This window comes from Hemicordylus capensis, chromosome 3 (genome assembly GCF_027244095.1).
Source record: "Hemicordylus capensis ecotype Gifberg chromosome 3, rHemCap1.1.pri, whole genome shotgun sequence".
In the NCBI taxonomy this organism is placed as follows: domain Eukaryota; kingdom Metazoa; phylum Chordata; class Lepidosauria; order Squamata; family Cordylidae; genus Hemicordylus; species Hemicordylus capensis.
In genome coordinates this window covers 59,849,400-59,979,608 of record NC_069659.1, presented here as the reverse complement: position 1 = coordinate 59,979,608, position 130,209 = coordinate 59,849,400, and the positions used below count along the sequence as shown (strand labels likewise).

At 42.5% G+C, this 130,209-nt stretch overlaps 1 protein-coding gene across 7 annotated transcripts; it reads right to left on the bottom strand.

Annotated features, from left to right (window-relative positions):
* Positions 1–14,122: 14,122 nt before the first annotated feature.
* NECTIN3 (nectin cell adhesion molecule 3) lies at positions 14,123–120,454 on the bottom strand. 7 transcript variants are annotated; one of them, XM_053305644.1, is made up of 9 exons: positions 119,957–120,248; positions 87,702–88,040; positions 68,635–68,931; positions 64,005–64,122; positions 51,783–51,934; positions 31,798–31,936; positions 28,605–28,689; positions 18,125–18,187; positions 14,123–16,708 (listed from the first exon to the last, which is right to left on the bottom strand). In XM_053305644.1, the coding sequence occupies exons 1-9, from the start codon at positions 120,123–120,125 to the stop codon at positions 16,532–16,534; spliced, it is 1,539 nt and encodes a 512-aa protein (XP_053161619.1). In that variant the 5' UTR covers positions 120,126–120,248; the 3' UTR covers positions 14,123–16,531. The 7 variants fall into 7 exon arrangements, with proteins under 7 accessions (XP_053161619.1, XP_053161620.1, XP_053161617.1 ...); XM_053305645.1 differs by lacking the exon at positions 14,123–16,708 and adding an exon at positions 16,947–16,970 and having other exon boundaries at positions 119,957–120,245; XM_053305642.1 differs by lacking the exons at positions 14,123–16,708; positions 18,125–18,187; positions 28,605–28,689; positions 31,798–31,936; positions 119,957–120,248 and adding exons at positions 37,198–40,106; positions 120,313–120,454.
* Between the last annotated feature and the right edge of the window lie 9,755 nt (positions 120,455–130,209).

Genomic DNA, 130,209 nt, shown 5'->3' with positions numbered 1-130,209 from the left:
CCCTTAGCCAGTGTCCCTTGCCTTGCCTGCTGCCCTCCTCTCCTGGTAGTCCTCCTGCTATGGCCAGGGGAGTCTCCGCTCCTCAGCTGTTCGGTGGGTGGGCAGGGCTTCCATTGAGGCCTCTCTGAAGATGGAACTCGAGTGCCGACAGGTAGCAAGGTAGGAAGGAGTGAGGCAGGGTGACCAGTGCTGGCTGCCCTTGCCCACCACAGCTCTGCCCAGCTTTTGACTCCTCAGCTTTAGTAATGGAGGTAAGATGTGATTTCCTTTTTGTGGTTATTCCCCCTACCCCCGGATATTTAGAGATTGCTTGCCATAGAGTTTTAATATAAGATGGGAGGAAAGTAGGGCAGATTGAAATGACTCTGAATATTTAATTCAGAGATTGAGGAATTTTCTGGTTTAAACTATTGTTTTAATTTTTTTTTTAAAAAAAGTAGTTCCACCCTGATATGGAAGAATCTGCCCTTTGCCTTCATAAAAAACAACAACCCCATTTCAGCCCCAGCCTTTCGATCACCTTGTATGACTGGGCATAGGGCTTTGGTTCTGAGCAGAGAGATGTGGGAGGAATATGTATATTTAAACTGAAGTGGATTGGACAAATTGTTGGTTTTAAATATTTTTAAAATTAAAAAACCATCAAAAAGTCCTATAAGTGGCTTGTTTCATGACAAAATTACAAAGTCCATTATTATTATTATTTTACATTTTATATCCCACTCTTCCTCTAAGGAGCCCATAGCAGTGTACTACATATTTAAGTTTCTCCTCACAACAACCCTGTGAAGTAGGTTAGGCTGAAAGAGAAGTGACTGGCCCAGTCACCCAGCTAGTCTCATGGCTGAATGGGGATTTGAACTCGGGTTTCCCCGGTCCTAGTCTGGCACTCTAACCACTACACCACGCTGGCTTTAGGTTTCAGTGAAATGTACTTCCAGCTAAATGTGGTTAGATTTGCTAACCACATTTAGCAAAGGCTGCAGTTCTCTACAAACGTACTTGGAAGCAAACTGTACGGAATTAGGATTTATGAGAAAACATACATAGGATCGCATTGCATGGTTGAAAGTCTCCATTGTTAATCAGTAGTGAGGGGCCCATTTTAAAATCTCTTCTCTAGGTCCACTCCAACCTTGCTATGCCCAATTGGCATTGCTTTCTTCCCATCTACTATGTTTTACTGAAAGCACTGCTGGATTTATCTAGTGCATCTGTAGATGTTTTTGCAATTGTCCATTTCTTTGTTCACGAATGCAATTCTGCCCCAGTCCTGTTCTTCAGAGACATAGCTCATGCTCTAAATTTTGAAGATCTGCTCAAGATACATACATACATACACCCAGCTATCTTTGCCTTAATGGACTCATATTATCTAGCTGTATAAATATCACAAATGCTTTTACACAGACTTATTTATTTACTTAAACGTTTATGCCCTATTTCCCTCTCCAAAAATGCAGCTAGCAGTAGGGGAAAAACTGGCAGAGAGCAACAAAATTTACAAACTAAACACAGGGAGAACAAAAACAGCAACACAACACCACTAAAAATTTTAAACACACTGTTTAAGAACAAAGGTTTTAAACACTGACAAAATATTAACAAAGAGGAAGCTGATCCAGCTTCTCATGGCATTGCACATGCCCTGCTGAATCAAGCCAAAGGCCCATCTAATCCAGCATGTTTCACACAGTAGCCCACAGGCAAGAGGTGAGAGCATGCCCTCTCTCCTACTGTTATCCCTTTGCAACTGGTATTCAGATGCATCCTGCCTCTGAGGCTGGAGGTGGCCTATAGCCCTCATACTAGTAGGCATGGATAGACCTGTCTTCTGTGTATTTATCTAAACCCTTCTTAAAACCATCCAGGCTGGTGGCTGTCACAACATCTTGGGGCAGAGAATTCCATAGGTTGATTATGTGTTGTGTGACAAAGTATTTCCTTTTATTGGTCCTAAATTTCTTGGCAATCAGTTTCGTGGGATGACCTCTGGTTCTGGTGTTATGCGAGAGTTAGAAAAATGTCTCTCTATTAACTTTCTCCGCACCAGGCATGATTTTATAGACCTCTGTCATCTCTCTCCGAAGTCTTTTTTCTAAACTAAAAAGCCCCAGGTGTTGTAGCCTTGCCTCCTAAGGATGGTGCTCTAGGCCCCGATCACCTTGGTTGGCCTCTTCTGCACTTTGCATGATACCACCAACCAAACTTCAGAAGACAGAAGAACATGTAAAAAACTTCAACAGATGATCTCAAGATGCAGGCAGATTCATATGCAGCCATTGACACTTGGCCCCAAGCCATATAGGGCTTTAAAGACAACATGCAGCACCAGATAGTGTCTTCCCAGAAAATATGTAGCCAGCCAGCTTTGGCTACAAAGTATCTCCAGATATCCCATACATTACCATAAATCATATCAAGTCTATGAGGTATAATATACAATATATCATTTTGAGAAAACTTTCCTTTAAAATAAACAAAATGGTATGACATGTTAACAATCCAAGACAATTCCTCATAAAACCTATTTGAAGATCTTTATCCATTAAAAAAATGCAACAGGATTATCACCTACGCTAATCAATAATGAATATATCTTACTGATTAAATGTTTAGTTACAATTCAGAAGTACTTTTAGCATGCCAAATAGACTATATTCAGCAATAAATCTAAGAAAACATTCCTAATGTATATTTTAAAAAATGAAACAGGAGGCTTAGGTCCATTTAAAATACAACTTTCTTGTTATTGATCAAGTTTTAAATCTAGTCAAATTATTCATTTTCTATAAAGAAAACCTCTTAAATCCTCTTGTTTCTTCCAGCTGTTCTTTTTAAAAAAAATAAATAAATCTATTTTTAGTCTAACAAAAGGATTTATTACAAGTTGATACAAGTGACCAAAGACAAGAAAGATTAAGCACACATCAGTGAGCGGAATCCAACCTGCAGCTCAGATAATTATCACTTTTGCAAACTGCCTTTCATTTATTAGAGGTATTTTAGGATGTGCAAGAGAACTCCACTATGATAGAACCGTCACTAAAAGAACCTCAAAGTAAACCTGATTAAGAATGGAGTTCCCAGTTTATCAATGAATCTATTTAGGTTTAACAAAAAGGTCAGAGTTCAGTTTGCATTCTCCCCCATTCTTCATCATCAATCATCATCGTCATCATATAATCTTATTAGGAATTCCATTAGGCATAAACACACATTGTGTTTATGCCTAAACACAAATAGAGATTGATTCCCCCCTCTAAAGATAGCTGGGGCAGAAGGAAGAGAGAAGAGGGTAGCTTATTTTTCTTGCCATTATTTCATGATAAGTTTAAAAGGTATATGTAAGGAAATATTTTCTGATCCATAAATATGAATTTATATTGTAAAGAATTAATCTTAAGATAGAACATCTTGTAGAGAAGAAAGTGGAAAATTACATTTTCATAGTTGATGTTATGCCTTCCTACCCATTCTTAATTACCAGGGTAATCACGATTTTATTGAAATAGCTTTTAAAAACAAAAATAAAATCAGTATCTTCTCTTGGAACATAAGTACATGATCAGTTCTGCGTTCTGCAATGTTTGCTGCTAAAGTAATATTAGAACTATCGGATTTAGCCCATTACAAACACACATTTTAGTCCTAGTTCTTGCCAACTGAGAAGTAAATTCTTTGAAAAGTTGCTGCCCAGCTGGGTTCCAGAAAGTATTATATATAGACATATTAAATCTAGAGAACTGAATGCACAACCAAGTTCACTGTCATGTATGGAAGGCAAAAAGAACATTAGGTGGAAGCTGTTCCTGAGTAAACAGACATAATAAGCTTTTACAAAAAGGATATAGAAAGAGTACTTTGTACTCATCTTATATAGGTTTGTTTCTTACTCTTATGATGGAGATAACTTCTCCAATTAGACCCTTGTTAATTCATACTTGGGAACAGAGTAACAAAGCTGTTGCTGAATTATACCTGGATTATGAAACAGTACACACTTCTATAATTACATGGACCTTTTAACTCTGGGGACCAACAGCAGGGATCTTCCAGTCAAGAGCCATAAACAGATCGTCACTTTGTAACCCAAATTAATAAAACCTCCCAATTACCAGCTGGACAATGTGAAAGCATGAATGTACAAAAAAGGAAAAAAAGAAAGAAGAGAAAGAGGTTCATCTTGACAAAGGGAAAGTTTGTGGACTGCAGCTACTATAGACTAATAAAACAAGGAAGGAAAAAAACACCCCTCAAAAACAAGGAGTTTTTATTCTCGTTTGGGAAGAAAGAGCCTTTTTCTTTGTAAAAAATATGCATTGAGATCTTGTCCATGAAAACAAGTCTACTAATCAAAGGAGTTCTATAAAAAATTGGAACTGTGTGGCATACAGATACCCTGTCCTGGCACTGCCTTACTTCCTGTGCAGAGAGCAGCAGCAAATCCAATCAAGGATCATGTTGGGTGACCATCTGACTCCCCTGCTGGGATACTGGCTCCAAGCTGTAAGCCAGGTGGCAGTTATGAAGTCAATCCATTGTAATATTGTTAGAATCAAGGCAGCAGAAATGTTGTCACAATTTTGGTTGGGTGCACTCTGCATGCTATGGGGAAGAATTGCTATTTGTTTCAGCTGGAACATAGACTGGTGCTTTTAGAAGACTTAAGAGACTGCACAAAGGACTTGTATGGTATCTCTTTAACCTGATAAACACTTCTCCGACTCAGCAAAATTCATTATTCACATGTACATGTACAGTGATGTAGAAAAACCAATTGAAGAGATGAAATACCTTTAAATTTGTTCTTTTCTGGATATGTGGTTTTCACGGTAGGCATAAAGTATAGCCACAAAAATGCATGAAGGTCATACTGTGTTTCCCACTCCCACATAGCTTCCACAATATTGCCTTCATTGATTCATATGGAATACAAAAAAAGGATGAATAATCTTGGAAGCCAATCAATAGGGGGCATAGATTGCCCAGTATACCCCCATCAAGCGTTCTTGTTCTGTTGGCATCACTACTTTCTGCTGTACCGTCACCATGCCTCAGCATTTGAGAAACCAAGTTTTAAGACGAACAACATAGTAATGGATTCTATCATTGTAGACATGTGCAAAGTTAGTTTACTCAAGGAAAACAGCAAGCGTTAACAAAAATCTATTCCCGTTGACTCCATTCTACCCTGTCCTTTGAATTTTCTGCAGTACAGCTGGCACTTCTTTATGCTAGCCAGATCCCCAATAGTCCTGCACTGAGCAGTAGGTTGGACCAGATGGCTTCCAAGGCACTCACCAACTCTGACAGCATCCGGACTACTCTTGTCTCAGCATAAGGATATAGCACAGATTGTTGTGCAAAGCAACTACTATTACAGATATTTACATACTGCTTTTCGACAAGGGTGCTCAAAACTTTATGTAGGAAAAATAATAAGATAGCCCCATAAGGGGTCACCTTCTAAAGCAAGTGTAAGGTATACATCAACTACACCTGCTGCAACAAAGGTTACTTTCTTTGTTGATTGAGCAAAGAGGTACCTTTTAAAAGTGGCGATTCTTTTGTATTTAGCAGGAGAGCAACTGTCCCTATCTAACCCGAGCAAAGAATCCTTTCAGTCTAGTTCTTGCAGTAACAAAAGCAACTGTGCTAGCACACCACACTACATCACCTCTTGCACAAGCTCACGTGCGTTTCTAAGGTTCCTCTTCTATTGGTAGTGTAACACTGTGGAACAGAGCAATGAATCCCTCTGCAAGCATGACTGTGGATACGACCTTATGATTCTAAGTAATCACCCAGATGGACAGACAACTATTCCATGTATTCTGGGTTGTCAGAGTGAAGTCTCCTTTTTTAGATTGGAAAACAAGTATACCAGTAAGGGACTCAATTCATCGCTTACCGAATTTTGGAATATTGATTGCGTAACACTTACCTTCAAGCCTCTCTAGTATATCTTGCATATCTTCTAGAGGTAAAGTACACTTTTATGGAATGGCATTCTGACTCTTTTTGATTATCGTTTTCTTTTCTGCATCAGGTAAACAGCTTTATTTTCTCATTGTTTCAATAACAGTCTTGAGTTAAAGGCCAACTTTACTCTTAATGCCATATCTGCTATTTCAGTTATATCTTAGCATTTTCTTATTTTTATATTTTTGCTTTAAAGATTTTAAGTCAATTTCAATATTTTTAAAACAGGAAGGATATAACTTTAAATGAAACTACATTTCTCTAGAGTTTTTCTTCTTCTTGAACTTTGTAGTGAAACTTCATTTGATCTGTATTTACCAGTTTCATATCTATTTTCCAGAAGAAACTTCATGTTATATTTCTGATGCTACTGTAACAATATACTGCAATAAATAATTTTACTACTACTATTAAGAGAACCCATTAAAAGAATTGAAGGGAGGAAAGGAGTCACTGCCAGAAGTCATCTGAGATTTATGATGTCTGAGTCACCCCAATATTGTGCCAAAAGTTTTTCTAATATTCTTCTTGACAAGTGATACTGAAAGTTGAATTACTGCTTTTGGAATCTTAAATGTATTTTGTGCAACAGAACATTTATCCTTTGGATTTGTACACAGCATGAAATTCTTTGGATAAACAGATGGTGAAAGCTGGGTGGTATTTTATAGAACATGTGTTTGAATTGCATGACTATAAACCTTTCATGTTCCTTTAAAAATTGTGGCTTCTGGATGCTACCCTTTGCATTGCTAAGCTTGTAGGTTAGCATTTATATGTCTGCTTTCTAGATTTATTTAGTTGTTAAATCAGTAATTGCGGCAGTCATTTGTATGTGTGCAATTAACATGGATAATGAGCTTGCAACCTGGCCTGGGGGAGTGAAAAAAACCATGTAATTTCTCAATTGCCTATATAATTCCATCTAGAATGTTTGTGAAATGTCAAGTTACCTGTAACTTCAAGATTGAAATGAAGACCCGAACTGGATGTTTTTCTTTTCCCAGCCCTTCGCCAGGTATTAACTGCAATTGTATATGCAAGAGTGTTTAAGCAACTGAATTCACTCAACTATGTGAATTGTCACTTAGCTCCTGTTGCATCATGGATCAAAGATTAACACAGATTATGTTCCATTGCATTTTATGTAACATGCCTCTTTTTTGAGACATTGCATAAATACTCTTATTGTCAGAGACTCCAGTTAAACTAGGAATCTTAGGGTCTGAATTTTGGACCTTGGACCTAGGCCCCGGTGAACTACAGGTTGACTACATGTGCTGAGACTTCTTAGCTTTCCTCAGGCATGGAAAAAACACACATGCAAAACACTAGCCCAATTCAGTCTGTACACCCACATGTTTGAGTGAATGACTGTACCTGTGTACAATCAAAGTGATTTTTAAAAGAGTGAGCCTGGATATAAGCCCTTCAAATGTATGCTACAGATAGGAAGCACACTTCTGTACCTGCATTCAACATAACATGTGAATGATCTGTGCACAGATCTGTACCTGTGTACATTGTACACTCATTGTACGTGTGAATGGGCCTCCTAACTCCTGAAATTAGCAGGCAGCATGAAGTCTCTGCACTGACAAGTCTTGGTATAAGTATAAAGAGTCCAACCTTCTTCCTGGTCAACAGAACAAAACTGCCTCCATTTTAAGTTCCAACACTTCCAGCTGAAGGCACTGAGAATCCAGAGAGTTTGAGCTAGAGATCATCCAGGTCTAGATCAAGAACAGCTGCCCACAATGACCCCCCCTTGCCAATTATGAGGCAATTTGGCCTATTTTTTAAAAATAAACCCAAACACAACAAATTCAAGATTGGAACATATATGGTAAGCAAATTAAAAGCAAACTACATCTTACTGCATAGCACACTTTACTACTAGTAACTGGACACGTTTTGGAACATCTAGAGAAACAATCTTCCTAATCCCCACACAATGGGGATATCCCCTGAAATTTTATTTTTCAGTTCTCATCAAAAGGTGATTACAAGTCACTTGGGTTTGGTGGGGGTTTTTTTTTGGGGGGGGGGGCATGCTGAAATCTTCACATATGTAGCTGAAATCAAGGCTTGAAATTCCTATTTGGCCATGCCCCTCAAAGCAGACAGCAGCCATGGTGGTTGTGCTGTGACATCATGGCCGCTGTCTTTGAGGCCTGCTCATTCGGAGTATGGAGACTGAAGTTGCTTGCAGTAATCTGACCCAAACCAGCATGATTTTGAAAAACCAAGGAAGTGCACATGGTATGTAGTACCACTGTGTAAGAGAACAAAAAGCACAATAAGAAAAAAAGTGTGCATGTACCTACAGAAAAGAACTGACGGAAAGCTTGAGCAGATGCAGAGAGAAAAGAAAATCTTGTGTTTATGTGTCAGGATCATTTCAATGTTGGTACAAGCAAGTTAGCTTTATCATCCTCCTATGTTGTATTTTTATTCAATTATTTGATTTTCCCCCCGTTCCTTTTTAAAAAGGGAGTTTTAAAACTGTGAAAGGGGAGAAGTTTCATAGATGTGAAGACCACAAGGTTAGTATATTAGAACTAGTTCTAACACACACACAAAATCCCCTCCTCAAAAGTCACCCTTTATGTGACATGTCAGTATGAATAGAAAATTTTATTAGACTTTTCTGTCAAAACCAAAACAAATTGGTGGCAGGGTGGGGGGGGGAGGGCACTGTGCGGAGGTGGTGGGTGAACAGTATCCATCTCTTGGTTTTGTTTGCCTTTTGCCCTATTAACAGCTCAGAATTATTTCTGTCAGCGTTGGTGAAATCTGCCTTTACCCCCTCCCCTAAGAAAGAGATATCTCTTAAAAATAAAAGGGCAACCATTACTACATTTGAACGGGTTTTGACGGTTTTTAACTCATGTCTCCGAGGTAGATTGGGCCTTTTCTATTACATAGGCCTTAAATGCATGGCAGTTTGTTGCTTCTATGTGACACTGGGCTCTTCCTTCATTTTTTTTTATTGCACCATCCTCATGTGGTAAGTAAAGCTGCACCAGTTGAATGTCTACCTGTCGTAACTAAAAGTCTTGGGCCTTCTGGCCACTATAAAAGGCTTTCTTTTATAGCCCCTTCTGCTTTTGAAGTACCCTTTTTTGAAGGGTTGTAAAAGGCATCTAGGAGCACTGAGGACAAGCAGTAAAAGGATGGAAGAGGCTATGGTCACAGTTAGGAAGCCAAGGCCTATATGGCTGATCCTTTCCCCCTACTTATCTCAGATACATGAGTTAAATATTTCAAATGTAATAATGGTTGCCTTTTATTTTCAAGAGATTTCTTCTTCTCTGGGGGCAGATTTCACCAGCCCCGACAAAAATTATTCTCAGATATTACAAAAGGAGCAAGAAACGGGCATAGCTTCACCTTTTGCTTTTCTTTGCCCCCTCCCTCCACTTCTAAGGGAAGAAAGGTAAACAGTATTTCCCCTATACTGGTATGCCAAGCAAGAGGGCAATATTTTTGGGAAGTTTTTTTTTAAAAAAGTTATAGAACCAGCTCTAATACTAACCTTGTGGTCTTTGCTCCCCTCATCTCCACTCAACGTAGTCTTTACTGCCAACGAAGAAACATGCAATCATACAAGAATCTAGAAATGGCAGATCTCTTGAATTTCCTTTTATAAATTCCTTTTTTGATATTTTCTGTAGTCAGCTCACAAGTCCACATAACTCAGTTCTCCCACACATATGGAAGGCTGCAGAGAGGTTGAGTAGCATTGATGTCGTGATCACCTCAGCAAATGGAAGAGTGTTTTGTTTTTTTGTGTGCCAGAGAAAAGTGAATCTTTAAACATGGTTTTTTAAATAAACTACTTCATGTAGGATAAAACACCACTACATAATGGTGAGCTGCTTAATGGATTACTACTATTAAAAGTATTATATGAGATTTAGGAGACATCTCTATTCTGGGCAAGCAGTACCAGGGCTGGAATAGTCATGTATACACACACACTGCTGCATCCCCATCACCCCCATGGAAAAACAGCCGTATGCAGTGGCTGGGGAACCATCACACCAAGATGTAGACCATTTTAGACCTTTTTAATTGTGTGTTTGACATTGTATGCTATTGTGACTTTTAGAATGAAAAACAACAATCTTAATTTGTTACGTCAACACTCTACATACATGCTTAAGATTCCCAATTATATCCAATATACTACTGTCTTTGAAAGGTAGATTTCCACTTCTCTAGCTTGATTGGGGACTACAATAATCACCATCACCTCTTGCCAAAAACAGTTGTAGTATAGCTTAAAATATGGAGAGAAGTGTGTTCCATCCAGTGGCTCGAGCAATATTGCTATTATTAAGACAGAGTATATAATAAACAATTTCCCACTCTGCAGGATGAATATGATGGTATTTAAAGGATTTTGGGGTACCTTAGTGTGGGGCATTTTTCTTGTTAAGATTTTTCTTGAGAAGCATAGCTTGTGTGTCATCTTGCATAGCTGTATCAGTTACTTGCAGATATACCTCTACTTGTACAATTCAGACTGACAAATCATTATCTTTGCTGTGGGCTTTGTTTCCCCAAAATACTGTAATGGCCAAACAGCCCTGGATTTATCTTTGATTGTGTAAAACATGGTTTTCTTGGTATAGGACAATTACAAGTAGTACAATGATGCTAAAATACAGCAATTAATACAAACCACTTGCCTCTTTCCTTCTTACCAAATAAAAGCACTGGCATCTACCAAAAGCTTTTCAATTTTTTTGTCAAGTGTGATCACATTTAGACAATGTGGTGACATATTAACATACTCTTAACTACTACATACAGGAGAACCATTATTGTTCATGCTTGAATAAGCCAGAACCTGCTCTGACTCCTTGGAAACCTAGACATTTCTTCTGCTAGTCCATTTGAGGGGCAGAACAAACACAGCTAGCCTACAGAACCTTAAGCTGATTTTAGGGCCACATGGAGCTCTGATTTTGCCCAAATGGGGTCAGAGAAGTCTGATCAGAAATAGGGTGCAATTTGACCAAGGTTGAATGATTTCCAACCTTGCACAGCCCTAGTTGACTTAGTTGTAATAGTAGTTCTGTTGCATAATAATAGAAGTTACAAAACCACAAATGTTTATGTTAGCAAAGCTGAACAAAAATTCCCATTGTAGTTTTTCAGAAGTGCATCACCAACTTTCTGTAAAAACTTCCTGGTTCCTGTCCAAATTATGAAGGCGTAGGTATATGCTTGAAATACACATACACAGCAATGCAATTAAAAATACTTTATATGTCTCTGGAAAGCTTTTTGCAAAGGCTTAATAGTAAAAATATGTAATAAAAATATGCATACCACTAGATTTTTTCAGAGCATCAACATGTAAAACACCCAGAGACGTAAGGTTTGGGCGGTATAAAAATATGTTAATAAATTTTTAAAAATGTGTATATAGGATCCTTAAGTTTGTTCCCTAAGGCATAGTTTAACATAAGGTACTTATAATGTTATCTGGTCTGTGTCAGCATCTTATCTTCTTTATACTACCCAATGTTAATACTTCTGACATTTCCCCCAGACAGTATCTTCCCCCAGACAGTATTCCCCCTATGTATCTTATGGTCAAAACACAGCATCTTCACATTTGGATGTAAACATTTCATGGCCTTAATCTAGCCAATCCTGCAAGATGGTCTAAGGCATCTGAAACAGTAAGAACAGCTCAAACAGTTTGAGCAAAAACCTGCAAGGGGCCTTTTGTCCAGTATTCATAGGAAATCAAGCATTGTTTATGGAATATCTGTTGTGGATGAAGGCATCCATACTTCAAGACAAAAAGCCATCCTGGCTTAGAATAGAGTACTGACCCCCCCGCCCCCCTTGACCCCAAAGACTCACAAAACATAATGAAGTAAAATCTTTTACCAACAAAGAATAAACTCCCCCACTCTGGGTTCAGCTCAACATCAGACTGAACCCCCCCCCCACATTCAGGGGAAGGGTTCTGCAATTATTATTTTTTAGAAGTTGTACTTATCCCTGGGGGTGGGGTCTCTGGAGGTTCCCCTTCTACCTGCTGGCCTCTGTTTGGCTTGGGTTGTCTTTGGCTCTTTCCCCCGCTGTGATGGCCATTTTAGAGGCAGTCTCCATGACAGAGGAAATGCCTGGGAAGGGCCAAAGACCGAGTGAACTGGGCTATTTAAGCCATAATGGAAGCCAGCAGGGGCTGGGGGAACCTCCAGGAACTCTCCCTACTGCCTCAGATAAGCCCCCTGGAGGGAACAAGTGCAATTAAGATAGATAGATAGATAGATAGATAGATAGATAGATAGATAGATAGATAGATAGATAATGAACCGAAATGAACTGATGGTGGGGGGTTGAGAGGAGCAAAACCGAACTGGCCCAGACCTGACTTGAACCGAACCTGCTGGAGAACAGGAGAAAAAAGTTTTCTTCTGCCAGAGAACAGCAACAACTATTATCAATACTTTACTCCTTATCCCTAGTGACAATACTTTATAAAGGGCCGGTTCTGGGCAGGGCACCATCTAGTTACCTTAACCAACACAAAAACCTATATTGGAAGAGGAACTCACTAAAATATGCTGGGCACAGGCTGTATATATAGCAAACAGATCATTGGCTACTAAGAGAGATTAGCTGAAATTGTCCTCAGAATCACAAATGGAGCAGCCTGAGCACCAAGTTACCCTGGTAATCTGGAAATGCATAGAATACAAGATAAAAGTTAACATATCTGATGGGAGGGGTTTTTTGTTTTAAATGGGGAGGAGGTATGCCTCTACTTCTATTCATTCTTATAGATGGAACTGGCAAGAATGCATGCAATGCTCAAAAGGCATTCAGTAATTGTAGATAATGACTAATGGGAGTCTTACCTGTAAGAGAATACTAGATCCAATAAGCCACCTAATGGCGCAGTGGGGAAGTAACTTGCCTAAGGAGCAAGAGGTTCGAATCCCCACTGGTATGTTTCCTAGACTATGGGGAACATCTATATCGAGCAGCAGCAGACGTTGGAAGGCATCATCTCATACAGCATAGGAGATGACAATGGTAAACCCCTCCTGTATTCTACCAAAGAAAACCACATGGTTCTGTGGTCGCCACAACTTGACACCAACTCGATGGCACAACTTTACTTTAGATCCAATATATTGGTAGGAAAGTTTAACCAGACATGTTTAATAGTTGGTCTATTAGGAAAGAAATCTTATTGACAGTGAAGAATTCCAAACAAATGTGTATTTATCAGTCCAAAATTCATTGCATAAAATTAGGATACCATAAAAAATGATCCCCTAGTGATATCAGACCCTCACAGCACAATATATAAAATCATGATGATTATCACAAGGGGATAAGAGGTTTTGAATATAAACCAAAAATCTGTTGGAAATACTAGTGGGAATTGAATTGAGAGTTGAAAAGCATAGTGCTCTACCAATCAGTGTTGCTTAGCTATGAGTAGACTTCCAGTTGTTGGGCAATATGATCCACACCCTGAATGTAGCTTTGTGTATTGCCATCCCCTTCTCCAAGCTATCATTGCCAATTCCCTTTCCCAACTTATCTGGCAAAGTCACAGAACACTCATAGCCATTGACAAACAGAGCCTCCTGGGCCCCAGGGGTTGCTGCAAACATGCATTGCAATGCCTAGGGCAGAAACCATAGAGAATGACTTTTCATGGTGCCCGATCTGGATTATTTTTTTTGCAGCAGTGTTTAGGGCCAAATTGAGCCCCTACCACAGCACTGTCTGTACACCTTTCCTGCCACCTCAGTCATGTTCAATTAAGTCTAGAAGAGGGGGAATGAAATCCATCTTTTCTGGATCAGACTCAGACAGCTGAGGGATCTAAACCTGATCCTAAGTGAAGGTGGGCGGGGGGACTCACAGAAACCAGTGTCCAGCCCTCTCCTCACTTTTCAGTCCCTGAATTACTAGTTTTGCTTACAAGTACAGCAAATGAAGTGATATGAGTCTGCCTTTGCATGCTAATAACTGAACGAACACTGTGGTTTCTAAAAGAAATTTCAGCAAAACAGAAGTTGTCAAGTAGTTAATACTCTCATTTTTCATTTTTAAAAATTCAGAACTAATATTACACTTTCAAGCCACAAACATACAGATGCCTTTTTAATGACTTCAACAGAAAATGACATTTTTTAAATTGGACAAATTAATGTTTATTGACGCTTTATATTCTGTTCTGAATTCTCTCTTTTCTATACCACTTAGCCCATTTATTCCCACTCATACTGCAAAAACATCATGTATGCAAGTTTACAATAAAAACATGCTATGCCTTTCTACATGCAGCACTGAAATCCCTTTCTGCTTTGTACAGGTGGAATCATTAACACATCTACGCTCTTTACATAAGAACTACACACTAGTACATGATTTGAATTTCAAAGTTATTTGCAATTTATTTCTCTACTTACCTTGAGCAATATACTCTGTTCAAAAGACCTATTTGCATTTCTATAAACCCCATGAAACATTTAATAGTGTCACACAGTAAGAAAACCAATAGAACATAGACCAGCAGAACCATCTACAGTTCTCCCACCCCTCTATTATTGCAGCATGAGAGAACCCTCCCCATTTAATGTTTGCAGGTCTAAAAGAGAAAAAGGCACACTAGGTAAAGTTAACATTAGGCTCTACCCAAGAAGCAAGCAAGCAAGCAAATAATTGGTTGATGCATCTTACAAGTCATATGAAAAGGTTGAATGTGGGAGCCCTTTTATGGCTGGGGATTACACATAATTGGGCCAAAGGGATTAGTAAAAAACATTTTGTATGGCAAATACTGGAGAAAATCTGAATCCAACTGGGCTGTACTGTTTCCCACCCTCATCTACAGAATAAACACAAAACCAGCTTAAATTGCGGCTGCATATAGTTTCACTACTATATATTACTTTTATTCTTCTTTCTGTAGTCCATGGTGCCGCCACTCCCTTCTTGATATTCCAATTGTTGTTTCCAACATGACTACTTTAAGCAAGCAATTAAGAAACCGCCGTTTATGTGAACAGACATGTATGTGAGAGTGAATCTTGAAAGTTGTACTCCACTGATTAAAGGTAAAGTGTGCCCTCAAGTCAATTTCGACTTCTGGTGCCCACAGAGCCTATGGTTTTCCTTGGTAGAATACAGGAGGGGTTTACCAGTGCCTCCTCCCTTGCAGTATGAGATGATGCCTTTCAGCATCTTCCTATATTTGCTGCTGCCTGATACAGTACCAGCGGGGATTCCGCTTGTTAGTCAAGCATTTTCCCACTACTCCACTTAAAGTGGCTACTCCATTGATTAAGTAATGCTATTACATTTCTGAACCAAATGTTGGATACTACGATTCATCTCTGGCTAATCCTCATCCCATACTGCGCAGGAGGAGGCAATGGTAAACTCCTCCTGTATTCCACCAAAGAAAACCACAGGGCTCTGTGGGCGAGAGGAATTGAAATCAACTTGGGACACTTTACCTTTACCTAATCCTAACCAATAGCCACCTAATGGCGCTGCGGGAAATAACTTGCCTAAGGAGCAAGAGGTTGCTGTTTTGACTCCCCGCTGGTATGTTTCCCAGACTATGGGTAACACCTATATCGGGCAGCAGCGATATAGGATGATGCTAAAAGGCATCATCTCACACTGGCAATGGTAAGCCCCTCCTGTATTCTACCAAAGAAAACTTCAGGGCTCTGTGGGCGCCAGGAGTCGACACCGACTCAACAGCACAACTCCACTTTACCTTTAATCCTAACCAATAGCAAAGGGGCACATGTGCTGCCTACTGATAAAGTGGAAATTGCATGTCGACATTTCACAACAGGAAACAAACCAGTTATTGAAAACTGGCTTTAACTTGAAACCTATCACAAGTGCTCATAATTGCTGGCAAAAGCAACAGCACTGCCATGTTTTCTCCTCTATCTTGGTAACTGTTACAAAACCTATGATGTGGCATAACCACATCACAATAGTTTTCATACTTAGAAGCAGCAGCCAATAAAGATATATGAGAGGGAAATGTTGCAACAGTAAATATTACAAGCAGAAAGGAGGATATCCCTATATAAATATTTGTAGCAGCAGCAGATGCAGGACTGCTGCTTTTGCCAGCAGCCATGCATACTCTTTAAACACTATATTCCAGGGTAAAAAGAATGCACAGGAATGGCTGAAGACAGATTCCAGAGTCATGAGCACATATGAATTACAAATGACTTGGAGTGGTATGTTTTGAAATGCTGTAAATTTAGCAGAAAAAGCAGTGGCCAACACTTACAGGAGGAATCTATAATAGTGGTCAGGTATCAACCACTACTGGTCTCCAATCATTTCTAGGTTTTTCTGCTATTCCTATGTCCTTTGCCTCTTGTCTTACAAAGAAGAAGCAAAGTGAAAAGAAGTATTTAGTGAACCTAAAACATGCATTATCAAGAAATAAAAATGGTATAGAACAGTGATTAGACTATGTTATGTGACTTTGAACAATTCACAAACGGGAAGTCAGTCAGACATAATGTTCCCTGGGATTGATATATACTCTTCCATTGCCTGGATTTTGATGCTTCTTGCTGCTCCAGTCTTTGCAATTCATTTGTTTGAAAGCTGGGTACATTTGCTGATGGCTTTCTTGAGCCAAGGGATTTTCATCTCCATAGCTAAATTGCCTGCAGTTTACCATCTTCTAAAAATAAAGAAAGGTTTGTGTCATATGTTAAAAGTCTCTGTGGCTTCTTCATTAAACTAATTTCATTGCAAAAGCTGCATCTCAGCATCATATCTGAACTCCAACAAATTAGCAGTATTTTTATATTTAAACTATTATTTTTTTCTATGTAAACTGCTTTGAGAATTTTGTTGAAAAGCAGTATATAAATATTTGTGGTAGGAGTAGTAGTAATAGTCGTATACTTACGGCAGTGGAATCTTGAAATAATTTAATCCTGCTAGTACAAAAAAAAATAAGGACTATTTCGGAAAAGATTATCTTCAGCATAATATACATGCAGTCCCATGCATGTTTTTGGTCAACATATCATTTAAGATAAAATTTAAAAAAACCTCACCAAACAAAATTAAGCAGATGCAAAAAATCTGATGTTGGTTTATCAAATACTCAAGAATTCTTCCAATTCTATTTAAGAGAAAACTTCATTTTTAGGAAGCATGGACAGTGTTCTTTAATTCTAAGTGCAAGAATCATATTTAAGCAGCAGCTGATCTTTAGTGGGCTGGGCAAAATGGTTGAGTACCCTCAGCACCGTCTAGTTACTTCACATGCCCTTCCCCGACAAAAGCTACATTTTCAAATGGAAAGAAAAAGGTCATCAAGTTGAGCTTACACCTATTTGCATGAAATACCTAGTTCTATCCTTAGATTGTGCACTTTGTTACATAAAAATCAATGCATGAAGAGATTCCTGCAGAGATTTGCTCTGTTATGCCTTGCATTTTGCTCTGGTTGTCTTCCAGCAAGGAGATAATATTGGAATGCTGGTAACAGAATTATAGATACCCTTCACTTCAGCATCTGCATATAAACAGACCCCAAACACATTCCATCCCACTCTCTTTTTATTTTCTCAGTCTGCAGAGGAGCAAAAAAAGAAAAAGAAAAAGAAAATTAGCCAGGCAGACAGACACCACCTGCTTCCCCAGTCATGGCCACCAGAATGTGGTCATTCTGCAAATAAAAATCCACAAGAAACATGGATGCCAACATAATTAGTTCCACTTCGGTAAATACTTCCAGTGATAAGGTTCTTCAAAATTTAGGAAGAAGTTTGGGTTAAACTTTCAAAGCATGCTAGTTAAGAGGACAATGGCTGACATACTACACAAGCAAATGCAGGCAGCCTGAGTACTGCCTGTGCCCATGGGGCTAAGCCACATGGCAGCAGTGTTTCATGGTAAGTGCTCCATTCACACAGTTGCATGACACAATGCCCATTGGTGCCACTTTGTGCAACAGGAGCTTACCATGGAGCAGTGCTGTCCTGAAGTGCATTTGAAGTGTTGAAACATGCACGGGGCATGGGCAGTGCTTAAGTCGCCCATATTCTCTTGCACAGTATGTTAGCCAATGAAGTTTATTACTTACTTTGTGCTGCAAATTTCCAACTTCCTTCTCTCTGTATTGATTTTGCACAGAGAAGTGGTCTTTCTGGAGAAGGAAAACAACAATTCTGTGATTATGTTAAAGAAAAATTCTAGAACGGACAAGTGTCTTTCTTAAAAGTAAATAAAACCCAAGCCATTTTACTTGGTGCTTTGAAACCCAACTCTCACACACATATCCTTAAATATTTGAAGGTATGCTCCAGGGAGCTGCAGCCAACTGAAGTTCCTTCCCCAATGTTCAGCAACACACATCTTTCCTTCACATTCTATTTTCTGTGGAAAATACTTGTGAAACTCAGCTGCCACAACACATCAGACCACACATTAAGACTTGTTTGACACCACTGAATTCAGATTAAGTCCACTATGTTCTTAAATAGACCTATTTTTGTTAATTAAAAGATGAGTTCATTTCACTATTTCATGACTATAAACTTCTTTTTAAAAATCCCAATTTGTGTATCTGAGTGGTGTCAGTGACATAAGATGTCGTCATTGATGTTTGGATTTCAGTTGCTGAAATCCAGCTATGTATTTTAAAAGAACTTAATTTCAATTTTGTAATAGCTTTCCCAAAGGTTTAGTGTTACTTTGAACATTAAAAAAAATGAAGGCAGAAAAGATGCTTTTAGGAAATGTGAAACTTCAAATACACTCCCTTGCAGTCTCAATACAAAATATAATTGCTTGATTTTTGCGGGCACAGCAACTAATGAACTATGGTACAAGTTCATAATCTTTCACATGGGCCTTTTGTCTCATCTTCACATTTTCGTTTAGCACTAGTGATTTCTTATTAGGATGTGCCAAGTGCCCTTCTGGTGACTCTGCCTTGGACCTATGAGCAGTCTTCTGCTCACAGAATGGTACTTGATCTCCATCCCTACTGCAAACCGCCAGCATCCCCAATCCAGATCAGGAGACTGATGCGAATGGTTTAGGAGGCTGCAGATGAAATGCAGAGTTGGTATAAATGGCGGAACCCCACAATCTTGCACAAAAGTGTATTTCCACTCATGTTATACACATTGCTTAAGATCAGCTTGAGAGATCTGCTCTGTGTCTCTTCACAGAGATATGGCCATCAGGCAGATTAGGTGCTGTAGTGGCACCTAAATTTTGGAATGACTTCCCTGTGGAGATCTAGGTTCCTTTTATGGTGTTTAAGCAGCACTAAAGACAATTGGTTTAGTTTGAGTTCTGATAGCTGTGTGTTGGATCTTTTAAGTGATTGTGCTGTGTTGCTTTTGAAAACTCTTATATCCATGAGATGTGGGTTTTTGTTTCTTCGGGGTTTTGTGTGTATGTGGAGGATGAATGTCAATATATATGATGTAGTTTTAACAAGAATGTTAGCCACTTTGAGTCTGTGAGAGGTTTTAGAAAAGCAGAGTATAAATACATCAGAACACAAAAACAAGACTGACTAATGAAGCACTGGTTCAACAGGAGAAACACCAGGGTAGCAACAGAAGTTCTGAAAAGAGCTCCAGATCAATTCTGAACCAGTGTGTGAGAGGAAGGGTCTTGTGAGTAGGGATGTGCACGGAACCACGGAGGTGTGGTCCAGCACTGGGGGGGGAGTGTGTCTTTAAGGGTGGGGGAAGTAGTACTTACCCCCCCCCCCGCTGCTCTTCCCCCGCCCCCCGCCACTGGACTTTTCTAAAGCGTTCTTGGGGTGGCAGAGTTCCTCCCTGCCGCCCCTGCCCCCGTCATTTTCTTCCTCCCAACAAGCCGAAAAAGCTGGCGCCACGCATGCGCCCATCGCAGCGCGCGCCTGTCACCGTGCGCTCTGCATACGTCACAATAACGTATACGGTGCGCGCCGTGACAGGCACATGCGTGGTGCCAGCTTTTTCGGCTTGTTGGAAGGAAGACAATGATGGGGGCAGGGATGGCAGGGAGAAACTCTGCCGCCTCAAGAACACTTTTTAAAAGTCCAGCGGCAGGGGTGGGTGGGTAAGTACTACCCCCCCGCCCTTAAAGACACACTCCCCCCCCCCCCGGCGAACCGGCCAAATTCCGGACCGATCCGGAGGCCTTTTGTATGGCTCCGGACCGGTCCGTGCACACCCCTACTTGTGAGTTGTTCGGTGTTGAGGGAAGAGAATGTCAGCAATCTCTCTTCCCCCAGAATCTCTCTGTCACCCAAGAATATGTCCCTGAAGGCTGCAAAACTGTCAAGGATATATTTTTGGGTGGCACAGAGGAACTGGAAATATCTGTCGAGTAATATTTCTCATGAAGGAGAAGAGATTGTTTAAATTTGCTGCCACTGCAGAGTCAGTTTAACTTTTCAGAAGCACCGGTGCTTCTCCCGTTGAACTGTTGCTTCATTAATCAGGAAGTCAGCCACCGACTTAAAACAAGTGCAAGTCTGCCTAAGCCCAACCCAAAAACCATGCAGCAACATACAAATACACAGGAGATTTTTTCTCTTTTCCGAAACCCCTTTGTTTTACAAGATGTTTGAAAACTGGTAGTTTCCATAAGCAACGTGGGGAACGGGCATTACGACAAAGGAAGGGTCAACAAATGAAACATCAAATACAAAACCCCCACAGCCTTTTCACAGAAGGGACTCTTGGTGTCGTTGCCTATAAGGAAGTGAATAAATAAAAGTTAAACTGGTCAAGCAATAAAGATTACTTTTTCTGCAATTGCTTAATTAATCTTTCATTGCTTAATTAACCTTTCCAATATTCCTTTCAATTTCATTATCTTTGCAGATATGTTCAAAGTTACAGCAGAATGCACATATGCACACAGTTGGCAGAAGCAGTTTGTCTTGCAAGTGGCTATAAAGCCATCTGTTTCAACAAGACTTTTTTTGCTATATGACATCAGCTTCCACCATGAGGTAAACTGGCTCTAGACAACCAACTCAAATATTATCTTCCCAGGGAAAGGAGCAGGAACCAATTTACTTCCACCAGTGTAAGAGAGGCCAGTGTTTCATTTGTGACAGCACATCAATGCATCAACATTAACTTCACCTGAAACAAATACAGGTGGACCTTGTCATCTGTGAGGGTTCTGTTCTCAGCTGGAATGGCAGATAATAAGACACTGAGTGAATGGGAATTGGGGGGAGGGGTTTAGATTCCTACAGGTAAACATGGGTTAAAGAGGCAGAAAAAGGCATAAATAGAAATAAATTGCTGTACCGTGCTCTACAGGTCTCCAGTTGTCCATCAATGCTCCCCAATTTTGGTGATAATCGCAGGATAATCCCAAGCCACAAAAAAGCATCTTTCAACAAAATGGTGGCCAGAAATTACCTCTGAGTTAATTTCTGGCCACCTAGGAACTGTGGATATTAACCATTTTTTAACCCGCATATACCAAGGTCCGATTTCCATTGCATGATTGTGGGTATTCAAGATCGCAGACATGACCGCAAATGACAAGGTCCACCTGTAGTATAGCAGCTGAAATATGATTTAATTCACCAAAAGTAATGCAGATGTTGATTTCTGAAAGGGCCTTTTCGGTTGCTGCCCCACTTCTTTGGAACTCTCTTCCTCTTCATATTCATTTAGCCCCTTCCTTACTGATCTTCAAATCTCTATTCAAGACTTTTCTTTTTTGCCAGGCTTCTGCACAGTAGTTTACTTTTTTTTTTTTTGTTAGTTACTTTAGTTTTTAATTTAGAATGTCATTTTTAATGTTGCCTCGTTTTAAATGTTTTTGTGCACTGCCAAGAGTCTTCGGAGTGGGCGGTATATTAAATGGTTCTAATAAATAAATAAATAAATTTCTAGGAACTGTGAGCAGAGAAGTATGCAAAGTCCAATGTTTCCTCACTGGTGGGTGTGAAGGAATTGTGGGAGGACACTCCAACTGTCCTCCCTTAACTGTCATGCCAAACATGTGAAGGCAACATTAAAGTGACTCGAGAAGCTATTAAAGCGTCCCAGATGTTGGCCTAGACAGGTGCATGCATTCCCATCAATATGGATGCACAAAGGACCACAGAAAAAAAACCAATCCTACCTCGAGTATATATATTGAAGGCAATGAACTCATACAGTACATACACCAATCTCTCCATCCTCGCAGAAAGAAGTTCCAGATAAGGATATATACTGCTGATTAGCCACGGGGTTCTCAGTTTTCCCATTCTCACATAAATTCTGGTTAAGGATGGCAACACACATCTACATGCTGCCTTGTATTTCTTCTCTGATTCCCCAGCACTTGGGCCCAGTGGCGTATTGGGGGGAAACGGCGCCCAGGGCAAGCTCTGGCCCTGAAATGGTGCCCCCCCCACATACCTGTGCCGGCGGCGCGGCGGCGCCCCAGGTGGCAGATCACCAGCGGTGGCAGCGATTCGGCGGTGGCGGGTCGCCCGCCGAGTGCGGCGGTGGCTGGTGGCAATGTAGCGGCCCGAGCAGCGGCGGATCGCCCGCCGAGGAGTGCAGGCAGAGCGACGCTGAGGCCTGCCGTCTGGCCCGGCGTCACTTCCCAACTGTGCAGGCGCACGGAAGCCAAGCTGGGCCAGATGGCAGGCCTCGGCGTCGCTCTGCCGCCGCTTGGGCCGCTACATCCCCGCCAGCCACCGCCGCACTCGGCGGGTGAACCGCCACCGCTGAATCGCCGCCACACGCCCGCCACCGCACTCAGCGGGCGATCCGGGGGGCGGGGGGATGCCACCTTTTGGCGCCCCCCACATGACCTGCCGGGGTGGCGCCCAGGGCACGTGCCCTGCCTGCCCCCCCTATCGTTACGCCCCTGCTTGGGCCAGATATCTATATATGTACCCCTTTGGTTTATGGAGTAAGTTCTATAAAATTATGGTCTGTTTTAACCTAGCTTGTTATGATGGTTTCCTTTTGTCCAAACGATAGAGAGAAGTTGGTATAATTACAGCTATTACTCAGTGAGGTAGGGATTAATGTTTTCTTTTTAAGTTACTGGAACTTGGCTGCCTCACCCCAAACTCAGATTATATTAGAACACATTAAGTAGTACTGGTCACATAAAGAAATTCTTGGGAGGATCCTGTCATGAACCTGAACCTCGTAATACCTGCATCTGACACAAGAACTTGAAGGACAAGGCAAAGTTGAAGGGTCTTTGCCTCAGACACTAGAGTTCCCTTGAACCCCCTCAACACCCTTCTACCCACATCCTCCAATACAAAGGATGAAGCAGATAGGGGTGTGCAATTGGGATTTTTGGTGTTTTGATTTGGATCCAAATTGAAACACCCCCAATTTGTTTTTGGGTCCAAATCTGACCCATCCGAATGACCCCAGATTTGATTCGGATCCAAATTAATCCAAATCTGAATCAATTTGAATCAAAAAAATGGGTCCCAGGGCCAAAAGAGGGGGGTGGGGTGGTAGTGCCTAATGAGAGGCTACCACCTAAATTGCAGAGGAATTGGGCAAAGGGCTGATTTTTTATTAATAGTTGAACTTTACACGTCTTTATGTTTCCCCCCATAAGGTATAACGGAGGTGTGTTGCTTCATGTTGGGGGGGAAAGGGGTGGCCTAGAGGGGTGTGGGGTTCGTGGTAGTGCCCAAGGGGGGCAAGGAAGCTACCAGAATTTTTTCAAAGGATTTAGGCAGAGGGCTGATATTTGGTGATTTGTTGAATTTTACGCATCTTTAAGGTTTTTCTCCATAGGGAATCATGTAGGTTTCCGCAGCCCCATAACTGCACTTGGGGGGCGCTGGGGTGGCCCAGAGCGAGTGGCAGTGTAGTGAAAAGAGGGTGCCAGGCACCCCCATGGGTTTCTAACCCATAGGGTACACGGTTCTGTTTCTGAGGTGTTCTGAGTGTAGATTCTCTGGTAGCAAATGAGATCTTCAATACAAACCATGAATCCACTCCCATTTGCTATCAGAGAATTTACACTCAGAACACCTCAGAAACAACAACCTTCTGGGGAAAATCCTTAAAGACGCGTAAAGTTCAACAATTCACCAAAAATCAGCCCTCTGCCCAATTCCTCTGCAATTTGAGTGGTAGCCTCTACCCATTAGACACTTAACTTAAACTGAGTAGTACCCCACTGCCTTGCGGGTGGGAGTGGGGTATAGTTGGCACATGGCACTTGACAGTTGGCACTGTCAAAAAGACAGTCAAATGAATAGAAGAAATGAAGGTGTGTAATGAATCCTCATAAGGATTCATTGAGTGAAAGTTATTATACACCAAAGAATCCAAACACTTGAAAAATAGTAACCACACATTTTGCTCCATAACTCCACTTCTTTAAGGGCTAGAGCTTAGCTTTTTAAAAAAATGAAAGCTGGGAATCTGGGGGAATTAATAGGAGGGATCTGAAACCCAAATTGATTCGAATTGAATCAGGCGCGATTCGATTTGTACCCAAATCTAGCCAATGGACCACAGGGGTGATTTGTTTTGTCTCCGAATCACCCGAATCAGCGATTTGTATCCGAATCAATTTGCACATCCCTAGAAGCAGATGCACCACCAACTCCACCTGCAGCAACCCAGCTCTGCCGTAGCCTGTGCCTGGAAAATAGGGCAGAGGCCCTTTAAAACCTGGAACATTCTAGACCTGACTGGGTCTGTTCTCCTGCCTGCTTTATTTAAGGTTTCAATTTGCCTGTCTCCTGCTGAAGCAACTTCATTGGTGGATGGGGACACAGCTCAGTGATAGAGCATCTGCAGGTCCCAGGTTTAATCCCTGGAATGCCCAGGCAGGTCTGGAAAAGACTCCTGCCTGAAACCTTGAAGAGCTGTTGCCAGTCAGTGCAGACTATTCTGATCTAGAGAGAGCAAGAATTTGACTCCATATAAGGCAGCTTCCTATGTTCCTACTGTGGATATGCTTTGACTTGTTCTGGTTTCCTGTTCCTTTTGTTTCCTGGCTTCTAACTTTAAGCTTGCTATGTGTGGCTTGAGCCTAGCTTGCTTCTGATAGACTGATTTCATGGCTCCTGGTTGCAATGACTCTGGCCTAGATTGCCCCTGACAGCTTTGCTTCTTGGTTTCCTGAAAGACTGTGCTCCTGCCCTGTTGGTGCCCATGACAGCTCGTTTGCTTAGTTTCCTCCACTATGAAAACTGTCTGTCTACCTACTCTGTTCACATACCACATTTCTTGTTGTCCACTCATCCATTTACAAGTGCATTTTTATCCTGTCAATTTCTGAAAGCTAATTACTGCAACACAAATATTAGTACACAAGTTTAAAAGAAATATTTCCAAACCACAAGATTACAATCCTGCACTCCATCCCAATATTAACTTAATCTTCACTACTGAAAGCAAAGCTAAATACTGTATAGCACTACCAGAAAATGCTAGAACTTTGCAGTTGGGTTTTTTTTGCAACACAGTTTTTTTTTTTAAAGAGGAAGAGGAAGAATGTCTGTATATTGGGCATCACTGATATCTATATCTATATATCACTGCACCCGGAATTCAGTATATGGATGGCATTAGGAGTGTGTTACTGCCAGTGATCAAGGCTATAAAATACATGTGCTCTATGTCTAAGATCAATACACATCTTGCAAACTGTAGATAAGCTTTTATATACCTATATAGATATAGATTGTATTTTTTAAAACACTGTTATACCATTTGTAGTTGTCATTTTATTTATTTTAAAATATTTTATTTAAAATATTTATATACTGCTCAAAACTTGCGTGTCTGGGCACTTTACAATTAAAATAATTTAAAACGTTAAAAACATTTAAAACCCAATATTAAAAATATTTAAAGCTATAAATCAAATTAAAAGCCTGGATGAATAAATGTGTCTTCAATGCCTTTTTTAAAGTTGCCAGAGATGGGGAGGCTCTTATTTCAGTAGGGAGTGCATTCCAAAGTCCATTTTGATTTGATTGGTTATTGCAATTTATTGACAAAAATCATTCCAGACTGTCTCTTTCTGTATATGCTGGTCAAACACCAAAGAGTCACTTGTTTCTCTCATACAGAGTCACAAATTTTTCAATTGTTAACACATTTTGTCTAGACCTCTTCTGCTTCCTTTGATATTTCAGAATATCTGCCAAGTAACTTTTCATAATACATTAAATAAATACCGTCACTTCTATGGTATTGCATGATTACTTCTCAATAGCATATGCACAGCCTGCCTAGACTGCACATAACTATGATTAGATCATGTCTAGAAGCTTTAAACAGGCAGTCTGATCTACAATCCTAGTTATGCTAAAGTTAAGCCTCTTATCCCACTGACTTCAATGGATCTATAGTGGATTGTCAACTTGTTGAGTGCCTAGTTCTTTTGAGTGAACACAACCTAGAAAAGCAACAGAACTAAAGTGTATTCTTTCATACCAATATTTAGTGAATGTAAAAATACTGGTTCATCAGCATTAAGATGCCCATGCTGGACTATTCACTTTGGGTTTCTGATTAATACGTAAATATATAGTATTTGAGCATACGAAGTGTACGCATATATTATTTTGATGTAAATCTTTACAACAGCCCTATAAGGTATTATCCAAACAGGGCAGCTAGGGACTCAAGGCCAAGAGGGAGGGTGAGCTGGGCTCTGAGTCCTTTCAGATATAAAAAATTACTTGTGAACTGTTTTCACTAAAGTCTTTTAAGAATGCATGTTCTCATTTTTACAGGGTTTTGCAGTGAGTGTTCCTGTTAACTTTACATGTATGTACATGTTCCCAAGTATTTTAAAAAGTAACACCCAATAAATTTCATACACCCTTCAGATCTGCATCTTTGTATGGTATCAGTAGTCAAAGATAAAATGTAAGTCGAGAAGTGGCCCTTAAAACAGGATCCATGCCAGCAACAAGCCAATGTCAATGTTTGAGCCAAGAGAATGGCTAGAACATTAATAGGAGCTGTGAATCACATTTATTTAGCTGCCTAGAATTATGACCGGTGATTTGGCTGGTCAAAACAAATTCAAACATACAACACATGTGTGTCAAATGACTGATCAAATAATGGCCAAGTATAAATTTATCCAAAACTGTAAATAAGAGATATATGATAAGTAATTTGTTAACTTACAAAACAAGGCCTACTACTACATACTTGTAACACAAAGCGCCATGAAGTTCCTGGTCCTGAATAGGGAGTGCATGGATTACTGCAGGGCTGGGGGAAAAGATCCTCCTGCAATTGCCTTTGCCATCAGATATTCTAATCCCTCTGTATTTTCAGAATAACTGGCTTGATTGCTAGAAGGTAGGGATATGCATGAACTGAAGGTTCGAGGACCGGGGGTGCGATGGCTTTAAGGGCGGGTGCACTCACCCCACCCTGACCGTGTATCCCCCGCTGGCACACGAGTCCTTAAAAGCCTGTCGGGGTGGCAGCGTACCTCCTTGCCGCCCCGTGCCTACCTTTACTGGATGCACCCAGAAGTAGGAACTGCAACTGTGCACGTGCACGCACCTGATGCACGGAGTTGCAGTTCCTACTTCCGGGTATATTCCGTAAACGTCAGCACCGGGCAGCAGGGAGATTTGCTGCCACCCTTTAAGGGCGTTTAAGGACTCATGTGCCGGCAGGGATAGGTGGATAAGTGCACCCACCCCCGCCCTTAAAACCACTTCCCCGCTGTCAAACTGGACCCCGCCGGTTCCATGCACATATCTACCAAAAGGTCTTTTAAACAGCCTACTAACCAAGTAGGATGGAAACTGGAACAGTTTTCTTCACTTGAGACAAAGGCTGTCCTTAAAGATTTATGCTTATCAAGAGAGGACCCAAGACAGCCATAGGCTACCTGTGTCATGAGGAGATTATTTTATAAAGGGCTGAAAACTATCTATACTAGAAAAGTATTAGTTCAGAGCTCAATCATTTAGAAAAGGAAGAAGGGTGCATTAAAATTAGATGAACACAGTCCAACAGCCATTCATGACTAATCCTGGAAGAATCAATGATAACTGCCTGGATCCAAAGAATTGTGTAGGGAAGGAGAAAATGTATTAGTGTTATTCTATGAACTCTGGACCAAGCAGTAGCATCAGACTTCTCACATTGTGCAGCACCACAATGTATTATGGGGTTGTGTTACAGTACAGTACGAGAAAAATAATGAATAAGGAAGATACAAGTTGCAGCATATTAACTCTTGTCAACCTAATTTTCCCAGAGAGGAGATTCAAGCTGCGAGGTTTGGCTGACAATAATATACTGCTGAGTCAATTCTTTGGCCTTATTTGAAACCTGCACACCTCAGAGCTGCTTCAGTCTGATCTTGACAGTACTCTGCAAGCCACTTATGATGTTCATAATGGGGTTTGAAATTTTAAAGTTTAATGTTTGATACTCTGGTATATTCTACTGATAGAATTTTTATTGTTTTAGTCACTCAAAACTACTGGCAAATAAAGTGGGGGAGAACCTACCAAGGTCACTACATGAATTCAGACCACCAGTTAGTTCTACTGTGTTCTACGTTATTAAATAAAGGCCTAGCTGCTTTTGAAGCATTAGTTTTGATCAATAACTTACTGAAAGAATTATTTCTTTCCGAGACAGAGAGAGAACTCTTTCTTCATAGGTAGATGGAGGCTTATGTGTTGGTGGAAGATCAATCCTGCATTAGAAAAATTACAATTTATCCAGGTGAAATAATGAATCAAGTACACAGTATCCAAGTGGTAAAACAAGTACATTATTTGTTGCTTTCTCTGTCATCTAGTAGGTAGTGCTTCCAAACGACAATTAATATCCCACACTGACAAAATTATTCTCAGAAATTATTAGTTCAAGTAACTCAGACATAAAATGTCACCTATCCACCGATCCATCTTATTTATTTATTATTTCTCTATGTAAACCGCCCTGAGCCATTTTTGGAAGGGCGGTATAGAAATCAAATTATTATTATTATTATATTATTATAACATGTAGAAAAGGGGACAACACACCCCATTCACACATGGCAAGTTCCAAGACGCCTGGAGAAATGCATATTTACTAGGGCTGTGCAAGATAGTCATCTCAGTGATCATAAAACCCAGTTCCTCTGATCATAAAATCATGTACCTGATATAGAGGCTATCTTGGATCTCAATGAGCTGATAATAGTTATTGGCTAAATGCATCAGGCTGGGAATGCCTTTCTTCTACTCACGAAGAAATTGGCTGCCTAGAAAGTGACCAGCTTTCCTGCCACTATCCTGCCCTGCAATGTACCAGGGCAGTCAGCAACATCATTACACTGCACCTTTTTCCTGGTGAGGGGAATAGCCACACACTAACTATAGGGCAGAGCCATCCCACCCCCACCAGTATTGCACCAGGAAGGGGACGCAACATCATGATTTTGCTTCCTGTGCTGGTGCATTTGAGGATGAGACAGTTGGTTATTTGAAATGCCACCACTGCGGCTGCCTTCTAGGCAATTTCTTTGGGAATAGCCAGATCTTCAAGCAAGGTCAGGGTCTCTGAGATGGTCAAGGTAGCAGTGGCAAGGAGAGGAGCTGAAAGTCTCCCAGCTCCTCTTCTGTGTGCAAAGCTGAAGACAGGCACAACCAGGCTACTCGTTTTTGCCAATGGACCAGGAGAGAATTCTCTCTTAGGAAATGAGCTCGTACAAGAGCTCTTCTCCTGGCAGGAAACTCCCATCCTGCCCAACCTTGAAGCAGCAGTGTGAGGGTGCCTGCCTTCAATGGACTGGAAGGGACTTCCTTGTCAAGAAACCAGTGGAGAGCTTGTCTCCTAGGAGAGAATTCTTTCAGAGGCCAACAAAAGCAGAAGTGAGGCTTTGCAGATACAAGGGGGAGCAGGGAGGCTCTGACCATCCTGGGATATGTTGGCATAGCACAGGCAAAGCAGCAGAGCATCTTTGTCCAATAAGAGGAAAATTTTCTCTCAGTTCTGAGAGGGAACGTTCCCCCCGCCCTGTAGCACAAGAAACACAAGCTCTGTAAGGAATAAAAAGGGAATTCACCCTAATCGAGGCTGTTCTGATCAAGCTTGGGTGATATAAAGGTTAACCCACCCCGATCAAGATCCGGATGCACAGCCATAAGCTTGCACTCTCTCCTCTCCAATAACCAGTGCCTGGCTGGCCTCTTACTTGATCTTGCCCACCCTTGACATCTTTCCAAGACTCACTTCAGCGCTGGAAACATTTAAGTGCCTTCTTACTGAATTTGTATGATTGGGGGTAAAGAAAGGGTGCTGTTCTTTGCATGACTTCAGCCACTGTTCGCAAACCACAACCCAACTGTAATATTTACTGTGTCCTGCTAAAATATAGAGCCCCCGCCTTCCCACATACTCTTCTGGCTTGTCAGTCAAAGTATCACTGCTTCTGCAGCTGCACTTGCTTTCAGAGCTTTGCATGGCAGAAAAGTTTTTCAGCAACAACGCTTTTGTATTATTGACTCGGATCAAGTTTCAACATTCAGAAGAACAACTGAGCATTTTTTAAAAAAACTGGACTGGTATTCAAACAGGATTATAATCTAATCCTAAATTTTTTGAACCCATGTCTAATGTTTGAATATTCAGTTAATTGAGGCTTATTTATCTCTACATAATCCTAAATCAGTAGTTTTAGTTTGGGGTGGTAGGGGTCACACAACTTTTATATATTTTGGGGGGTCAAAGTATCAAAAGGTTTGAGAACTCCTGCTGTTAAGTGGTTGTAGCAGCTGCTGGAACTGCTGCAGTCTTCTGAAAGCCTTTCACTATGTTGAGCTTTTTTCATTGGTTCTTGTGCTAACAGCAGCTATGATTAAAGACTGAATTGTATCCAGAGAAGAATTTTAGGCACATGATTAATTCATCTTGCACTTCTCCAAGTGTAGAGAAAGCCATAATTTACAATGAGCACCTAATTCAGATTAGGAATATCATCTGCATTAATGTTGAGGTGAGGGTCAGAACAAAGATGAAATCCTAGATTTAAGGCCAAACTGTTAGCCATGTTTGCTCCCCCTCCCCATTTTTATACATGCAGCCGTTACAAGGGCCTTGGTTCAGTTTGGTACTGGAGGACAGGGAGGCTTTACACTCTTTGCCCTTGCCATGGTTCTGATCTGGATTAGGACTGCAGAAGCGCAAAAGAGTTACAGCTCTCCCTGATCGGGAACCCTATGGCTGCTATACACATTAAACACACACACACACACACACACACGACCAAACAACATGATTAATATCACATCCACTTTGGTCCTTATAAAGCCCAGTAAGAGACTATTAAGGGATCAAAAGGAAGCACATCTAAATTAAGCCTATTTTATTGTACATGTAGATGTACAGTATCTAGATGTAAGCACAAAACTTTACTTTTTTATTTACTTTTTTTAATCAAGCTTATTGTAAACCAAAATATGAAAACTGTACTCTACACATAGAATAATTAGTTTTTACTGCCAATGTTGTAACCAGAATTGCTTAGGGAGGCAAATAAATATAGTCAAATATAACTGATTACTGCGCTGCTTTTGAACTAGTTACCACTTTGTATATTTAGGGATTCTGTTCTGGTTGAAGTCCAGGCCAAAGAAAGTTTAAGTTCTGGTTCACTGAAGGGAAACACAAAAGCCCTCTGAGAAACCCTCAGTTGTGAGTATTGTTTTGACTCAAGTGTACAGCACAAGCTCCAGGAAAAAAGAACCAGTTGTACCAGAGTAATGACTCATATTGTTACAGAACAAAGATTTCTGCTTAAGGCAAAAAAACTTACACTTTCTCCAGGTAAGGGGGTCTTTTCTTTCTGGGCGTCAGTAGTACAGTCACAAAGATGGTAATGATAAAAAGAGCAAGTACTGCTCCTATTACAGCCCCTGCTACAGCTACTGATGACGACTGCTTAAAAGGAACATCTGAAATGCAATGCATGCATTATGATTTTCATGTAATGCCATGTTATCAAAATTCCACTCAGATTTTGGAAACAGATATATGGCTAGCTGCCTTTGAAAATACGTTAACGGTTTTGCACAGATTTTACAACTGACTATTTCCAGTGCATACGAGTCATCAATAGTTATAAACTACTAAAATGATTACAAGAGACATGGTTTAAACATACAAATTTAAGGTTTTAAAGATAAAAACAGTAAAGACAAAATATGTTGACAAGAAAATGCTTTTCAGTTCTTAACCCACAGGAAACAAGTTGCCTTTAACAATTTCTGGAAAAGTAATTTTAGCATACCAAGAAGTTTGCAATTCTGGCAACAAATGGGAATCATTTACATTTCTTCAGAAGGTGCAAAGGCAGGACATACAAAAATGAATGCATGTTATACTGAAAGTCGGTCTGATTTGGAAATAGTTATCCATACAAATGCAAAAGCATAGGCTACTGAAGCTGTACTCACCAGAGAGAGCACCTTTGCTTGTTTTATATCCTTGAGAAAGCGCACTAAATTACATCCACTGTGCAGATCTAATTTTTCTACCAGAGTTCTGAGCAAGCTATATTTTTCATACACACAGTTTTATTTTCTATAACATATCAAGCGACATTCTGTAAATATTTGAAGCACCGTAACGTTTTTCAATGACATGGTTACAAAAGTGCAAGTTGTGCCAAGTACAATATAGATGGCCATAATTTTCAGTACTTATGGGAAAATTAAATACAATGCAGGTCAATATGCATGTTCCCTTTGCACATGAAGTTAGTTACCCTTAAGTGCAAATTATGACCTAAATTTCTTAGAATCACTTGCACATTGCTTTCAAAAGTACTAGAAAATGGCTTCAATATTCATTAGTTTTATCTTTCTGCTATGCCTCAAAATACTCCAATGAGTACACTACTTCAAGCAATATTGCAATATGCAAGGCCCTGGACAGTTGTTAGTGTGGTGAAGGAGGATATTCTGGTAACAATACACAGTACTTCGAAAGGATAATAATTTGATCATCTGAGAGGAAGATCCTCAGAAGACTAGAGATCTTTGGAAGGCAGTAAACTAAAGCTTCTATACTGACTAGTGTCACACGCATGAACGAACAATTTGTGAGAACAGGGAGGAGGAGCAACTTTCACTAATCCCCCATTCCTTCTGTTGCCCCCCAGTACCACCTGAAATTATCTCCCTGGTCTCCCCCCTCAGGGAAATATTTTCAGGAGGAACTGCAAGAGGGAGGGGAGGCAAATAGGCAAAAGATAGTTCCTCTAGGGGTGTGCATGGAACTGTTTGGCCCCCATCGAGCCCCCCCCCCCCCCGGTCCAGCAGGTCCGCAAATTTTTATTTTTTAAATGAGAAGTAACTACCTGTAGCCCCTTTGGGGGGCTTGCTGTAGCCACGGGGGGTGGGGTGTCTGTGAGGGTTCTCTCTCCCCACACCAGCCTCCCTCATCACCACCACGGCTGGGTAAATGTAGTCTTTTTGTAAAGGCGAGCAGCAGCTTTTCATTTAATTTTTTTAAAAAAGTTTGCGGACCTGCTGTACCAGACCGGTGGTTCGGTTCCATATGGAACCAGGGGTGGGGGGGGGTTCGGTTCGCTCACGAACCCCCGAACCGAACCGTTGGACTGGTTCTGCACATCCCTAAGTTCCTCCTCACTTGCATGAGCAAAACATTCTTACACACACACACACACACACACACACACACACACACACACACACACAGAGCTAGACAGTATATGAACCATAGGCTCTAATTCAGTTGTGAGAAAAAAGAAAACCCACTACAACTAAATGTCAAACTATCCTCTGTTGTATGTAGTTTGTCCCATTTGTTTCCTTTTACAAAATGCAGCAACAAAATTACAATCCAAAACGAAGATGAGTTGTTAAAAAAAGATGAACTTCTTAAAAACATATTAGTGAGACCTACTAAGATTTACTTTAGTAGGAGTAGTCAACTAATTTCAGTTGGGTTGAGGCAGAGTTTTCCATACTGTTTCATTCCCTCTGAAAACCTGAGTCAGCTTTCCTCCCCCCCCGCCCAGTATGGTCTGCCCTTATCTGACCCATAGTGTTTTAAGACTGTCCCTTCTAATTCATTTATCTACCTTCTTCCTAAAACAAGAATAGGTCTGAGCTTGTGCTTTAACACAATGAATGTAATTTGCAATCTGCAGCATACAGAATGCTGGCTGTTACTGGGATGCTCAATATAGAGTCTCTGAGAAGAATGAACTGAAAACATGTGAGACAGTTCTAGGATTAAGCTACGGAGATCTGGTCCTGGAAGCTGCCTAAATGGGTGACCACCAATATGTAAATAACAATGAGCATTTTGTAATAAAAATGGGGATGAAAGCATAATAAATTACTGCTGAAGCATGAATGCCAGGAAGTTTGACTATATTATGATTCTCAAACAATTAATCCCAGCAATAACCTCCAAAAATCAGGTGGTAAGGATGTTTTTCACATATGATTGATTTCTTGCAACAAGTCTCATGCCTGTGTAGGAAAATCACTGCATTGTCAAAATGCACAGAGTCACTAGGATTCATCGTGAAGTATAGTGATGTGCATGGAACCGGTCCAGGACCATGTTAGAGGCCTCCGAACCGGATTGGAATTGGGCCGGTCCGGCGGGGTGTGTGTGTGTCTAGCTTTAAGGGCGGGGGGTAGTACTTAGCACTCCCGCCGCTTTCCCCCCTCCAGAGCAAAGTTTTAGGGACGGCAGCGTTCCTCCCCGACACCCCTGCCCCCGTCATTGCCCGGAAAAAGGGGAAGTTGGCTCCACGCATGCGCCTGTTGCAGCACGTGCGCCGCAAACGTCACATGTTGCATGCGCATGCAACGTGTGACATGTGCAGTGCATGCACGCTCACCGCAACAGGCGCATGCGTAGAGCCAACTTCTCCTTTTTCCAGGCAACGACGGGGGCAGGGGCGTCAAGGAGGAACGTTGCCGCCCCTAAAACTTTGCTCTGGAGTGGAGCGCCGGAGGGGGGAAAGCGGCGGGAGGGGTAAGTACTACCCCCCCGCCCTTAAAGCTAGACACCCCCCCAGTGCCGGACCGCACCTCTGTGGTTCCGTGCACATCCCTAGTGAAGTACATATCTGTGTAGCCCATTCTCTGTATCTTATAAAAGGGCAGGCTAGCACTTTAGCAAGCTCTAAGTTTTTTTTCTACCAGAAGTTTGTTATCTCAGGTTTTTTTTGTGAACTTTTCAGATAAGAAAGTTAAGTAAGGAACTTTATAACAGGGAAATAATGCTACTTAACAAACGAATGCTACAAACAATGATAAATAGGGATGAACACTCTTGACATGTTAGGATATTGTTCTATGGACAATTTACCTTGGAGAATTTCTTAAAGTTAATTTTAGGTGGCATATTTGACACGGTTTTCATTTCAAACTACCTGCCCTTTTAAGGTTACTAATACACTCCAACCCATATCTGTCTCTATTAAAATCACAGAGCAAGAAGCATCTTCATGGTTCCCATTCACAGTGACATGAGTGTAAGAGTTAGCACAGGAGACTCAGCACCTCTACAGCCCAGCTGACCCTGTCATAATGCTGTTGTCAAGGGACCCATGGCAATGACGTGGGCTGCGTGGCATGTGAGAGCCTGGAAACCAAAAGGAAGCGAGTTCTGCCTAATTTCTGGACTCTACCTACTCACCTCGAAGCCACCAGGAACACAACCCATGTCACTGCCAAGGATCCCTTGACAATAGATTTACTCCAGGCTCAGGAGTGAGAACTTCTCAGAGGTACTGAGAAGTTGCTTGCTAACTATTTAATGCTGGCATCACCATGAATTGAAGTAGTATATAAATTTTCAAGGAAACACAATTTCTCTCTCACACACATATATTGGACAAGCAGGGACAAATGCCCAGGCCCAGAGGTTCAGGGCCCCCCCAAGCAGACTGTCTTGCCACACCCCTGCCCTGCCACCACTTATCTTTGCCCCCATGCGGCAGCAGGTACTGTAGCTGGTCCAAGCCTCTCCGGCTGGCCAGTGTGCCCCCCCCCCTCTCGCCAGCTGGTGGAGCTGCACACCTCCACAGTTCAACTATGGAGGTTGCATGTCTTTGATGTCTGGCTGGCGAGAGCAAGAGAGAGGCATGCCAGCCAGCTGGAGAGGCCTGGCCTGGCCAAGCACAGCGCCTGCCATCACCATGGGGGCAAAGATAAGAAGTGGTGGCAGGGCAAGGGCAGCGGCGAAGAGATGCTTGTTGCCCCGCTCCTTGCGTCTGGTGTCAGACGCAGGGAGCGTGGCTTGGGGCGCGTGCTTCACGCATGCAATAAGGGGGCCCTACAAAGATTTTGTCCCTGGGGGTCTTGCTATGCCCCTGCACGTGTGCGTGCTCTCTCTCTCTCTCTCTCTCACACACACACACACCCCAGAGAACTGCAGCACATGCAGTGATCTAAAGCCTGTTTGGCTTATGGCCATAAATATAATGATTCTGATTCAGTGGTCTAAAGCAAGTTTGGAAGTGAAAAGAAAAAAAGTAACAAGACCAGGTAATTTGGAACGAAAACATTCTTAGCGAGAGAATTTCATAAGCACTTCTAGTGATATGTCCTGCTCTTTTTCAAGTATTCCGTCCATTAACATTAAAGTCATACTGCTAGCTACAACAGAAAAAAGGTGTTTAGGCATGCTTAGAAATATTAAGTATTACAAAATCTTGGGTGCTTTTTTAAGCCTCTGGCTAGAGTCTATCCCTTTGAGAGTTCTGACACTCTAATTGTAAGTACAGTCATTTGAAAGCAAGACCAATGTCTCTGACTTGTGTTACGTTAATAATTTTGTTCAAGGTTGATGGAGTAAAATATTTGGCTACTTCAACAAGCAAAACACAGGCACATTTTGTATAAATGAAAATTAAAACTTACTGCCTTTCTGAATCTAATTAGACTATGGATTATATAAGCAGCTACAATGTGAGTGGTTTGTATAAGAGTTTAGTTGAATATACAACAGCCATGTTGACCAGTAAGCCATAAGTGAAAGATTCAAATATACCAAAATACACTCAAATAGTAGTATAGAAATACTAATTCTAACAAGTTTTTCTACATTCAACTGTCTTCTGCTGTCTCACTTTCTAGTCTACATTGGTTTGCTCAACACAGTTTTAGCATTTACAACTCTTTATATGCCTTTCAATCATTTGTGCATATGACCTACATTCAAGAAATTAATTTAACAAAAGGTTTATTTCACACAACAGCTATTCATACTTACAGTCAGTTCTCTATTTACACCAAACATACATTAGGTAAGAAACACTGCAACACTTAACATCTTAAACTTATTATGAACCTCTCATATTCAACTGTAAAACTCTTGATAAATTTTAACAAACTTATGATAAAGAACACAGAGTATCAGATACTCACTTCTAAATAGGAGCATTACAAGAAAGCTTTTTAGGGGGCTTACAGGAGATGTGCCACTATAGATTACACTGGAGATGATCCTAAGATCGATAGACCACAAGCTATCTTTAAAAAAGCAAGGAGCACACACACATTAGGACCTGATGTTCACTTAGGGCCTGGTCAAAAGCTAACGAAGTAACTTTACTTCAGCTAATGATAGATCAGATCCACAAAGTAATTATAGAAACTCATTTGAGTTCACAGGCAAGCATGGTTTAATAATTTCACTTCCTAATGTACTGAAGAGAGACTTTGGTCAAGTAAAGTAATGTTACCACTTGAATTATCAATGTGATACGAGATCTGTAGAAAATCAGCTTCATGTATTTATAAATACTAAACTGCAGTCACGCTTTTGAAGACATAACAACCAAGTCACAGTGTACTGTCAAAACTGTACCTTAAATATAGATATTGTACTCACTGAAAAGCTCTAAAATACTGTAGGTCATTTTGTACTGTTTTCATATTACTTAAAGATATATATCGGGAAATAATGGCAAAACAGCACATCTCTATGTCTGTACATCAATTATGCCAAATTCATCTAATGTTCCATATACAAATGTATCTGAATCTCTGGCTTGTTGAAAGACACACACTTTAACCTTTTCAATTTTAAAAATGTTAATTGCTTTCAAGCAAGTATGCTTAAAACTATAGCCACCACTGTGTTCCTATGGCTGCACTATACTCTCTGTATAAGCAATTACATTTGTTTCCTAAATCTATATGCTTGATGTAGTGTTAACAGCCGAGTTGTACCATTTCCCACATTTTTCAGAGGAAGCATACCTCTTTCTTGCAAAGATAGATTTCTTTCATCAATTCAGATCCTTACTTTAATGGTGTACAGAAAAACAATTTACTACTAGATTTCTTTTCAAGCAGCATGAATACTTAAAAATGCCTCTATGGATTTCATAAAAAGATATATCATTAGCTGACACCTTAAGTGTGTCTCGTTGCACATTCATCTTTTAATCTCAAAATATGGTTTTTTATAGTGACATTCTTATGAAACAGAGCTTAACATTGTGAGTAAGGTTGCTTTTGCTTTTAAAATTTCTCTGTTCTTTAGTTAACATTTTGTTATACAGCCCACACCACTTCCTGCAACATCACCGTTCTGTAAAAAGCCAAATATTTCTTAAAATGCAACTTCTGAGTGAAGATACATCTAGATTCCAACTGAATGCATTAGCTTTATGCATAATTGACATTCTATAGAGCACCTAGGGAAACCTAATATTTTCTGAATATAACTTTTCCCCCAATTTCAACAGAGTGAACAGGTTTTTTTTTTAATGGAGGCAATATTTAATCTTTTGTAAGGAACTCTTCTGGAGACATGACTGAAGTGTTTGGAATCCAATATTCCAGTGCTTGGAAATACAACACAGTGTTAAAATATAGTTTAGTGTTACGTTGCAAGACTTTGTTCAATGAAAAATCCACACTGCAGCAGGTTCAGTGCAACAAGTCATCTGTAAAAAGGTACCCACTACAGAATCTAATTATGGCAGGCTCAAAAATGTAGGAGGTATTCAATTCTGTGCAGAAAACCTAAAAATAAAGCTTTGAAAAAACTGTGCCATCAGAATATTTCATATTGTAAAAGTTACCTTTTGTAAACAAAATGTGCCTTAGATCAACTTTGTATTTGAATCAATTTTACATTACCTTTTACTAGAATTTGTAGATCAAAAGTCTATTCTTGATCATGAAATCTGTAGTCATAAAGGAAAGACAGTTGCTCCATTTCAAACTTTTTATAGCAATTTCTTTCTCTCTTTTAACTTAGCACTTTGTTATTAACTTGTGCTATAGGCCAAATAAAGCACTATATTAAAATTCAAATCTTGTGAAAGACAGTAGTACAGCATTGAAAAAATCATAAAGCAGCTTCAATACATTTAAACGAGGTTTTTACATTTCAGTTGTCAAGTTAGAATACAAAAAGCTTGAAAATCAACTTCAAAAAGCTTATTCCTCAAGAAAAAAGTATAAACAATCTGAAAGTGATCAGCTAATGAAGGAGCTTTATGTATAGTCAGATTTGAAAGTGGTCATTACACATACCACTCCTTTCGAGATATTACAGAGCCATCTACATGTGAAACTAAGTCATCTTCGTTTTCCTCATAACATCCTTCACCCAAGTATTTCATTCCCAGTGTTCCACCTTCATAGTAATCCATTGGTCTTTCATACCTGTCCTGGTATCTGTTAATAGTGTCTACATTGTTCCAGTCTTTTTTTTCAGGTTCTGCTGAGTAGTCTTTAGTAATGACACTGTTCACTGGATGTTTTATTTCTTTTTTCACACTGTCAGGATAAGAATCCACTTCATCTACCTGAAGCGTATCTATTTGAGACTCCTTTTGCATATCTGATGGTGGAATGTAGTTCTTAGCGAAGTAGTCGCCACGAAACGTCCTCCTTCTCCTGTACCAAATAACGCCAACCACAACACTTACAAGTATCAGGAAAAGAGCCCCGCCCACTGCACTACCGATGATGGTGCCCCAATTGTCTTCCTGAATTTTTGGCCATGGTGAAGTTGGGAAAAGCATTAGTTTTGGCTGAGTTGCTAAACCTGTGATGCCATCAGTTGAAGGAAGCCATGGAATCGTGGGTGGTGAGGTGGTAGTAGTAGGAGGATCTAATGGAAGAGCAAAGAGATACACAAGACACAGAAAAGGCAAAGAATGTCAATGCAAACTAAATCAGTTAAGAGCTGATAAGAAGGCACAGTTGATGAGTAAGTAAGTAACATAGTTTTTCATTCTTCATTTATTCTCATGATTGTTCACTACTTTTGGTAGAAGGAACAAGTTTAAATACTGATATATAGGTTCTGGACAGCTTATTGAAGTATGAACACATTGCTTACTATACTATCTCCAATTGTTTCCATGCCATTTAAAAACCAGCATGGATTAATTCAATCAGCTTAAAAGTTCAACCTTTCCCTATTTGCCAGAGTTGTGAACTGAAATAAATATTTAACATATTTCATGCAATCTTTAAAAAAATGGTTAAAGAATGAAAAACTATTACTGCATGCCAAAGTAAGCCAGATACTAATAGGGATTTAAACATAATTTAATAAACTTTAACTACTGAAATTTTATTTAACAATTAACACAGTCAGTTTTGATAAAAGAAACCCAATTCTATTAAGGAAGAGAAAAGAAATTATCTCCCACAGCCTCCAGTTCCAAGAAGTTTCAATTCATATCCATGTATATCTAGTATATTAAAAGCTCCTTTACTGTGCATGTTAAACTAGCACTAGTTTATGTAATTCTGTTCTGCTGCTGCTGCTATCCAAATTGCATAACGTTTTGGTAGTGTTAGCAACATTATGTAGACTATCACTATTTTTGGGAACTAAATGTAACAGTCTATAGGCAGCAGATGGGAAGATAGTGATCAATGGAGCAATCTAACTAGGTCATTTAAGCATTTACTGAAATTGCTAAGTGGCAAGACTCATGTTAATGGTTAAACCTTTAACCATTTAGTATTTAATATCCCTACTTTTAACCTTTCAATTTATTAAAAACTGTACGTAGCTATACAATTTGATAAGACAAGTTTGCAGTGCATTTGAATGTTTCTAAGGTTCTTACTAGTTCTGGAGATGATACCCAGAAAGATTTAACCAAAGAAGTTCGTTCTCTCTCTCTCTCTCTCTCTCTCTCTCTCTCTCTCTCACACACACACACACACACACACACCTCTCTACAGAAACTGGTGGAATAAATCAAGAACTTTGTTCCTCATTCCAAACCCCACTCATTTCTGGATAGTAGGTGCTTTGCAAGAAATAAGCCTTCACAAATTCAGCTTTATTCTGTTACTGAGGGTGTATGCTCTTAGGAGTATACATACTGGCTGTCACCTTGACTTAATGACATTTGATGGGAGTCTTATTGAAATTACGTTGTCCTTAAGAATAAATCTCGAGTAGCACTATTGAGTAATGATCTGGATATCAGCCACTATCTTTAATAGGTATCAATATTGCTCTAGTTTGTCAGATACTGATTTTGCAACTCAAGCGAAAGTTTACATTTGGGTGTTGGACACTCAGTTGTTTGTGGATGGTAGGCCAATGGCCTGGACCCAATAAACATGCAACTAGTTCCATGTACCCAAGGGATTGACTTGTGTTTCTCAAAATAGCAGCACCTGGTGCATGCCAATTTGAGGCTGAGAGAAAAATTAATAAGCAATTAGAGACATGGAGGTACCCAATTGAGCATGCCCATGGGTTGTACCTAAAATAGCTCTTTGGAACCTGTACACAATATTTTAAAATATATTTAATCACAAACACACTCAAATATAAAATTTATCAAGGGTCTCCAAGATAGCTTTTCTATTAGGAGACACAATAGAGTTTAGTGAGCATTTAAAATAAAGTTATCTATGTTAAGCCGTTAAATCATCATGCAGTCACTGAAAATATAATCAACTGGAGGAAGCTGTTAGAAGTATTAGTGTATCATCAGGCTACTTTTTTCAAGACAACATTAAACTAAGTAGGCAAGACAATATAGAAAGAAGAGAGAGCTCAGTGCTTTTACACATACAATCTAAACTGTTTCAACCATGAGTTTGATTATACTTGAACTGATTTTATTTTGGGTAATTCATTTAACCCCAAATAACATGAACAGTAACTTTGGTTTAAAGTCTTTATTTTATAATGCCTTGTTTACCAAGTTAGTATAAATGTATCAGCAGATTTTATTGAAAACTACTATTGTTAGGTCTATATTACTACGTACGTAACTTATTCATTCATTAGTTCCAGTTTAATTGTCGCTCAAATTTGTTATGTATATATTCAAGTACTTCAAAGGAACAAGTGTGGAAACAGAGGAATTTGTAAACAGTTACTATGTACAGTAGATGAAAACATGGATCTAAAGTAATGATGTTTAGTATAAAAGAAGTGAATAAAGGTCATCAGTTTTGCAAGTAAATATCACCAGAAAGGTCTGGGGAAAACAATTGCCATTAATGCCTTTGACCAGGTTGGAGTTCATATCCTGCTATGATGTCAGGAAACCCTTTTCTCCTGCTTGTTGCACCAGTCAAGCCATACAGGTTTGGCTTATATCACACTCTGGACCTGCCTAGGAAGGTAGAGAACATTATATACCCGAGATATTTTTTCACGTGCCAAGGCAGGCAAAACGGGGACTAGCCATGCTAGGGCTTCATTGCTTCTCCTACTACTACTTTCCTTTGTTTCTCTTTCTTCCCAATACTAATCAGATGATAAAGAGAAGAGGCAGAACAATGATGCCAACAGAGATGGCTTGGACAACCTTGGAATGTCTATGTCAGAGGGCAAATAATTCAAAGACAGGGGGCAGAAAATGAGGCAGTAAATGTGAAACTTCTCTACCGTCTATCTTGACCTTTTGTCTTCAAATATTTGTATGTGTGTGTGTGCGCGCACACACACACACACACACACACACACACACCCCAGCCCACCTATGTGTTATATATAGTAGGGCTGTGCACAATTGGAAATTCTGGATTGGATATGATCCAAAACCACAGATATAAAGCCCTGATTCCTTCAGAATTCCAGTATCAGATTCAGAATCTGATTTTTATTGGCGAGAATCCCCACGAGACTATTGGGAAAAGTAAAAAATATTATTGGAAAAAGACAGCTAGAAAAGGAACTCTGAAAGCTGGCACACAAGTAGGTAAGGCTGTCTGGACTCTGTATTTAAATTACACATGAATCAGAATGGTTTTGGTGGGTTTTTTTTGTTTTTTTTTTAATTAAGCAACCTGAAAATTGTACACACAGAATCACTAAGGAAAAGTGATGTGACCATCAGTGAACCTACTGCTTTCTTTTTAAAGCTGTAAGTAAAATAACCCACTAAATTTAAAAAGGGGAAAAAGATGTATGGGCAAGTTGGCAGGCAGATAGATGGCAGACGATACCTATTCCCCCACCCCTACACACACAGAGTGAGCCGGGCGAGGGGAGCAGACTCCCGATGCCATATGGAGTTCTAGAATTCCCTGAATGGTATTGGATAATTCCAGACTGAAATAGGCTTCCAGATTATCTCCTATGCCCTCCGGAACGGCACATATTGGGCTATTTCTGGAATTCCAGGCCAGATATTACACAGCCCTAATACATACATACACCCCACCCCTGCCAATCAAGAGTACCATTTAAGGCATATGAGTTCTAATCCACAGAGCTTCTCTCTCAAACCTGTTAGCCAGTTTCAGCAAACACAAAGACTTGTGTTTGAAGACCAACATTAAAGGTGAACATTACCACCCCTTTGGAATTTTTTTCCATCCTCCATTCTTTTTCTCTCACAAGCCACCCTGCTCTCTCAATTTGTTCCTTTAATCCTTTGATCTAGAACATTTCCTGAACACCAAATTTAACCACGGACAGAATCTAATAGACACACATCAGGATTACATTTTCTGTTCTAATCATTCATAGCTTTGCTGTTTCTAAAGTAAATTAAGCAGCAAATTATTATTTATTATTAAAAATATTTATATCCTGCCCCTTCAGTGCACTACTGCTCAAGGTGGCTTACAACATTAATAAAATAGATACAATGCATCCAAGATTTAACAAAAACATTGTACCGATGAGAAAATTTCTCGAACAATCAAAGAGGCTAATCAACCCAACTGACCTAAGGTGAGTGGAGGGAGCATGTAGAGAAAAGATGAGGCATTCTTAATGTATCAGAAAAATGCCAAGAACATAAGCTGTGTTCTCTCTTCACGCCATAGTAGCAATTCTATACTCTTAAACAGAATTTATTTTGTTTTAGTAATAGGCAACTGAAGTTTTTAACATAACCTTGTTTAACGTAACCCCTCTAGAGAATGCCTCACACGTTGGCTTATTGCTCAGCAAAGTGATTTATTTGTTCTGCAAACAAATATAAGTTGGACTAAACCTTAGATCTCATTACAAACCTGAGAAGTGTTTGAACTGTGATCTCACACACATTGGACTGAAATGTAAAATATTATACCTGTCTGAACTTTCACAAACAGAAAGAGCCCTAAAATAAAAGTGTAATTCTATGTATATTTGGAGTAATACCTGAAATTGCTGTTCCTGCTCTAGAACTCTATAGTTATGTTTAATTCTTGAAGTAACTTCCTAGAATCTTAATCCCCCTACTTGCTATATTCAGAGGTATACTGAACTAGGTATTTATAATAGAAGACTATATCCATAAGCTTGGAACATGTAAAGTATGTGCTAATCGTGTCATGTTTTCAGGGATGTCACCATGTTATATAATACCTTGGCTCAGAATACAAGTCTTATTGACTCAAGGTGCGCACCTGAAAATGAGGTGAGCAAGAACCCAAGTTCTTCAGGAGCTCATTTCCCAAAATTTCTGGAGCTAGAGTTCCTGCTGTAATAGTGTTATCTTGGAGTGTGGGGCTTCCTTTCCACTTCCAAACAGCCATTGCCAAATCAAGGAGGTATGGGGTGGGATGTCATCTTATTGTACTCGTGGTGCCATGAGAACTACAATGGGATTAGATTTAGCTCATAATAGGGCTTGGAATAATTGGATTCCAGAGGTGAGGGCGTCATCCATCACTACTTTCAATTTAATTGTGCTCTAAAGTTGTCTAATAGACTATTTAGTTTGTGGCCTCACATAATACTCCCAGTGAATGTCATACTTTTGAGAGCAAAATGAAGCAACTACAATCAAATGTAACTTGCCCATTCTGACCTCAACCCACAAGTAGCAAAGCTGGTCTTCTCCACAGTCCTGAGATTCCAGTCTTGCAAGCAAGATCATCCCAGATGCTATACAGAGGAATGACATTCACCATCAGTTTTGACCTATAGGAGCTGTTTTTCCATTTTGCTTCTTTCGTGTTCCATCAAAACATAGGAAGGAGCATTCAGGAAGGTAGAGAAGCAGCTGCCAGAAGCCATGCCAACACTGATATGGATATTCAAGTCTATCTCTTGAACACCACACTACTGTACTGTTTCTGTCTCAAACTGAATGTTCAACAGATCAATTCCTTCAGCTATCCTTTATTAGATAGACCAAGTGGTGGAGGAAGCCATATTGTTCTCACAAGCCTAGAATGTAAGTGGTACTGCTGCTAAAATAAACCCTTAGCATATTTATTTTATATATAGGATATATTATAATAGTGCTTTCAGTTTGAAGAACTTCCAGTTGAATTAATGGCAAAGAGAGATTCAAATCAGGGATTTCGATTTGTATCTCATATACAAAGCTACACCAGCTTCCATGCTACAGTTAGGAAAACTACCATCAGAACTTTAAGCCATTACAGTATCTAGACACTAGCAAGTCATGTTAAAATTTATATTCCAATTTTTGACTTTGACCATAGCTGTACTAGTAGTAAGGAAATACTACTAGTTTGCTTTCAGACCGTCAGGTTGCTTACCTGTAACTTGGGTTCTTCTTATGGTCATCTGTGCTCTTACACAAATGGGCTTTGCGCCTGCGCAGAGACCTTGTCAGAGTTTCTCCAAGCTCAAAAACTCTCCAGTTTAGTTAGACGGCAGCTCCTTCTCCAAGGCGATTTGCGCATGTCCCTTTGATCCCCTGCTCAGTCTCTGAGGCCAGTGACCCATGAGAGAACAACTGAAAAGGGGAGGATGGGTGGGCATGTAAGAGCAGAGATAACCACTAGAAGAACCCAAGTTACAGGTAAGCAACCTGACGTTATTCGATGTGGTCTCTGTGCCTTACACGAATGGGTGCATAGCAAGCTGCACCCAGTGCATTTCTTACCTGGTGGTGGGAATCTCAGCTGAAGAGGGACTGCAAGACTGCTGTGCCGAAGGTCATAGGACTAGTTGGTAGTCTGGTCATAGGACTAATTTGTCCTTGTGAAAAATGAGGTAAGGGTCATCTAATCTATGGGTCCTAAGAGTAGCCCTTTGCTTACTCACCTCGCAGAAGTGATGGCAATTAGGAAGGCCACTTCAGATAATAAATTGTCCAGTGAGGCCGAAGCCATTGGTTAGAAGAGGATGCCATGAGACAGGAAAGTACAAGGGAGAGATCCCAGGCGGGTGCCATGACAGGCGTATCAGGGTGAAGGTGAGTTAGTCATTTAAAGAAGCATTTAACGACTGGGTGACAGAACCAGATGGGAGAGTCTGGCAGTGAGTGCGCTGCAATGGCTGCCAGGTGTACCTACAAGGAAGACAACTTTAATTCCTGTTCCTTAAGGGCAAGAAGGAAAGAGCAAACATCCGTGAGGAAGAAATTATATGGGGAGACTTCCCTTTCTTCAAGGAAGTATTTGAAGTGAGTCCATTTAGCAGAATAAGATTTTACAGTAGAGGGTTTTCTGGCCGCAGAGAGAACTCTTAGGAGGGGTGGAGGAAGGGAGGGCGAAGAAGCCACTCTGTGAAGCATAGGCGATGGAGGATGTTGAAGTCTGGGTGTTGCAGCCTGCCAGAGTGCTGCATGAGGAGACTTGGTGAAGCAGGAAGAAGGGAGATGGACACCCTTGGATAGAAGTAGTAGATGGGGAAACCAGGGGTACCTGGGCCACCAGAGTGCAATTAGGATGCAAGATGGTTGATCTCATTGGATCTTCATGGGAGCAAGGGTATAAGTGGAAACTGGTAGACCCTGAGTCTGGTCCAAGACAAGGAGAACACATCGCCGAGAGAGTGATGGCCATTGCCTGATTGGGAGCAGTACCTGGTTCAGTGGCCGTTTTCCTGAGAGACGAAAAGGTCTATTTCCGGAAGAAACCATCATTGGAAGAAGGAGTGCACCAGTCTGCTGTCCAGTCGCCATTCTTGAGAGTCAGTCCTTGCCCGGCTGAGGGCATCCGAGTGGACGTTTGCCGCTCCCCTGATGTGAATGGCTATAGGTATGATCTCATATCAGATACACCAATGACAGATTTCCACTGCCAAGTGTAAAAGCATTGCGGAGGATGTTCCTCTCTGGTGGTTGATGTAGGCTTTGGCTGTGGTGTTGTCAGTCTGGACAGTCACCACAGAGTCTATTATACAAGGCAGGAATCCTCAGTGCCTTGAAGATAGCCAACAACTTGAGAAAATTATGTGGTTCATCCGGTCTACTGTGGACCAAGTAGGTGAAGGCAATCTAGATGTGTTTCTAGACTAAGCCTAGCATAGTGGTTAGAGTGTTGGACTAGGACTGGGAAGATCAGAGTTCAAATCCCCATTCAACCATGAAACTAACTGGGTGGCTCTGGGCCAGTCACTTAACTCTCAGCCTAACCTACCACACAAAGTTGTTGTGAGGATAAACATATCCATGTACACCGCTCTGAGCTCCTCGGAGGAAGAGCGGGATATAAGTGTAAAAATGAATGAATGAAAAAAAATGTTTCCAACCCAGCCCCTGAGAGGTCTGTGTTGAGATTATGGTGTGGTGTTGGTGGCTGGAAGGGTGCTGCCACAGTCAAATTGGAGAGACAAGCCTACCAGAGGATAGAATGCCTGACAGAGTGCAGAAGTCAAAGCCAATGGGCCTATGAGTCCAGATGTGGGTGAAAATTGCATAGGAACCAGTGCTGAAGGACCCATGTGTGTAGATGGGTATGTGGTAGGATGTGAGCTGTAGATGCCATGTAACCCAACAGTTGGACAGTTCTGGTGCAGTGGTGGGAGGCAGAAGCAACCATGTGGGTGAGATGAAGGATAGCCTGGATTCTGTGGTCTGGAATGAACACTTGGGCCTGGACAGAGTGAAACAGGAGACCCAGGAACTCTATGAAGCAAGTTGGTTGAAGTTTTGGATTTTTTGTAATTTATTTCGAGGCCCAGGGTATTGAGGAGCCGGATAGATGTGTCCAGTTGTTCCAAGGCCGCAAACAGTCATCGAGGCACAGAAAAAAGACTTTAATCCCCTATTGTTGAAGGGATGCCACAACCAGTGTCATATATTTTATGAAGACCCTCAGGGTGGAGGCGTGTGGGAAGGGTAAAGGTACGTGTTGTCTCCTATGGAGAAGCACAGAAATCGATGTTGAGGCCCAATAGTGACATGGAAACAGGCATCTCTGAGATCTAGAGACACAAACCACAGGTTTCTCTGCAGGAGGAATAAAATGGCAGGAATGGTGACCATATGGAACCGTCTGTAGGTGATAGAACAGTTGAGGTTGCGAAGATCCAGGATGGGATGGAGGCATCCATCTGGCTTGGGAACTATGAAGTACAGGGAGTGGAACCCAGGTGGTGGGGTTGCGGACTAGTTCTATGGTCTGTTTGTCAAGTAGCAAGGCTACCTCCACCAGAAGGGCAGGGGTAGCCCTGGTAGAGACAGGAAGGTTGTAAGGCGGAATAGTAGAAAATTCCAGTGTGTATCCAATTCTTATAATTCTGAGGACCAACAAATCTGATATAATGCCCTCCTAGGCCTGGAGAAAGGGTGACAATCAGAGAGGAGACAGAGAGGAGAGTCATTGCTTCTTGGAGAAGGAGGCAGAAGATTTTGGTGTGGAGGATTGAGAACACTGAGGAAACTGAGTGCATTTGTTGTAGGATGGGTAATGGTTGGAGTGAAATGGTTGGTCACTTTGAAAAGTTTGAGTCATGGTACGTGTGGGTTGGTTATGCTTCTACCTGACCGGCATATATTGCCCATGCATAGGGGCCTGATAGCTCAAGTGGGCCATATTGCGCAGCTTTTGGATGTTATGTAATGTTTTATCAGTCTTTTCTCTGAAAAGTGCTACGCCATCTAATTGTAGGTCCTCTATATGGGTACGGGCATCATAGGCCAAACCCAAAGAACGCAGCCAAGCATGGCGTCTAATGGCCACCAATGATACCCTGACCTTAGAAGAATACTCAGTAGAATTTCTAGCAGAATATAACCCATTTGATTAACTGTGCTTCCTGAAGGAAGACTTTAGGAGCTTCTTTTTTTATCATGTGAGAGATGATCAAAAAAGGGGGCAATGCATTCCCAGAAGAAATGGTTGTATTTGGCATTATAAGCCTGATAGTTTGCCACCTTAAAGTGGAACGCTGACATGAAGTAGAGGAGTCAGTTAAAGGAGTCAAATTTCTTCCCTTCTTTGTCAGGAGAGGTAGAGGACAAGTGCAGTCTAGATTTGGAGAGTGAAGACTCGACTACCACTGAATTTGAGGTAGGGTGATATTGTAGGAGTTTTCCTTGTTCTGGAGCTTCGGCATGAACTATGTTTCTTACAGCTCAATTTGGCAATTTCTCAAAGGGCAGTGTTCATGGGCAAAGAGACTGGAGCCCTGTTATCTGCCTCAATAAGGCCAAAAAACGATCTGGGTCTGACTTGTTGTGATAGAGTGACACCCAGGGACGAGGCCATAGGAGAAAAGTAATTTGCATATTGCCTGTAGTCCTCTCAGAAGGTGATCAAGGCTTAGGGTCTGTGAACGTATCTATTGGTGAAGACCCAGGATAAGCCAGTTCAGAATCTGTTGAGTGATCCTTCCTGTGTGCATAGTTAACTTCCGGCTCCAGGGGGATTTCCACTACCTGAGTCTCCAAAGGTTGTCCAGTGAGATGTTGTTCCTGAGGTATGGAATAGGGTATTGATCTGCATAGATTGAGGTGTAATGCCCAAGAAGCTGTTGTTGTCTATAGGATGGATGGTTTTCCCATTCCTCATTAGTACAGCTATATGTATTTAGGTTGTTGAGTAAAAGGGTGGCTAGAAAAAGATCTAGGGTAGCCCACAGCTGCATTATATTGAGGGCATAGTTCTTCCAGTTCAGACTGGAACTCCTCAAATTCAGCAGGTATAAGCTCCTCATAAGGTTGATCAAATCGCAATTCCTCAAGGTTGTGGGTATCTTGTGGATCACAAGGAACCTCTTCCTCAGTTTCTGAGGAGTAATATAGACCTTCGGATTCATAGCCTGCTTCATCCTCAAATTTGAGGTGAGTATCTTCCTTGAATTCAACTAGGTGTTCGGATTCAAGCTCAGGCTGCTCTCCTGTTGGATTTGAGGAAAGAAGCACAGAGGTCTTGGGTTCACAGGGAGGATTCCTTTGTTTTCTTTTGAACAGAAACAGAAGTAGCCACAGTCGTGGCAAGCCTCCATTGTGTGGTAGCAGGTGTGGATTGTGTGTAGCGTTAAGACAGTTGAGAAATACCTGTAGGGTGTGATTTCTTCTTCTTTTTTAGAGTAATAAGAGTGCCCATGGAACTCGAGGTCTGCAAATTGGTGGCTACAGCAGGTACTGAGCCATTCGATCCCAGAGGCGGGATATTTTGAGCCATAGGCTCTGTAGGCAAAATTGTCATGGGCTGTGAGCCCCAAGTAATCTCTGTCTCCTCAGAGACAGATTGCATTGTTGCAGGCAAGGACACAGATTGGGATGATTTGAGAGCTTGATCCCACAACCAAGCTCTAAGGTACAAAGCTCTGTTCTTGCGGGCGTGTTTAGAAAAACCCACACAAAAGGAGCAAACCTAAACGTTCTGTGCCTTGCCCAGGCAGTAAAGGCAAAGACTGTGCCCATCCATGGAGGAAATTTTTGCTCGACAATGGACAAAAAGTTTAAAAGAAACCTTGCTGGCCATAAGCAGGAAAGGAATTCCAAACAAACAATTCTCACCCTGAAGGCAAGGGGCAGAGAAGAAAAGCAAAACACTAAACTAAAAGAGAAGGAACAAAACCAAACAAGAACAAAAAGAACAACAGCAAGGAGAGAGATTAACTTTTGGTTTTGCAGGAGCTCAGAGCACTGAGAGAAGTTACTTTGTCAACAGAAGAAGAAAGACTGAGCAGAGGATCAAAGAGACATGTGCATATCACAGAGGAGGAGGCGCTGCCACCTAATTAAACTGGATAGTTTTTGAGCTTGGAGAAACTTCAGCGAGGTCTCTGTGCAGGTGCAAAGCCCATTCATGTAAAGAACAGAGAGCACATTGAAGAAATAATGGTTTCTGGAAGGTTCATTAAATTATCTTTACTAGTGACAAAAGCTTAGCTCACTTGCCTATTATATAATATGCACGCCATTACATTAAAACCAATTCTCACTCCTGTTGCACTCATTACGACAAAATTACAAACACGACATCCACTAACATGGGCAGACGCATCCTTATATTTGTATCGTTGTAACACAGATGTCATGAAATGGGAACAGAGATATTAAAGTCCAAGTTTACTAAATGTTTAAGCACACTAGAATATATTTGCTCCAGCTAACACAGTAAAAGCCAGAGCTATCTCTCTATTACAGGAACTAGAAGTGCAACAGAATATCATGAACATTTATGCTTTTGAGACTTGAAAAACACTCACCTAATATGTAGATGGTCTTTTGATCACTTCTTTGGCCAAGAGAATTGGCCACTTTACAAACATATGTTCCAGTATAATTGTAACTCAATGGACTGTTGAAATGCAGAGTATTGTTTAAAGGCTGTAAACCTTCAGGCCACTGTCCATCCAACCTGAATTACAAAATATTTAGAGGAAATCTGAATGTTTTTAGAAGACTGTAAATACAAAACTGTTTTATGAATTTTTTTTCAAAATTAATTTCCATTAACAAACTTTACAAGTTCTCCCTTTCTATAATAGATCATTTATATAATACATCAAAGTAGGAAACAAGATTTTGGATTTCACAATTATATTTTACATCAATACTGCAGGGGTTCAGTAGCAATTTTATCACAAAAATAAAATAGACATAGTAAGCTTCTGCAACATTACTTTGTCTTCAATTTCCAGAAATGTAACCTGGGATAGGTAACTGGCAGAATCATGTGGGGGCAAAGTTATAACAAAACCCACCCGCCCCACCCCCAACACAGCCTCCATCTCTTGAAAAATTGCCACATACAGACTTCTCATAGCCACAAGAGCCACATTTACTTCAAAATATTGCTGAGGAGGGCAGGATACTCAGTTCTGTAATCACTCAATTTCTTCCTTGTCAGGGAGTGAAGCTGAACGTTTGGTGTCCCAAAGGTTTTTTTTAAGTATCATACAAGGAGCTGGCAAAAAGCTTGCAAGTTAGTGTAGTTGTTACTGTCTGCATTCCAGTTATTAGGTAGAGTTGTTACTGCCTGCATGCGACTATGAGAAAGTTACATTTATTAACATTATCTGAATGTCTGGAGAATTATTATATAATTACATGCTGGGCAAGGTGCTTACTTGAACTTCTAAAGAATACGGCACATTCACAGCCTAATATCATTATGTCTGCTGTGTAAATAATCATTGTAGCTCATGTGCAGACAGTAGCAACTATACTATTTCAGCCCAAGTTAATTATTGGTAGATATATATATACAACTGGAGTACTTCTCCTATATATACAGTATGTATTCTTCTGTGCCATGTTCAGCATTAAAATGAAGATCTTGCTTTGCCTTGTACATTGGGAAGCTCAGCACACTGAGAATTTGGAGGGGAAAGATCATATCTTTGCTCTGATAACTGGGTAAGGGAAAGTAACTCTTCCTATTCAGCCCAGCATTGCATCACTTCCAGTGGCTATCGCTGCTGTCTGCTTTACCTTTCTTTTTAAGACTATGAGCCCTTATAGGACAGGGAACCGTCTTCTCATTTATTTTGTCATTTTGCTTGCATTGAGAACTTTTTTGTTTAAAAGTAGCATATAAAATATTCTTAATAAATGAATTTAAGAAACCGTCTATAGAGGCGGCATGGTATAGTGGTTAGAGTGCTGGACTAGGACTAGGGAGACCCAAGTTCAAATCCCATTCAGCCATGATACTTGCTCGGTGACTCTGGACCAGTCACTTCTCTCTCAGCCTAACCTACTTCACAGGGTTGCTGTGAGGAGAAACTCAAGTATGTAGTACACCGCTCTGGGTTCCTTGGAGGAAGAACGGGATATAAAATAATAATAATATTGATTTTAAAAGCAATGAGGTCAGTCACATGAGCAGCGCTACGCGGGCTTGTACAACCCTACTCAGGTGGGATCGAGTAGGTGTAGTCCCGGGATCAGTCCTAGTCCCGATGCTCTTCACCAGGTTGCCCATGTTTTTTATTCAGGCTAATAGTGTGGTAGAACGACTCAAGCATGCCCTTCCACCCCACTCTCTGGTCATGTGAACACTCGGGCTGCCTGCAGTGCACAAAGCTGAGTGGCAAGAGCGCCGGGCAGCAGGGGATTCCCTCAATTTACTGCACTCCTGGCATGGTGCATTGTGGGATGCCAGAGGATTTCTTCCTCTGGCTCTGCAGTGCACTACTCTTGTACCACGAGCAGTGGAGCTGTCAGGGAAGGGCGATCGTGTGTAGGGCGGAGCCTGCCTGCCCTCCATACATCCCCAAAGATGTCATGTGAACAACCTTATTATCTTAAACTTTTGGTTACATAAATAGATTTGTCTGCAGCTTTGCTCAAAGCATAAAACATTTTTGGAAACTTATGTACAGTCTATATTCAGTAATGAAATTGATATACAATGCAATGCTAAATGTAGCAATGGATGGTTTTGTTAAACATGTTCTAATATAATTGTATCTCATTAGGAAAGGAAGCTATTTGAGTTGCTAGCACTAGTGACTTGTGTATGTCCATACTTGTAACTATTTATATTAGTGAAGCTATTTGAACAATTGTGTGTATAAATAAACAAGCACTGAAAATACTGTTCATAATGGACTATATATTTATTATTATTATTATTATTTACATTTTATACCCCGCTAGTCACCCAGCTAGTCTCATGGCTGAATGGAGATTTGAACTCGGGTCTCCCTGGTCCTAGTCCAGCACTCCAACCACTACACCACGTTGGCTCAATAGTAAACTAACTGGCTGACAGACTGGCTCGAGAAGCACACACATTAGTGAGTTTGTGGGGACAGTGGGGAGCACTCATGCAACTCCCCCTGTTTTCTTGCATTTTCACTGCTGTGCAAGTGCTCCAGTACTGCCAACCACTGCCTGCGCTACAGAAACGCTCTGTAAGAGTGAAAGCATGTTGTTCGACCCTAAGCAACATGCTTACAGTCGTATAAAGCACCTGCAAAGCGTGGGAGATTCTCAGGAGGTATTTGTGCTCTTGTACCACAGCACATGTGCAAGAGGACTGGAGAATCTGGTGAGGATTCCCACTGCATCCCTGCTGTTCTTACCAACATGTGTGCTTCATTTGTCAGTATGCCAGTTCAAGCCATTAAATAAAATTAACTTTAAGGGATTTATTTATTTTTACATTTATATCCCGCTCTTCCTCCAAGGAGCCCAGAGCGGTGTTCTACATACTTGAGTTTCTCTTCACAACAACCCTGTGAAGTAGGTTAGGCTGAGAGAGAAGTGACTGGCCCAAAGTCACCCAGCTAGTATCATGGCTGAATGGGGATTTGAACTCGGGTCTCCCCGGTCCTAGTCCAGCACTCTAACCACTACACCACGCTGGCTCACGCTGGATTGTTTACATGGCACCTATATGGGTTGAACAGTAACAGGCATTACATAAATTCAGTTTTAAAAAAAACCCTCAAGGCTCTATTCAGTGTTGTACTGTATCACACTATAAGGCTGCACACACCACCTCTTCTTTCTGAGCCAGGGAGGGCTAGGCGGGTGGCGGGGGGGAGGCAGGATTGCGCCTACCTTTGCCCACACAAATTGCAGCTGCAACCCTGCTCGACACACCACGCTCACAGACAAGACGCAGTTGAGACTCTGGGGAAAAGATGTCTGACCTCTGGGAAGCTCACAATGCACCATACTACTTGTGCGGTGGACTGGAGACATTCTAGAGGCCAGGGAGATCCTCCATCCAGCTTCTACAATAGTTTGGGCCCTGACAGCCCGAAAAGGGCTGCAGGCACTCCATGCTTCCACATGACTGGGGACAGAGGAATGAGGACACACATCCTCAGTGTTCCCCAGGGCACATGGTGGGGCAGCACCAGCATCAGGCTCGATTCCAGCGCTTCAAATTGGTCTTTGAATCTGTCTTATTTTAAAATCAATAGAGCACACTGGTGAAATCTTGAGGTTTCTACTAATGCTAAAAGGTGTTGCATTTATTGATATAATTGAGCATTATTTAGCAACAACATTTATAAATAACTTAAACTGTATTTTCATCTCATGCTGTAAGAATCTGCAGGAGAGTTAATGGTTTTTCTTTCTCTATGAAAGCAAGTGTTGTGTTCTAAATGTCAGCTTACACGTTTTACAATTAAGGCTGCTATCCTGCATGTGTACCCAGGAGTCCTTCCGGATTCAGTAAACCTTACTTTTGAGTAAACATGCATAGGAATATGCTGCATGCATGCTGATCAACATATTTGTCTTCCTGAATTAGTCCAAGGATCCATGTAGTCCAGCATTCTATCTTCCACAGTTAACTAGTCAGATGCTCTTTAGACTAGAGGCTCAAACAGTCATTGTGTTTGCTTCCAGCATCTGCTATAAACAGGTTGCTTACCTGTAACTGATGATCTGGCAGTGATCCGTTGACATCCATTAGAATGGGTTCTGTGCATGCGCGGAAGCCTCTCCGTGTCGAGTTCTACAGCTCCTCTTCGGTGCCTGCGCCCCGCCCCACGTGACCACGTGGCTATTTAAGGCGGGAGGAAGAGCAGGCACCTCTGTTCCTTGGAGACCGCCGAAGCAGTCAAGTAAGCAGGTAAGTTCTCCTATAGCCAAGTAAGTGCTACTGCGGAGGGGAGGTTCAAGGAGGGTCTAATGGATGTCAACGGATCACTACCAGATCATCAGTTACAGGTAAGCAACCTGTTTATCTGGTTCGTGATCTGTTGAATCCATTAGAATGGGTGATTAGTTAGCTCCAAAAGGAGGAGGAAGCAGTAGAGTTATTGTAGCACCCTTTTGAGAACAGCTCTCCCCAAATTCGCCTCCGCAGCAGACCACAAGTCTATGGCATAGTGCTTTATAAAAGGTTGTTCAGAAGACCACGTTGCTGCCCTACAAATGTCTTGAAACGATATGCCAGACAGATGAGCAGCAGAGGCACCATAAGCTCTAGTGGAATGCGCTTTGATGGAGCCCAGCAGTTGAACCTTCTGTATCGAGTATGCCAGACGGGTGGTTTCGACAATCCATTGGGACAGTCTCTGTCTGGACAATGCTCGTCCTTTGTTCGCTCCCTTATAGGCGACAAAGAGTTTTTCTGATGAGCGGAACAGTTTCGTTTTTGAGAGCTAAAAGAGAAGAGCTCTTCGAACATCCAAGGAGTGCAGAGCTTGTTCCAACGGGGTGGTTGGCGATCTAAAGAAGGTCAGAAGCACTGTGTCTTGGTTGATGTGGAAGTTTGATACAATCTTTGGTAGAAAGGAGAGATCTGGCCGGAGGAGAACTTTATCCAGATAAAATCGGGCATAAGGAACATCCATGCGAAGGGCTGTGAGCTCGCTCACCCTTCGAGCTGTGGTGATGGCCACCAAGAAAGCTGTCTAAAGTGATGCCAGTTTTAAAGTTGTGGAATGCATGGGTTTGAAGGGTGGCTCTGTTAATGCAGAGAGGACCAGCGATATGCTCCATTGCTCAAGAGGCTTCTTGACAGGAGGATACAGATTAGTGAGGCCTTTCAAGAAGCTCTTACAGGAGGGATGGGAGAACACCGTCTTTCCATCCCAGCCTGGGTGCCGAGAAGAAAGTGCTGCTAGGTGTACCCTGATGGACACATTCGACAGTTTCGCTGACTTCAAGGAGGTCAGATAGAGCAGGAATGCACGGATTGAGGCCTCCTTAGGGCGGAAAGCATGGCGAGAAGCGTAGGTGGCAATTTTTTCCATTTGCTAGCATAGTTTCTTCTTGTAGATGGTTTACGCTGATTCAGCATGATACGCTTCAACAGTCGATCTTCCAAGCTGTTAGTTGTAGAGTGAGCACTTCCAGATGTAGAAGGCGCCCGTCTTCTTGAATCAGGAGGTCTGGGCAGTTCGGAAGTCTCTGATAAGTCGTAGCAAGTTTGAGTAGATGTGAAAACCATGCTTGGCACGGCCACCAAGGTGTGATCAGGATGCAAGTTACTCGGCCTATTAGAAGATGAGCCACCACTCTGCTGACCAGCGGCAGCAGCGGGAACATGTAAATCCAGTGCGTGGACCAATCTATCTGAAAGGCATCTCCCAAGGATCGTGGGTCATGACCTGCTCTTGAGCAGTACAGTCTGCATTTTGTGTTTTGCGCTGTAGCAAGTAAGTCGAGATCCGGGTGACCCCAGAGAAGGAATATCTTGTATAGGTATGCATCATTCAGCTCCCATTTGTGCTGGGTTTCCATCGAGAACGAACGACTGAGGCCATCCGCTAGGATGTTGTCCTTGCCCCTTATGTGGATGGCAATTGGGGTGATGCTGTTTTTGATACACCAGTGCCAGATTTGAATGCTCAGGGCACACAGTGATCTGGAGACTGTCCCTCCTTGCCTGTTCAAGTAGGCAATGGCGGTCGTGTTGTCCATCTGTAGTTGCACGATTCTGACTCTCAGCATCGGGAGGAAGGCTTTCATGGCTTGGAAGACTGCCAACAGTTCCAAGAAGTTTATGTGGAGCTGGCGCTGAGGTCGGGTCCACAGACCCTGTGCTATGGTGGAACTGCAATGTCCTCCCCAACCTTGCAATGAAGCATCTGTTGTGACCCACACCGACGGGGTCTGTAGCTGAAACGGCATCCCTCTGAGTAAATTGAAGTCCTTCATCCACCACGAGAGGGACCGTAGGATTGGTAGAGGTAGACGGAGTTGCATTGTCGGCACGTCTTTGCATAGGCAAAAAGAAGACAGGAACCACAGTTTTGCATTAGAAATGCAAGTTGTGGATACTGGGGTCAGGTGAGACTTCTTCCAGTTGATTTGTATCCCCAGATTGCGAAGGAGGCTTATCATATACTGAATCTGCAAAAGTAACTCTTCTTTGTCTCTGGATGTCAGGAGCCAGTCGTCTAAGTACGGAAACAGCTTGAGGCCCTTTGTCCGTAAGTGAGCCACTACCACCGCCATGCATTTGGTGAATACATGCGGGGCCGTACACAGTCCGAACGGAAGGACTTGATATTGATACACCGCTGCTCCTACTGTGAACCTCAGGAACTTTCGGTGGGTAGGCCGAATCCCTATATGAAAATAGGCATCTTTTAAGTCTAATGTTACAAGCCAGCGCTCCCGATGAAGCAGTGGTAGGATGTCCTGTAGCGTTGTCATTCGATACTTTTTCACTTGGATAAATTTGTTCAGATGCCTGAGGTCCATGATTGGTCTCATCCCGCCATCTTTCTTCGGGATTTGGAAATATCGGGACGTCTTGCCCATCGCACTGGGACTATCGCCCTTTTGAGTAGAAGTTCCTTCACTTCTTGAAGTAAGGCAGGTGACGCCTTGGTGAAGCGAAGCCCCCTGAACACAGGTCATTTCTTGAACTCTATCGCATAGCCTGAAGTGACAGTCTTTAATACCCATCGATCTGATGTTATGTGGCGTCATGCTTGCACATGACTCGCCAATCTGATGTTGTTGTTGGCTAATAGACCCGGTTCGATGATGGAATGGATCGGGTGGTCAAGCTCCCTGATGTTCTGGGAGGGGTAATAAGGCTGAGAGAGCAATAGAGGAAGAGCGTGTGATGGGCTGTCTTGAATCTCAGGGCCGTGGTTTATTGCCCTCGGTTTGTTTCCCGCATTGTGTAGGGGTATATTTACCCTTTTGTTGACCGAGGTGTTTGCCATACGGTTGGTAGGTCTTTCGAAAGTCGCAGCGGTCTTGTGGCTTGTAGGATGTGTGGGGGCGGAAGTAGTTTCTTTGTTTATTTGGGTACAAGGTCAATGTAGAAGAGGTGAATGTTTTCACCGTGAATTTTGATTTCTTCATATTCTCCATAGTAGAATCCGTCTCTTCTGAGAACAGGCCCTTCCCATCAAATGGTAGGCCCTCTATCTTGTCCTTCATGTCCTGGTGTAAGGATGCAGATCTTAACCAGGCATGACGGCAGGGGGTGATTGCAGTGGTGATGGACCTCGATTCTGATTCTGCTAAGTGTTTAGCGGTGCTTAATTGCTGACACGTGAGGTCTCCCGCTTTTTGTAACGTCTTACGAAAACGCAGTTTGAGCTCCTCCGGAGACAAGGTATTAATGTCCCTTTCTAAATTCTCCCAGATGCAGTAGCTGTATTTCACCATACAGGCTGAGTAGTTAGCTACTTTAACCAAGAGACAAGAGGTGGAGTATAACTTCTTTCCCATGACGTCCAACTTCCTACCTTCTTTGTCCGCAGGTGTGGTATGCCGGCGGCTAGATCTAGAAGTTGTGGCACAGTCAATGACCAATGAATTTGGCACAGGGTGCTTAAATAGGTAGGCATTATCTTGTTCTTGCACTCTGTATAGGCCCTCCAGCCTTTTAGAAGTTGGTGTGGACGTGTGTGGAACCTGCCAGGCGCATTGCGTGGCATTAGAAATGATGGGTAGCAAAGGCAGAGCCACTGGTTGCGCTGACTGCGACCTTGCCATAAAGTGGTAGACCAGGTCATCAATGGTCTTCGCTTGTGAGGATAGGTCTAAATCCAAGGTTGCAGCCATCTGTTTAATATGCGAGTGGTACGCCTTTAACTCCTCTGTCGGTGAGATGTGGGCAGGCGTGGCCACATCAGGTGAGGGATCAGCTTCGACTGTCTCTGTGTCAGACTCAAAATCAGAAGAGCCATGATGACTGTCATCCGATGCTAGCTCCGAGGGGGAATGTTGGGAGGGAGTACCTGTCGGTGATGGAGGAAGGGGTGCAGATGGGGCATCCATCTGGACTGCCACCGCAGTAAGTTGTTGTGTGGTTTGCATAGATTGTGTAGACGTAGACAGCAGTGTCTGCGTGGATAGAGTAGACAACATTCTCGGTTGTAGAGGAGAGGTATCCCCTCTATGGAGTGTTCGTATCGGCAGTTTGGTGGTATTTTGAGGGATCGCAGGGGCAGACATGGCTCGTCTCCAAATACGATCCTCTTTGTAATCATACGCTATTCCAGGTGACGATGCTCCAGGTAAAGCCGCCTCCTTGGACGGGGAGACTGCGTGTGAGAACCCGCAGGTGTGCCAGGGGGCTGTTGTGGCAAATTATGTCGCAGATAGTAAGTGTGGAGCACCGTCATCTGGCCGAGGAAGAGCTGCAAATGTAGACGGGGTGTTCGCTGCAGAATCCAGCATTGTCATAAGCGATTGGGTGCCCAAGGCCGTGTCGCCATTATTGGAGAGGTCAGCATCCTCAACCACAAAAGTCATGGGCGCTCGAAATCGAGGAGTCACCGAGGTGATATTTGTTGGTGTATTCAGTGCTGAGGGTTGGATTCCCTCTCCCGATGTCGACGGGGACCTTATCGGAGTCAGTGCTGGCTGTAGGTCTCGAAGACTCAGAAGCGGCAGAGTTGGGAGTGGAGGAGAAAACGAGGCTGCAACCTTCGATATCGACGGATCTATCGGTATCGAGGCAGATGTCAATGTAGCTGTCCCAGCTATCAGTATCGAGGCAGACGTCGATGTAGCTGCCCCAGGCATCGGTATCGAGGCAGACGTCGATGTAGCTGCCCCAGCCATCGGTATCGAGGAGCTTCTCGGTGTCGAGAGCGGCTTTGTTATTGAAGTCTCAGGTGTCGATGTCGATGCCACGACCGGCGCAGGCTTATCGAGCGGTGCCAGTGCCGATGGGGCTGTCGGTGTCGAGGGTTTCGATACTGACACGAAGATTACATGTTGGACAGCTTTCGGCGACAGAGTCGAGTCCGATGTTGACTGTTTCAGCGTCTTTTTGGCGGGCTCTCCAGCCGCCGCCATTTTGGAACCCGACCTTTTCGAGGATTTATGGGGGTTTTTTTTAATGAGCAACGGGGTTTTAGACTGGGTTGATGCCAGGGCCCCCGAGCTATGAGCCTGAGGAGACTTCTTTGAAGTAGAAGAAGGCACTGCCAAAACATCCTCATAGATAGCAGCCTTCAAACGGAGTTCTCGAGTTCTCCGGGTTTGTTTGGAGAAGGACAGGCAAATACTACAGGAGGAGGGAACATGCGCCTCACCCAAACAGAGTAAACACAGATTATGCGCATCTTGTGAGGGCAATTTTGCCTTGCACTTCTCCAGCGTTTAAAGGTCTTTTTCCCCTTAGGTGTATCCATAACCAGAACAAAGTCCGCTACTTACAAATTCGCGGTCGTTAGCCAGTCCAAAATCGAAACCAAGTTGCAGAAGAGAGAGAATGCTCAAAACCAAAGTACTTCAGAGCAGAGCAGAATCGTTAAGCAGTCCAGGTCAGTCACAGTATAGCAGTCCAATCAAGCGTCAAAGTAGAATCGCAAGGCAGAAGATTAAACAAGAATTCCAAGTCAAAGTCCATAAAATCAGTAGTAGAACATTGAAGAATTGAGGAACCAAATGAGGAGCTGCAGAAACCGGGAACCGATTTCCACGGTGGTCGCAAAGGAACTGAGGTGCCTGCTCTTCCTCCCGCCTTAACTAGCCACGTGGTCATGTGGGGCGGGGTGCAGGTGCCGAAGAGGAGCTGTAGAACTCAACACCGAGAGGCTTCCGCGCACACGCAGAACCCATTCTAATTGATTCAACGGATCACGAACCAGATCCAGAGGTACCCATGACAGGAATGTTGCATTAAATCTCATGTGTAATATTGGTGAGGAAAGGACCAAAGATGGCATTGATGGGCAGCAGGAAGATGAAATGTAGGTTCAGAATCAGAATCTCTTTATTTGGGTCATTGACCAGAATACAGTAACATCAAACAAAATCATAATAAGATTTACACACAATATAGAAAAACTTGGCCACAGTAGTAGTGATCGTTACATTAAAATTAGACAGCAAATAGTCAAGATAAAAAACATCCATGTGGCCAGGAAAATTCTTCAGTAAAGGGGAAATAAAATTCAATCAAATATCATTGTAAAAGTCACAATATAAAATTACGTTGGTGGTAATTTCGATAGCGCCTGAGCCGCAAGGACATAAGCGAGACGAATATGGAATCCCACTGAACTTCCTCTCTAAGACTGCAGTGGGGAATGCGTTGACACGTGCGGGAGTCATTGCTCACCTAAATTTTGCAATTAGTATGTTACTTAAATAATCAGGAGGTCTGGAATTTAAATGCTGATTACCATATGCAAGCCTCTTGGTACGCTGGCTGCTTCCTCTTGTAGTTCGGTGTCAAGGATACGCTCTTTAATGGCCCTCCTAGCTAGGTCAATCCCCAATCTAATGAGTTCTTCCTGAGGGAGACCGTAATATTGGTGTTTAGTTTTTATTATCGCCTTCCAGTTCAAATTGAAACTATCAATCAATACTAAGGGGGCCAGACCCACTTGGGAGAAGTTCAATTTTAAGCAAACAATGAGAATGCTCCACCAGTAACATGTTTCCAATCTGATGACTCCTGCCTAACGTCTAAGGATGGTGTTTGGAACGCAACAAGTCACCTAAAAAATTGCTTTAAGAAATTTGTACAACTTCCAGCGGGGAAAAATTTCCAAATGGATCCAGTTGGGTTCCATACAAGAGCTACAGATAAACTTTTGCTATGAAGAGTTCAATAGCAGCAGGGATAAAGAGAGCACCCCTTGTGAAGTGAAAGATTTAACTGAATTTGCCGATTGCTGGGCATTCTGGGTTATGAAATTTAGATGGACTCTTCATCCGCCTGCCGAACGGAAAACATCACCAAAATATTTGAAAGTTTTAACTTGCTCGATCTTGTGGCCATTCATATGTAGGTTTAGGAGGCCTTTTCAGAATGATTTTCTTTGGTTGCATATTTTATAGCTTTCACAACATTCTCTGATGCTTTTCCCTTTCTGTTTTTAGGACAGTCTCTCTTGGGTTTTGTGATTTGTGGTAGTTAGTAGTTACTCAATACACAGTTTATAAAGAAAAAAGGGGAAGAAAATGCCAATGGTCTTTCTTGTTCCCTCCCCCACTCCTCTTTCTTACAACCTTCTACTGTTATTGATTGTGCCCTCTTGACTGGCAGGAGAACTACCTCATTTCAGAACCTTTATGCAAGTGTTCTGTGGCTGGAAAGTGTATGCGCTCTCTGCTTCTTTGGGGATATTTTTGGTTCTGTGGGGAGGATCCAGGCTTCTCCCTAAAAACTATGATTTTTGGCCATGCCTTGTGGTCTCTCCCAACAGTTCTAAATGCCCCCTCACCCTTAACAGGAGCTTTTAGAGGTTCTGTGCCTAACCACATGCTACATCAGCAGTCAGCAATATATATTGCATATAGAATGGATGTTCCAGTGACCCATTATGGCTAATAGCCATTGATTAACCTATTCTCCTTTAGTAGTTCTAATACATTTTAACAAAATGTACTAGCTAATAGGTATCACCATGTCTTATGGTAATGAATTCCATAACTTAGCACAGTTGCTTACAACATAGTATTTTAAGCTGTATCACCAAAAGATAAATGAATAATTTTTAATGAATATCTTTTTATTTCAACCAAGCATCAGTTCTGAGGAGGAAAAATATCATATCAGATTTACTTAGACTGGAACCTACCTACTCCACGTAAACTCCATTGGTAGTGGATTTGCATCAGCATTACACCTGAGTAAAACATTCTCTCTTCCAATATACCAATTTCCATCGTACCCAGTTACTGTAACCTCGGGAGAATCTACAGTACAAGACATACGTAAATGTAAGCTAGTATATGACATGATGAAAGCATTTCAAATCCTCAACTAAGAAGATTTTGTGGCTTCTAGCAACTTCAAAAAGGCACCCTTTTCAAAAAATTCCCCAGTATCTGAAGTCATGAATACCTAACCTACCTGTAACGTGCTTCCTACACACTATAAACTATGTTAAGTTTCTAATTTGTTCTTCAATGAACAAAGTTATATAGTTTTGGGGAAAATTGTAATGTAGAGGATACATTTGCTAGAGTACGGCAGCTTAGTAAAGTGTCTGAAGACTTAATGTTTTCCATTAATACTGGGTTTCTGTTCAGTGTGCTCTTTGCATTAAAGATCATATATACAACTCAAGAATATATTTATCAGATCATATTCTAGCAGATCATCATTACATTTGACTATTATTCTGCATGTTATAATTACTATGTTAACAAGTAACTGGGTCAGAATAAAGTTGCCATGAACCCCTACTTAAAAAGAATATCTTATTTTTCCTCTTAGAACATGGGCCAACATCCTGACTAACAAAGAGCAGCTATAAGAAAGCAGTGGGACCTCCCTCATTGCTCCGTGTGCTTCTGTTATGCACAGGCTATTGCACAATCAGGCAAGCGGCACTTCTTTTGGAACGTTTGGAACATAGGTTTTGCTATGATAGAGGCCTTCAGGAGTGCAGAGACAGCACTGAAGAAGCAGCATCTGCTCACTCTGTTGTGCAACACGTGCAGGATGGGCAGTCCTGATAAATGAATGAATACATAGATAGGCAGACAGACAGAAGTGGCTACCTCTCCCTATAGGGCTTACAATCTAAAAAAGAAACATGAGGTCACCAACACCAGACACTGGAGGCATGCTTTGCTGGGGATGGAGAGGGTCAGTTTCTCTCCCCCACTTAATAAAGAGAATCACCACTCAAAAGGTGCCTCTTCACTCAATTAGCAGGAGCTATTTTGCTCATTAGCCAAGGTACCAGCCTTTGCCTTTTATTCCAATCCTGAAGCCCTACACAAATGTTGCTTTTTCAGACCGCTATTTTGCAAGCTTATCACAACTTCAAGTTAGACAGACGTTAACAAGGTCATTAGTATATTACACATTATTTGACAAGGGCACATATGAGAATGACAAGATTCAGAAGTTAATAAAAGGCATTGGTTTATTATATGCAACGATCCCAACTCCTTTAAAATGTCACTGCTGACCAAGAGTGATCTAATGAAGCTATTTCCGGATTAAGTAACCCTAGCTACAATATCATCAGATCATAAACAAGACAGAACAATGTCGTGATTCAGGGAAGACTCTAACCAAGATTGTCTGGGATACCAGCGGAAACCAAATAAAGGAATAACTGACTGCTGGTCCTTATTATCAGGCTCAAGAAAGGGCTTGGGAAGGTGGCAAATATTCCATCAAGTACTATTTAATTTTAAAAGTATCTTGAAGGCTCCCACTGACTCAATCCAACAGAACACATATGCAATAATGGACAGATGAGTAATTTTGTCTGTATGCACCCTTAATGCAAATGCACAAAATAATCCATTAGGGGGACAGTTGAAGGGAGCAGAGGGCCGGATTCATTCCTCCTTTCTCCCCCAAAGATGGCCATGTGAGTGAATAAGGCCGAATACAGACAGTTTTGGATGACTATGGGCACGTAGCATCTGTTTGTGAATGTGTTTTCCCCTTGTAATATATGCACACAGTAGCCTGCTTCTGCTGTTATTTAGCCCTTGTTCAATCGGGGTGTAGGAGTATAACTCAAAACATATCACAAATGATGACAGATTTTCTAGCAGATGTCTGCATATTTTAGAAACAAGAAAGCCTTTTCAAAATCTCTTTGGGACTTTTTACCCCTTGAATACATTATGTCAACTACACAATCAGGTTTACAGAAGTACATGTTCAGATCAAATTGCTGAGATGTTTCCAAGAGCTTTACACTAACAAGTTGAAAAACATACTTATAACAGTACAAAAATTACATATTTATAGAATGACAGATGCAACAACAGTATACAAGTGGTCCCTCGACTTACGAAGATAATCCGATCCGAACGCATGTTCGTAGGTCGGAATTTTCGTAAGTCGAAAAGCGCATCCACGGAGGTCCGGAACACTCGTAAGTCGAGGAAACCGCATCTAAACCGGCAACGACTTCTGGTATTTTTTGTCGTTCGTATGTCGAAATCTTCGGATGTCGAGTGCTTCGTAAGTCGAGGGACCACTGTACAATACACTCAAAGATTACTGCAACAATGCCATAAGGTATGTTTTTGAAATCATAACCCATGGATTAATGAAGAGCAGACCAAATAACATAAAAAGTACAAGGGCGAGAAAATTATGTATGTTTTATTCTGAAAAATCCTCTTTCCAAATATTAGCTAACAAGTTCTCTAGACTGTGAATCAAATCGACAGACCAATTTTGGACAAAACATTTTTGGAAATTCAAACACTATGAAACTGCCTTTGATAAACATAGACTGAGAATCCAAAAGACATTATCCCTATTCAGATTTTTTTTTTTTTTAAGATAACACTGTACCAACAAAAGCTTTATCTCACTATTGGAAGGAAAGTCCATGTTTAATATGTTCTTTTTCCTTGAGGTGAATCGCCAAGTTGCACCCTGAGCCCATCTTAAATGACTTCTGTAATTTACTCTGCAACCACTCTCCTGCCTTCATTAAGCACATTATCTAGCACAGCCAGGAGTGCTAGTTTACAGACCTCTTATCTGCCAGTCTTGGATAAGGAGCATTTTTTGTTTATACTCTCTCTCATTGAAGTGCTTTCTGCTGTTGCACCCTGATGAGCGTGTGGTTCACTCTACTGGATCACTTGAGTGCAGGCTAAATCACCACCCTGCCTGCATCAGACACTGCCAAATATAGAGGGAGGTTTAACTAGGCTTCTGGCTTTACAACATCCACACCCTCTGCACATGCCAGCCTTGGGATACAGTAAGTGGAGAGGAGGGTTGTTTTCTTTCTCATCTTTTTACTTTCCCTCTCATGAGGCTGCTGTTACAGAGAACTGGTGCTATGAGGGGAAGATTAAAAAGCCCTTTCATGATCCAACAAAAGGAAGAATAAGTAAAAACAGCTCCCACCTCCTGGCAGTGGAGGCCTGCCTGTTTTTCTGCAGCTTTGGGGTGACTCTGGTCAAGAAAAGTGGGGCATCCATCTATAAAATACATTTCCAGACCAGTCCAGAATCTAGTGGAAAGCAGCAGGCCCTGGATCTATTCTCCCACCAGGAGTTTCACTTCTCTCTCAGATCTGGGGTGGAGGATGGAGAGAACGATGCACACCTATTTTATCAGGCTTTTAGTTTAAAATGTTTTAAAGTTTTATTAAGGGTTATTTTAGATTTGTTGTATATTATTTAAGGTTTTATTTATGTTTTAATTTGTAAAACTAGAGATTTTATATGGGGCAGTACATAAATGTGATAAATAAATAATACTGTGCTACATGAGTGATAACAAGGTGTTGCAAGTTATTTATATGACTGATTTTGAGGCAAAAACTGCTGGTTCTCACCAACTGATTATATAAGTCAAACAGGGGTTCAAATCCCTACTCAGCCATGAAAGTCATTGTGTACCATTGGGCTAGTCACTATCTCAGCCTAACCTACTTTACAGAGTTGTTGCAGGACAAAAAGCAGCATCCAATGTATGCTGCCCTGAACTCCCGTGTGTGGAGGAAAGCAAGGATAGAAATGTGAACAATAAATATAAGCCCTCAAACACTTCCAGGTTTCAGCGTCAAATGGTAAAATACTTTAAGTGACACCTGGTAACATCCACATTTTTTCAAGAGGATCAGGTACAACTCTTACCACACACCATCTTTTTGGTTAGAAGTCTATGGAAAGCTTCCATTAGCTTCCCTCTCACTTGCCAAATTCATTTATACCTGTAACTTAAGAATACTAGGAACGTTTATATTTTACAGAGATAATGCTACCTAAGGTCTGTTTACATTCTAATGTTTCATTTCTGTTCAAGGCAAAAGGAAACATCAGTTCAGGGCAGAAGCCAAGCTCTGTCTGTCCATTGTTCCAGAAAATGTGCACTTATTTTATGTGTACTAATTATTCAAGGTATCGGGGTATTCTTCCCTAAAGATAATTCATCCCTTGTTCTACTTCAAAACCTGTGCTGTACCAACAATCACTCTATACATGGACAACCTGCAACATGGATTGGTAAACACAGCAGGTTAACTTGTATTCTCATAATTGTGCTCCAGGCCATAGATAGTAAGCAAGACCCTAGCACCTGCAGAGGACATTAATTTTAAAAGCTGTATTTTCACACCAAACTCACACTTATGCTTCCAAAAAGGACCATCTGCTGGTCTGAAGAGGCTAGGTTGTACTAGGACATCCTAACCATAATTTGAAATATGTTCTGCAAAGGGAAAGATTTGTAAATGACAAAGATGTATGTATATAGCAATTACTTACATTGAATGTCTAGCACATAAGGCATTTTTATTTCCTTTTCCAAAGCTGGATGTCTCACAACACAAGTTATAAGTCTTCCTCTAGCAAACCTGGTGGGGACAAGCTTGTATTGACTCTCAACTGTCACAGTTTCATTCGGGTAGGATATTGATGTGGATTCCATTTCACCAAGATCACCTTCCCAGACAACCTCGGCAGCTGGTTTCCCCGTGGCTGCTGTGCAAATGGCTGCAACTGTCTGATTGGCACCATCTATTAAAGTATTTGGTCCCTTTGTTAGGCTCACAACTGGTTCAACTACAGAGGGGGAAAACAGAGATCATCATCAGTAACTGTACCAATCTTCTCTAAATAAAGTTTCTGGAAGAGCTTCCAACATCAGGGAGTTAATGCATCTGACTTCAGTTTCTGAAAAAACTGTCTCCATGAAGCTTAACTTCAAATACTTAGGAAGGCATTTTGCACTTTTATTTAAATGCAGTTTTTCCAGTTTCTTTACTGCAGTGACTCTTCTCAAAACATACAGTAACCAATATGGTAGGATTTGCTTGCCCCAAGATCACCTGATTAGAGAGAAATTATCTCAATTCTTAAACAGAACAGCCATCTTCATTTGTATAAAGATAGGTGTGCAAGATTTAATACACTTTATGAGAAAATATAAATACGTTTATTTATAAATAAACGAACAGTAATACAATTATCCACAGAGTAATTAAAGCTATTGCCAGAGTTACACTGCCACAATCTATTCACAGGAAACAAATGGGATTAAAAATAGATTGAATTCAATCTTTGATTAATTTATGCTTCTAGAGCCATATATGGTATAAGCACAAACTACTAAAGCACATAATACCATTTAGACACTATCCATATACCTGCCAACATGTCCCTATTTTCCCCATTCAAGTGTTTTCTCTCATATGCCAAGTTCGGGTATCAATCACCCAACCACCGATACATGAAAATAGTGGATAGTGAATCCATGTAAAGGAAGGTCAACCTCTGCCATGCAACTGCAAGGACAACCGAGTATCTTTGGGATCCAGCCTGTTGTGTGAAGCACAATGAGGGTGCGCCTGTTCTCATCACCCACCCAGCATGTCAGCCCACAAAGCTTAAGAGTTCCACCACAAAACCGAGGCTAGGTGCAGACAGAGGACATATTATTCCCTTGCCCTCACAGCGACAACAGAAGCAAGGAGGACAGGCTCATCTTTTCCCACTCCATGGGATGGGTCAACAATTAGCTAGAAGAAGCCATCCAAATTCCTCAGTAACAGCACATCTTACTGAATCATACTAAAGATCCAACTAACCAAGTACCGTAGTCTGCCTTCAACAGCTGCCAAATACTGACTCCCATAACACTCAATCTTGACAAAATAGGGACAGCTACCAGCTATACGATTTCCAAATATGGATGGATGTTCTAATTTTAATTCAGATACAAAGCAGTAGTAGGACTATCTTTCATGAATTTGTCTAAACCCCATACTTGTCATGGTACTGTGGTTAATATCACACAGTTCTGTCTCTAGAACTCCATTAAAATTATTTTTATTTTTGAAGCAATTTTATTAAAGTCATGGATAGGAAAACAGCCATATGTTCTCCACAGTCATTTCTCACCAGAAGAAGTCAGAACGACAATATTCCTGTTTAAAAAATATTTTAATACTTAATTTTAGGACGGAACATAGAAGTTATCACTTGAGTTCCTATTATTCAACTGTATTCCAGAAAAATCTTTACTGTACTCCTCCAAATAAAATAATAGGAATGATATTAGTCCTTTTCTTAAGCAAATATAATTTATTAGAACCATGTATTAGTAGCCAAAGTTCTTTGTTACCCATCAATAATTTTAATTAAAGATGCCATCATCCAGGATTAAAACATGCCAAATACAACAAATTATATTCCAGGTCTATATTGTTTTTGTTTATATTTATATATAAACATTAAACCTACTGCATGGAACCACCAGAAAGATTTGGCTTCCTTTAAACTGCTTTCACAAAGTAGTCTGCATTTCTGGCCTTTACATTTATAGATAAATACTAAAAGGTGTATAGCCAGTGTTCTCTTGAAGCATCAGAAGCCATAAAGACATAATCCACTGTTACTAATCTGCAACCAACAAAGCGTATATTATGAAATCAAGTTCCTAGTCTAAAATAAGTTAGTCAACTCACAAAATATTAGCCAGTATCCTTGAACTGAATGTCTTACAATTTGGTTACTGAATAACTGCTTGAGTAATCTGTCACTCATGCCAATTAAACCACAAATCCTTGCTTACATTACTTAATTTCCTTGTGTATCTCAAAACAAGTAATTGTCATATAGATAGATAACTGTATCTAGCATGCAGTCATTAAACATATTTGTGCTCTGTAGATAATCGACTTCAACACCAAGGAACTCTTACTGAAAAGCAAGTTGCTTACCTTAGCAGGTGATCTTTAGGGGGATCCATGGTCACTCACAACTAGGTGTCATGTGCAGGCGCAGAACCTCGACAGAGGAATTGTAAGCTCCTGTGAGGAGCTCTAAGTCCTGCTGTCTCACACCAAAGGCATGCTGTTATTTTAGGTGGCAGAGAGCCTACCCCCTCAGTGCCTTGAGTGGCCAATGTGTTGATTGGAAGTAGAGAGTGAAAATAATCACGTACGTCAAGTTCGCTGCTAATTATAGCACAGAAGTCAAACACCTATGTTCACATTGCAGTGTCTTTTGTGCTATATATAGAGATAGATATATTACACACCCACACACCCTAGTAGAGGGGTAGGACGGGCGGGTGTTGTGAGTGATCATGGATTCCCCTAAAGATCAAAGGTAAGCAACTTCCTAATCTTTAAGGGGATCCATGGTCCCTCACAACTGGGTGAGTAGCACTAGGATGCACTCACAACTTTCTTAAGTACCGCCCAACCAAAGTTGCTTCTGCTGCAGAATGGATGTCCAAAGCATAATGCCACACAAAAGGCTGACGGGATGCCCAGGTGGCAGACTTACAAATGTCCTGCATGCTAATTCCGGATACATGAGCCAAAGAGGTGCCAATGGCCCAGGCAGAATGGGCCCTGATGCAAGTAGGGGGCTGAACATCCTGCTGCTTGTAGCAGGAAAAGATCAGTTCCACAAACCAGTGCAACAAATGCTGACATGAAATTGAAAAGCCCTTATTGTTGCCTTTGTAGAAGATGTAGAGCTTTTTTGATTTTCTGAAAGGATAAGTGATAGAGTAGTGCCTTACGCACATCGAGTGAATGCATGGACCTCTAAAGCAGTAGAAGGGTTGCCGAAAAAGGTCAACAGAATTATGTCCTGGTTGAAATGAAACCCAGAGGCAACCTTAGGTCTGAATGAGGGGTCTGGTTAGAGAACTACTTTATCTGGGGAAAATTTAGTATGTCAGTGCGCAAAGTAGTAAGTTCACTGACTGTCCGGGCTATAGTGATTGAAATAAGGAAAGCGACTTTGAGTGAAAACAGTTTGAGTGGTGCAGAGATCAGTGGTTTAAAGGGTGCCTCAGTCAACAAAGAAAGCACCAAGGAAATGCTCCATGGTTCTACTGGAGCCCTGATAGGAGGAAAAAGGTTATTAATTCCTTTCAGGAATCTCTTGGAATCTGGGTGGGAAAATAGCGATTTGCTATCCCAACTGGAGTACCTATGAGAAAGGGCCACCAGATGTACCTTTATAAAGGTGTTGGAGGGTTCCATACTTTTCAGAGAAGTTAGAGACGTACTTGGCAAACAGAGGCAGAGAAAGGATCAAATCATTTAGAAGCAGTGTAGGAAGAGAAACGTGACAATTTACTACTCGTATTTCCTACAAGTGGACTCTTTCTTTCATTTAGAAGGATCAAATCTAACAGTTGAGCCTCCAACAATCAGATTCTGGGTTTGGAGGTCTGGATAGAACACCCTGCCAGAATGCTGGTACAATAGGTTCCAGCGCAAAGGGAGGCAATGATGGTGGTTGTTTGAAAGGCGAAAAAGGGCTAGAAACCATGGTTGTCTGGACTACCATAGGATTACCAGGATAAACTCCCCCCTTTAAGTGAGGAAGGAAAGACTTGAAGGCATAGAGAGCACATAGCAACTCCAACAGATTTATGTGTTGTTGCCATTGTAGAGGACTCCAAAGCCCCTGAGCTCAAAACCCCAAGCAGGGGGAGCCCCAACCCCAGAGAGACACGTCAGATGTGTTGGATAGAGCTGATGCAGGTGGGTCAAAGGGGGCCCTGACGGACAGCGAAGCTGGCTTCATCCACCGGAGGAGAGACTTCTGGACAGGAGTTGGTACTGAGAGCCGCATGTTCTGGTTGTCAGTGTTTGGTCAACAGAAACCAGAGTTGAAGTGGCCACATGTGTAAGTGGGCATATGGAACAGTGGTAGTAGAGGCCACCATGTGACCTAAAAGTCTCTGCATGATCCTGGCCCTCTAACATGTGCCCTGGAGACATCAGGAAGGGTGGAGAATTCCCGTGCATAGCCACTGGAAGTTACGCACAACACCCATGCATCCTCTGTTATTTGACACCAAGTCTCCAAATATGATGCCAGCTGGATGGAAGCAGTTAATCATTAACGCAGTCCTAGACAAAAATCATTGAACCTACTGCTTGTCATTATTAGGGATGTTCACGAACCTGTTCAACAATCCTTTTAGGAGTGCCGAACTGGCTTGAAAGTCTGGTGTTTGAGCCGGTTCAGAGGCAAGGGGTTCCTTTAAGGGGCAGGGATGGTGCCCTTACCTCCCCTGCTAGCACTCCTCCCATGAGTGCATAAACAAGTATGTGCACATCCCTAGTCGTTATATCCTGGCCTTTAGATCCTTGTTGTTGCTTATGTCTCAACTTCTATTAATGTCTGGGATTGTATTAGCAAGGTTGTTTGAACTCCCCCCTTTTAGACTGATGGAATTGGAAATTGATGTCTTTCATAAAGTCTGTAACACTGCTGATAGGAAGATGAAAAAGATGGTTATTTATTTATTTAACATATTTTTATACTGCCCAAAACTTACGTCTCTGGTCGGTTTACAAAATAAAAACAAAGTAAAACATTAGTTAAAACAAAAACTTTAAAACATTACAACAATTTAAAAATTTAAAAATAATATTTTTAAACAGCATTAAAACCATTAAAACCATATTAATTAAAAGCCATGTGTCTTTAAAGACTTTTAAAAAGCTGTCAGACATGGGGAGGCTCTTATTTCACTAGGGAGCGCATTCCAAAGCCTCAGGGCAGCAACAGAGAAGGCCCATCCCTGAGTGGCCACCAGATGAGCCGGTGGCAAATGCAGACGGACCTCTCCAGATTATCTCAGTGGGCAGTGGGGCTCATGATGAAGACGACGTTCTCTTAAATACCCAGGGCCCAAGCTGTATAGGGATTTATAGGTTATAACTAACACCTTGTATTTTTCCCAGAAACATTATAAAGTGATACATGTTGTGGTGTACTGAGATTTCTTCATTCTTTCCATGGTCTCATCCATTAGTTTGCTAAAGACTGGTTATTTTTGCTAAAGAAGAGTGTTTCTTCCCCGATTTGCTGGCCATGGCACAATCAATTATGAAATAGTTCAGGGGAGGGTGTTTAAACAAAAAAAGACAAAAATCTCTTGGACCCTGTACAGGCTTTCATAGTGTTTTGGAGGTGGAAATGGATGTAGCAGCCATGTCCCAAGCCACTTTAGCCAAATTTGCTAAAATAAGGAGCATAGGGAAAGCCGCAGGCTGAGATGAAGAAGATACTGAAAAAGTCATAGAACGGATAAGAAACTGTTTGTGTGGAAGACAAACTCCAGACCAAGGGCCTTCACCATATTTATTTATTACATTTATAAACTGCCCCATCCAGAGGCTCCGGGCAGTATACAACTAGTTTAAAAAAGAAAACCAAAAATCATTTAACACACTACTTAAAACAATATAAAAACAATTTTAACAATTTAAAACCAAGTAAAATACTTAATCACAATTTTAAAACCTTGGAAGGTCAGGCCAAACCAATAAGTCTTTAGGGCTCTTTTAAAGGCCAACAGCGAGTCTAAACTGCGGATAACTGCCGGGAATGCATTCCACAGGCCAGGAGCAGCTACACAGAAGGCCCGATTCCGAGTCGCCACCAGATGTACCTCTCCAGATGACCTCAATGTACAATGGGGATTATACAGAAGAAGGCGCTCTCTAAGGTAGCCTGGACCCAAGCCAAGACTTTAAGCTTATAAGATTTAATTTCTTGCACCAGTGAGGTAGAAGGAGGGTTGGTGACATTCTCATCTGGTGAAGTACCCAATGGCTGCTCAGAAATAGCAGAGCCATCCTGAGATGATGACGATGTATGCTCTCCATTGGAGCTCCATCTCCAGCAGATGAGTTCTCTGGTGATTGAATCGGTCAAGAGACAGGTTGAATTGGCAGTGGTACAGTACCAACAGGAACCTGAGGTGCAGGAGACAAAGAAGTTTTATCAGGAAGCCCAAGGGTGACAGGTGTATGACATGGCACACCAGGTGAACTCCAATAGTCTATAGTTGAAGAATTGGTAGGTGCAGAGTAGTGGTAGTGTTCGTGCAAACGCGCGTAAGGCGACATACTTGGCACAGCAGGTTTTGGAAAGCCTGAAGCGACAGGTACAGAGTTAATGTCTAGGGACAGATATAGAGTTAGTGTCATTATCCAACCCCCAGAAAGGGGGACCCCTTGAAGGTGGAGCCAGAAGGTGTAGTAGTTGTAGCGCCTATGAGAGACTCTAAATACTTTGAAGGGGGCTCTCTAGGAAGTGGTGAAGGAGTAGCTGAAGAATGGTGACTCCTGACAAGTGTGGAATGCGCAGATCTTGCAGGTGATGAGGCTGAGGAAGAGTCCAAGAGGATTGGTAATGCAGCAGGTGTTGATGATGCCAAACTGGGATGTGCCAACTAGAGATGCAGCTACCTTTGACAATGAAGCCAGCAACTGAAGAGAGGTTGTAGTCGCTGCCTTCGATGTCGAGGATGTCCTCGGCACCAAAGATGCCTTCAACGTTGAAGCCGAGGTAGACATCTGTGGAGTATGACGAGATGCCTTTATAATAATCCCCTGGATGGTTGACGATGTTGAAAGCAATGGTGTACTTCCCATGATAGGAGCTCTGCACCATCGATGGAGAGGGTGTGTGAGGTGAAGTCTTCAATGTCAACCCCTATGTCAATGGTTTCAGGGGCGATCACAGATGTTTCAGTGAAGAGGTTGGACTCTGGGATCAATGTTTTAGCTTCTTATAGTGATGCTTAGAGTGATCCTTAGCAGGCACGACCGGAGTATTGAAAGTGATATCAGTATGGCTGCCGGCCTTCGAAACAGAGCTCAGCCTAGAGCCTGATGTCTGGTTGTGATGGCTGGTTAATAGCAAAGCCATGGAACCACGGGCTTAGAGAATGTGAATTAAAGAGCTGACTCATACGCCACTTTAAGCCTCAATTCCTTGCACTTCTGAGTCTGTATTGAAAAAGACGATCTTGCAAGTATGGGCGTTATGACCTTCTCCCAAGCAAAGGAGACACTGATCATGCTGATCCGAAGAGCACAAAGTACCTTAACAGGAGGTGCACCTCTTGAAAGATTTTTTTGAGGTTATAAAGGGAGAAGAGCGAGGGGAAGACAGGAAGGAGTTGTCAGACAGCATGTATTCTTGTCAGGAATTCACGTAGTACCAAATCCAAGCATTCAAGAGAAAAAACAGTAACAGTCCGAGTCAAAGCCAGGGAAACACCAAACAGTCTAAAAACGGCAGGCAAAGGGTAATCAAATATATGGCTTAGAGTCAAAATAGCCCGGGGGGGGGGAGAAAAAGTGAGGTCCGATAAGCAATCTGAGTCAAAAAAGCCAATGATTACACCCACTGGGGAAAAAAAAATACTAATTTCTCCAAAGGAATGAACCTCCATGAAGCAGCTACCATGGCAGTCACAAAGGAACCCAGGAGATAGGCCTAAAATAACGGCACACCGTGGGTGCAAGATGAGGGGATTTAGAGCACATCACAGGAGCCTGCAATTCCTCTGCGGAGGTTCTGTTCATGCACACAACACCTAGTTGTGAGGGACCATGGATCCTCTATATGATCTGATCTTAAACTTGTATGACATTTTTCTGCACTGAGGTTTGTATATACAACTGAAAAAGATTCCAGGATCATGTTTAGCTGGTATAATTTCTATGTATATAACTGAAAGTTATCTTCTGTGATTACTTTGATAATTTGCTACTCTAAAGTTAAGTTTAACATTCAAAATCAAGGCAGGGCTTGACAGATCTCAGGTACCACGGAGCCATAGCACCTAGACCAGGATATGCAGAGGCAGAGTTACTAAATACTGTATTAATCCAAAGAGAAAATTTTTGAATTTAGGGTGGCCCCTTTTTTTAAAGAAGACAGGATAAATACAGGTTTTCTCTGTATTTAACTGAAAGCAAGAGGACTCCGAATTTAAGATGACACCTCCCCAATTTCTAACCTTAAAGAACTTGTGGGGGAGGGGGAAGTCATAGATTTAGGTAAACATGGTAAGATCTTTGTCCCTGTTTCTATTCCAAGTATGTTATTTATAAAGGGGGAACCTCCCCTTCACAGTGTCCATACAGGGAGTAAAAATTACTCTGCCGCCCCCAGAATTTCCAGCAATTTTGTCAAGTGACCATCACCTAGTTTACACATTTCTGGGCTAGATCCAAATAAAGTTTGTCAAGGCCTGCCTTAAGATCTTATCTTGATCACCTTGTGGAATTCATTCCACTGTTTAACACTGAATCTCTTTTATTCAGTTCCTTCTTTTATCAAGCATCAGGGCATATATTGAAAAAGATCAATCAGAAGGTGGTCAAGAGATGGCTTTAAGGTGAACTTGCAAAAGAACTATTTTGCTCTGGATGTCAGTCATATGATCCAGCCAAAGGACTGATGAGCTCTCCCACTCAAGAACTTCAAAGTAAATTAAATGTTAAGGCATATCCTGGAACAAAAATGGAAACTATACTTTAGTGCATACAAAATTATGTCTCAGGATATTATAAAAATTTAGTTAGAAATTCCCATTCTGTCTGAAACATGTTTTACAGTTTGAAACTCCATACTGGCCTATGTGCTGAGCCTCTATGCTTTGAATAGCAACAATACAGGTGGACCTGAGGGGGTTCCATTCTGTGGCTGAATCATGGATATGGAACAGCCAGAAATCGGTTGATTTGGGGCAGGGTGGGGGTGGGGGAGAGCTCCTTACCTGTCTCTGCTGCCCCAGGAGCCATTCTGTGGATTCCTAAAATGGTATACGTGAGGTCGACATGTCTCCCCGCCCCGCACGTGCATATGCCGAAGTCGGGTGTCATTTTCCCGACTGCGGATATGCAGATCCACGAGTAAAGAGGCCCACCTGTATTTTGATCATAATTTGTAGCCTCAATCTGTATGCTGAACTGGCTATGTTTTCTAGAAGAATGCTACCGTTTTGATGGTTTGTGAGTAACATGATAATGAAGCGAGAGAGAGACTGAAATACTAGAACTCTCACGAATATTTGAAGTCTTCTAACAGAGAAGGCACTTTCTATAAGATGAAAAAATGGGACTAAGATGACTTGTCACAATAGGAGATTGGAACTTATAATTGCTTTTCAATTGCTCAGGCATTGTCCTGGAAACTTGGTTTTTCCAGCTGGGATATTGCAATTTGCAACACAAATCTTCATTTAGAAGTTCCCCATTCTGAACAGAATCTAAAGCCTATTATATATTGTGGTGAACAACTAACAGCTCTGAGGTAAACTGCCTCAATTTTAAAGAATTCCTAGTTAAACTGTCTTAAAATTGGATATTTACTTATATTTGGCTTGTACAAGAACTTAAGAATTTTTATTAACTACAAATGAGCCTCTCAAGAGTCAAGTTTCTTCATGCTATCATAGCATTCCTTTTCTTGTACCCATTTCCTTCATGCACAATCCAACCCCTTCAATCTTCCCCTTCTTGTAATCCCAACTGCATAATTGAATATTTTCTATTAAGTTCCCACAGTTTCAATGTGTGCAAGTTCCTCATTCAATGCTTGCTAGGACAACAACAAAAAAAACTGCAATGAATTGTCTATTACTCTGCTTCAATTGTTGCTTTTTTCCAAATAAATAAATATATACTTTGGCAGACTGGAAAAGAGAATGCAACCCTGAAGTGGTAAGCCAGGAAGTAGTTCTAAGACTGTTCCAAACCACCTTTTTTGCTTTATTTAAATAATTATTTTCCCAATATGGACTTTTCAGTAGAGTTTGAAATATAGTAATAGCAGCAGGTCGGGTTGGGTAAAATCGAGTAGTATCTAATGTAGTTTGTATATTTTGAACTATTATAGCAATAGCTTATATGTATAGTTATTGTGAACCATGCAAAAAGGTGAGCTGGAAGTCAATATTTATTTATGTGTAGAGTTAGGAAATGAATGTAATTAAATGTAAAAGTTATTGTAAAATCTAATAAAAATTTAAGAAGCAAAAAACAACAACAACAACATACCAGCTGTTTTTCCTGTAAAGTACCATAAACTGCTGCTACAGTTCATATACCTGATCCTGATGTTTCAGAAATTGAGAACTCCCAAAAAGAATACTCATTTCCCACACAGTACTCCTTGGGATGACTAAACAGACATCCTGAGGAACATTTAGCAACGAACAGATCTGCATACAATTAGGAGTACTGTAATGTTTAGTGGTAAATAAGCCAGAGTCCCCATTCACAGGAATACTTTCAATAGTGAGAAAGATTTCTAGACTTTTGGAAGTGGGAGGCTTCAACCCTACCTCTCAAACTGACCTGCTTGCAAAGGGCTGCAGCCCACCATATGGAGCAGGAACCATCACTGCCTCATCTACATATGATGAACAGCTCTAGTAGGAAATTACTTATGAGTAACTGTTTGGACTGTGTATGCAAACCACACACATGAATTTACCGGGGCAAGGAGGAGCAGATACAAGAAAGCTAGCTCCCTTGTGCATGAAAGAAAGAGGCTGTGCTCATACTAGCTTGACAAAAGTGAGCATTAGCAATTAAGGAGTGGCTCAGGGTCACCACTCAGTAAAGAGCAAAGTTAGTCAATAACTTTTACAGGTATATACATTTTATTTGAAGATAGCGAAATAACTCTTGATCCACAATCCCATGGCAATCAAACTATGTCATTAGTAATCGTTTCTAAACACAACTACAATAATTGCATGTTATCACCAGAGGGAGCTCCTATGACAGCAGCTACTCCAAGACACACTTTACATTCAAAATCCTTTCAAAAATGTGGTATTCTCTGACCACTTACACCTGCATCTATAAGAGGGGCAATACTGTGACCATCAAAGACATGGGAACAGTTCAGTAAGGAACAGTTCAGTAAAAGAACCCTGCAAATGTTACCAGAGCAAGAGAAGAAGAGTACATCAACATTACTCAGAATGCTGTAACTATTATTAGGAAGATTAAGAGAAAGATTCTCAAGGTATTTAATATGCATACTGAACATATTAAAGCCCTCTAAGGGCAGAAGCAACTTCTTGTTGCAGCACATGAAGGAAAGGAAAGGAAGGGAGGGGAAAATATATTTGGTTTGAAATAGAACATCAGATCAGCCTGCTCCTCCAAGAGAAGTAGACTTTATGAGAATTAGTGAAAGGGGCAGGATTCCCAGAACAACATATTATATGCTTGTCTTGGACCGTAATAAAGATTGATTTGATTATACTACATATAAACAAAAGTAAGATTTCAGAGAACTACACACAAATTCACACTTCCTGTATCACAGCCAACAACATAAACAAAAGCTGTCCACAGCAAGTAAACTCAAGAAAGAGATATAGGAAGGCTAGTACAGGCAAGCTGGCCCACAGGAATTTTACAAGAGGGTACAGTATTCACAAATATATTTGTGGGGCTAGAAGCAAGGAGTTGTGCAGCACAGGTACACAAAGTGCAAACAGCTTAGTGAGTAGTCAGTCACATTAAAATAAAAGTAGTGAAAGATAGAATTTAGAAAGATTTTCAAAATATGGGATGCAATAAGTTTAAAAATAGCACTGGAACTATGTCAATGGATAGACAGGGAGGGCAGATATTTTGAAAAACTATTAATGTTCCTGTTCACTGTGACTTCTGAGGTAGGGGGAGAGAAAAGCCCACATTCCCACTGCCCTCAGGGCTGTTCCAGAGCACTAAATACACAGGATAAAGACCTTCTCTAATCAAGCTTTAAAAAGAAGCTACAATGCTATTGCTCCAACTTTACAAAACTCAGCTGTTCATAATTCATTCAAATGGAACATCTGATTTCCATACAATTGCACACAAACCAAATTCAAAGTAACTAGTTGGGTCGGGTTCAAAGCATCTGCGTCTCTAGTTCGCTTTTGCTGCTTTCTCCCCCCACTCCCTGCCACCACATTTTTGCACACTTCCCCCTGCCCCGCCGCCTTTTTCTCCTGACCGCCCACAGGCCATCTTCTTCCCTGCCCACCCACTCCACCGCCTTCTTCCCGAAGCTGTTTTTCCTTCTCATCCCTGCTATTCGGGCAGCTGCTCGCAAACTCTCGTGAGAGCTGCCACACATGGGATTAGCGACGGGTACGCCTAAGAGAAATAAATAAAGATAGTAGATAGATACTCAACTAATAAGACACATTTGTTCACCCAGGCTTTTAATTAGATTAGTTTGTATAGTTTTAATGTTATGTTAAATATTAAATTATTGTAATATTTTAAACTTTAATATTTTGTTTTAATTTATATTGTTCTGTTGTAAACTACCCAGAGACATCCATTTTGGAAGGTATACAAACGTGCTAAATAAAATAAAAATACCATTACGAGCAATTTCTGTAGAGAATAAAATGATCTATTTCTGATTGACTAGGGAAACCAAAAGCTCATGCTCCCCCTGGTGACCATACAAGTTATGTAGAATCTCCAAATAATGGCAAGTCTTATTTATTTATTTACTTGATTTTTATACCACCCTTCCGAAAGGGCTCAGGGCGGTTTACAATTAAAAACAGAAACCATTAAAACCAATAACAATTAAAACAGAGATATAAATATTAACACCAATTAAAACATCTTTTAAAACAATTAAACTATCATAACAATTAAAACCCTGAAAACCAGATTAGCATTAAAACAATTAAAACTAATTAAAAACCCTGAAAGGCCAGGCCAAACAGATGGGTTTTAAGGGCTCTCTTGAAGGTCAGTAAGGAATTAAGATTATGAATTTCTGCTGGGAGTGTATCCACAGCCACAGAGAAGGCCTGCCTCTGAGTCGCCACCAAACGAACCGGTGGTAACTGGATTAATTTAGGTAATTCTTTCTGAGGAATTATGTAAAATACTTGGATGTTATGAAGCGGGTGGATTTTAACGACAATGTTTAGGTTCTTGTGACTAAAGGTTACAAGTTGAACAATATTGTGATGGTTTACCTCAAAATTTTGAGGATAAAATTGCTCTTATCCATGCGGACTTGGATGCTAAGGTTTTTGCAGCACCAGAACTGAATGTTACCAGTGCACCATCTGGTCTGGCTCTTTTGGATTATTTTGAGACTTTGTTGCCTGAGGAGGTGGACAGGTCACTTGGAAGGCTGAGGCCTACTATGCATGTGCTTGACCCCTGCCCTTCAGGGCAAGACTTCTAGGGAGGGACTGGGTCCATGGGTAGCAGGGGTGGTGAATGCCTCTCTAAAGCAAGAGTGATGCCCCCACAGCAGGAGGCAGTAGTCATTAGGCCCCTCCTTTAAAAGCCCACATTGGACTCAGACAATTTAAATAACTTTCAACCAGTTTCTGACTTCCCCTTCTTGGGCAAGATGTTGGAGAACATGGTGGGGTCTCAGCTCCAGGCAGCCCTGGATGAATCAGATTACTATCCTTTCCAGTCTGGCTTCTGGCCTGGAAATGGGATGGAAAATGTCTTCATCATCCTGGTGGATGACCTACACTGATTGTGACTGTTGATTCTCTTGAACCTTTCAGCAGCTTTCAATACCATCAACCATGGTATTCTTCTGAATCATCTCTCCGGGTTGGGACTTGGGGGCATAGTTATACAGTGGCTCCACTCCTACCTTGAGGATCATACTCAGAAGGTGATGCTGGGGGATGCCTGTTCCACTGATTGGCCTTCAGGGTGCCACAGGGATCTATTTAGTCCCCTATACTGTTTAACATCTACATGAAATCTCTGGGAGAGGTAATCTGTGGGTGCAGGGTACAGTGCCATCAATATGCTGATGACATCCAGCTCTACCTATCTCTTAAGTCAGCAGACACCAGGGAGACCATGGATGCTCTGAATCAAGGCTTGGAGGCTGTTCTGGATGGAGGCAAACAAGCTGAAATTCAATCCAAGTAAGACGCAAGTGCTATAGGTTAGTTTCATCCCAATAGTGAGGTAAATCTGGTCTTGGACAGGGTCACAATCCCTCTGAAAGACAAAGTCTGCAGCTTGGGGTATTTCTGGGCCCACCGCTGTCCTTGGAGGCACAGCTGATTTTACCAGCTATGGCTAGTAAGCCAGCTGCAACCCTATTTGGAGAAGTTGGATATGACCCTCAGGCACTCATGCTTTAGTAACAGCCAGACTGCAATAGTAAGAGGCAGACTGCAATACGTTCTACGTAGTGCTGCCCTTGAAGATGGTTCGGAAGCTTCAGCTGATCCAGAACAATGCTACAAGGATGCTTGTGAGAATAAGTTGCTTCAAGAATACCACTCCCATCTTGTGACAGCTTCATTGGTTACCGGTCCACTTCCAGGCTAGATTCAAGATACTGGACTTAATTTTTAAAGCCCTACGTGGCATGGGGCCAGGGTACCTGTTGGAGCGCATTCACCCATATGAACCTGTCAGGGCCCTCCACTCAGCACCTCAGGCCCTGCTCATGGCCTTGCCACTAACAGATGCCCTGTTGGTGTGGACTAGAGACAGGACCTTTTCAGCTGTGGCCCCTTGGCTTTGAAACACCCTCCACGAAGAGTTTTGCCTTACTCCCTCCCTCAGTGTTTTTAAAAAGCAATTCAACATATTTTTTAAGAGGCTTTTAAATGTTTTATCGGCTGCTTATATCTGGTAGACTGTTTTTATCATTCTCCCTTTTTAGCTATTTATTAATAACTGTTAATTTGATTTTTTTTTTTAAAAAAGAATTTAAAATTTGGTTTTAGCGTGGTCTTTAACTTGTTTAAACTTTATTAATCTTTTTTTAAATATTGTGTCTATTTTATTAATGTTGTGAGCTGCCCTGAGCAGTAGTGTACTGGAGGAATGGGATATAAATATTTTAAGTAAATAAACTGTACTCCAATTCAGCGTTTTTTTAAGTTTTAGGAAGACTAAGGCATGTTCTAGGATATATACACAGTTCAAATTACAAACCAGTCCTGCTGACTCTGAATGTATTGTCTCTGGCTGACATGTCAGCCATTTTGATGTATGTAGTACACTGCTCCGGACTCCTTGGAGGAAGAGCTTTAGATAGATAGATAGATATAAAATAAAATAAATAAAATTTTGGGTCTTCAGAATAACTATAACTTGCTACTATTGTAACTTTGGCTCTGCCCAGAAGTACAATAGTGGTCATACATAGAGGCTGTTCACACGAGCAGCCCTACCCAGGCTTGGGCAGCCCTACCTGGTTAGGGCTTCTTGTGTGAAGTGCAGGGATTGGAGCACATCCTGACACTGCCTTCCTGGGTAGCCTGTGTTTTTTTACTTGGGCTTTTACCTGGCTAAAAGGGCATGAGTGTGCCCTTTTACCCAGGTCCGGGGACAGGAAGCCCCTCAATGCACCACGCGCCTCATGCATTGCATTATGGGATATCTGGAGGCTGGGCTTCATTTTCCAGCCTCCCAAGATCCATGCTGCTCAGAGAAGTGCAGGGGTGCAAGATGTATGCAACACAATGCATCTGTGACCATGGGGGGGGGGCGTTGGAGGTAGGTTCATGGCTCAGCTGACGTGATGGGGACAGGGGCTTCACTTTGAACGGCACCCTTCTTCAAGCTGACCCTGAAGACTTGGCACACTGCTTCTCTGCAAACTCTGTTGGCATTATAACCAATTCCATGCTAGAAATGTGAGCACTGTAAGATATTCCCCTCAGGGGATGGAGCCACTCTGGGAAGAGCAGAAGGTTTCAAGTTCCCTCTCTGGCTTCTCCAAGATAGGGCTGAGAGAGATTCCTGCCTGCAACCTTGGAGAAGCTGCTGCCAGTCTGTGAAGATAATACTGAGCAAGATAGCCAATGGTCTGACTCAGTATATGGCAGTTTCCTATGTTCCTATGCTAGGGATCATTAGGAAGGGGATTGAAAATAGAACTGCTAATATTATAATGCCCTTATACAAAACTATGGTGCGGCCACAGCTGGAGTACTGCGTACAATTCTGGTTACCACATCTAAAAAAGGACATTGTAGAACTGGAAGAAGTGCAGAAGATCACCTTTCTTATGAGGCAAGGCTACAACACCTGTGGCTATTTAGTTTAGAAAAAAGATGACTGTGCGGGAGACATGATAGAAGTCTATAAAATCATGCATGGTGTGGAGAAAGTGGATAGAGAGAAGTTCTTCTCCCTTTCACATTATTTATTTATTATTTATAACACTAAAACCAGGGGTCATCCCATGAAATTGATTGCCACGAAATTTAGGACAAACGGAAGTACTTTTTCACACAACACATAATCAACTTGTGGAATTCTCTGCCACAAGTTGTGGTGACAGCCAACAACCTGGATGGCTTCAAGAGGGGTTTGGATAAATTCATGGAGGAGAAGTCTATCAATGGCTACTAGTAGGAGGACTACAGGCCACCTCCAACCTCAAAGGCAGGATGCCTCTGAGTACCAGCTGCAGGGGAGTAATAGCAGGAGAGAGGGCATGCCCTCTACTCCTGCCTGTAGGCTCCCAGAAGCATCTGGTGGGCCACTGTGTGAAACAGGATGCTGGACTAGATGGGTGATGGGCCTTGGGCCTGATCTTGCAGGGCTATTCTTATGTTCACCTCTGGGACATCATTTTGTGGTTTTGACCGACCAGAGCAATGGCTAAGCAGGTTCTTGAAAAAGAGACCATTCCAGATTAAAAATAAATGGCTGTCATCCTGGTAAGTATACATGACCAATTTTGCTTAGTTTATCATCACTTTTCTGAATTATATTTAAGTCAGCTAACAAAAAACAGAAAAACACAACACAGTATGAAGCTACCTTAAAATAGAATTAGCAGCAAACTAAAATAAATATTTAAGAGACAGTTCTAAAAGCCTACTGGAGTAAAACAGCCTTTACTGTTCTCCTGAAAACATGAGGCCAGGCATAACTTCTCAGGAAAGGCTGTTCCATAGTCTAGGCAGCACAACACCCTATACCTCATGCTCAGCCACAACACCTCCAACAAGGAAATATGGAAAAGGGCCTCAGTGGTACAGAATTCTTGGGTATGTTTGAGTGGGTTGAAAATGTTCTTAAAATAGATCAAACTTTCTTAATTCAGTTAGAAACCTTACACTTAGAAGTTTATAATAGATTTACTTTTATTTTAATTGTTATTTGGTAGCTGCTATTATAAACCAATAGGAATGTTTTAGTCACAGAACTGTTACTCTAGGTTTAAATTAATAAATTGAAGCTCTTATTTAATCATACTACATGACCTTACGCCATGTTAGGTTTAGTAGCAATTCATAGGAACTTGCATAACCATTTCTCAAGCCTTCAGCTATTGTTTCTGTATCCAATTTTGATTCCATTTTGATGTGTAACCTGCATACTTTGAAGCCTCAATAAAGTCTTGTGTACTCCGATTGGTCTGATCTACGACTTAGAGCATATTGAGGTAGCTGGTATACACAAAGTGAATCTAGAGTAGCAAGGTTTGGTAACTTATGGGGCTGTGCAGCACCAAAAATTAAGTGCCCTTGAAATACCTATCCACTGCTTTCTGCAGTGTGCAACACAGCAAAAGGCTGGTAGTTAGGGATGTGCACAGAACCGGGTAGTGAAGGCTCAAAGTGCGGTGGGGTGCTGCTTTAAGGGCGGGGGAATGTGCACTTAGCCCTCCCCCTGCTTTTCCCCCACCGGTGCTCCATTTTTGGCAAAGACCATGGGGCGGCAGCGTACCTCCCTGCCGCCCCCTTGCCCCCATTTACCAGAACAAACCAGTAAACACACCTGTGCATGCTGGCGCGGGCATGCCACGCACCCAACATGCATGCGCTTGCCCACACAGGTGCGTCAGATACTTCCCATTAGTTCTGGTAAACAGGGGCAACAGGGCAGCAGGGAGGTATGCTGCTGCCCCATGGACATTGCCAACAACAGAGCGCCAGTGGGGGGAAAGCGGGGGGAGGAGTAAGTGCACCCTCCCCCATCCTTAAAGCAACACCCCCTGCCTTCGAACCGGTTCAGAGGCCTATAAAGGGTCTCCACACCAGTTCCGTATTTATCCCTACTGGTAGTTGTAGTCGTCAAATTGGGGAGGGGCCCTAGCTCAGAAACAAAGCAAATGATCTGCATGCAGAAAAGTCCCAGGAACAATCCCTGCCATCCCCAAGTAGGGCAGGGAAAGACACAACCCAAGAACATTCAGAGTCACTGGCCAGTCAATAGACAGCACTGATCTAGACAGACCAGTGGTACAACTCAATATAAAACAGCTTCAAATGTACTTCAGAGAAGTTTGTCAGCCATTACTAACTTTTATAGAGAGCAACTCTAGTTAGGTTACTCAAAAAACCCCTGGGCTCCCTGGAACACAGTTTGAAAACCACTGCTGTGATCAGTCAATATAAGCAAAGCAAACTTGGCAAATATTTTCTAACAAAATGAAACATGCTGCAATACTTGTGCTAGAAAGTTCATTATAAGTCATCAGTTTTAATTCTGCATTTTACAGACATTTGTTGGTGGGGTGGGGGGGGGAGATTTGCAAAACAAATATTAAAATAAGCATACCCAAAACAACCACAGTTGTTGATGACTGGGAATTTCCTAGAGGGAATGTAACCGCCTTGCATACATATTCTCCAGAATCAGAGAAGGTAACATTTGATAGGATGATTGATGCATCAGTAAGCGAGTGGTTTTTAAATGATACTCTTCCTTGATATTCTCCTTGAACGGAAAATCCATATTCAGGATGATGAACAGCAATAGTCTGTGCACTCTTTCCATGTATCTTCTCCCAAGTAATTTGTGTTAATGTTTCATTTATATCAATTATGCATTTCAGTGTAACATCCTTCCCCCATACTGCTCTCACACGTGGATCAACTATTGGTCCAGCTAAGGCACCTAGAGGATTAAAAAAAAAAAAAAAAGGAACAGGGTGTTAGGTATAACTGGTAGTTCAGGACTTTAACTTCTGTGTTACAAACTCAAGATCAGAGAAGCAGACAATGTTTACATTATGAGTACTGAAATACTAAATATCAACATCAGCTGTATTGAGAACAGATTCTAATGCCCATACCCCCTCCCCGTCACACACACCCCAAATGCTTACATTTAAGAGCTAAAGTATTTACATTTTTCACTTATGCTATGAAAACCATGGACATTTTAAGTTAAGGTGGTCACCTTAACTTACATGGCAAGAAACAGTAAAGATATTGTACAGTCTCAAATATTATGCTGGCCTTAGCAGTTAGGTTCCACTCACCCAAATTTTGTTTTTGGGCTTTCAGGTTGACATTGGTCTGGCAAGGGATATGTCCGGGAAGAGAATCAATAGGTGCAGCTTCCCTATCACTTACTGGAGATGCACCTGAATATTTTGTGCCCAATGCATCTATGCAAGGCACAGTATTCTCCGCCTACAAACACTACTTGTACTGACCACAAGTGTTGTGGCATATGTGGAGTATTTGGGAAATAGAGTGGTGTTTGCTCTTGTGTAAGAAGCCCCTTTAAAAGCTAGCTAATGGCACAGAGGAGAAATGCTTGACTAACAAGCAAAAGGTTACCAGTTTGAATCCCTGCTGGTACTATATCAGGCAGCAGCAATATAGGAAGATGCTGAAAGGCATCATCTCATACTGTGCGGGAGGAGGCAATAAAAAACCCCTCCTGTATTCTACCAAAAGAAAACCACAGGGCTCTGTGGGCACCAGGAGTCAAAATCAACCAGATGGCACACACACTTTTAAGAAGCTACCTTGGCCAATGAGTGATGTAAGCCAAATACTACTCAGAAATATTGTTAACAGGATACTGCCTCACCTGGCAAACTCCACTGTGAGAAATGTGGGGAGGGCAGGTTGGAAATAGATTTTATAAAACCTATATAATTATAGCTAGTCAACTAATTTGATTATACAGGAAAACCCTGTATATCCACAGGGGTTCCATTCTCCACTATAGCCAGAGATAGGAGAACCACGGATACCAAGGCATTGAGTCAATGAGGCTCGGCGGTTAGGTTAGTCAATGAGGCTCGGGGTGCATGTATCCAAAATAATGCAAATGGTCAAAATAATGCAAAGTTCTGTACCGTGCTCTGCAGGTCCCCTTTTGTCCAGTGATTCCCCACAAAAGGCCAAATTCCAAAAACATTTGGTTAATAATTTCAGTTTTAAATTTCTTCTTTAAAAATTAGCCACAAAATGGTTCCTGTGATCAAAATAGCAGCTGGAAATAACCTTGAAGGTCATTTCTGGCCACCCTAACCAATAGATACACGATATTAACCCCCCCCCTTTTTTTTTACCACTTCACCCTGTGTATGCCAACATTGGGTGTCAATTACCCAACTGCAGATTCACAAAACAGTGGCTGCTGGATCCACAAATGTTGGGGCTCTCCTGTACAAGTTTTTAAAGGGCTTCAGCCCCTTGAAGGATTTTTTTTTTTAATAAAAAAAATTGGAACCCAAGGCCTTAAGAGAGCAGCTGCCGCTACCAAGAGGTCTCTCTCACTCCTTCCAATCTAGCCTTTGATCAGATGATTAGAATTCCTTCCCCTCATGCTTCTTGTAGAGCCCCTCCCATTTTCTACTTTCATCGAGAGAGGGGGCCTCTCTTTTTTTAAGTTTCACAATAGGCTTCTTCTGTCCCAGTCATGACACCATGCACACTCCTATCTCCTTGGTTTCCTCCCCCAGATGATATAAGGGGGAGGCAAGCAAGGGACTCTCGGTAGCACACTGTGATAGACAGAGCAGGCAATGGGAGGAGAGCTGGTCTTGTGGTAGCAAGCATGAATTGCCCCCTTTGCTAAGCAGTGCCTGTCCTGGTTTGCATTTGAATGGGAAGTTACATATGTCAGCACTGTAAGATATTCCCCTTAGGGGATGGGACTGCTCTGGGAAGAGCATCTGCATGCTTTCATGAAGAAAATTCCAAGCTGAGGGCTGAGAGAGACTCCTGCCTGCAACCTTGGAGAAGCCGCGGCCAGTCTGTATAGACAATACTGAGCTAGGTGGACCAATGGACTGACTTATTATAAGGCTATGTTCCTATGTTGGGGAAGTGATCAGAGGAGAAAGCATTCTGCTGCTTCTTTATTTACCCTCTCTAAAGGTACCTGAAAGGGAAGATCAGAAGAATCACTTCGCTCCAGAATGCACAGAGATTATTTAAAACCACAATAATAGAATCCTACTTAGAATGTATATAAAAAAGGAGGAAAGGTACCAACATGTCTGGGAGGATGCCAGCATGTCTAACAAGTAAAGTCAAGAAAGCCATGAAGCGGGAAAATGAAGAGAACAGAAAAAAACAAACACTCTGGCAGAAGAAATTGAGACAATAGGGGAGGCAAAAAAGAGCTTTTGAGAATCATTTAGCTAAAAGTATCAAGGGGAATAACAAAAACTTCCTTAAATACAATCACGAGTAGGAAACCTGCAAGGGAGGTGGTTGGACCTCTAGTTCAGGGAGTGGAAGGGATTATTAGGGAGGATATGAAGATTGCAGATAAACTAAATGAGTTATTTGCATCTGCCTTAACGGCAGAGGATACTGAACATATACCAGTACTTAAACCAAGCTTCTCATGGAGAGGCTGGAGAACCGAGTCAGATAGAGGTGACAAGAGATTATGTTCTAAACTGTCTGGAAAAACTGAAAGTTAAATTGCCAGAGTCAGATGGCATCCACTTAAGTGTCCTTAAAGAACTCAAATGTGAAACTGCCGACCTCCTTGCAAAAATATATAACTTATCCCTACAAACAGGCTCTGTACCAGAGGACTGGAAAGTAGCAAATGTAACACCAATTTTCAGGAAGGGATCCAGGGAGGATCTGGGAAATTACAGGCCAGTAAGCTTAGCATCTGATCCAGGCAAATTGATGGAAAGCATTATCACGCATATAGAAGAATAGGCCCTGATGAAGGAGAACCTGAATAGCTTCTTCAAAGGTAAATCTTGCCTTACACCCTTTTGCAGTTCTTTGAGAATGTTAACATGTGTGTCGATAAAGGTGATCCAGTTGACATAGTATACCTGGACTTTCAAAAAAATTTCAACTGAGACTCTTGAGAAAACTTAGCAGTCACGGGATAAGGGGACAGGTCCATGTGTGGATTGGTAACTGATTGAAGGACAGGAAACAGAGTAAGTATAAATGGACAGTTCTCTACATGGAGAGAAGTAAGATGTGAGGTCCCCAAGGGATCTGTACTGAGACCAATGCTTTTTAATTCATTCATAAGTTATATAGAAGTAGGGATGTGCATGGTCCGGAGCAGTCCGGACCAGCACCGAAGGGGGGCCTTCCTTTTAGGGCGGGGAGGGCTTGCTTACCTCTCCCGCCTCTTTGCCCCCTCCAGCGCCTGTATTCTGTAGTATAATTGGGGTGCTGGAAACCAGCCGCCCCAGCCGCCCCCCCCCCCCCGCGAGCGGATTAGGGGCAAAGAAAAGCTACTGCCCCCCCCCGCCCTCCCTCCCACCCACCAGCCACCCCCCCGAGTGCTCACCACGTTTGCAGAAAAATAGAGAGGAGCTCACACAGAGCTCCTCTCTTGCCAAAGTCTCCGGCCCAACTGGGGCCTTGGGCGCGCGCGCACGCGCAATAGAACTCCTTAACTAATAGAACTTTCGCCGGAGGCCCGGTCTACCCGGCTTCCTCCCGGCGGGTAGACCGGGCCTCTGGCGAAAGTTCTATTAATTAAGGAGTTCTATCGCGTGTGCGCGCGCGCCCAAGGTCCCAGTTGGGCCGGAGACTTTGGCAAGAGAGGAGCTCTGCGTGAGCTACTCTCTATTTTTCTGCAAACGTGGTGAGCACTCAGGAGGGCGGCGGGTGGGTGGGTGGGAGGGCGGGGGGGCGGCAGTAGCTTTTCTTTGCCCCTAATCCGCTCGTGGGGGGGAGGGGGCGGCGGAGGCGGCTGGTTTCCAGTACCCCAATTATACTACAGAATACGGGCGCTGGAGGGGGCAAAGAGGTGGGAGGGGTAAGCAAGCCCTCCCGCCCTTAAAGGAAGACCCCCCACCCGGACCCGGACCGGCCAAGTCCGAACCGGTCTGGAAGTTCGGAGGCCTTTAGAATGGCCTCCAGACCGGTTCAGACACACCCCTATATAGAAGTTGGGGTAAGCAGAGAGGTGGCCAAATTTGCCAAGGGCACTAAACTATTTTGGGTAGTGAAATCCAAAACAGATTGTGAAGAGCTTGAAAAAGATCTCTCAAAACTTGGGGAGAGGGGGTAACAAAATAGCAAATGCGGTTCAACGTTAGCAAGTGTAAAATGATGCATTGGGGGGCAAAAAAACCCAACTTCACATAGACACTGATGGGGTCTGAGCTTTCGGTGACTGCCAAAGAAGGGCATCTTGGGGTTGTGGTGGATAGCTCGTTGAAAGTGTCGATTCAGTGTGTGGCAGCTGGAAAAAAAAAAAAAAAAGACTAATTCCAGCTTGGAATCATTATGAAGAGGGTTGAAAATAAAACTGCTAATATTATAATGCCCTTACACAAAACTACAGCGAGGCTGCATTTGGAGTACCAGGTACAGTTCTGGTCACTACACCGCAGAAAGGACATTATAGAACTGGAGAAGGTACAGAGGAGGGAAACCAAGATGATCAGGGGCCTAGAGCACCTTCCTTAAGAGGCAAGGCTACAACACCTGGGGCTCTTTAGTTTAGAAAAAAGACAACTAAGGGGAGACATGACAGAGGTCTATAAAATCACACATGGTGTAGAGAAAGTTGGTAGATAAACCTTCTCCCTCTCAGCCTCAGAATTCCACCATGGTCTGAACAAATGCTCAGACAAAAATATTTACTCACTGATGAGCTGGCAATTTCTCCAACCGCCAACAGCATGCTTTGTTGATTTGTGAGCAACTGGTTTCAGCCTGGACAGCTATTTATTTATTCATTCATTCATTCTTAAGTTCATTCATTCTTAAATTTATATACCACCTTTCATTAAAAATCCCAACGTGGTTTATAGCAAAAATCTAAACACAAGATGGTAAAAAAGACACAATTAAAATATTGTGAAAAATATTAAACAAATCTGATTAAGAATTTAAAACAAAAGCATAAAAGCAATATAGAGTACAAAGAGCAGCAGCAGAGAATCAAATAAATTCTCCTGAGCCATTTTTGGAAGGGCGGTATAGAAATCAAATGAATGAATGAATGAATGAAAGAAAATGCCTGGGCAAAAAGACAAGATTTTACACTCTTTCTAAAAGCTGTGATGGATATTGAGGAGCAAATGGCAACCGGGAGCTCATTCCAGAGACTGGGGGCAACAACACAGAAGGCCCTGTCCCGCATTCACGACAGCCGAGCCTCCCTCATTGTCAGCACCCGGAGCAGAGCCCCCTCAGATGACCTCGTCAAGTGGGCAGTAACCTTTGGGAGTAGGTGGTCCCTCAGGTATCCCGGGCCCACATTAAAGTTAAAGGCTTTAAAGGTCAAAATCAGCACCTTGAATTGGACCCGGAAACAAACTGGTAGCCAGTGCAGCTCTTTCAAAATGGGTGTGATGTGCTCTCACTGGGCAGCTCCAGATAAAACCCTAGCTGCTGCATTTTCCACTAGCTGCAGTTTCCGGATATTCTTCAAGGGCAGCCCCACATAGAGCGCGTTACAGTAATCCAGCCGTGATGTGACTAAGGCATGGGTAACTGTGGCCAGATCTGCCTTCTCGAGAAAGGGACGCAGCTGGCGCACTAGACGAAGCCTTGCAAAGGCACCCTGGCCACCGCCTCCACCTGAGCTTCCAAAAGCACAGCTGGGTCCAGTAATACCCCCAAGCTGCGTACTTGCTCCTTCAAGGGGAATGCAACCCCATCCAGAACCAGTAAAATCTTCTCATCCCGATTGGCTCTCCTACTGACCAACATTACCTCCATCTTGTCTGAATTCAATTTCAGTTTTATTAGCCCACATCCAACCCATCACAGCTTCCAGCCCCCGATTCAGGACATCCACCGCCTCCCTAGGATCAGGTGACAAGGAGAGATAGAGCTGAGTGTTTAGCTTTAGGGCTAAACATGCTTCTAGAAACCGATGCAGGTGATTTATTTATTTAAAATATGTATACCCTGCCCCTCCAGTGCATTACTGCTCAGGGTGGCTCATAACAATAAAATAGATACAAGACACAAAAGTAATAAAATTAACCAAACTGAACAAGTTAAAAGTTAGGTTAAAACCATACTCATTATTATTAAAAGCTATTTTAAAAGCTAAAAACTAAAAATTATAAAAAGCTAAAGAACCTACCAGATATAACAAAAAATGGAGCATTAAAAAGCCTCCTTAAAAAGGTGTGTTTTAAGTTGTTTTTTAAAAACACTGAGGGAGGGAGCATGTCGAACAGCGTTCCCTCTAAGGTGTGCGCATGTGCTTGTGCTCACACAATTTCTGATGTCCGCTCAGTTAAATGTAGATTATGCTCAGGTTGAATCAGGAAGGCCCCATTCTGAATGTCCCTATACACACTGCCTTGATACTGCCGAACAGAACAAGCCTCATTCCACAAACAGATGAAAAAAAAACTAGAGAGAACACTGATGGCGAAGCTCTTCAGGGAGGGCATTCCAAAGCTGAGGGGCCACAACAGAAGACGCCCTGTTTTATTATGCCTGTTTTACAGCAATTGCATTGGCTAACAATAGGTTTCGGGCTTGCGATTACCTTTAAAGCCCTAAACAGCTTGGGACCGTGTTACCTAGGAGAGGGCCTTCTTCGGCATGATCCCACCACACACTGAAATCATTGAGAGAGTTCCATCTCTGTATACCACCAGCTTGTCTGGCAATGACTTAGGGGCAGGCCTTCTCTGTAGTCACTCCTGGGTTATGTAACGCACTCCCTACAGATATTTGTGGTTTAACATCTTTGCCAGCCTTCAGAAGAGCCCTTGAGACAAATTTTTTCAGCCAGAATATTAAGTAACCTCTGAATTTTAAAATTGCTGTTTTTAATAGTTTTGTTTCTTGCATTTATTTTTGTGAACTATCTAGAGCCTTCAGAGTCAAGCAGTATATAAATTAAATAAATAAATTTGAGGACCACAGCTGGATGCTATGAGAATGCAAATCTCAAGTATTTATGGCAAATTCTCTTAGCAGTTCATTTATGGGAGACTATGGGTAATATATTGCATTAGGGGATACGTAGAAAACTGAATTTAGATCGATTGTGGACCTGTTAAAGTTCTGCCTGAACACGTGGTGTCTTTTTGGGGAAGCATGTGCCTTGTAGAGATGTCTGAGACAAAAACTGCTGCAGTGCTCTAGATACATAGTAACAATTAATACCAACATGCATCAGCAACACTTATTATTATTATTTCGATTTCTATACCACCCTTCCAAAAATGGCTCAGGGCGGTTTACACAGAGAAATAAGAAATAAATAAGATGGCTCCCTGTCCCCAAAGGGCTCACATTCTAAAAAATGAATTTAAGAAAAAAATTTAAGAAGGAATTACAACTACTACTTCTACACTAGTCTTAAAAAGGTAAAGTGTGCCGTCAAGTCGGTGTCGATTCCTGGCGACCACAGTGTCTTTGGGAGAATATAGGAGGGGTTTACCACTGCCTCCTCCCACGTAGTATGAGATGATGCCTTTCAGCATCTTCCTATATCGCTGCTGCCCAATATAGGTGTTTCCCATAATCTGGGAAACAGTGTCCGACGGCACACACAAGACTGCACTTCTCAGACCCTATACAAGGACAAGGTATGAAGAGGTTACTGCTTACTGGTATCTGTAGATAGTATAGAAAGACATGTTAGTATACTGTAAAACTGTCATCACAGGGCACAGCCTCTGAACATACAGTACCTTTCTCTCCTTTAAAGCACAGGTCCTTGCTTAATTATTTCTAACTCTTGCTTCTTGTGAGCCACTGTGAACAGTATTACAATGGAGGAGGGCAGGATATAATTTTTTGAGTAAACATTATGTACTGTCTGTAAAATATAAGATGAGGGGTTGGACATTCTTTTAACAGACACATCCCATTCCCTATTGGATGCTGTGACAAAATGGGTATGAGCAACATCTGAGTTATATGAGCACAATACATGTTCTGAGTGAGGGGAGCTGCGTTTAAACTCACCACAACTTTTTCTAAATCTCTAACCTCTCTTTCTTGAGCAAGCTGCTTGATCAAGCTGCTTGACCATGTGGTGAAGATCCAATTCCAGGGATTGCTGGAGAAGGCTTATCTGGATCCTTTCCAATCCAGCTTCAATCCTGGTTTCAGTACTGAATAACCCTGGTCACTCTGGTGGATGACCTACACCAGAAAATCGACAAGAGCAAGTGTGTCCCTGCTGATTCTGCTAGACCTGTCAGTGTCCTTCGATACCACCAACCACAACATCTTTTTGGACTGCCTGACATGAATGGAACTAGGAGGCACTGTTCTGCAGTGGTTTTGTTCCATCCTGTCAGGGAGATTCTGGAAGGTGGAGCTGGGAACTTCTGCTCAACACCTTGGCCTTTAGCTTACCATTTTCTCACAGGATTCTATCTTGTGTTACTAAACCCGCTTGATTCATCATTTTGGGGTATTTCAATGAAGTCCCTAAACTCAAACCTCAGCCATTTTCTGTCTCTACAATTGCTTGGTAGAGAAACGATGACTGCATTCCAGGTAAAGGTCATCCTGACAAAGGGTCAGAACCCCCTTCAAACATGGGATCATGCTTTTATGATTGCATCTGCCACACTTGCTGCCCATATGCCTGCGTGCACCTTGCCACTGCACACTGCCCTGGTATGCCCATGAGCTCGCTCTGTGTTTCAGCTACCTGGAGAGAAGGATTCCCATCAGCGAGATCTAGGTAGGCATGACAAATTCTTTCCTCTTCTATTCCCCCTTCCTATTAGAGCAACTTGGTAACATGCCTAACCAACTACTTTTTCATTTCCTGTACCCCATTACCCCTCAATAAAGCAACTTTGTTTTCAAAGTCACATCTCCACCGATTCTTTCCAGTGTGTCCATGTCACATCTGCCCATTCTGCACAGCTCTTAAGGTATTTTATTGCTGTTCACAGGTCTGTATCATTTGACACTAATTTCCCCCACTTGAGCCAAAAACATAGTTACACAGCTGACATCTCCTGGAGACCTCATAACATTTTCCCTCATGCATTTTAACATATACATGAAACTGTTGGCAGAAGCTATCCAGGGGTTTGGGGCGGCATGTTATCAACATATTAAAAACACCCAGCTTTACATCTCACTGCCATTTGCAGCTGGAGAAGCTGTGACGGTCTAGGGATGGGCCCGGACCAGTCCAGAGGCCATTGAAAAGGCCTCCGGACCGGTCCAGACCAGTCCGGACCTGGGTGGTTCGGGGGTTGGGGTAGTTTTAAGAGTGGCGGGAGGGTTTACTTACCCCTCCCGCCGCTTTCCCGCTCTGGCGCCATAAAGTTACGAGTAATTGGGGCGGCAGGATACCTCCCTGCAGAAATCACCATCAGCCAATTACAAAAAGCAGCTTTACTGGGAACAGCCTATATTCTGCGACGATATCTATAACAATTGACAATAAAATGCAGCCATCCCAGGTCCTCGGGAAGGACTCGATGTCTGGATAAAACAAACCAGTCAATAACACCTGTCTGACTGTGTAAACAAGAAATAATAATAACCTGTAGCCCCTTCAGGGGGCTTCCTAATGGCCGCGGGGGGGGGGGAGGGTTGCCTGCAAAGGTTCCCCCTCCCCCACTGGTCTCTTCAGTCACTGCCACAGCCCGTCCCAGGCTGATTTTCAGCCCATTCAAGACTGCAAAGATCGGCACGGTGGCCATTTTGGAGGCCGCCATGCATGCTCAAATGGTCCCTGCGAGGTCCTAGGCCTTGCCAGGCCTCACAGAAGCCATTTGAGCATGTGCTGCCACCTCCAAAATGGCCATTGCGCCTTCAGATGTTGCTGAACTACAACTCCCATTAACCCCCCAACCACAATAAATTGCGACTGGGGCTGATGGGAGGAGGAGTTCAGCAACAATTGGAGGCCCCCAGGTTCAGAACCACTGGTTTTAGAGGCTACTGTGTTTTATCATTTCTTAAAATGAGTTTTGTTGTAAGCCACAATGCATTCATACACACACAAAAATTGTGGCATATACATCTTTTGAACTAACAGAGATTGCTCCATCATTCCTTGTCATTTTTTAAAAAAGAATCTTTCCATTATACCACCATTTTATTTTTGCACAAAGATTGTCATTAGCTCTCCACATCCTGGTTTTAGAAGATTTTTTCCCATTATTCCCCATGTCTTTACAGAGATTAAAGAGATGCATTTTCAAAAAGAAACTAAAAACTGGCAAATGGACGGGGGGGGGGCGCACTTCTATCATGATAATTTCCCACACTGTGTCTCAAAAGGTTTTTCAAGTAGCCAAACAAATTTTAGAAGTGGAAAATTTTACATCTAAATTTCTGACAGAGATCTTTCCATTACTTCCCCTCACGCTTAACATTAGGACTTACTCTGGAGTAAACAAAGGACTGTACTGTTAGACAGCTGTTGCAGACATAAAGAGAGGCTCAGTGGGCCAGTAATCTCTGCTCTGAACAAGAACCAAATTAGACTCCCTACTCAGCTTGCTATGGTGGCTCAGCTAGACCACACCACTAAGGATAAAGACAGAGATCTTTACCAAGGGAAAGATTGCTACAGTTAAGAATCAATCAGGTCATTTGACATATGCTGCAGTGTGCACCCTCAGTTGACTATCTTATTATAATGGGGATGTAAGGTTAATAACTCAAGAAATACTAATGGGTCTCCCCCACAAACCCCCCCCCCCAAGAATGTACTGCTCTGTGGGTCCGATTTTTTTTTATACATTTGAAAAAGGGGGAAAGGAAAGTTATCCTTGGTCAAATATAGTGCTGTGACAAGCCAACTTTGCAATGGCCTATTTTCAAAGTGCTGTACCACAGAGAAATAATAAATAAATAAGATTGATCCCTGTCCCAAAGGGCTCATAAACAAAAAAGAAACATAAGATAGACACCAGCAACAGTCACTGGAGGTACTGTGCTGAGGGTGGACAGGGCCAGTTACTCTCCGCCTGCTAAATAAAAGAAAATCGCTATGTTAAAAGGTGCCTCTTTGCCAAGTTAGCAGGGGTTAGATAATGGATCTGCATCAAATCTGGAAAGGTGAGTGCTTGTCTAGTTGCTCAAAACTAAATTTCAAACAGATTGGACAGATGGGTTGGATATTACTACAAGCAGAACATTAGGGGCTCATAATGGTTGAAATCAGATTAAGTAGTTATCAGAAAGATGAAACTATTATTCACGTTCTTAAACAAACATAGGAATATAGGAAATTAAGTATAATGCCTGTTTATCTTGCTATTATTTAGTCTCTTGGAATGGTTTCTTCTTAGCAGTATTGTGAACATAAAGCTTGAACCAGCTGCACACTGTTATATGCCTGCTTTCCAATTCTCCAAGCAGTAAGAAGATCCAAGGTGCAGTGCAGATTCTGGCTTCCTCTGGGAAAGGAGATGATTGAAGGCTTATGGTATCCTCATAATATTTGTTTCATTTACAAATATACACTAAGAATTAAGAATTAGATGGTGTGGTGACCAGCCCTCCCTTCAAGAGTGAACTGGAAGTGAACCCTGTCCTGTCTGGCTGATCCCTAGAGGTCACTACCTGACACTCAGCACACGGTGACTAGGACCTAGAGGGTCTGGCGGCAGGACGTGAAGGAGGTCTTTGTTCTCAGAAGGAGCCAGGAGGGCAATGAGAGAAGATAGAAAGCAGGCTTCGTTAGTACCAGCCATGAAGTCTTGCTGCCTCATGACCAACAGCCAGCCTGGAGACTTCTCTCATGGAAGGACATCTGCAGATAATTGAGACACAGGATTGCAGGGGAAGGAAGCCAGGGAACCATGTGTTAATTAGCCTGGGTTAGATTACTTTATTTTTGTGTTTTTGCAAATCCTTACAAGTGGTCTATTGTATTTTATTTGTAACGTAGCCTTCTAAGAAACCCTAGCCTGAGCCCTTTTTATCCAACCCGGGCTCTGTAAAAGTCCCTGGACCCTGTCAAGGGGTGTTTAAAGGTTCCTTGCAACTGGGGGTGCTTTCTGAATCATCCTTGCAACTGAGTAACCACGATTTTAAAGTGCGTCACTCCAAATACCAGCTGGAGTGCTTTTTGAAGTATTCTTATTGTATACCTAGTGTTTCTGTTACCTGTAACTAAAGGTTGGGAAAGCCTCAAACTGAAGCAGTATGTAGTATTTTTGAATCAAGTTTTTCTCTTTTTGTTCTTTGTAGCTGACCTACCTTTGAGTGGATTTTAACTCAGGAAAAAAGGGCTTTGCTCTGATGCAAACATGCCTCAACGTTAATTGTTTAGCAACCTACCAAATTTTTCCACCACATGGAAGCTGCACGTGGAGGGATTTTATATTTTCCCATTGGTAAATGAGAAAGAGAGAGTTCCCTGGACATTCACCCAAATCGGGGGGGGGGGGACCTCTGCAATAATTAGGGTGTGGTGGCAGCATATTTTCTACCAATTTTAAGTTTTAAAGGAACAACCTTTGTTGCGCAAACATAGAGGGAATGAATCAGCATTTTTCCTTCCCTCACGTAGGCTTGCCTTGAGACAAAGACTGGGCTTAAACCCGCTATTCGCTACAGATGGGAACTGAAATAGCAGAGCATTCCTCCAAATCAACAAACAGTTGTATCAAATTCCCAGAGCCCAGCCCTGTGCCTTAAGGCAAGAACTGACAAATCTCATGCATCAATGAGCCATGGTGCCTAGAAATTTAGCAGTTTAAATTTGAGTTGCACCTAAACTAGGATATTCAGATGCAGATTTAATAAAATATGTATGTGTCCCATGCAACCCGTTTCTGCTCTATGTAAAGATAAAGAGAATCTAATTTGCACTCTCCTGTCACAGTGTCCATCACTAAAACAGGTAATTTTGTCAAGTATCCACTGTCTATCTACTATAATTTTGACTCCTAGATTCAAAGAAAATCTGTCAAGACCTGCCCTAATGTGCTTCAACTCTGTCCAGTTTCTCAATTTCAGATTCTTCAAACTCAGTCCATCTGCTCACACCGAGTACCTGAAAACTGCTGTTCTGTCTCACTGACCACTCACACCCAATTTGGAGGGGAGGGAAGCAAGGCTACCTCTCTCACAGTAGTGCCTCTCATCAGGCGAAGGGGTACGTGCTATCTTACAAGACTCTTATGACTCCCTTCCAGGGGTATTTCAGGGCCATTAACATGCCATTTAAGAAACATCCTCTGGCTCCTGGACCTTTAGCCAGTGATCTAATAAAACAAGACGTTCTGATAAGAACTAATCTTCCTACTTTCCTTTCACTATAATCTTAACTGATAATTACCATCTTCACATGTTAGCCCACTTCTGGCACAAACATTCATCTGTCCACCATCTTGAATTAGGGCAGATGACATCATCACAAACTACGCCCTTGAGATGTCCTTATGTGTCACTACAAATGTACCAAATTTTGTCCAAATTGGTCCAGGCATTGCAAAGTTGATAGGGATGCACATGCACACACAGATGTAGAGAGCTGGATGATCCTATAATACTACTGTCCTTAAGGAAAGTAGCCCCCACCCCACCCAGCCCAAAAAAGGAGTTGGACAGCAAACATTTATCATAACCTCAAACTCATTACAACAGTCTAAAAAATATTACAGGGCATTTAAATAACTGAAAATTGCTTGCATGCAATTTATATTTTAAAAATTATTTCAAGTTACAAAAACTGAAAACCACATTTCCACCTGATAGTTTACAAATATGGAGCTAATCAGTTAATTCAATCCAATTATTATTGTAATTTATAACACCCAGAAATATCAAGAAAGATGCCTTGGCTTACAATCTAGGATACAGACACCACACATTAGTCAGAAAGGAAACAAACTAGAGGAGAGGAAAGGAGATAAAACCGAGTGAACAAATGTGTTGTAAAGAGAATGCGGGATATAACCCTAAGTATATACAGCCTTCTATTGGATGGGGAGTGCACTGAGTTGTTTTTGACCTTTGGGTTGCTGTAGGAGTGAGTCTGTGAGAAAAAATTCTGAGGAGAGACTGTGAGAAAGGAGGTGGTTGTGGCTTTAAGTGAAAAAATTAGGCGTACGAAGGAGCAAAGTTTGAGACAGGAGAAAGCTAAATCTGAATTATTGAAAAAGGAGAAGAGAACATCTTTCTGCTCTCAATTATTCTTCATTCAGCCACTGAGTCAGCACCAGGTGCCAGAAGATTAGGGCCTAAAAACTGAAGGATCTGATGCACCATCCATTTTATGGACTACAAAATTTGTGAGACTCTTATGACTTGTTTTGCTTATCTTTACCCTTGTGAATTGCCACCTTTTTCAGGATTAGGGGGTGGGGGTTTAAATACACATACATATTATGTGTATAAAATATTTAAGTTGATTAATTTAAATCTTTTGAATACCATAATTTTGGGTAGAAACATCGTGGCGAGTAAGTTTTTAAAAGTTGTTTAAAGGCACCTGCGGCATTTACCCCGGATGCAGCGTTTATTCACAAATGGAAATGAAGGAGGCTGTCGAGGAAGAGGTGGCAGTGGCCACGGTGGTGGACAATGGGGCGCAACAACACTTTGACGAGGCCGGACTCAGCAGTCCGTTTTAAGGTGGCACTGCAGGCCATGGAGAAGGAGGAGGGTGGAAGGGGAGCAAGGAGGGTCTAAGAATCCATTTTAAGCTGGCATGCCACAGGCTATAAAAGAGGAGGAGTGGAAGAGGAGCAAGCTGGGGGAAGTGGAAGGGGGCGGCAGCAGCAGCAAATGAGCCAGCCCAGCCTTCCCCACTGAGGAGAGGACCTTGAAGCAACAGAGCCCCCCCACACCCCATATTTAATTTGTTTAACTACAGCATTTACGGCGATGTAGTGTTTCTGTCCCAAATTACGGTAATTAAGTTTGCCTCCAAAATCATTTCAGTTTGGGTCTCTGGAGTGTCGACTCTGGTTACAAAAGCAGAGGAAAAGAGTTAAATATCAAGTGGAGAGGCATTCCAGCAACAAGGACCTGCAAGGGCATAGAAATACAGATGGGGAAATATAGTGGAAGCAGCATAGAGAGAAAGTAGAGAAGATAAATATGGAGGAGCAAGACCATGGAGACATCTGAAAGCAAGTAAAAACATCTTAAATTCAGGGGAAACCACTTGAGAATGGTACGGGAAAGAATGACTGCAGCAGCCAGCAGCATTTAGGAAGCCAGAGGGGCTTAAGAATAGAAGCAGGAAGACCAAGAAGAAGGCAGTTATAACAGTCAGTGCAGGAAACAATGAGAAAAAGATCTGGCCAAATTACAGAATGTCGCCAACATCCAGACCAACATGCCTCCTCTGAAAATATGCTCCTGAAGGTTACTACTAATTATTAACATAATGAATGGATATGACCACTATCTGTATGAAACATGAATTCTAAATGACCACCACTTTGAGGCATGTTAGAATTAGTATGTCAAGTTTTCAATGCTCCATTCCCTGCCACAAGCTTATAAATTTTATTTTTACTTTTACATTTATATCTCTCCTCCAAGAAGCCCTGAGTAGTGTAAATGGTTATGTTTATCTTCAGAACCACTTTATGAGGTAGGTTAGCCTAATATACACATGACTGGACCAGAGTCACCCCATGCGCTTCATGGCCAAATGGGGATTTGAACTCTGGTCTTCGTGGTTCTAGTCCAACCCTCTAACCACTACGCCATGTAGCATAAGGAAGTGTATGCTACCAAGTTGCCTGAAAAGATTTACCAGTATTCCAATAAAAAAACAAAAGCTTTAAATTCGTGTACTTTTTTGAATTTTCCTAATAAAATATTTCCATTCACATACTTCTGGATACTGAAAAAACTTCTGAGGTAACATGTAAAATTAACACGGCCTACTTTTTAAAAAGTTTTGTTTACTAAACAAAAGAGTCAAGCACAGTAATATTGTTCCCCTTTCACTTGTCCTAATGGCAATTGCTATTTAGTCCACACAAACATTTTGAATATCTACCTTAAAATTATGTTCATATCTATTGCACTAGCTAAAGGACATTTTCCCTTATGAAATGTACTAAAAAGGAGAAAGGCATTTTGTTACTATTGAAGATTGTGTTCTTAACATCAGAACCATAAAATTCTGCCCAGTCCCATTTATGCTCTAAAACACTGGATCCCTACATAATTTGAGACTCACAAGCGGAATGTAGATAACCAGAGATTCGAAAAATTCCCTTTCCTGATATTATTGCCTGCCACAGACTGTAAGAAGGAGGCAGTGTATCAAGCTCTTGGCAGGACAGTAAGTCGCTCAGACCCATTGCACAACCATTATAATGGACACCAACAAAACCTACATCTTCTTGCACCAACAATTTAACATTTCTAACACCTACATTAAATTAAGACCTACATTCAACTGTAGGTAACCTTTACTTTAGAAACGGTTATAAGCAAAATGCATTCATGTTTAACAACCCTCTCATGTGCACAAAGAAACGTGAAGATAATGCTGAGGGCCCCAGGGCTTATTTTGAACAAGAATAATTATTTTGTGATCTCAGTGGAACATAGCATTTAGGGATCTGAAATATGGAATTCTTTAAAGTACTATGGTTGGAAATACTTGAAGTTGAGATTATTAGCTGTATCAGATACCAGAGAAAAATAAAATTCTAGGCCAGAAAATCACCATGACAACTAAAAACCTGGTTTGGCATCCAAGAAATGAATAAGTTTGTTAGAACTCTTGCATATAGGCATATTGTGTAGAGATTATTTTGCCTGATAATGTGGACAAGATCCATGTGAATGTGCCCACTTTCCCTGCCTGTCTGATAAAGACAGCTGGAGGAGGGACTGGCCATCTGGGTTGGAAAAGAAACATTGGTAGACTTACCGTGAATTGTTCTTTTTCAAGGTATGGGGAGGGCATCCTAACTTGACGGGTTGTCAGCCTTCTCATGCTTCAAGACAGGGCCAATCAGATTTCACATCTGTATATACTATGCTGCTCCAGCCACACTCAACCCAGTTCCAGAACTGCGAGCGAAAAACCTGTAGCCTCACACTGAGAAAAAACTCTGGCTTTCAACCACCAGAGAAACAGAATGAACAAGAACAGAATAAATGTCAACCAGGGAAAATCTAGAGACCTCCAAAGGAAGAGAAAGAACAGGGATAGCACAGTCTTGAACCCTGGGAGTAGCCCCGCCACCTAAGGAATATCATTCCTTTCCCAGCATCCGCGGGAGGGCCAGATGCCCTCCCCATACCTTGAAAAAGAACAATTCACAGTAAGTCTACCAATGTTTCTTTTTCTGAGGAATGGGGAGGACATCCTAACTTGACGGGACGTACCTAAGCTGAATGAAATCAAGGGCGGGGAACGGATGCCTAGACTACTCGCTGCAGAATTGTCCATCCAACCGCCCACGGATCATAAAAGGAAAAAAATTTATAGTGTCTCACAAAAGGAGAAATAGAACTCTATGTGGCCGCTTTACAAATCTCCTCCAGGGGAGCTCTTGCTGAGAAAGCTGCCGATGCAGCCGCACTTCTCGTCGAATGCGCCGTGATACCTCTGGGCACAGGTAGGTTCAATGTCTCATAAGCCAAGACAATAGTAGCCCTAAGCCACCAGGCCAAAAACAATTTAGAAGCTTTGGTCCCAAGGGAGCCTGCTTGGAAACAAAGGAAGAAACAAAGGAAGAGTCCGTTTTCCTAAAAGACTGAGTTCGGTGGGTATAATTTCTTAAAGCCCTTCACACCAGGGTGGATTTGATTTAAATCAAACTGATTTAAATCACGATTTAAATCACTATCGGTGGATAAAAATCAAAAAAATCCGATTTAAATCAAAAAAATCGGATTTTTTAATTTAAATCGGATTTTTTTAATTTAAATCGGATTTTTTTGATTTTTATCCACCGATAGTGATTTAAATCGTGATTTAAATCATGATTTAAATCAGTTTGATTTAAATCAAATCCACCCTGCTTCACACATCCGTCTTATGCCACACACGTTCCTTAGGATGCGTGGGCTTGGAACAGAATGAAGGTAACGCCACTTCCTGGCTTCTGTGGAAAATAGAATTGACCTTCAGCAAGAAGGTAGGATCCAACTTTAAAACACCTGACTCTTTTTCGAAAAATACACAACTCATCTCTCACTGAGAGGGCAGCCAACTCCGAGACCCTCCTAGAAGAGGTTATCGTCACCACTAAGAATAAAACCTTGAATGACAAATACCTCAAAGAAATAGAACTGAGAAGTTCAAATGGAGCCTTGGTCAAGGTATTAAAAAACTTATTTAAATCCCAAGTGGGAAACCTGTGGACAGGGAGAGAAGCCAAATTACTCGCTCCCTTCAAAAACTGACTAATATGGGGATGCAAAGATGAAGAACCAGAATCTCTGAGGTCCAAAACAGACGATAGAGCAGAGACCTGCTGCCTTAAGGTGTTCGGACGAAGACCCCTCTCTAAACCAGACTGCAGAAACCCCCAAACTTCTAACATTCCAGCAGAAGTCAGAAGGATGTCGTGCTTTGCTATCCAAGAACAGAAGGCAGGACAGGTAAGTTGATATGTGCGAGAGGTGGACAGCCTGCTGGACACCAGGATGGTATCTTGAACCCGAGAGGAATACCCTTTATCCACTAAGAGCTTGAGCTCAACCTCCAGGCGTGAAGTCTCAGCCAGCCGAGATCCAGGTGCAGGAGAGGACCCTGGGAAAGCAGGTCTTTTCTGAGAGGAAGTGGCCACAGAGGTTGAACTGACATGGACACCAGCTCCGAGAACCAAGGTCTGCATGGCCAATATGGAACAATGAGTATGACCTCCACCCTTTCCACTACAATCTTCCACAGCCCCAGACCTAGTATTGGCATCGGAGGAAAGGTGTACAGCAACTCCGGAGGCCAGGGAGACACTAGAGCATCCATCTCTTCTGCCTGACTGCAGTGATGCCTGGCAAAGAACCTCGGGAGCTTGGCATTGTGCATGGTTGCAAAAGGATCTAGTTGAGGAGGACCATACCTGTGTGTACAATCTGATCGAACACCGCCAGCAGCAGTGACCACTCCACCAGGTCTATCCACTGGCGACTTAGCCAGTCTGCCAGTTGATTATCCTCCCTGCTCAGGTGTTCAGCCACTATTGACTTCAGGTTCAACTTTGTCTAAGCCATAAAGTGATCCGCCTCCTGCATAAGCACTCGCGACCTCTTGCCGCCTTGATGGTGTACATGGGCCTTGGCCATCACATTGTCCATTCTGACCAAGGCATGACGGTTCTGAATTAGCCCCTGGAACTGTAACAGAGCCAGGCGTATGGCCTTCAATTCTAGCCAATTGATATTGAACTGGAGAGCCTCTTCCAGCCATATTCCTTGAGCATGGTGATCTAGACAGTGTGCCTCCCAACCAGATAGGCTTGCATCTGTTGTAACCACAACCTTTAGTAGAGTATCAAGAGGAATATCCCTCTCCAGTGCAGGAGAAAGCCACCATCAAAAGGATTCCCTGACCTTGGACAGAAGAGTAACCTTCAAATGCTGCTTTTCCATGATCGCTAATTGATAAGGAAGAAGAAACCATTGGAGAGGTGTTGAATGCCATCTGGCCCAGGGAGTACAGTCCAGGCAGGCAATCAAGTGTCCCAAAATTTGAGCTAGGGACATGAGGTCCCCTTTCTTCTTCAGCATCCAAGGAGCGACAAGTCTCTCTGAGCTTGTTCTGATGCTCTACTGGTAGAGATACTAACGCCAACTCCATATTGAAAAGCACTCTCAGATGTAGCAGAATGAGAGACGGTTGAAGATGACTTGTCAAACGGTTGATAATGAAACCGTGTTCCTCCAGAATATGGACCATGCAGGTGACATCGCTGATTGCTTGATGGTAGGACACTGATCTGATCAACACTTTGTCCAAATATGGATAGGCCTGGATTCCCAGGCGTGCGCGATGACAGCTACCATCAATTTTGTAAATAGGGTACCAATGACAGGCCGAAAGCCAATGCTCTGTATTGGAAGTGCTGTTGATTGCAAGCAAACCTCAGGAAATGACAATACCTCGGGTGAACTGGGACGTGCAGATAAGCCTCTGACTAGTCTATACATGAAAGCCAATTCCCCGGGTGGACCAATCTCTTGATGGACTTTAACGACTCCATCCTGAAGGTCTGCTTCCTCACAAAGCAGTTTAGACATTTCAGGTCAAGAACTGCACGCCAGGTGTCATCCTTCTTTGGAACCAAGAAGAGCAAAGAAAACACGCCTTGCCATGATTCCGTCGTAGGAACCGGCTCTATGGCCCAAATCTGTACCAGACGAAGAATAACCTGCTCCATCAGAAGCCTTTCGGAACACTGTCTGGAGACAGGAGTTACAAAAAGAAAGTCGTGGAAAACAGATACGAAATCTATTAAATAACTCTGGGTAACCGTACGAATAGCCCACTTATCGGTGGTGATCAGCACCCAGGTCCTGGCAAAGTCCAGGAGATGGCCCCTAACCGGGACGGAGTCATTGCTTATGATTTCTGGAATCTGCGCTGTTGGTGAAGGAACCCAATCAGTTATTATTCTGTCCCGTTCCTGCCGAACCAGGATGGTCTCCAGGACCCTCTGAATGCCAAGCCTCGGTTGTTTTTGTCTTTGTCAGTGGCCCTGAAGCCAGCATAACCTGCGCGGGATGAATTCTTGTAGCAACGAAAGGGACTCTGAAATGAGGAATTACCCCTAGACCCCCCTACGAGCTTCCCCTCACCCCATAGGCATGGCTTTTTTTTGGTCACGGGTTTCAACTAAAACCAGATCTAATGACTCTCCAAATGACTTCCCTCCTAAAAAGAGAGTAGCAGCCTTTGTGTCTACTTTCCAATGTCTCAGCCATAAGCCTCTCCTGACCGCCACCTCTGCAGCCATTGCACAGGAGGCGTGTTGCAGACAATCAAGGCTCGAGGCAGCCATAAGAGCAGATGCCCTGACCAATTTATAAAGACCTTGCCTAAGCTTAACATTTTCTGGAGGCACCAATCTTATCAGTTCTTTCGCCCAAATAATGGACGCCCTAGCAAAAATTGAATTGGTAGTGACTGCTCTAATGACAGTGGCCGAGGCTCGTGACCTTTTCGTAGATGATCCACCTTCTCCTCAGGTGACTTTAAAAAACTAATCGCCTTCCTTATTCAGCAACGCACACAACACCAATTGCACCACAGGAGCATCTACAATGGGAGTAGCTATCAAAGACATGATGTCAGGCGGGAGTATATAATTTCTTAGGAAAAGTCAAAACAGGCTTAGTGGTAACAGGCACCCCACATTCTGCTAACATTACATCTTTGAAGAGAGTAGGAAAAGGAACCGTGGCTGTTGAAGCCAAGGTAGAGGGGGAAAAACCTCTTGATCCAAACCTGAAATGGAAGGAACCCCTGATTCTGGGGACACATCCTTAATAACTCTTTTCACTTTGGCCAACAAAACCTCAAACTCTGACAAGCAAAACAAACGAGAAGAGCTGGGCTTCTCTGGAGGAGGGTTTTGTTCATCAGACAATTCCCTTCTTCCTTTTCTGACTCAGAGGACTCTGCGTCAGAAGAAACAGCAGCAGAGCGATGAGGTGGAGGCACAGCAGTAACAACAGAAGAGGCTGCTGCTGGCAGAGGAGCCACTAGAGGGCGTTTAGGTGCCCTAATGCCCTCATCCAACAGTGGCACTCTTTTTCTTTTATGGAGGAGGGGAAACTGAAACCGCTTGCTCTGCAGAATAGCCCTTCTGAGGACTTGAATCGGGGAAAGAAGAAAAGGAAGGGCACCTAGGGTGCTTAGCCAGGGCTTCAGATGCCACTCCCCCCACCCCGCAAGGCAGCCCCCTCACACCCAGGGGGCAGCTACCTGCCCTGAAGAACCCAACTGTTCCAACGAAGGAGACACCAGAGACAAACATTGTGTTTTTTTTTTTTTTTTTAACAAAGTCCCCCAACTACTGCAACTCACCAGCTGACAAAGCTTCACTGTTAGAGCCAGTAACAGTCTCAGGCGTTTCTGAGCGCACCCCCTGTAGGAGTGCAGAAGGAGCGAGCAGCAAGACCGAAGGCAAAGCCTTAGAAACAGGCACGGCTGAGGAGAGACCATAATGGCTGCCGTGGTTTTGGCAGGAATTTCAGACACTGTTGGAGATAGCCACGCCCGTACTGCCTGCAGCTGAAGCCTCTCACAAAGCGGAACCCTGCCGGAAGCCAGCTTGCATTCCTTTTTCTTTTAGGCCACGTCTGGGCACTTTCAGTATTTGGTCTTCTTTGCCGCTTTTCGTGGCGGAACGAGCTCTAGGCATGGAGCAATCTCAGAGCTTTTAGCAATCGTTCCCTCAGAAAGCCCAGCAGTGCACATGGCAGCGGTCCCAGACACCACAGAGGCGGGTGCCAACATAGCCTCTGAGAGGGGGCCCTCTGAAAGGGCGCCCTTCAGCATGTTGCCACAATGTGAAAGCTCCATGAGTGAAACAAGTGGGGAGACACAAACCAAAAAGGTAGTGCATAGCCAAGGAAAAACAAGCCTAAGGCAGCTAGAAGCTAGAAGAGACTGGGCACCTTGTGGACTGTCTTGAAGCAAGACAGGAACTGGAACCCCGTTGGGTGTGGCTGGAGCAGCATAGTATATACAGATCTGAAATCTGATTGGCCCTGTCTTGAAGCATTAGAAGGCTGACAACCCGTCAAGTTAGGATGCCCTCCCCATTCCTCGGAAAAAGTTATTAATGCTTCATTGGTAAAGGGGAGTGGTGCCATCAGGCCAGGAACAGGCCATTGTCTGCCCCTAAAGATCTCCTGGTCCCACTCCTTTGTGATAATGGTGAATTCACCATTCTTGGGCAAGGTACTTGAGTGGGTAATGTTGTCTCAGCTGCAAAGATACCTGAATGAAACAAATTATCTTGACCGCTTTCAATCTGGCTTTAGGACTGAAACCACATTGGTTGCTCTGGATAGGAGCTAGACATGGGGAATGTGTCCCTGTAGGTTCTTCTGGCTTTCAATACCATCAACCATGGTATCCTTCTGGACTATCTTGTAAGGATTAAGTTAGGAGGCCCTGTTTTGCGGAGGGCTCTTTGCTCTTTGGTTCCAGAAAGTAGTTCTGGGGAATTCCTGTTCAAAATAGTGGACATTGGTCAACCCATGCCCCCCACCCCTACAAGTTCCATGCTGTTGCCCATGCAACTTAATGTCTATGGTATATGGAACTGTTGGAGGAAGTAGTTGGGAGTTTGGCATGGGTTAGATGTCAAATATATCTGTGCCATCTCCAGCAGAAGCGCTTGATGTACTAAACCAGTTCTACAGGCAGTGAAGAGGTGGATGTAGGTTGACAAGCCGAAATTAAATCTGGACATCCCCCGCCCAAGAGGTACATTAATCTGCTTTTGATGGGGTTACATTCCCTTTGAAGAAGCTGGACCGCACATTGGGTCTTTTATTTGACCCAGCATTATACCTCAAAATGCCAAAGGTTCTCTTGTGGCTCAGGGAGCTTTTGCCCAGTTTCAGTTGATGCAGAAGCTGTGCCTATTTCTGGAACAGGCAGAACTGACCAAAGTGATCTATATCCTTGTTAAATTCTATTACTAAACACTTTACATGTGGTTACCTCTGAAGACCATTTGGAAACTTCAGCTGGTCCAGAATACTGCTGGATTGGACAGAGTCACGATTCATAGTTTATATTCCAATAATCTTTCATGAGCTGCACAGGTTACCATTTTGTTTCCATGCACAGTTCAAGATGTGGGTTATTACTTTTAAAGCCATTTACCATTTGGGTTCAAGTTACTCTAAGAATCACCTTCTCCTACATGAATCTGCCCATTTTATAAGATCAGAGATGGAGATCCTCCTACATGTGCAGATCTTGGACAGTGGCAGGTTGGCCATGTTGAATGATCATGAAAATGCAGCAACTCCCTCCTTGTGGAACTCCCTTAGAAGGTCTGTTTAGTCCCCCCTCCTTCCCACATTCTGAATGTCTAATGAGGACATTTTTAACTTACTTTCCAGTAGGCTTATGAGATCACCCAGCATTGTCTGTGTGTCCGTGTGTCCCCCCACCCATCAACTTCACAACACCTGGACCAATATGAAGCAAATCGGGTACAGTTGTAGGGACACATAGAGGTACCTCAACAGCGTAGTTTGTGATGTCATCCACCCTGATTCATCCATTTATTTATTTATTTTTATGTCATCCCCTTATTTATTATTTATCTGTGTAAACTGCCCTGAGCCATTTTTGGAAGAGTGGGATAGAAATCAAATAAAGAATAAATATAATAATAATAATAATAATAATAATTTAGCATGTTGGATGTGTTAACTTTTGAGGCACAACTGGGCTAACTTATGAACCACCTAACTGATTTGAACCAAATTTGCTACAACTGCATGGACACATAGGAATGCCCTAATCGTATAGTTTGTGATGTCATCCACCCTGATTCAAGATGGTGGATGTGTGAACTTTTGAGGTGCAAGTGCACTAACTTGAGGACTATCTAACCTATTTCAATCAAATTTGGTACAGTTGTAGAGAGTGACACAAAGGGACACCTCAATGGTGTAGTTTGTAATAATGTCATCTATCCCAATCCAAGATGATGGATGCATGAACATTTGAGGTGCAACAGATCTAACTTGTGGACCCCAATCTGAACCAAATTTGTGATAAGAGTTGCTAATTCCAAAACAGAATTCCAATTTTTACTGGCATACACAGTCCTAGCTTTGAAATACTTCAGTTATAGTACAACATCCATACTAAATTAAGTAGTTCAGCTTCTATAGAGTAACTCCTGAGTAGCACTACTGAATAATTTAGCCCAGATAATGTTCAAATACTACAAGTGTAACCAGCAACAGCATTATGTGTGTTATTGCTGAAGAAGAGACAGAAAAGGGCATTAATGGGCAGCAAGAAGGTGAAATGTTGGTTTGGGAGGATCCTGTAAGAATAGTTTTGTTTTCTTATTTGGTATATGTTTTGATGCCTGCAGTGTCATCGCCCCCCCTTTCCTTATTTCTTTTATGATTAGGTTGGGGGGGGGCATTTCCCCCGCTCCAGCCTGTGCTCTGTGGAAGTTAAGAACCGCCATCACCCACCATTAATGGTTTGTTTGTTTATTTATTAAATTTATATCCCGCCCAAACTTACGTCTCTGGGCGGCTAACAATAATTGTTTTCCTTACTCTCTCCTTCACCCTGTTTTTCCAGTTCTCTCTCTCACCTGCTAAACATTCAATGTTATTAGTTGTGTTCCTTTGGAGAGAAGACCCTCCTTTCAGAATTTCATTCAAGCATTCTGTGGCATGTGAGCTCTCTGCTTCTGTGGGGTGTTTTCTTGTTCTGATGGGCTGATCTGAAGTACTCCCTGCAATTTTTGGGCATGCCTTGTGGTCCCAACACCAAAAATGCACCCTCACCCTTAACAGGAGCTTGTGGAGGCTCTGACAATATTAACAGAGGAACATGCTGTTTACAGAAGTATATGGAGATGAGATATGTATATAATTCAAGTGAGTCAGATTATGAAAAAAGGTTTTGTCATTATAAACCTCAAAATCATCCCTTTTTCTCTGCTAAAGTTATGTACACACACATTTGTTCACACATACCAAATGTTAATACATTTTAGAGGGATAGGTAGATAGCTCAGTAGTAGAGCATCTGGTTGCATGTAGAAGGTCCCAGGTTCAATTCCTGGCATCTCCATCTTTCCAGGGAAAGACTTGTCTGAAACTCTGGAGGACCACTGTCAAAAGACCAATAGTCTGGCTCACACTATAAGGCAGCTTCCTATGTTCCCTATGTGAAACGTCTGTTTGGTGGAAGCTGTGGCCCTCTCAATGAAAAGGAAGAAAAGGTTGTGCCATTGAGTCTGAGTCTATTCCCGGTAACCACAGAGCCATGTGGTTTTCTTGGTAGAATACAGGAGTGGTTTACCATTGCCTTCTCCCACACAGTATAAGATAATGCCTTTCAGCACCTTCCTATATCACTGTTGCCCAATATAAGAGTTCCTCATATTCTGGGAAACACACCAGTGGGGATTTGAACCAACAACCTCCTGCTCTCTAGGCAGCTTGCTTCCCTGCTGTGCCATTAGATCTGGCTGGCCCTCCCAATACAACATGGCAAAATACCCCCCAAATATCCTTGACTGACTGTAGTTGGATTGGAGAGGATTCATGTCACATCAACTAAGTATCTGATTTAACTGACTTTGGTATTATGTAAAATGACCAAATCATTCTGTTCATGATTCAGGACAGACTTCAGCTACTTGAAAAACACCTGAGATTTCCTGTCTATCGGGAGCAAGGAGTGGAAGTTAACCCTTTGTGAGCTGTGACCTCCTACTTCGAGGGAGAAAAATCCTTGCTTTACAATATAGTGTGCATTTGCCTGCTAAAAATGAAAAGCTACATTATACCTAAATAGTGAACAGGTATTACGACTATATCAAACAAGAAAAATGCACTTTTAGTAGAAACTTCCAAACTAGTGAATTAAATCAGGACTCCTCAATTTTCACAGCTACCGTATTTTATGGACTATAAGACTCACTTTTTTCCTCGAAAAATATCCGCCAAAATTCAGGAGTGTCTTATATGTTTTAACAGTTTAATATGTTAAAACTCTGAAAAACTGGATTAAAATTAAGGTGCGTCTTATTGTCCGTAGCGTCTTATAGTCCGTAAAATACGGTAGTGATTTAGATCATGATTTTTTTTTTAAATTATATTGCATTTCTATATCACCCTATCCGAGGGCTCTGAAGGTTAAATTGAAATAAATCAATTTATTTGATTTAAATCAAATCCAGCCTTGTTACAACCAACAATTGATTTGAAAGGAGGAAGTAGTGAGGAATACAACTCATCACATATCTTCAAGAACTGATTTGCTAGGGTAAGGAAGAGCAAACTAATACAAATTTCACAGCTTAAGCTGGCATCCCAAAATTGCAAACTGAATTTCTACAAAATTTCTGACACTGTAGTGAGAAAGGGCTATAACTCAGTGGGGCCGTAACTCAGTGGTAAGGCATCTGCTTTGCATGTAGGTCCTAGGTTCAATCCCTGGCAGCTCCAGGTAAGGTTGTGAAAAAATCCTGCCCGAAGAGCCACTGCCAGTTGTTGTAGACATTACACCAAGCTAGATGGACTAACACTCTGACTCAACTGGCAGCAGTTTCATATGCCCCAGTGGTAGATTACATGCTCCTCAGGTGACCCCCAGTTGCAACCCTCAGAATCTTCAGGTAGAGCTGGAAGAGATCACTGTCAAACTCTGGAGAGTTACTGCCAGTCAGAGTCAACAACACAGACCTATATGGACCAAAGATGTGATTTAGCATAAGGCAGCTTCATATATGTCTACACAAAAACTGAAATTGGTAGTGAAGGGTAGGAAGCAGGGTATATGCAGGTGGAACACTTACTTTTTTGATAGATCAAAATGATGATCCCTTCATCAGGACACTGATAAAGCCATCAGTGCACACCATAGCCTAGAGAATTCTGGGAAGTCTGTGGATGAATGAGGAATAGGCCTTTACTTTGTCCCCACAGAATCACCCAGAAGCAGCCAAATCCTCAATTACATAGGCAACAGGCTGGCAAAAAGCTCCAAATACTACTGGGTGGAATGTATAAGAGTATGCAGCGTAAAAATAATCACTTGCCTTGAGTTTGGCCATAGATGTTCCCAAAATTATACAAAGGCATTCAGGGTTTACAGTCTTACTGCACAAATATCAAGCCTCCTCAACCCCAGACAATTCCATGAAGACAGCAGAAAGGTCAACTCCTCACTGTACAGGCCAGATGCTGACCAGAATCTTCCCAATCTGTTACACACTGAAGAAATTCAGCTTGGATAGGACTAGCGTGACCTGTGGGATGATAGGGAATCCACCAGAACCCTCATCATTTCCACCATGTCCTTTTCTATCTTCTATAAAATAATCTGTCCCTGCAGAACCCAATTTCATTGTGTTTTGAATCTGGCAGCATTTCTAGTTTCAAACCAACTCAATCTCCCTCACTGACAAGATAATTTTGTTAGAGTGCAATGGGAAAATGCAATCCGCATAGCATTATTTGGACATCAGCAAGATTTTTGATCTGGTCTCATGTGACTGCCTCGTAGAAAAGCTTGAGGAAAATACTTTTGAGCTGTCTACCATCTGCTTCATGCCTTTTCAAGCTTGGCACAAGGAGAGAATATGAATTCATCATCTATGCTTATTCTGTGGTGGTTGGCTAGCATCTGTGTAATACTAACGGCCCAATCTTACACACAAAGCAGAACTAGGTGCAAACTAACTATCAATGGAGATGAAGCAACAATGTTCAACATATTGCTAAAGAAGAGTGATGTTCCATGTCATTTGCTGTTGAAATTTCAGGCCAACTTCTATATTTTGAGGACTAGCTTCTGGAGTGCTTGGAGCATTTTAGGTCTATGCTGCAAATTATGTGCAACACCTCACTATACACAGAGCCCTTCAAAATAGGAACACAAGCATTTAAGAAAGAAACACTAGCAGTGAAGTTCAATTAGGAAATCTCGCAAGGTATTTCATATCCTTAAGAGTCCTATGGGGGGGGGGGAAGGCAGACATGCACATTTTTGCAATTTTGGGATTTATATTCATTATAAGCATCGGTTTAATGCCTATGATGAAAACTACACACTAACTTTAGTTCCATACAATAAATAGATAATTGTCTGTATTTGTTAACCATTCTGATGCTGCCTTCAAATATGCTTGCACAAAAGAGACATTATGGGGCTCAGGAGTGCCCAGTTTGCAAGCCACACAACACAAGCTAGTATTGATCCCCCACCCACTCTCATGGCTACACAAAATGACAGTCCATGCAATAAATGAACAGCTGTCTGAGCACAGACCCGTACAGAACCTGCTTTTGCAGATATCACTTTCTCCCCAGTGCTTTAACACAGAACAGTGTGCACAAAAAACTGGTATGTGTCATGAAGTCACACTGCACATCAATAGCATAAACTTCACTTCCCTGAAGCAGGAGGAAAACCTATTTATGCTAGATTCAAGAAAAGCTGCGACTTATAAATATATTACAACTTTGTTTACAAAATGTTTTTTAGAAATTACAATTTATTGTTATTATTATTATTATTACTTGTTTACACAGTCAGACAGGTGTTATTGACTGGTTTGTTTTATCCAGACATTGAGTCCTTCCCAAGGACCTGGGATGCCAGAATTTTATCATCAATACTGTTGGTTATTATAGATATCGTTGCAAAATATAATAATAATAATTCAATTTCTATACCGCCCTTCCAAAAATGGCTCAGGGAAATACACAGAGAAATAGTAAATGAATGAATGAATAATTAAGATGGCTCCCTGTCCCCAAAGGGCTCACATTCTAAAAAGAAACACAAGATAGACACCAGCAACAGTCACTGGAGGTACTGTGCTGGGGGTGGATAGGGCCAGTTACTCTCCCCCTGCTAAATAAAGAGAATCACCACAGTAAAAGGTGCCTCTTTGCCCAGTGAGCAGGGGAGGGGTTTAGCAGGGGTTAGGAATTTAAGTCATGTTCCACCCTTCACTGCTTTTTCCACTAGGTCAAACTTGTTCAGTACTATTTTAATCAAACCTAACTCTAAAGAGCAACAGTAGGTGGGGAAGTTGATCCACTGTCCTCTGACAAGCTCCAATAATTGTTTATTAGCCCTCCCTTCAAAGTATGTCTTATCTGCTCCTCAGGATCTGAATTACAATTGTTATGGATGAAAGTGTAGTAGTAGTGCACACAATACTCACTCAGTTCCTTGTGTCTTGGGCTAGAATCACAATGCAGTTGTCTAAATCCCACTGCAAGTCGCTTCCATCTCCCCAAAGCCTATTCACACATCAGCCCCACTTGACATCTTATATGTGCAGCCCTTCAAAGCCCTTCTTCAGGCACTAATATCTGGGCAAAAGGGAGGGCACAAAGTAACTCCATAGTGCTTACATTTGAGTAAGCCTGTACAAGAACAGAAGAGGAGGTAGTACTGAAACTGAACTGCAAAAAAAAAAAAAAAAAAAACCAAAAAAAAAAAACACAAACACCCCAGTTCTCCCAAACGTACCATTTTCAGCAACCACTTCATACACAAGCCCTCCCAGAACAAAAATTGAAGCCGCCTTTGCAATCCCATCTGTGATAACTCCCTTCCAACATTAGATTCGATTCTTTGGACTAGAGATAGGGAGAGAGGGAGAGAGAAAGCGGGACGGTGGTGGTGGGGTAATACTGAGCAGACCCTGAAAGGAACAGCTCGAGGAAGGGTAGTCATCCACACATATTCGCATTTGCTGCGGCACCTGCTGCTCAAGATCAGACTAGCCAATTCCAGCCCAGCACACCAGTTGCTTCTGGAGTCAGGGGGTCTCCTACCCCACCCCCCACTCCAAACAGGGCGCGGGAGTCAGACAGAGATGCTTTTATAGGGCGGTGGCCAGCTACATAATGACACCCGCCTGTCCTCCCTACAAGTCACGGCTGCCCCGTCATCAACCCAGACAGCGCGGAGACAGCCTCCAACCAGCCCTGCCCATCACAGCTCCCAGAATGCCGGACATAACGGTCTCGGTGGCGGCTCCCAGTGACAAGTGGAATCCCAACAACTCCAACTCCCAGCAACAGCGCCTACAACAAGCCACAACAAGGCGGCGGGACACACACACTCCGCCGCCGCCTCCTCGCCCCTGCACGCTGGGCGGAGGCGCACACCCCACCGAGGCAGCCCTCTATTTGACATGCAGACCCAGAGACACGCTTCGAGACTCACGCACGCCCGAGTCCAACCGCCACCAGCGCTCTAGAGAGTCGCCTACGGGAAGGGCTCAGGCCGGCGACAACGTAATAGTTCTAGCTACGGCGCTATTATCGCGGTTGTCACGATGAATTAATTACTCCGGGCAGCTTCTCACTCTCGCCCCGAAAGTGCCTCAGCAGCACTTTCGCGTTTGCCTTCCGGCTCCTCTGCCAAGCCGAGTCCAGAGTTCGGGGCGCTCGGCTCAGATTCAGAGGCCGAAACCCGAAAATAAGTGGCCGGTCTTCGCAGCCCCACAACTCGGAGCCGCCCCCTTCTGAACCCTCACAGGGCGCCCCTTGAAGGAGAGCGGCCCCGGCCGGCCCGGCCCCACCAGCGTCCCTCCACGCCCCCAAGCCCTACACCTCAGCGTAGTCGGGCGCGTATGAAGACATAGAGACACCACGTTGCGAGCAGAAAATGAAGCGCCCGCTGCGTCCAAGCGGGGCGTGGAGGGGGGCGAGAGAGGCTCGACGCCCGGCGCCGGTTCTTTTACCGGGGCCGCTCGCGTGTGGGGAGGGGAAGGGCGGCAGGCAGGCGCTCCTCTCCCGCCACAGCCAGGGGCTCGTCCTCTCTCCCCTCCGCCGGGCCCACCCCCGCCCCCTCGCAGGCACACAAACTTCTCTCATTGAGCAGAAAAGTTTCTCCAAAGTCCCGCCCGCCGCCGCCGCCTCTGCCTCCCCCTCCCACAGCTGCGGCCTCTTCTCGCCCCGAGCTCGGACAGGCAAACTGGTTTGGTCCGGCGAGCCGCCACCGCCCCCTCCGCGGAAAGTTTCTTCTCGACTCACCGCAGCAGACGCGGGAGAGGAGGAAGCCCAGCGACAGCCAGCCGGGCAGGGCGGGCATAGCCGGGCGGCGGCGGCGGCGGCAGCAGCAGCAGCGACGGGACGACGAGGAGGGAGGGTGGCGACCGGACGAAAGGGGTGGCGGAGCGGCCGCCTCTGTGGACCCGGCCATGCTGGAGGCGCCGCCGCCGCTACGACTCCCGAGCGCTCCCTCCGCAACCGCCACCTCCGCCTCCTTCTCTTTCCCAGCGCCGGGTCCGTGTGTCACTGAGCGGGGAGGCGCCGCGCCTGCCGCCCCTCCCTCCAAAGAAATGGGACGCACCATCCCGCCGGGGAGAGGAGGGGAGGCAGGGACACACCTCCCCACCCCCCACATGCGAGTACGCCGAGCTGGAACCTTCTCCCTTCCTGATGTCTCTCTTCCGAGCACTCGGCGAGCGTGACGTGACAAGGGAAGCTGGGCAGCTTGGAAGCTAAGGATGTCATTATGTCCTCCTCCCCCCTCTGAGAGTTATTGGTAGGTCCCGCTCCGCCCCCTCCCCTTCCCCATTTGCCACAGCCTAAGGGGTGGGGGAGAATCAGTGTTTCGCACTCTGTCTTGGTTGCACTTTAATTTTCTGCTTTTCCTTCTGTAATGTTTCTTTTTTCTCTGTCCCTTTGATTCTCTCCAAGATGCATTTCTTTTTCTTCTCCGTAGTTTATCTTCCTTTCGTCGTTTCTTTACTTCTTTGCCCTTACCTTTCTTCATATTTTCCTCTGGCTGTCTGTATTATGGCTCCTCCCGCCTCTGGTGAAAAGTAAGGCTGCGCTTACCACCCCACACGTTTTCCGGCCCATTCCTTCGCTTTCTACGCTAGGACCTTTCAAGAATCCTTGCGTTGCTCCGACAGCCGAAAGAGGCACGTACAGAAGTACTACAAACGCAGCGAGAGAGAAAGCAACCCTCCGCCTAAGTTTATCAACCATCAGCAAAAATTAAAAACATAAACACCCCACTCTTCATCACCCTCCAGTCGTGACATGGCTTCAAATAATCACCTGAGGTCAGGAGTGCTTAACAAGTTACAATGCAGACCGTTAATATCAGTAGGCTCGTCCCACCCGCTTCTCCTTGGAAATTGTTGCGAGAAGCTGGCAAGGGTGGGGGAAATGGAATTACAGTGTGTTCTCTGTCGTGGCTGAAAGAGGAAAAACGCTCTGGAAGGAGGGGGAAAGAATACAGTCAACCTGACAAAGTTAGATGAGGCAACCAATTACTGGATCATTAAATACTTGTTTATCTACAGACCTAATTGCTAGGGAAAGATGCCGGCTTGACAATTGCAGCAGTTGCACGTTCTCTATCCACTCAACCGGGGGCGGGGGGCAGGGCGGAGAGAGAGAATAACAGAGTGACCCTTCAAGCCTCTCTCCCTGACTATGTTGCAACCTTCATCTGCAAGGGAGAAGAACAGATCGCTGGTCTCCTTTCCTTGAGTAACTCGAGTAACCACGGGTGCCCCATTGCTGTGGTCGGTTTTTGTGGTGTGGGCGTTTGTTCCCTGCCAGTAGGACTGCAACACAACTCATCTCGCAGCACCGTCCATTAAAGATCTGGGATGGTAGCAAGCCTCGGTCGCTATTGCACTGTGGAAACAGATTAGAACTGGCCCCAGTGAAAAGCGGCGTATCATGTTCCCAATCCCTTTAGCCAATCAGATCTCTTTAACAAATCAAGGGCTAGGAGATGAAGGGATGATGGAAGGCTGTTTATGAACAAGTCTTGTGTGCGGTAGGGAGATGCTGGCACTAGCAGGTAGGAAGAGCCTGGTCCTGCCATACTGACTCCATCCAGGGAGGGGCTTTTGGCTACAATATTAAGAAATAAGAAAGGGTCCAGCATCACATCCAGGCCCTTTGAAGAAAAGTGTCAGTAACACAACATTGGTACTCTTCTTTTGGCTGTGGATCCCCAAAAGTGTGGGAACAAATGTAAAGAAGTTGCATCTGTTAAAGAGACTTATAATGGTACTTTCCCCCAACATAATTATGTTACAGTAACCCTCTGGAAATTGTTTTTTAAAGGGCTAAATTTCTAGTTGTATGAACATGCTTCATTTAATTATCATGAGCAGTTAATTAACCATAACTTTTAAATAAATTGCCGCCAGCTTTTGAATCATGTTACTTTATACTGCCATTGGAGTTTTATATATTAACTTTGATGGGCTACAGAAAATATATATTTCACTATTCCTGTTGAAATGTGAATCTTGAACACTTCTTAGCACATCCTGTGCTAAACTTACAGTGCTCACACATGTAGTCTCCCATTCCTATGCAACCAAGGTGGACCCTGCTTAGCTAAGGGGACAAGTCATTCTTGCTACCAGTGAGGAAGAAGCAACATGGTGTGCCTGCTGATTACATTTATATATATATATATATAGAGAGAGAGAGAGAGAGAGAGAGAGAGAGAGAGAGAGAGAGAGATGCCCAGATTGCCTGTTGGATTTCCAGAGAGCCAAAAGATGCTAAATAAGTTTGTTTCTTTCACAAGTGTGTTTTCCATCCTGGGATTTCTGCCTGCACTGTCACTGCCTAGGAGACAGTTATCTTATTATCAGGTATCTGGGCATCTTGATATTTTTATTTTTATTTTTTAAAAATTCAATCAGAGGGCACACCATGTTGCTTCTTCCTCATTGGTAGCAAGAATGACTTGTCCCCTTAGCTAAGCAGGGTCCACCTTGGTTGCATAGGAATGGGAGACTACATGTGTGAGCACTGTAAGATTTTCCCCTTATGGGATGGAGCTGCTCTGGGAAGAGCAGAACTTTCCAAGTTCCCTCCCTGGCATCTCCAAGATAGGGCTGAGAGAGATTCCTGCCTGCAACCTTAGAGATGCCGCTGCCAGTCTGGACAAGATGGACCAATGGTCTCTGACTCAGGATATGCCAGCTTCCTCTGTTTCTGTGTTTACTCAGAAGAAGAACTTGCTGATTCAGCACTTTGGATTTCAGCCGTAAAAACTGGCATTAGACAAGTTTGTAGTTGACAGGTCTGTCTATGGCTATTAACAATAAGCTCTAGGTGTAATTTATTTATTTAGAGTATTGATACCCCCACCCCTCCAATGCTCTAATGCTCATATTGTGTAATGGAAGAGAGAAACTGCCTCCAAGCCCAGAGGTAGTATAATTCTTACCAGTAAATACCAGGTATTTGGAACAAACCAGGGGAGACCCGTGATGTTTGTGTCTTGCTTACAATCTCCCCAGAAGTATCCAAATGACCACAGTTTGAAATAGGATGTTGGACTAGATATGCTCTTGGTTCTGCAGAACTTGTCTTCTGATTTTAAAAACATTAGATCCTGCAGTTCCTGGAAATTCTGTCAAAGTGTTGATTCAGAATAAAGTAGAGATAATAATGGAGTTGCCCAGTAGTCAAGGGGGGAAATGGCTTCTAGAAGGAGCAGCAGCTTAAAGCCTAACTATTGGTATTCCTCCTGCCTGCTTGGAACATGCTGTGCCTGAAGGACAAAAGGTGGAGGGTTAAGAGCTTGAAGAGGAGTCTGCAGTGTGAAGTGTCAGGGTGATTCCCAATGATTTCAGGCTGCAGCACAAGTTACAACCATGGGGTAGCTGTAAACTGGAATACTCTGCTGTTATTAGCTTCCATCTGAGATGTTTTTTCCACCCTATAACTGCTGCTATGGCTTAAAGTTCACATCCCACTGGCATACAGGTATAGATTTTAAATCCAATTCAGATAAAATATGTTTTAGAACTATGAGGTAAAGTCTGGTTACTTAGCTGCCTTTTACTCCTCTTCAGTTAACTCTAATTTTAAGAGCTGGTCTAACATTCAATAGAACATGGATTCTTTTGGGACTGTAAGTATCAATTCAAGTTGCATGTGGCCTCTGTATGTTTAAATGATCTTCCATCACTGTGTAAAGAAAAACATCTCTACAATAGAATATCTGGAAGAGGGCTATGCTAGAACCTTTCTTCACAGTGTACTAGTTTTCTGAGAGCAGGGAAGTGTGTGGGTTTGGTTTTTGTTTAAATATGACATGCTTCATCCACATTCTGAAGTGGTACAATCCCAATGTAGGGCTATACCACATGACGTGAAGTTTTCAAATATGTGGTGAAATATGCCAGTGCTATTAAGAGTTGTTTAAAAAAACTTACTTTTGATTTCTACAAGAGCAAAGATAATGTGTCTGTGTCCTGTTCAGCATAAATCAACACAAACAGATTTCATTCTGTGATGTAAGTGAAGTTAAATTACAAAAGCTACTCATGAGTTAAATTTATCTGATGCACAATATTCTGTTTATCCAGGATTTGGCAACATCAAAATCTTTGCTAGTTAACAGGCTTTGCTAATTTGTAAATGAAAAACTAAACAAAAGAGCAAGCAAAGAATCATTAGACACAAATTGTTAGCAGGACTGATTGTTCCATTTTCAAGACCACTTTATCCTGCAAATTAATGTATGCTTCCAGAGAAGAGAAACACATCATTGATGAGACTTAGGAGAATCCTTCCCTTAATGTCTGCTCCTGTGCACTTTTACTCAAAATTAAGTTCCAGTGTGTTCAATGGGATTTACAGATAATTGTGCATAGGATTGCATACTTGGTTGGGAAAAAGCTCCTTTGACCTATGTGGAACTTACTTCTGAGTAAAAATGCATCGATCAGGCTGTCTGAGAGATAACTAATATCAGGTTGGCTTCCTTTTTATGTCACTAATCCCTAAAAGTGCAACTTGAAGATATTCACCAAAACTGTTTTAATTGTAAACCTCCCTGAGCCATTTTGGAAGGGTGGTATATAAATAAATAAATAAATAAATAACCAGGATAAAACAATTATGATATAAAATTAATTAAAAGCCTGAAAAACAGGTTTAAGAGTTTAAAAAAAAGCCAACCACACACACAGCCAGAGATGGAGAAACCCTGATTTTAACAGGGAGTGCATTCTAGAGCCACAGGGCAGCCACAGAGAAGGCCCGGTTCCAAGTCACCACCAAACAACCTGATGGTAGCTAGGGATATGCACGAACCTGTTTGGAGGCCCTTTTACGGGCCTCCAAACAGGTTTGAACCCTGACTGGCTTGAAGGTTTTTGGAAATCGTGCACCAGTGGGGGAAACGCGGCAGGGTAAGTGCATCCTCCCCCACCCTTAAGGGTGGACACCATTAGACACCAATGGACCCCCGCCATTGAACCGGCCCCTGCCAGTTCCGTGCACATCCCTAATGGTAGTCATAACTGGAGTCATAACCATGGAGTCATAACTGGAGTCATAACCATATGGTCTTAATAGGTGGGAAGTTCATGACAAAGAAGGCGCTCTCTTAAACACCCTGGACCCAAGCCATTCAGGGCTTTATAGGTAATAACCAGCACTTTGTATTTCACTCAGAAACATATTGGCAGCCAATGTAGTTCTTTGAAGACCAATGTTATATTGTCTCTTCATGTGGCCCCAGAGACCAGTCTGGCTGCCACATTCTGTACCAACTGTACTTTCCAGACTACATGCAAAGGCAGCCCCATGTAGAGTGCATTATAGTAGTCAAGCCTGGAGGTTACCACACAAGTACCACTGTTTTGAGGTCATTTGCCTCCAGAAATGGGCGTAGCTGACGTATCAACCAAATCTGATAATAAGCACTCCTGGCCACTGCCTTAACCTGAGAAACCAGAGAGGGTTGGGGATCTAGGAGCACTACCAAGTTACATACTTGTTCTTTCTGTGGGAACGTAACCCTATCCAGGACAGGCAGATCATAACCATCTCTTGAGTTCTGACCACCCTCTCTGTCAAGGTCGCATGCTCCCACAATAAATCAAAGTAGCAGCTGGAATGTGTGGGGTTAGAGCTTTTACTAGCAGCAAAGTGGAAGCAAGTGTATGTAAGAGAAAGTCAATGGAAATTACCACATTTGAATCGGTAGTCCATAAATCATAGTTGAATGTCAAGTCCAATCTGGGTCAATGCAAGCAGAGGGGTCAGTTGCCAGTTCTGTAGTCCAGGGGGTTCTGAAAAGAGTCACAAGTTGATAGCCAGGCAAAGGGTCATGTTCCCAGGAGCAAACAGGAGCAAGGTACACAAGAGCAGGGAGCTGGAACTGCATGCCAAAGCAATCAGTTGAAACCAGCACAGTGCAGAGTGAGCGATCTGAATTTATACCCCTTCAAGGTTAAATACCAGGTGAAGCCAAGTAAGGCCCCACCTGCCTTCGGGGCTATAGATTCAGATGCCTCCCCAGTCAGACTTTGCAGCCAATGGTGGCTGCTTCTCTGCACAAAACATTGCTCCTTTCTGCAGTCATGCCAACACTCCACATAGCTCACTGGTCTACTGCTTGGTCTCTGTTCCTCCCGATCTGAAGGGAGGAAATGGCTCCCCAGCAGCCTCCTGCTGTTCCACAATAGGTAAGATCTTGTCTGTGGGGCTGTCAGCGTCCTGCAGCAGGACCATATCAGGGGACCGTGGGTCAGGCAGTTCCTCCTCAGAATCTTCTGAATCGGACCACTGCCTGACACCCACAGTCAGTACCTCCATCTTATTTGGATTCAATTACAGTTTGTTATCCCTCATCCAGCCCATCACTGCCTCCAGGCAGGCATTTAGGGAAGTTAGGCCATTACCTGATGAAGTTTATGTGGAGAAATCAATTTGGGTATCATCATTATGTTGATAACACCCTGCACCAAATCTCCTGATGATCTCCCCAGTTGTTGCATGTAGAGGTTAAAAGGCATTTGAGACATTATGGAGCCTTGTGGAACTCCATACATTAACTGCTGCCTGGCAGAGCAATAGTCTCCAAGTGACACCATCAGGAATCTGCCAGAAAGGTAGGAATGGAACCACTGTAAAACAGTGCGTCCCAATCCCAACTCCCTCAGGCAACCCAGAAGGATACCATGGTCGATGGTATCAAAAGCCAAGAGATTCAAAAGTATCAACAGAGTCACACTCTCTCTGTCAATATCCAACTGGAATTCATCTATCAAGCTGACCAAGGCAGTCTCAACCCCAAAAGCTGGTTTGAAATGTGTCTAGATAATCTGTTTCCTCAAAGACTGTGTGGAGCTGGGAGGCCATCACGCTCAAACACCTTGCCCAACCATGGAATATTGGAGACATGTCTATAATTGGCTAACTCTGAAGGATCCAGTGCAGGTTCCTTCAGGTTAGGTTTCTTCAGTATCCCTGCTGTCTAAGATTGATTGATTTAAGATAATTATACCCCACCCCTCAAATACACTACTGCTCAGGGTGGCTCACAACATTAATAAAAATATATTTTAATTATTTTTAATTTATTCATAAACGATCTAGAAGCAGGGGTAAGGAGTGAGGTGTCCAAATTTGGAGATGATACCAAACACTTTAAGGTAGTGAAATCCAAAATGGATTCTGAGGAGCTCCAAAAGGATCTCTCCAAACTGGGTGAGTGGGCAACAAAGTGGTAGATGCAGTTCAATGTTTGCAAGTGTAAAGTGGGATGAAAAACCCCAACTTCAAGTATACGCTGATGGGATATGAGCAGTCGGTGACTGACCAGGAAGGGATCTCGGGGTCGTGGTGGGCAGCTCGTTGAAAGTGTCGACCCAATGTGTGGCAGCTGTGAAAAAGGCCAATTCCATGCTAGGGATCATTAGGAAGGGGACTGAAAATAAAACTGCTGGTATTATAATTCCCTTATACAAAACTATGGTACGGCCACACCTGGAGTACTGCGTACAATTCTGGTCACCACATCTTAAAAAGGACATTGTAGAACTGGAAAAGGTGCAGAAGAGGGCAACCAAGATGATCAAGGGCCTAGATCACCTTTCTTATGAGGCAAGGCTACAACACCTGAAGCTATTTAGTTTAGAAAAAAGACAACTGCGGGGAGACATGATAGAGGTCTATAAAATCATGCATGATGTAGAGAAAGTGGATAGAGAGAAGTTCTTCTCCTTCTCACATAACGCTAGAACCAGGGGTCATCCCTTGAAATTGATTGCCAGGAAATGTAGGACCAACAAACAGAAGTACTTTTTCACACAATGCATAATCAAGTTGTGGAATTCTCTGCCACAAGATGTGGTGAAAGCCAACAACCTGGATGGCTTTAAGAGGGGTTTGGATAACTTCATGGAGGAGAGGGCTATCAACGGCTACTGGTCGGAGGGCTATAGGCCACCTTCAGCCTCAAAGGCAGGATGCCTCTGAGTACCAGTTGCAGAGGAGTAACAGCAGGAGGAAGGGCATGCCCTCAGCTCCTGCCAGTAGGCTTTCAGGAGCATATGATGGGCCACTGTGTGAAACAGGATGCTAGACTGCATGGGCCTTGGGCCCGATTCAGCAGGGATGTTCTTATGTTCTTATGATACAATGGCAAATAAGACTAATAAAGTTAACAAAATTTAAGTTAAACAAGTTAAAAACCTGGCTAAAACCACATGTAAAATTACATTTTTTTAAAAAAAGTTCCAAATTAAAAGTTATTCTAAAAGCTAAAAATGAAGAACTACAAAAACTAAAGAACCTACCAAATATAAACAGAGTTGAAACATTTAAAAACCTCTTTAAAAAGAAATGTTTTTAATTTTTTTTAAAAAAACACTGAAGGTGGGAGCATGGCAAAGCTCTTTGGGGAGGACGTTCCAAAGCCAAGGGGCCACAACTAATAAGGCCCTGTCTCTAGTCCATGCCTACTGGATCTCTATTAGTTGTGTGGCCATGAGCAGGGCCTGAGATGATGAGCGGAGGGCCCTGGCAGGTTCGTATGGGCAAAGGTGGTCCAACAGGCACCCCGGCACCAAGCTATGTAGAGTGTTAAAGGTCAAGACCAGCACCTTGAACCTAGCCCAGAAGCGGACTGGTAACTAATGAAGCGCTGCAGGATGGATGTGACACTCACGAAGCAACTTGCACCCCATGAGCATCCTTGCAACAGCATTCTGGACCAGGTGAAGCTTCCGAACCATCAAAGGCAGCCCCACATAGAGCGTATTGCAGTAGTCCAATCTGGACGTTACCAAAGCATGAGTGACTGAGGTCAGGATGGACTTCTTCAAATAGGGTCGCAGCTAGTGTACCAGCCATAGCTGCTAAAAGGCACTTTTGCACACTGCCGCCACCTGCGCCTCCAAAGACAGAGTTGGGACAAGTACCCCCCCAAGCTGTGGACTTTGTCTTTCAAATGGAGCGTGATCCCATCTAAGACCAGATTTACCTCACTTCTCAGATGATCAGTTTTACCAGTCCAGAGCACTTCTGTCTTATCTGTGGAGTTATCCACAAATACTGAAGTTGCTTTATTTTCAGAGCTGGTATAGTCTCACAGAAGTCAGTCAGACTTGCAGTCTAATCTAGAAATTAGTTAAGACAAAACATCCAGCTGACAACTTGATCGTATGATCCTGTTAAGATAGCCACAGCGGTGTCTTATCTGCTTTGCCTATTCATCTAAGGCTAAAATTGACCTTTCTGTCAGGTGTTGCATAGCGCCCACATGATGTGCCCTCTGTCTGTGGTTTTTCAAAATGAGTTCATTAAGATGCTCGTACACCTAATAATTGTTGGAGATGGCGTTCCAGTGCATCAACCTTTCGCACCAACTGCCCTAATGACCACTAGGGGCATTGGGAGTAGAGGTAGTTAGTGAGGGTCCCCATACCTGCCCCTGCTTTGCCTCTACTTTATGACACCTGCCTTGACTCCTCAGGTATTTCCTGTAGCGAGTCAGTTCTACTTCCTTTCTCCTTGGAGAGCAGATGGGAGCATCTCTCTCTCTCTCCCTTCCTATTCACTATGTAGCTTATAGTAAGGATAGGTCTTTTTCTTATCTCAAATGTACTTAACCAAATAAATCTTATTTACTTTATACTGCACTACAATCTCCATGCTTGTTCTTGACTAACTTCAACAATAAGGCTCTGCACTACTTCGTAACTGGAGTGGGCAGCTTTCTTTTGGTGCTTTGCTGAATACTCACAAATTACAACAGCAATAAGAGCTAAGTTTTCAGAGATGACACCGAAAATGTATATTAGCCTAAGCAATTTATTTCAACAAATGGTTCTTGGCATTACTCTGATGTCTAATTTGTTGCTATATCCTACGTGAGAATGATTAATTACTACCTAACATTATTTCTTCTCTTTTCTGGTACAGTGTTGCCGTTTCTAGATCTACATAATATAGCCAGGTATTGAACTTAGCTTTCTGTGTCATCAGAGCTTATT

Bases quoted from the DNA above. Each gene is read 5' to 3' on its own strand.
- NECTIN3 (XM_053305640.1), bottom strand. From the start codon at position 120,125: ATGGCCGGGTCCACAGAGGCGGCCGCTCCGCCACCCCTTTCGTCCGGT. The intron at 51,935-64,004 runs GTAGGTTCCAGT...TTTGTAATTCAG, and splicing joins ATGGAGTTTACGTGGAGTAG to GTTGGATGGACAGTGGCCTG. The intron at 40,107-51,782 runs GTGAGTGTTTTT...CTCTTCCATTAG, and splicing joins AAAGACCATCTACATATTAG to ATCCTCCTACTACTACCACC.